Here is a 119633-nt window from a genome sequence, read left to right on the forward strand (position 1 = left end):
AGCAAGCAAAAAATCTGAACAAATAAAGCAAGCTTTTTACAGTGCTAATCTTTGGTAATAAAATATATTTTATACAAACAAAACTGTACTATTTATACATAGATCTACTACCCACTAAATAACAACAGCATTTATATACATGTATCAATGGTATATGTATCAAGTAAAAAAATGAACTAACATACTGTCAACAGACATCCTATATGTTGACCTTGACACATTATACACAAGCCGATGTGGAACTCTTAATAATAATAATAATACGTTGCCATACAGTCACAAACTGTTAACATGCGCAGTATGGATCCACGCGCGATGACGTTCGTCAATCAACATATCACGTGCACACAAACTTCCTTCAATTCAGTAAAGCTTACCGTGACTGACAATTTGTGTGTTATGACCAAACTGTTCACAAACGAAAATTGTTGTGAAAAACGTAATATATAAACTGTTATATACTCGCAATACGCACGCGATTCCAATTAATCTTGTCTTTAATTTATATGCAATGAAACTTGAAACTAGTTGATATTTCAATTTAAAACCAAGAGTTATGGATCGCTCTTGGGACGACGTTATCCCACAACAGTATATTTCTTTGACATTCGCATCTGTTCTATGTTTGTCCACCAAGTGGGACACTTTTACATATCTTGATGTAAAACTATAGCTAAGATGTAGCTATGTATATATACCTGTTCCAGCATACTATAATCAGCATTTTATTAGAGGTCAGATTAGAAGCTTATTGTCGGAAGGCCTATGTTAGACAGTATATTTGGTGACAAACATTGATCTTAATTTGTGAAAATACAAATATTATATTACCTTTATAATTTCCCTTCATTATTTCATTTGGATTGTGAGGATCTGTTCCGAATTCAATCGATAAACGTGTCACTTGTCAATTAGGATTAATACCTGCCATAAATTCCACACCTATAGGCCTCTAAATATACATTATACACTGATAAAACAAAATGCATATTCACAGATAGATATATTATAAAATAAACAACAAATTATATACAGGACGATTTACTTCCATGTATTTTCGGTTAACCATTATTTAGTACATGTGGTTTGGTAAACATCTGTGTCATACTTGCACGGTTTTCGCTTATTCTCTACAGTAAAATCCCATAGAGCATCCATATTTACTCTCGTGGTTTCCAGATTTTTGCCTCACATGTATTTTAGTAGGTTATGTATACAGACATGTTTTATGCGGTTTTCCATCGTTTATTATTTTACAACATGTCATACATGTATCTTTATTTATGCGGATAGCTTAAGCAACATCATATCGATATTTATGGTATAGAAAGTCTTCTATTCGACGCATTTGTCTCTATTAATAATTAAAACGTCTACCGCCCAAGCGTACATCAAAATTACCTGTGAGAGGGTATTCATTAGCCTCCTTTGATCTCACCGCCAGGTGCTAAGAAGCCAACAGTCTGCTTATATAAGCTTGACAGCCTTTTGTCTTATTGAAAATCACACTGCGACTAAAATGATTTTCTCTTTCATCCATAGCGACACAAAACGAGAAGCCCATTTAAAATCTGGTCAAAATAAACAAGACTATGTTTATTCAGTCACCAGCAATATGCATTAAAACAAAAGATAAATACATAACACTTTTGTATTTACATGTATATATGACCACTTAGACAAACAGCTGTACAGTAAAACAACACATAAACACACATACGTGAGTTTACGAAATAAACATGTCGCACTTTGCAAGTAACCACAAATAAAATAAAAAAGTCATATCTTTACTTTTATACATACAATTCATGTCTCACCATCATGCAAGAATAATATACTTATCTATATCGCCTTTCATAATTGTGCATGACGACACAGTGATGTCAGATATACAGCTGAATGGAAATTGGTTTTCTTTTTTTCTGACCAAAATATAAAAACAAATGAAATTTAGTTCAGCATTTTATGTAAGCTAAAACTGAAAAAAATCTGTCAATCGTAAAAGTACGGCATGAGGCCCTGTGTCCAGAAATTTGTCCCATAATTAGGCGGTATCCCTGTATGATGCCTTCTATGGTACCGGATGTAGTACTACATTGCATGATACAGTATGCGACACACGCTATATTATACGAAAACATGTGATAATTTTCATCTTGAAATGGGATATATAAATTACACCATACAGCTTAACCTTAGAAATAAGACGGTTTCTACTAAAGCTGCTTGTTACGAAAGTGTTCACGTGATTGAATATCGACCTGTGTTGTAACCTATTTATATATGCATAGGAGCAACTATATTCCCTGTATATAGCTAAAGAACCTGTAGGACAAAACAATGTGTGTGTTAATGAAATCAACATCACAGTGAATCAAACTGAGAAAGTGATGAAATCAATATGATAATATACAGTTAGCAAGTATGCTATATCACTCTGTTTATACAATAAACTGTTAATTCGTTGAATTAATTCCACGTGCTCACGCTATGCTATATATTATTATGCACAAAATTCGTGGTCCAGCTTATGTACAACATGTGAAGCCGTTGATTTACCCACAAGCTGTTAGAGATTAGCCGCAAACCGTTATCCGAGTGAAGGTAAAGATCCCAGCACGCATCAGATGTACCGTCACGTTATTCTCTTCATGTATTTACACAGTCGGCTTGGGTGGTATATTTTTGGATTTTAATTCGCATAATCAATATATAACATGGCTTCCCTTGACCGCTATAAGGAGTCCTTATTACCATGATATATTCACTGTTGTGAATATAGTTGAGTGAGATTGATAAATAATAGAAACAAAGCTTACATATGAAGTTTCCTTTGAAAGTGAATGTCATTTCTTAAGAGCATAGTGGATAGATCCGTATTAGATAATTATAGAGCATACAAGAATTTTGTCATCTTTATGACAGTTTGCAAATCTTAACCATACACATGAATGTTTTCAATAAATTTGATAATGGAATCAACGCTTAGCCAAATTAATTAGATAAACGCCTTTGACAGGTATGACTCGTGGGGGAATAAAGAAACTAATAATCAGCCTCATCACTAATTAATAATGACACCATTGACCTGTGCACCAATAAAACGCTTTGTTTTAAAATCCAGTTATACCGTGGCATTCCTAAAGTAAAGCTACCCTGTAGCAGAATTCAGTTATCACGCCACACCAGTCAAAACAATCAATGACAACACACACTTTGATAACGGAACACACGTCACATCACGTGTCATAAGGTGATCTTTACGGTGTACATTGATTACCCGAGCAGTGATGTAATTTGTCATGGATGTCAGCGTATTGTGGAGTAGATAACGGCCCATCACGAGTAGTCCCCCTTTATCCAACTGCTCATGCCAACAATAGCATGGAGAGACCTACATGTGCCTTAATTTGACATGTGGACACTTAATTTAATAATACGCATTCAACAACCATTTACTTTGATTGCATTTAATCACAGTATCGTTATCGTTCACAAAAATCAACAAATCCTCACCAATGCCAACCAGATATACTAACAAACACGTACTTGTAATGTGTGTGAAAAAGTAGGCTATAGTCTTTTCAAATTTGAGCTAAAATTACTCAGTTGTTTGCATCATAAATCAAGGATGGGTATTGTAGAAGGCCTTGACATAACCTTACGTATATGTATGCGGACTTTTCAACGTTAACAAACCTTCGTTATTGCTGAACTATCAAAATATATTAGTCAAACATAGATACGTATCAAATAAAAACCTGAATACTGTGCTGTTTCTTACCGTATGTTAAAATAAATCATGCAGCTATATTTACCAGGTATTGATAAAGTTAAACATTTTAATATAAAAAAGGAAACAATTTACACCATTTCTATCACGTAGAGCGTATGTACAAATATAATTACTAACAATTTACAAAGACTTAATCTTCACATTTATAGGGACTTTACACAACCTCAATTTAACAGCCTACATGAAAACTTTTGTCTGTATACCATATGTATCATATACATTATTATGTAGACTGTAAGCAAAACTCAAGTTATAGAAAATGATGTGTCGCCAATCATTCCGTCTGAAACAGTGGCGTTGTCTCACACGTTCAACGTCGCCGCGATTCTTTAAGTAGGCGGTTATATAGAATTAAGCTGTCTACCAAAGCAATTGAAAGTTACACTTAATCATGCACGGCGTCAATTAAAGGGCTCCATATAATTCATGACTGTAACACTTTTATAACTGATCACACAGATATTGTCAAGGGACAGAAAGTAAATGACTTGATTTATTTACAAAAGGTGATGTTTATAATTGCTTGTTTTCACCTGACTTTCTTGTGTGTATGCAATGTACACAAATATACACACAAGAAGCAGTGTTCTCGCCATTGTTAATACACATATATTAGTAAATCCATACAGTAAAATTTAAAGTTACCATTTTATTTGTGTATATACAGCAATAAGTGTCATTCGATTTGAAAAAATAATTCATTAATATATATATATATATATATATATATATATATATATATATATATATATATATATATATATATATATATATATATAGGTGAACAGGTGAAAAATATAATACAGCAAGAATGGAAACCGATGACTGACTAATATAGGGCCTATCTTGAATTCAAGCATGACTTGTTTTTCTAATTGCAAGGCCATGCCCAGCGCACACTTGTACAATGTATGCACACGTATGCATATCGTATATGAATGTGTGAACATTTGGTCTTACATTTTAGTTTGACAGTATTTAACCAAACAAGTGTAGGTAGAACGTGCATTCGAAATAATTACGAAGAGGTAATTAAATAATGCAACATAGCAATGCCCATGCATGAATTTTTATAAACATATGCACTTTCCCCATAAGTAGGCCAGTATAGAGATCTGCATATCAGTCTTTCTTGGTGACACTGATGGACATATATAGATACAGATATACATGGACATAAATTAACGGGATTTAATTTTATTAGCACATGGAGCGAAGAAACGGTAAACTGCAGTCGGAACTGACAGGTGGTGAACCGACTCCATTGATACGTAATTACGGATCTAGCTGTCGTCCACAGTGCAGGTTGACCTCAAACAACGGTCAGGTGCGCGAAAGCTTGCTTAGGTGTGAGAAAAACTAGATATAGTTTTGACATGAGCCATGGGAGATTATAGAAAACTGTCATCTCTAACTGATCGAGGGTGTGGTGAAATGATATCAAAGTCCGCTATCCGTTAGATTCTGGGGGTGATGTACGTCGAATGACACCGCTAGGCAGCACCGCCTTTTCGCTGGGCCCTGCCCCCAGTACGGTTACAACATATTTCCCCACTCCCATTTTCCCCACACGTGTCCTTTATCCACAAAATGGTCGCGCTGCGTGGACTATTTTCTAAGAACATGTGTTTCATGGATTGAGGGGCAGGACTTATCTCACAAAAGACAGCTCGATAAATAAAAGGTTTCACCAGTAAAATCAGCAAGGGTTCAAACTGTGGCAATTGTAAACATTTCCTTGGGCTATATGCATATACCCATGAGATACACAAAAAGCTATCCAGATTTTGTTCAAAATTAAAATTAACATTGATACAGGTACGCCTTTTGAATCATGTCTACAGCCTGAAGGTTTTGAAGGAACAAGAATTACGATTACGCAATACGATTCCCACGTACCTCAATGTGATAACACACACTGTCTTATTGAAAACCGATATGCGCGAAAACATAACGAACGGTACATATGTAATTTACATAACATAAGTGAATATACAACTGGTAAAGACAATATATTGTTTATCGATCTACACACGGTTTCCATTTGCTTATTTGTTTGGTTTGAACTCAAATGTTTTGGCTTTTAGTGTCACTTTTAGAATACAAACATTAAAAATGATGTAATGTAAATAAAACTGCTATTTTTCTTATATATAGCATTTTCCAAGATAACAAGATGGGTGTGCATAACTAATATGCTATATACACATATATGATGTCATCATTTACAACAGTAGGGCCTACTTTTATCGCGTTGATTTTAACTCTCCGTCCAAAAACAATGTAAGCTGGAGCAAAATAACCTCGCATTGATTAATCCATGGTACACGTTTATGTATATTACATTACATGTTCAGATTTTCCTGGGATTAAATGTCTATAGTTTTGGAAATTAATCTTCCACAGCATTTAGTCACTTCTATAATCTATTTGTCCATTTCTGAGAGCATCCGTGAATTATGAACACAACGGGGAACTCTAACACTGTTCAGTTATTTGTCTTTCATCAAGTTGGCAAAGCCAAACTCACAGCGTAAACAAGTTCAGGCGACTCGACCCCCCAGGGCGTGTCATGTGACGCTAACGTGAAGCCAATCGCTCAGAGCAAGTACCCGTTGCTCTGATTGGCTGACGCGTGTCACGTGCCTAACGGCCCCGCCAAATCTCAAACTGTGCGGTGTTCGGTATAAAACTGTGTCACAGCTGAATTGATGTCAGTACCGCAGATTTGAACACATATCACTACCTGCTTCATCCAGACCCAAGTTAACCATGTCACTCACACGGATTACCGATCGAAGACGATACAAGAGAGCGGAGAAAAAGGAGGAAGTGCTCGCTACACGCCTGGATTTTTTACATTCGGATGGCGAGTCTAGTGCTGATGATCACGATGAGCTTCCCTACGACAACATGGCGTCACCTTTCACATGTTCTCGGATACCCATGGAAGATCCTTCATCAGCCTCGGATTACTTGGATATTGATTTACCTACCACATCCCCGGACTCTAGTCCCAGAGCTACCCCCAGAAGACCGACCAGACGTGGACGATTGTCCCCAATTTCGTTCAACATTGATGAAAGTGAGGACCAAGTTGATGGCGATTTACCGGCCGTGTGTCAGCCAAGTCCCGCCTTCAATAAGTTTCAGTCCCCGTGCCCGATATACCCTCCCCATCGAAAACTCCGATCCCTCAGGTTATTCGATGTTCCCCACACACCAAAGACATTGTTAGAGAAGTGTCAGCGACGAAAGAGGCCTTCACGGAAGTTCAGAACACCCCGACCTCAGCCAGAAAACCGACCCCAGGCCAACATCAACCCCTTCACCCCAGACAACAACCACCCCGGTTCTGTCTCAAGTTTGAAAAGATCCAGATCCGCATTTGAAAGGTATGTTCATATTTTTGTGATTTGTTTACATGATGCTTAATTATCATGCATCTATCATTATTTTGGTGATTGATTCATGTGGGTAAATAATTGTGATAAGTGAACGTACATGACTCATGACTCAACTAGCATATGGTGCATTTGTAGGTCAGTAGGGCTGCTTTGTATTTGAATTACCATACATGGAATTTAGACGCCAGTGACGCCTAGTGTAATTTTCCAGATCTTTCTGGAAAGTTTAAGAAACGTTTAAGAAATGTCAGAATTATGTGACCTAATTTCAAAACTTTCAAAATTCACCCTTCAAATTTATAGCTTGGGTTGCTATTGTGTATGTTGTGTAATTTGGAACCTGCCAAGTAAGACTCATGCTGGGAGCTAGACTAAATGATACAAAGGGAGGATTAGTGTTACCCTGGGGGGTTGGGCTTTGTAAAGGTGAGGTGGGTGAATGGTATGCTGTCATAGGGTGTCATTCAGGCACTGCTCCCCAGGGAAACCATCCATAATCCCCTTGATGTTCTGTAAACAGCATGGGGTAGATTTTAGGGCTGGCATTCAAACAATGTTCTTATAATCCGTAAATGTGTGCTATGAATAGACTGGGTGGATGTGCAAAGTCATTGTTTTTAACACCTTTCTGTTATATAACTGTCCAAAAAATAGAAGTTTAGTTTATGTGTCAGTCACATGATGGCATCTGTTCAATTTGTTCAATATATTTTACTCCATGATAATAAAAAATATATATGTATTTTTAAGCAGTGTGCTAGATGACTCCACAGAAGATGAGATTGATGATTCTCCCACCCACAAGAAGCTTGCCCTTCATGAGATCAACACATCCCGGTACAACGAGGAATTTCATGAGCTCAGCAAACTTGGGGATGGGGAATATGGCAGTGTCTACAAGTGTGTGCATAGACTGGATGGTTGTCCCTATGCCATCAAGAAATCCAAAGCACCTGTTGCTGGCAGTGTTTATGAGTAAGTAAAGGAAATTGAACACATAAACACTAAAGTTATAATGTAGGTGACAAGCAGTATTGAAAGAAAAAAAATAGGAGTAACTATATCACAGATTTGTGTTTATTTTGTCTGTTTCACAGGTTTTTTGGTTGTGTTCACCTGTTTATTTTGCCTTTTATTTTCTGTTTACAGGCGGAATGCTATGAATGAAGTGTATGCCCATGCTGTGTTAGGGAAGCATCCCCATGTTGTCAGATACTACTCCGCCTGGGCAGAAGATGATTACATGTTCATTCAGAACGAGTACTGTAATGGTAAGTTTCATTCCTAGTGTTTCACTGTACAAGCAGAGGAAAATTAATTAAATTAATTAGAGATAATACTATCCTATATATTATATATATCATTTTAAATTTGATACATCATATATTGGTGACAAATGAGGGAACTTAATATTCAATAAATTATTTCTTGTGATTTCAGGTGGTAGTTTGGCCGACTTAATTGAAGAACGCAGAACCTCTGGAAAAACATTCAGTGAAGAAGAATTGAAAGTCATCCTTTACCAGATCGCCCAGGGCTTGAAGTATATCCATTCCCAGAATTTGGTGCACCTTGACATTAAGCCAGGTACTGTCACAATTCAATGTTAACAGAGTATTTATAATCTTTCAACATCATAAACAATTCAGAAACTCAGAATTAACATCTGATGTCATATTAATGATTTTGCAGTTTGCTAAATTGGTTAACATTTTGAAATTATATATGCCTTAGTGTCATAGGGCCAAGAAATTTCTGCTATTTATGTGAATTGTGTACTTATCTTTGTTTAATGTGACTAATAATTTTGTCTCTGTTTATAGGTAACATTTTCATTCACAAAGACCCACAATACACCAGCTCTCCAGAGAGTGGCATGGAATCCTGCGAAGAAGAGGAAGAAGATGGTGAAGACAGTGTCCTGTACAAGATTGGTGACCTTGGTCACGTGACCTCTGTATCTAACCCCACTGTGGAGGAGGAAGGGGACTGTCGCTACCTCCCTAAAGAGCTCCTTAAGGATGACTATGACCATCTCACTAAGGCTGACATCTTCTCCCTTGGATTGACTATATATGAAGCTGTAAGTATCCTCATAACACAAAGTATATGCTGAATGAATGTTTATGAAAGTGATACAGTAAATCCGGCTTATTTAACATAATGAAAACTTATGTTCGTACAATATTAACAATGTTGATAATATGCATTGTTAAATTTGTCAGATTTGTAATCATGATATTCTATTTATTTTTCTCAGGCTACCCTAGAAGCACTCCCCAAGAATGGTGACCTGTGGCATGCCATCCGGGACGGCCACATACCTTACCTGTCCCAGTACTCGACCAAGCTGAACTGTCTCATACAGAAGCTGGTCCACCCAGACCCTTCCTTCAGACCTACTGCCTCCTTCATTGTGCAGAACTCTGGCCTGTGTCCCAAATCCAAACTGACCCGCAGCCAGCTGCAGAAGGAACTCCACGAGGAGCGCATCAAGAACGAGATTCTATCGAGGTATGTATCCATTTTTAGTCACAACATGCATAGTTGTGATCTTCATTAATAGAAAGTTTACTCCATTACAGTTTGCTGCTTGTACAAGTAGTTTCAGATAAATTCATTTGCAGTGATGAAAATGACACTGGTAAAAAATAGTAAGAAAGTTTTAACATTCATTGTACCGGAATTCTTATGAGACTGTTTATTGTTTTCAGGCAGTTGCTAGAAGCTCTTCAAAACCGTGATGTCCAGCAGAAGCCAGTGTTCAGTACTGTTCCACGACCATCCAGCCGATTGTTAGGATTCCGAATGAAGCGCAGCACCAGTTTCACATTGTGATGACTCCTTGAGAGATGGATGCCTGTGATAATTCTATTTATAGTCAGCTGGACTGATTGTTAAAGGTGCTTGATATACCATTGACTATTATGGTATGTGGTACATGTATACTGTGATGTGGGACCTCGGGACCAATGGACAAGGGTGGGGGAAAAGTGTTGTCACAAAATGTGAAAACACAATTGGACATTATATTTCATTCCAAATGCAGATCATGAAGTGGTGCTATTTTAAACTGGTTAGGTTTGTTAACGGAAGCTTCTTTGTTTCTTGGTGTAATTTTTGTTCATTCTGTTTTTCTTTTGCATAAAGATAGTGTAGTTAAGTTTCTTTTTAAAGAGTTTTTCATTGAAATTTGAAAAAATGATGCAACTTCTATTAACAAACCTACCATGTTGATCTTCGTGCTGGTCATTCCTGTTGAGTGCGAAAATTTTATTCAAGGTGCATATATGTAAAGTGTTATTTTTGTTTTATGACCAAGACGCAAGCCTGTATTTAGCTGTAAAAAATGAGGTTTATTACTGTATAATATCACTATCTATATTGGTTACTGTGCCCCTGGTACATAGCTGTACAAGGCAGTTTTTTAGTGCAGATTTGAGCTATGCAAATTAGTTCACAGATTTTGTTAAGAGAGACCGCGTACTTTTGGGCAAAGTTGTACAAAATTTTACCATGACTGTACATTGAAGGTCATTATCAAAGATTTTGATAATTAATAAATATTGAAAACTATTTCTGTGTGTTTGTTGGTGAACTTTCTTACTGTATTCTTTATTCCTAATTTGTTTTTTTATTATCCTGTATGGAGTCAATTAGAACTTGCAAATAGAATTCGACAACTTGAGGAGATAACTGAGAAAAGCATCCGGAAGATTTAAGCTTGTAAGGCTATGGTTGACTCAAACCAACTTGCCACAATCTGGTTTCATCCAAGTACAGGCTCTGTGATAATATGGTACATGCACTAACAATGAACTTAGCCGGTGTGGTAGAGGGCGACTGCAACATGTAGATCCAATCCATACCTACGGTACAATTAAAGTATGGTATCCCTGGTATGACAAAAGTGTTTTTCCAGAACCAGAACTTTTCTGGGTGACCATATTCTTTGTGGCCATGTGTCGATGGCAGTTTCGTTTTATTCGTCAGTAGTTTTCAAACGGTTGAAGGTTTACCCTGGGCTGCCTGGTTTCACCTGCCCAAGTGACATACACTGAATAACTGAAATATTCTTCAGTATGGCAGTAAACAATCTGAAGCAATCAAACTGAGTTTCTTTTCAAACAGATAAACCGAGAGATTTTACTTTTTCGAGCTCTCTGGATTCTGTAGGCTAACAATGTTGAATTAGACCATAGCTCTAACATGTTTGCGGATTTCCTCCCTCTATTAAATCTGATGGCTGTGGTGTGCATACATCATAAAAACATCACACATAACTTATTCTTAGCTTTTGCTGACAAGACAGATTGAAATTCATAAATCAGAATTTCCTGAAAGCTTTGAATTGCAACAAGTGTTACATAACTGGATGATATCACTTTCAGAAGAACAAAGGCCTCAAAATGACAATTCTGATGCCAACACCTAAGTTTTTCTAAGAAATTTATCACTATAGGGTGAAAAAATTTGTCTCAGTGAAACAAAACGTGTCTAGTGAAAAATGCTAAACTTTAAATGAAATACAGTATATTTAATGAGCAACAGAAAAAGCCACCCTAGGTTTTCTTTTTCACTGCAAAGACTACATCCTGCTTCTCTGTTTATGGAATGTGGGAATACAGGAGACATTTTACATAAAGAAGAAATGCTGAAAGCTGGTAATTAATTCACATATTTTATATTTGATATTCAACCAACTGGCAACAGATTGCACCATGAAGATTTCAATGCACAATAGTAATAAGATACATAATTTAAAGAATGATAAAAAGAGCGAAAAAAAAAAGAAAGGGAAGAAAAGTAAAAAATGAAAATAAACCCTTATTGAGGTAAAGCCACACATTTAAACCTCTGTAACATAAAGAAACCTAAAAACAACCTTGATACCAGATGCCATCAGATGAATTGAAACCAGGGAGAATGGATAAAACTCTTTTCAGGCTAAGCTAACTTCCACAAGAACCCAGCAGTTAATGATTAATGAATGGTCTCTTTCTCCTTGGTGAAATCATGGTCAATTCACCAGAGAAAACATTAGATTCAAAACGTTTAAAGTTGAAATTTCAAGCATTTTGATTCACTTTCAAGTGTCAACATATTGATCCCGACTACTTTTCAAGGCAATTAAAGTTTCTGAATGGGCCAGTTTTGTTGGTTTGGGAATAATTACATCCTCTGGTGCTGTCAACAGTGACAGTTAACCTGACAGCCGACAAGCTGGGTAGCTTTGGCAGTTACAGATGATTCAGAAATCAATGACTCAGGCAGTTTGAATCTGTTGATCATTTTCTTCTTGGCTTGCTGTGGGTGGAGGGGAAGCATACTAGCCCCACCTGTTACATGACTCAGACCATTGTGGGCGAGAAGTACCATAGTATACAGGTAACTTGGCCTATACCCAGGGACAATGCTAGTGGACAATGGAGCCCCAGTGACAGCACAATACCTGGGGCTACTTGCAACCTCTATTGTACAGCAGTGGTCAACTACCCTTCGGCCAATCCGTGGGAATAGTGCTGTCACTGGTGATTTGTTTTTTACTGGAGTCTTCCTCCTTGGTGAATTTCTAAAGAGCGAAACAAAGGAAGAGCTTCAGGCCGGAAGCGAAAAACTAGGCTTTATGCCCAGACAATGAGAGACACACTTTGGATAGAGGCTCTTCGGATGAGTAGGATGACTTCCGTAAATAGTGTTATCAGTCTGATCTCTAAATACAACACTTATCTGATACATGCTTAAAGGAGTTTAATCTTATGGAGTTAAACAGTCGGCTGAAAAGACAAACAAATGCCATCTTAGCTGACACTTGCACAATTTCATACTGACTGATGACATGTCATGAAACTGCCAAACATTACATCATTTCTGGTTAAGTTACAGCCTGTAACAGAAAAATAAAGTCACACATTTAAAAAAAAAAAAAAAAAACCCACTAACATTGCTAAGAAATTGGTGAGATATCAAAACTTTAGACGAAAATGATCGAAATTCCTTACTAAAATGACATTAAAATAAATTATCTGATCAACAGTTAGGCCACCGGCACACTACAAAGACTTCAAGTCCTTAGAACAAGGGAGATTTACACCCTGAATCTCTTTTCTTATACTGACATATATGTCCTCAGTTCACCAAATTATTTTAACAAACCCATCACATCCTGTGCATCTGAATAAATAAATATTGGCCCCTGAACTTTCCAGACAACTTTTCATCACAACATTACAATATATAATTTTTAAACTTTAAATCACCTATTTTATATTATCTTTAGAGTACATCATATTAACAATTTGTTCCAGCAAAAAACTCTGACATGTCTTTATGAAGACAGAAACATGTGTATAATGGCGTAGTTGAATAAAAAGTCAAATAACTTAAACACAAAAGATTCAACAAGTACTGATTCCTCCAATATCTCATATCTCAATTTTTTTTTATCATTAGGTTTAATAAATTAATATAAAAGACATCAGCTGGCAAAATGGCTCCGAGAAGAAGATTCCATACAGTTAAGACACATCCAGCGATCACAGCAGTTGGTGGGAGGGGGGTCAAAGGGCAATAGGTGTGAGAGGGGCGTGGAGGTTGGTTGAAATGGACACCCAGCACTATACCAACTGGACACAGATCAGGTAACTTGCTATATACATACAACACCCACTTCCACTGAGGGTGTAGCCATAGTGTAGTCAGTATACAGCACCCCTCCGCTAGGCTCTGAAGCATTACCTTTCAGTGGTAGTGGTCCGTCACCCCCACCTCCATACTGCTGTACTGACCCACCATCATCATCCCACAGATTTAACAGTAATCTGGCTCCCCACTTGGGGTAGAGGTACATGTAATACTATACACAGTATCTCCAGTACCAAAGGGGTCTCCTGCTGATGCTTGTACCCACTGCTCTCATCCACACACAGATGTATCATTACCCCACTGAAATTCGATTCAGGCCAGTACTTCCCTGTATGGAATGCAGCACAGAGCAGGAACTGGTGATATGTCTGAGCATTTACACATTAGACATCAAGCATGTCCAGCATCTCCACTAGAGGGCCACTACATGTATGGTGTACTGTAACAAGTCATTCTTTAGCTTCCAGCACCTCTGTGACAAGAGAAATTGGGATAGGGAGAGGGAGGGGAATGTTCTGTTGATGCTGTAATTGTTGTTGTCATTTCCAGAATGACCCCTATAGGTTAAAACGACCAGTGCATCTCCATGGTGAGATGTCACAAGCAATGTAACATGTGGATTGTCCAAGATGTCATCGAAGGACATTGCTCCTTTGCTTATTGGACTGTATCCCATCATGTCCATCAGGCAGTATTGTCTCTCTGTGACCACTCATTAGAGCCTTGTCTCCCTCTGGCCTGTCAACAGGTCTACACCTACCTCCACAGCATGGGTGGAAGTAACAATATCCTTGTGGGTCCAGTGCAACAATAGGCTGCTTTCATTAGCTCACTGGATTGTATCACATTAAATCAATCAAGCAATATTGTCTTCACTGTTAATTATCCTTATGCTGGTGGCTTTTGTGGATATGTAAGTGAGCCTTCCACAGTAACGGCTCCCACAGGCATCAGACTGAAGAAAATACTACACAGGGCCATTAGACAGACGAACCCAGCCAATGTCAGTCGAATCTTCTGGCCGGACTTCTCCCACTCTGGGAACAACTGCCACAAGCGGTCTATCACAGTTCCTTTATCACTGAAAGTACAAAACCAGTGGTAAAACACTGTTAGTTCTCTATGTAATGGACACATAAATTATATTGCTAACACAGTAAAATAAAAAGTTGGTTTCTTTTTTTAAAATAAGAACACTTTATTCTGCTTCAAGGTCATTCTAAGAGAATGTTGGCAACAAAGGCCACAGAAAATGTTGAAGACACGCTAAGAAAACGCTAAAGACAGTCAGAGGAAATGCTGAAGACTTTCAGAAAAAGTGCTGAAGACAGGCACAGAAAATGTTAAAGATGGCCAGAGAAAATGCTAAAGACAGTCAAAGAAATGCCACGGACTGCCAGAAAATGCTGAAGAAGGCCTGAGGAGATCCCCATGAATATTAAGACTGAGGGGCAAAAACAGAAAGTAACATTTGTTCAGGGACATTAAAGGCTTTTATGGCAGTTCTGGAATAACCAGTTTGATAATCTCAATACTGCCATGGAATGAAACATGCACAAAGGCTTATTCTGCATTCACATGTATTTTTAAGTCCTGAACATAAGCAATTTTAAAGAATCAAGCCACCGTATAGCATCTTAGTATGGAACAGGCAGTTTTCTATTTTTTGCAAACCCAGACACGTGCAAGCACATGCCATTGGATTTGAATTTTATCCTGATAATGATATGTATTTATCTGGTGTTTAACGGTTCTCAAAAATATTTCAGTTATATGACGATGGCCAGCATTATGGTAGGATCTGATCACGATAAAGTTAAAGAAAGGGAAAACACAATAAAGAAGATGATTTTAATAACACATAAATAGAACAAACGTATATCATTTATGAAAATATTTATTTTTTCGATTGGTGTTTCATGCCATACTACAGAATATTCCACTTATTAAACAGCGGCCAGCAATATGGTGGGAGGAATCCTTGTTCTACCCATGACCATCCACAGGTTGCTCTAACCTTTGAACGGACGGCAACTGCATTGGTGGGAGGCTCCTGTGTCATTGTGCTGAGCTGGCGTGCTAAACCCCAGCCACAGAAGCCCCCTTCTCACAACAGACTTTACACTCATAGTTAGGCTGTTTATAAATTCTTCTTTCCTCAAACAATCATGAATAATTAACCATTGAGCCAACTTTGAAGTCCATTTGCCTCCTGTCACACAAACAAAATGCTCCCTTGTATTACATATTAATGACGACACCGGATGCTGGTAATTTGTAAAGTGTTGAAAACACCATACATAATTGATGTTTGTGTCATGTGCACAGTTGAATCAAATTAAAATACTGAGATTATTTGGTTTCTTTTATCTAATTTTACTTCACTGCATTTTATGTCTTTATGTGTGTAGAAATCAACAGACTAAGATACATATGACAACTATTATACTAACTTTTTAGTATTATTAAAACTAAATTTTTACAAATTCTGCAAAAAGAAAAACACTGATGTTATTTTTTCATTTGCAAGAGTGCTTCCTACTGATAAAATTATCTGGCCAATCCAATGTATCTTTGCAGACCGAATACCACTCAACAAAGTCTGAGGCACGCTTGGTACTGCTGAAAAAGTAAAAATAATATTTCACCTCTAACTCTCAAGCTTTACCTCTCAGCTTCTTCTGGAGTTAGTTCATTCTCATCCATGAGCTCTTCCAGTGTGTCACAGAAGGCCTGCTGCTGTTCCCTCAGCTCTGTCATCTCTCTGCCCAGGTGAGCCCGCACACCTTGTTCAAACCTGATAGATAAAACACATAACGCTTTGAAAAAAAACCCACAAAAGTTGTCTGTTTTCATGGTGACATCTTAAATCATTAATAATTAGCATTAATAGACAGTCAGTCAGTCTATGAGATGTCACTATGAATTGAAGTTCTGAAATGTGAACAACAGACTTGTTATCCGTAAGTACACATTCCTCCAAATAAAGTAGATGGACAAAAAATGTTTCTCACCACATTTGAGAGTTTTTTGTCAAAATTCAAAAAATATACAACTAAAATTTAAAAAAAAAAATTGCCTCTGTTCTTATAAACATTATCTCATATTAAACGGTAGATATAGTAATTTAACTAAACAGAGCTTTATTCCATTTACTTGAATTCCAAATTGTATTATATATGAATAAATATGCAAATGCGCACAGGGTATGTATAAATATATCCCAGTTAATATATACTCTGTAGGTGATAGATTTAAATGTGGATTTATGCAAATAACTTTCAAAACTGAAAACAAGCTGAATTTACTAAAATGCTCATAAACACTAATACATCCAGCTGAAACTCATGGGTATAACTTCTAAAAGTTTTCTGTTATGCGAAAGACAAAATGAGCGCTGTTTTATGACTAAGCAGTTCAGCTGTGATGAACTTGAGATTTGGGAGCAGCTGCCTGTGTTTGGGGTGTACAAACACTTCATTAAAGTTCCTCCAGATGCTATCAGTAAGGAATATGAACTGCGTGTATCGGAATTCGGCCTCCCACCTGTAGGCATGCTGATGATCACTTGTTTAGCAAATGAGGCATGTTGTGAAAGCAGCCTGAATAAAACATGCTCGGGACAGGTGGGGGGCTATGGCTGGGGTTTGGGGCGGGGTCAGAGGTCCTGGGGTCAGGCTGGCATGTGTGCCCTAGCCACATACCCCTCCCTTTGACAATTGCCCATAACAATCCAGCAAGGTGACCACGTGGCAGTGAGTTTGTCCCTTTCTATTGTTCCTGTCTAGCTGACACAAGATAGGGTTTGACTGTTTGGCTTCTGCCAGTCAACCTAGCCTGGCTTTGCAAACTCCAGCTCGCTTCTAAAAATAGCCAAGTGTTTGTCTGGCCAGTTGGCTTGGGGCTACCCCGCTGAATAAAAATAGCCAGCGGTTTGGAGAGGAAAGCCTTCCTGCTCCCACGGTCAGTATGGGAACACTGATCACAGGTGGGAATGAAAACAAACAAGGGCAGGTGCTACTTAGCTGCTGATGGACAGAGATTGTTATCAGAAGAGCCCCCAGTACTGAAGCTAATAATCAATTGAAAACTGATCAAACACAATTTGAAAAACAGACTGATGAGGCTAGCTATCTAACCGGTGTGTCATGCACGCGCCGGCTGGACCCTGTTGACTCGGGGAACATCCTCATCTCCCCGCATCAATAGAGATGCTCTTAGTTCAGTCAGGTGTCGGCTCAATAGCACTTTAAGGGCTTCAATTACTGCACCTCCCAAACGTGGCATGACCTGTGCTGATAATGGGAGCATATTATCTCACCCTCGTTGGAAAGCATCTTCTTCTGTTGTCTTCTTTTTCTCTGCCTCTCCCATGGCAGCAGTACTTGTTCTATCCCCTCCCTCATCTGTTGACCTGTCAGGTTGAAAAGTGGTCAGAATCAACACACTAATTACCATTTCAGTTATCACATGGTTCAGCGTCACATGTTTTGACAATTTTAACCAGTATATCAAGCACATTACAACACAAAGGTGTAATTAAGGATAATACATGCTTCCTATATCTTGCTTGAAATATAAAACTGACCCAAAAATAGTTTAAATACATTTAGTAGATTTTTAAGAAATGGCAGATTCTATAAAGGTATGATATGTCAAGAGCAACCACTTTTGATTTTGAGTTTCCTTAACTTTTTTTAATGGTGAAAGAGTGACTTTCCTACAACTTCAAATCACATTTTTTCCAAACCATCAAATGAATAACAAAAAAAATTTTTATCAGCAAAGGAGTGAGTTTCCTTCAACTTCAAATCATATTTTATCCAAACATTCGAATGAAAAACAAAAAATTTTCCTGAACCTTACAACTTTTTTTTTAATCAGAAAAAGAGAAAACCAAAATTCCTGGCTCTAACCCTGATATTTATATTTTTTAAAAGGCAGCCTTTGTATGTGATTGAAGAAAAAAGCTAACTATTAACTCTGCTGTAAGTTGTAATTAGCGGAGATATTCACACTATGTCCCTATGTTTAAAAATCAAGAAACTGTATTGTGTTCTGTTCTATGAAATAATGATCGACTTGATGTGCAGCTACAATAAAAAAAAGCCTACATCAATGTTATCTTTTGATTTTACTATGTTGGCAATGCGGGACAGATGAAACTAAATTAACTTCGCCAGAAAGAGAGTATTATTCAAGGTGGAAAATTATTGATCATATCTCTCATGGCAATGTTTTCAAAGAGCACCTGCTCATAAGAGAGAAAAAGAGACAAGAATGAGACACCTTGCTTTTTTATGGAGTTACTAGAAAAACAGCTAAATGGACAGCTGTGTCATGGTAGTCTGTCATCTTTTTGTGGGAGGACTGATCAGCATATGGTACAGCCCCACCCCTGGTCTGATCAATCCTGGGTGGGGCCAGTCTCCACACTGTCCCTATCCCCCACAGCCTGTGACCTAGCCCCCCACAGGTTCCGAAGGATGTGACACATGGGCAGTGCCATGACACAGGTGCTCTACCAACAACAAACCACTCTGACTACAGCTGTAAAGACATTACTGAATAATAGATATCACAAAATAATTGAGTGTCTTCATTATCATCTTCATTAAATTCACCCACCATCAGCTTGAAAACAAAAACAATGACTCACTATAAATAGTTACCACAAATGGCTTCAGATATATTCTGAAAGTTTCAGAATTATTTCTATCTATCTACAATCTATGGATAACTGTAATGAATCAGATTTGCAAAATAGTGAATTAGAATTTCACTAATAAATATCACATTTACTAAACTCCTACGTATAAGAGAAAAAACAACACTGATATTGACACAAGACTGAAATTGCAGCAGATGTTGATATATAAGCTTGTTATGAACCCAGGGTTATAAAGGAAAAAGAAAGGAAAAAACAAACGAACATGGAATCCATTGCAATATCCAATATGTACAAAATGGCATGACTCTAAGTATAGCCCACAACACGAATATTTTTATTCTACAAGTACCTCTAGTGGAAGGTGAAAGGGTTTGTTTTTTTTTACATCATTTTTTCAAAGCCATGAGTATATTTTTGGAATCATGATGGTTTACTTGTCTAAAGGTTTGTCCTGTATCACAGATTGCTTGGACAGATTGGGGGAGGGGTTACTGGGGGACCTTTCCGTCGAGGCCCGTCTCAACGCCCCCGCCACAGCTGACCTCACTGTAGTACTGGCTATAGCACTTTGGAATCGTGTCTTCGGATCCTAAAATGTAACAAGCGAGAGACCATTAAACAAATGTTTTCTTTTTTTTTTTCTCCTCACTCTTCTCTTCCCTAAAGTTTACAAAGAATCTTAAACAAAGAAAATTGTATACATCCTATACACAGATAATTGTTAACCTAACCCTATACACATCTAACTCCAATACAAAACTCCACTGAATTAATCAGGCAAAGGGAGATAATGATATACATACACAGCGCAGTAATTAGATGTTGCTAAATGTAGAATTATATGTAGAATTAGTGACTAAACTATCTGCTCAATATACAATGGCCAATAGAATACAGAAGGAACTGCCAGGACAGACAAGAATTCAACACAATATACAGTTATTATAGTAGTAGTGGACGGGAGGGAGGGAGGATGGAAGTATCTGTCTGGAAAAGTTATACAGCGATTTTGATGAAATTCATCCTCTCTTTTACACTGAGCTAAGCATAAATCCATCAAGTTTTTGTGGTGATCAACACTGGTATGATCATTTTAATGATTCTTCACTAGTGATGGATAAGACGGAGATGCAGAGTATTGTCCCCTGGTGCTGCAAGTACAACTGTATCATACAGCTTTATAACACACTGACCTAAGCTTTGATTAAATAAAGGCGAACTACCTCAAATTAACATTGACATCTGTACTTCAGTTTACTGTATTGTTTGGTAACATTGTTTGTGCGTCATACATAAATTCACACTTGTTTAATACTGGACATGCCATAAGGCATTTTGCAATTTGTATTAAGATCCATAAAGCAACAAAATGAAAAAGACACATTCCAAACGCAATCAATATCTCACCTCATCCCAGGACTCAGACAGGTCGGAAAACATTCTGGAGTCAAAGTAACACGAGCTATCCTACAGTCAGCAAAACATGCAAGCAATGACAGAGTGAGTGAGTCAAGCAGAATCAAACTACAAGCACACCAAGGCTAGATAGTTACGGGAGCACTCATGTTTAGAATACACATCATGAAGCATGCAAATGAAGTACCTTAATTCCTCAACCTTTTGGCACATGAAAGAGCAACCATCACTGCTAATTTATGCACATTATTAAGCTGATTTTGCAGATAAAACAACATTGGTTGAATTAGCCACTTTCAAGCATAATCAAGAATATTGCCCTCAAAATATGCTCGAATAAGCACTTTGCCAACATGTGAAAAGGTTGAAGAATTGCGGCAAACTCAGCAGAATCTTATGAAAAACACAAAAATGTTTATGTCCAAGTATATATGATCCAGTATCTAAGAACAGACTGACTTGTATGCCCTGAGTTCATTATGTCATAATGACAAGAGAATTTATAATGCTCACTAAGTTACTATGTGTTACTGGGACATATGTACTATTAATACATATTTTAATTTTTAATTTAATAATAGCTATATTTCACCTAGTTTTGCATATAAAATGAACTTAAAAATGAAATTAATAAAACTTTACAATGCACTCGTAAGTGGACCTATAAGGTAGATAAATAAACCAGAATCAGGCAAAATGAGTCACTTTAAAAGTGAAGAAATGCAGGAGAAATACAGTAAATTATCAACTGTACTTAGCCCTGCAGAGTCACTTGCGACTTTAACCTAGGATCTAACATTCAGTTTTACAATTAACTTACTGAAATTTGAAAAATTTGAAGATGCATTACATATCAGTAAGCCCCTCTATTAACAGTCACAAATTCAATGAGAAGAGATTCAAATCTGAAAACCAATTGCTGGAGGGAATAAGCAATTTGATAGTCTTATTCATTCTGAAGGTATACATATGCACAATTCTACATGTGCTATCAGGTTATGCAGTGTCATCGGAAAACATCTTCTTCTTCAATGTCACACACAAGACTGAAACTTACACAATTCAAGCCAGCAGACGCATAATGCATTATGAAAAAGAAAGCATTCATAAAACAATTGGTATTTAACGTAATATATTGCAAACATGCCCTATTCTAAAGGAGATCATTTCAATGGCACAGTACCGACACCCTCAAGGGGAGACAACTTCATCTCACACAAGGGGAGTGCTTTTAATATTACCAGTAACAGTTCATTAAGGCTGGTTATGCCCCTTTCTCTTTCAATCACCTAGGTGTTCCTCTAGCCCACCTAGTGTTACAATAACAAAGACCTATATGGTCAAATACACATTTATTTAATTATTTATTTGTTTAATGCCTTACTCAAGAATTTTGCACTTCTAAGATGGTGTTGTGTGTAATATGGTAAGCCAGAGACAAGCACTTCCTGAGGTAAATGCTGACACTGTTACACACATGAACTTTAAACTTGTAATCTACAGATACCCACACAACTCTGATACGCTCATAGGATCAGCTGCAATACCTCACTTTAGATCGTTACAGGCACTCATAAACATACGCTCATTCTCCACTATAGGAGTAAGCCTACCTGGGGAATTCCTGAGACATGAAATTTACAACATGCTTCAACCAATGCAATGTAACTACACAAACCGGCTGTTGGACGAAGCATGTTTACCTTGACAGTGATAGTGATCTCCCTTACTAAGTTTCCCATCACCCTATAGCAGCTGGAAACCAATTAGCAGCAAGTTTATGCTGTTGTATTTTGAAAAGGCTGACTTAGTAGGAATACTATAACAATGGTATAGCCTTCCAACATTTTGGACAAACTGGCTGATTGCCTGATGTTGTTGCTGTTGTCTTGACATCAACGATCTTGTCATCAAAGATCCGAGTGCTTTGAAGCACAGTGAACACACACACAAGCCGATCTTTCTCTCAATGTCGCCATATTTGCAAGACCAGCTTTCTGAAAAGTTTATCGTTCACTAATGTCGGAATGCCTGTTTTCTCCTTGACAGTTCTCTTGCCCAGCTCTTCCTCAGAGACTGTCATGTTGTCATAGAGCTTTAAATTTTATCAGATAACATAAACTGTCCAAATATTTTTTGTGGTGGGATTTTCCTTGTCTCCTTGGCATTTTAGCCATTTAATTCATACTGTCCCTCCGTTAACTAGCTGGGGTCACCAAGCTTTTTCATTGGAGAATGAGCCTATATTTATCAGTGTGAGAAACAAACTGAAGCATGGTGAGGTATTTCCACTGATGTCATTAAAAGTAAACACATATGGTTGTTAAATAATCACGAGCTTCCATGGAAGTTCTATTATGCTAACCCCACACCCCATGTACCCTGGTGATTAACCATGATTGCATGATCAGACATGTAAAATTTTAACTGATCTTCTTTTGTACAACAAGACCATTTTGCGAAAAAGGGTCCAGTTTGCATGCATCAAACCTAGCTACTTTTAACATGCTGTTATACAAAAAGCAGTTCAAACAAAGCCGCAACAGTTAGTAGCCACAGCCATAATAAGTTTGTATGTTACACAGTGCTTTGAGCTTTCAATTCTTACCATTGAGCTGGACTGACTTAGGCTAAAAGGCGTCCCAGACCCTCCTAATATCTTTGGTAGTACTGATACACTGTTTCGTCTTCTGGCACCCTGAAACAAGCAAACCACATCAAGATAAGAATGATGTAAATTTTTATCAAGTGAAACACAACAGCATCACTTGCCATGACAGCATATAGTCTACATGATTTTAGTTTCTTTCTGCTGACAGACTAGGCTTAACTGGGTATTATGGTTTTGAAGTCAAATAGCACTCATGAAGGGTAGCGCTTTGGTAGTCATTTTTTGCAAAGTAGTCTCCCTTGTTCCCTAACAGGGTATCTTAGGGTTGACTATCTCTAGTACGGCTTCAGTAAGCATTACGCATGCAATAGAAGCTGGGATAATAGCACAGCAGTTCACAGCTGAGGCGTACATGGTACATGTAGCTGGGAGTACCCAACGCATCTTCAGTACTTTTGAATTATTAGTTACCTTCACATTTTTTTTGCAACTTTTTTGTGGGAAAAACCCAGCTTGTCAATAGTTTATTTATATTACATGCAGAATTCAGCATTCATGAACTAGTTGCCATGCTATTCCCATATCTTTCGGAATATGTCAGAGCCTCACTGTGCAGAAGCGAACTAGTATAAACTGAGGAACCCACTTAAGTCTTATCAACATGATATTAAAGTTTCTGTTAAGTGCTGAGGCTCTTTCTAAGAGATATACATATGTATATACTTCACTCTCCAGCTCATGCGAGTTAGTCTTGACCAAATTGTAGGTAAACTGTATTCAACTAAAACAATGACACTGTTAAAATAACTACTAACACAAAAAGGTAAAGGTATTAAAATTAATTCAATTCTATCAAACAAAAAAAAACCCTTACATATGAAATTGATTTTCACACACCAAAAATTAATTTATGACTGTACTGTCATTAAGTTTAACATTAGGGTTAAAAAAATGTCAAAAATGGGAACTGTAATCTAATACTGACACATAGCCACATCAGCACCACTAAACTGTGTTAATACAAGTGTACTACCCAAAATAGACAAGTAACTCAAAAGTAACTGCCTTTTAAGTAAGATGTTTGTAATGTGCTATCTACATGTAGTTTACACAAAACAATTACCATATACATGTCTAAGCATTCTATGAAATCCATTCAAAACATTCACCATACATGGTAAAGAAATGTATGATCACCTCACACAACAAAACTGATTACCGCATGAAAACTTGAACACATACAGTATGGAAAGCAATGCACTCAATCCATAATGAAATTTACCAGCTTCCTACATGTAAAATCAGTAGAGATAAAGTATGCAGCCCTATTATGTGAAAGCAATTAAGCTATGTATCCTCTCAATAATTCAGATGAAAACATAAAGTTGACAAAAAGGTATTTCAAAAAATTTGTAGACATAAAAAAAGTACAATTTGATTACAAGATGCACCAATGTTGAACAAGAAAAAAATAAATAAAAAATTTCATCCAGTAAAGAGACGTCTAGATCGATTGACCACATGTCCTTGCATCAAGCTATTAATTCAAAGGAAACTAAACTGTTTGAAGTTAATATGATGCTGAAAAAATTGACATGCAAAAAAAATTACTGTCACTGGAAAAGACTTGAATAAAAGTAATCTCACTAAAGTGAGATTTTCTTTAATGACTTGTCCTTCAGTTGATCTGAAGTGAACGCGTAACTACTTTCAGTCGGTTTTAGTTACAACAAATTACCATCAAACCTCTGCACCATTTAGAACCAAGTGTTTTTTTTAAAACACAAGTAAATGACGTGCAGAGCTGACATAAATTCCAAAAACATGGTTTGATTGATTGTAAAACACAATGGACTGGATGGGAAGACATGTAAAGTTAGATCTAGTAAGGGGTAAGTCATTACTGGAGTAGCTTCATCTGTACTAGATTATACTTTTAGTGATACTGTTCTGAAAGTAAACCTACTCGTGTCGACTAGATTGAATACTTTGGGCTAGTTTCACAAACAGTCTCAACCTGCACATGGCATAACTTCCATGACAGCATGTTTAGAAGAATGACAGGTCAATAAAAGCTCTTGACCCCCTCTTTTTCTAAAAGAGCCACTGATCATTTGATTAAATGATCTTTAAAGTGATCTTGAAGAATTTGCATGTAAAATCACAACAGATTTATCTTGTAAAATACAAAATTTCTCACGAGGAAGATTGTGATTTCGAGTCAGAATCTCCTCAACGTGTAAGTTACACCATGTTATGCATTCAACTTATGCATTCATTTTTGTGTTGACATGGATTTGACAAACACATGTTGCGACTGCTTCCTAAAACAGACCCAAGAACAGGTCCGTTAACCTATTCATTCACAGATGCACAGTAAAGAATAGAAAAGTTTCTAGAGAGAAAACGAAAGCAGAGCATTACACACAGCCACTGGCCATGCAGAACAAGTACAGTAGGCAGACACAAAGAAGGAATGAGGAGCAGAAGATGAGAAGACATGAGGTTACTGACACACTGGATACTGGTACCTCGAGCAGTTTGTTAGCAGCCGAGGCCGCTGCCATCAGGGATGAGGTGGGCTTATTCCGTTGCTGAGGCGGTTAAAGTACAACAGTTAATCTCAAACTACAGCTGATCAGGTATAAACTAAAAGTATACAGGTTTTAGGGGCAGGTAAGGTCAGGTATTGGCTAAACAGGTGTAGTATTCACAAGCATCAAAAGTTTCTAACTGGGTTAAGATTTGCTGTACAAGTTAAGGAAGCATCATTCTAAGACAATGAGGAATTGTTTTGAAGGAAAATACCAACAAGAAAAAACATAACAGAGTTTAATATTAGTGACATTTGATGACGTTTCTCCCCCCAAAAATATTAAATATTTGCTACGCAAAAAACAAAATCCAACTTCACAACACACGCCACAGAGAAAAGGATATGGAGATATAAATTTTAAAAATTCCACCAAATGTTTTCTCATATACTGTTCTATACTATATGAAAAATAAAAAAAACATATGTTCAAATGTAATGATGATATTTTTTACAGGCAACTGATTTTCAACTAAATTCAATCATTGGGAAATATGTTTGATTAGAATGATTTCTTGCCACAACATTTGTTTTGCAAAGTAAATTACAGGCCTTTCTACAGATCAAAGGCTGGCATATCAAGATTTTTCAGTTTGCCGTATGTCTTGGCTTTTTTGAAATTCGTGTCAAGAGATCAGTCTGTGTTGGCTTTAATCAGTAGGTGTCGTTTGTTCAAAAGTTTATTACAGCTGAAGACAGACTTTAATCTCGATGACATCTAACACAAAATAATGGAACTTTAGTTCTGACTAAATTTAATGCCATTCTTAACTGCTAATACACCTCTGCCTGACTAGGCACAGTGTATATAATAGGTATGACCAATAATTAACACTGAGTAAGTAACCCTATATGTTCACGCATTTAAAAAACAAAAGCCAAAATCAAAAAACAAAAAAAACAAAAAAAAAAGACAAAAAAAAACGAAACAAAAGACAATGCTTGATGAAGAAAATAATGCTCAATGACATAGGCTGAGTAACAACATTACCCAAAAGCAAAAAGTAATAACTGAATCTGGCCAAATGACAGAGTTTCTTAATAATCCAATTTAAAGTAATAATGAATGAAATTAAGAAACAACAGGGGCATGAACAAAACCAAGAACAATATTGGTGAAGATAGTGGATTAGCATATCCTTACCTTTACAGTTGCATTTCCTGCCAGGGAGAGAGATCTCTTACTCAAGTTGATGGCATCGAAATTACCTGTGCACGAAATAAGCCTAAGAATCAAGTGCTTGTAAAAATCAGGCGTCCAACTCTTTTGTTCTGGTTTACAATGCCTTTGTGGAAAATATAGTTCTCCACTGAAGCAACAATAAACCTATCTGGCTTTTTTAACAATTGGAGATTGAGAGTTTTTATTTCAAGATATCATTATCATTTCCTGGGAATTGTGAACATGTTCTTTATTTCATGAGCAGAAATCTTCCAATCATGTACAGTTCTACCAGTTATTTTCTTTTCCATTTATTTGTGCTAGAATTGGGTTTAACATTCTACTATAGAACATATGAAGAGTGGGAAACCTGAAGTGCCAGAAGTAAACCACCCGCCTTTGGAAAGTAACTGATGAACTTTCCCACCGATGACATACGCACATTACAGATGCTTTTCATAATGGTGGAAAGCAATCATCTCAAACAAATTTCATGTAAGATCACCTAAACAGTCCTGTGATGATGTTGGTTTCTTAAAGCCACCAATCTCATGCTGGCTTCCTCTCCGGCCATACGTGGGAAGGACTGCCAGCAACCTGCAGATGGTCATGAGTTTCGCCCAGGCTTTGCCCAGTTTCCTCCAACCATAATGCTGGCCACTGTCATATAAGTGAAATATTATTGAATACGGTCAAACACCAATCAAATAAATGAATAAAGCCACCAATCTTGGCCCTAAGAACAGTGAAGCCAGAGAATGTCCGGGATTATCTGTTCACGGCTCAGACTAAACCTTATGTGTACTACACATAGCAACTGAAAGACAAGCATTTTAACAACTCAACCATTTACTTGATCACAATTTTACCCCTAGGCTAATTCTTCAAACTTTTTTCATTTGAAAGACCAACTTTCAGCGCAGTTTATGAATGTTTTTAATTTGATTTTGCAGACAAAACTACATTGCTAGAATTCACCATTTCATAGTTTAACACCTTGCAATCATACGAAAAGGTTGAAAAATTACAGTATATGGCTTTTTTCACTTTTACAATGGCAGTCAGTGTTATGGGGGTGCGTGAGGTAAACCACCAACATTTGGCAAGTTAGTGGCACACTCTGCCAAGTCTGATATACAAGAGGTATTGATGGAAGGCAAACGGTGATCAGTTAACTTCATGTAATGTGACGCAAGACAGTATTCTTGCCACCAAGGCCCTGAGAATATATTCTATAATGAAGGCATTGGAACTGGGCCCACAATTAGCTCCTCTCCTCCTCATCATTGAGTATTGTACTGCTAAAACATGCATTACCCGTTTCTGATCCTTGTAGAGAATTGTACACTCTGTTGTCTTGTAAGAATTTCCTGCAACAAAAAAAAAGCTCACTTGCAAACGACAGACATAAACTTTTACCACTTTAGAAGGCAGCACAATCAAGTATCTTCAAGTAGCATAAACATTATACCACTGGAAAACATCATCTCCTCATTACTCTATTATCATGAAGTTTCTAATTTTTCGCAAATATCAAGTGTATTGGAGATGACTTCACAAAGTTAGCACTGACTTAAATACGACTGTCTCATGCAATTCCATTTCTACAATAATTACACACAACCACCAGATAAAAACATGAACAAAACATTACCTAGCCTCTTCTAGCTCTGTATGTTCCTTTTCATGAAGCAGTTTGAGATTTTCTACATGCTGTATCATGACATCTATTGCCTTACTCATACGACTCTCCTGCAAAGAATAGCACAGGTAGGCTCATGTTAATTGTGATAATGTTTTAGCTGTGCGTTTTTATTTTTAATGATTCCTTTTATTCACAATATTATACAGCATATGTATATGTATACATACAATATTTCAATTTGTGATAGAACCAGCTAGTATTATTTTATTAGATAAACTTTAAGATATGGTAGCATGGCTACCATTGAGCTTGCCTTTAGTTTACATGAATGCAAAACTTCAGTCTCCATAGTCATGAATTTTGTAATTTACTGTTACAAAAATGCACACACAACGACTGAAATCAAGGTAGAGTTACACCTGTAAATGAAGTTACCTCCCATGAAAAATTTAAATGTTTCCACTTCAATGAACTATATTTATTGGATCCGAAGTAAATTAAATGTTTCAGAATATGGCTGTTACATAAATGTGTATGCCGTATGCTTTTCTCCTGTCAGAATGTGTTACTTCAATGTACTGATCAAAACGCTGCATTTGAATAAACTGAATTTACAAATTAATTTCGTAACAAATTTTTTTAATAGAGGACATTACATTTTACTAGGATCCTACATATAGGATGAAAGAAGGACTGATTTTTTTTTTAAAAAACAAAAACATGCTGCCAGGCATCAATCCATTATTTTTGAGGGCTATTGTTCTAAATGTAACGTTTGATAAACTCCAGATATAGCTGGAAGACACTAAACTGATTCTAGGAGCTACACCAAGGCAGATAAAAACGAATTACAGATGGAGACCTACAAGAGTCATGGATACTGCTTCCGTTCAATCAGCTGATGATCACAAAAGATTAAGTCAAGGCCACTAAGGAAGTACGGCTAAAGAAAAATAGTATTTGCTACAAAATCTGACAAGTGGCTAAAATGACTGGCTAAAAAAGATACTGACCCAGAGGAAGCCCTGCTTTCCACTCATGTTGTTGTGCTTTTCATGTTGGCAAATCCTGAGTTCAATACATGTAGTACCTTTTGAGATCCCCCCCCCCACCCCCACCCCACCCCACCCTTTACATTTACAGTAACACTGCTTTCTCTGTCAGTAGATGCTAATGTTACATGTACGCCTAAAGACAAGCCCAAAAAAAAAAAAAAAAAAAGCAGAATGTTTCTTGAAGCAAAATCTTTGGCTACTTCATGTTCCAAAATGAACCAGGCTGAATCAAAATTAATATCATCATAAATATATTGTAAACTATGTTGGGGAAGTTCTGATGGTACCTGTTGCACTGCCCCATACACCTCTGCTCTACTTGACACTCTCACTGTGGACTGCTCCAGCACGTCTAGATGATGCTGAAGCTTTGCCAACATGTCCCTTGTATTGACATTCACACACATGGAATTTAGGCTCTGCAAGACAAAAGATTCATACACATCTAAATACTGTAAATCCAGTACTGATGTTATCTGAGAGCAGGCCAAACCTTAGAAGAAGTTATTATGTTCTACTATTTCCTTGCAGGCACAATTTAATATATTCAACTAATCGATTGTTGCCTAACAAAATAATGAAGAATCATAAAATTTAAGATTCAAGCACTGAAAATATATATTGAATCTAAAGAGGAATTTTTCAGCATTTGACTAATAAATAAATGATAGTTTCATTTGATATCATTATAACTGTCACTGATAATGCTCCAGGAAAAAAAAAGATGTGCTCCCACATTTCCCATACAGCATCAAGGAAAGGTAAAAACATAATTGCTTAATAATATCACAGACTATGCACATGGCCAACAAAGATTCGTGTATCATTTATTAGTACCTTAGCTCATAGATACAGCTGCCGCTTTGAATTCTGGAACAACTTCAAAATTTACAAACCAAAAAAATAAAAAAAATAAGAAACGGCCTATAATTTTTACTGTTTAATCTTCAGTTAGCATAAGATAAACAAGTTGGTGTATGCTAATTGCTCCTGATGCTTCAACTGATGGTAGAGTAATAATGAGGGTACTACAATAATTATCAGCATGATCTCCACATACTATCACTGATTCCTTTATGCCTTGTAGCTCCTTTTCAATATTTTGCTCTGCTACATCCCGAGACCGTTCCTGGATCTCCAGTCTTTTTTCCAGAGTTAATTTGTCTGTCTTAAAGGCCAGCGCCAAGCGTGCGAATTTCTCCTGAAATAATAATGAGAAGATGTTGTGGGAAAAGCAGAGTTCTTGGCGATGATGAGAACAGAGGACATTAAGAGAAGTAAAAACAGTGTGATCCATTCAAAGTTGTCAGTTGTCATTGACATAGCACACACGCACACAACATCCTCCCATTATATTCGCTAATAACTGCCATGGTGCTTCGACGTAATGTTATCATTCCTGAAGAAATCTGCTCATTTCCAATGGAATCTAGCTGCACCAGATCATAAACCCTATGTACCATTCGGGGTGGAATTGCATGTACAGACAACTCTGAGGCTATGGGGGCTCTTTGACATAACCACCTTCGTAGATTTATTCCTTGATAGCCGAGTGAAGGATGTTTGTAAATGATACCACTCCCCAAATCAGGAAATCCATCTCCAGCTACAAGGGTCATACCAACAATTTACATTGATTTGACGAGGTTCTCTCTATCATGTGATTTAGCAGACAGTGCCATTGAATACTGTGTTTCTCTGCCTAGAAGTGCTATATATGATACTGTTGCTATTCAACACCTGGTTTCAAGTGGCAAGTTATCTCTGATCTACAGTATAAAGGAAACAGGAGAGATAAAATCACCAATAGCACAGGCTGAAAATAACAGTTAATGGTAATCTGGGATGGGGATGGTCAGATGGTTGACAGTTCTAGGCATCTAACAAATTGAATCAATGGTTTGCCAAGGACTAGAAAGTAGTAAAAAGCACATGTACAAGTCTGGACATAAGCAGCATTACAAGGACAATGTCCTGCACCAAGCAGTATTCTGATACTGGGGTCGACTGTTCGGTACAGGATAAAACTGCCATGGAAATAATATTGTAACTTCTAAAATAATGTGAATAGCTGCAACATATGCCATTATGTCCTGGAACCAAAATAAAAATCATAAAACATTAAACTGAGTACATACATGTGCAGAACAAGAGAGTAACCAAATCATCCACAGCAGCTATCTCATTCCGCAGTGTGGTATATGTAATCAGGCTGAAATTATTACTGCCCAGAGGCAGAAGCAAATTCCTACATGTAGTTCATGTAAGTTGTTTTGGGCTCAGGCATATATGGAGCTTGCTGTAATCAGGTTTTAGCAAACAATGCCAGCCAAGATTTCAAGTCAAAACCAAAATATCTGGGACTACACCATCCTTGGGATACTTTTCAAGTAGCAGAGAGCCTCATTTTCCAATACATCAGGATCAGCAATGTAAAGTCTGTAGAATCCAACCTTTGATTACATTTGTTTGAGTTAGTGAGGTGAATGTAATATCTTTAGTTCAGAAGGTGTTAGTCTGGCTGACCCCTTCAGAGTACAGAGGGTGAGGAAGACGTCTGGACAAGTCTTCTGTCAACAGGGAATAATTCTGACTCTGCCAGATGAAAATCGACATGAGCTTGTCTGGACAGAACAGCTATCTTGTCTGTACTGTAAGCTCCACCTCCTCCACCACATACATCAATATATCCATCAAACAGAGCAAAGAAATAAAACTCTTAAAACGGTCAAATAAACCTGATTTTGCACATAAAACTAACTTGATTGAATTAAGCTGGATCCAGTGCTTATTTAGTGGTAATAAAAAGATTATGGTGTATATTTGCACCCTATTTTCAAGTAGAGCACTGAAACTTCCAAACTTCTAGAGAAGCAACAAATATTTGAAACGTTACTGTCTAGTAGCTATGGAGGAATTAAAGAGTGAAATATGGATCTGAAGTCTGAAGAGAAAGGTCAAAGGTAAGTTGTACAGACCACAATAATCGAATAAGGGACCCTTCAAAGTACAGGAATCAGTTGTCTAGAATTTTTGGTCATGGGTGGGTGGTCAATCAGACACACAGATGAGCAGGACTATCCCGTAAAAATTAGTTGAGTACGTGGTAAATTACCAATTTACCAGGATAATTTACCCAGACCACAACTGAATTAGGAACCCAATAAAGTAGATGAATCATTTCTGAAGAATTTTTGATAATAGAAGGATGAATGAGGAGCATACACCAGGCTACCACGATTTCCTTCACACTAACATTAGATGAGGGATAATTTACCAATTCACCAAGACTTACATTCATTAAAGCTTTCCATGAGTGATGACCAGTGATTATAGGCTACATATAAATATATATGTATATGGCACATGATGTTCTGTCGAGCAGAGAGAGAGCTTGGCACTGCCCACAGAGATGATACAGTACATACATGTAGGGCAACTATCAGCCTACAAATGATGCCAGACAAATTGACAGGTGTAATTCTATGTGGGCAAAGCCCATGAAATCAGAGAAGCGGGATGGGTACTACGATAACCTCTCTTAAGGGCTGCCTCTTGGGAGTGGAGGTGTTTTGCCAAAAAATCTGGTCTTATGGCATTACTGTGCACCCAAAGCAACCAGATAACTAAACAAAGAGTTGACAGCATACGTAATTCAATGGACGTGTTTCCAGTACGTGTCAACAGTACGTATTCTGCAAGTGCCAATATTCTTTATTATGTCTCACTCCAGGATGTAAGAGTGGTAAGACATGAATATCGGTAAGATTGTACAATGTTGCTCACAAGATGGTATAATTACAGTCTGGCATTCTAACCTGTTGATTCTTCAATGCGCAAAACAGTGAAACAAGAGCACTTCTTTTTCTTACAATACATGTTGACAATACTGACTAGGATTTTACACAGTTGACCATGGTGACTTAAAGAAATCATGATGAACATAACCTAGATTGTACTTGACAGCAGTCCTTCCCAGCACACCACATATATATAAGTGACTTAGAAATAGCTGACAGTGGAATCGTATATTTTGACATTGCGCAGTATGACTCATTCTGCCATTGAACATCACTACACATTCCATATATTTTACCTGGATGATTTTCTGATTCAAACATGTCATTTAAAAGAAAACTCACAGAATTGCATAAATGAAATCAATTGCTCACCTCAACTTCTTGATCAGTGAGTTGCTCGTTGCTGAAAAAAAAAAAACAAAGAAATTGAATAAACTGGTCCTTCAATTACATCAGTAAGGATACATTCATTGAACAAACAAACTAAAAGCAGACAGGAAAAGTTTCAATCTTGAATATACATGAACAAGAAAACCTGCTGTGATATAAGCATGTGCTAGTCTAACATACATTGAAATATCAATATTCACCACGCCAATAAATGAAAAGACTAACTGCCTAAACCATATATAACAAAAGTCTAAGGTAGACTGGTATACACATAAGTGTATTTTACCTTTGGGCTCTTAAAGCCTGCATAACCACCTTGTGGAAAGACATTCTGAGATGTAAACAGATCCACCTTGCTAAGGTCACTGACTCCACAGTGGTAAGACCACACAACTTTGGTTAAGTCAACGTTCTGAAAGTCTGGTTGGCTTATAAACGAGGCAATGGCTTTGACTCCAACCCAAAATAAAACAGCCAGCTCACACGTTTGGGTTATCTTTGGCAATGAGCAAAGACAGATAAATGCTTTTCAGTTGTTTTCTGTGGTAAATCATTCACCAACAACAATCACTTGGAGCCATGATCGGATTGAGTGGAGCCTTGATCTAAAATCACATATAGCTTACAAGCAGAAATGGCGCAAGAGAGTCTGTCTGGAATCACTATTCATCACGTCACACTTTTATCTGAAGCATTCATGTGTACTCATTTCCACCAGGCCGGACATATCCATGGCCACGTAGAGAAATCCTTGAAGAGAGTCAAAGCCATAAAGAAAAAGGAAAAAAAAAAAAAAAGTAAATCCCTTTCGCAGGACCTTGGCCAAACTGAGAACCTTCAAACAACATGAATGTGAATCTCCAGCAGAGAGATTTATCTGGCCTGGCAGGAAAAGATCACCAATTCAACAGTGCCCTTTGGAGATGATCATCATAAATTTTGAGTAATACACCAACTCCTATCAAAGGTAACATCAAAAAGTTGGTAAGGTTCCATATCTGCTGAACATTTCTGATAATGATCGCATATTTTACAGACTTTATAGGTGCTTCTGCCTCTTGTACGGTCCCAGAGCTTAATATACCTCCACATGGAGGGAGGCATGTAGTTGACTGCATGTCGTCAGTGGAGACTGTGGAGTCATATATCACTGCTAGCCATCTCCTGAGCATCCTGGCAGGCCCAACTTTCCAATCATTTATCAGCCATTAACCAGTATGGGTTATTATCCTACTCAGACCACTAGACATTTTTCAACTTTCTGCGATAGAGGATTGCCAGTTTCAGCACAATCACATTTCCCTCGACAGGTGATATCAAATTACTTCTTCTCACAAAGCTCTCCATACAGAAACAAGCCTCCCAGACTTACCCTCAAGTGCTGCCTACCATATTTGAGGTAATTACTATAATATTCTCTGGGACATATTTATTCATTTACCTAATTGGTGTTTTAATGCCTAACCAAAGAACATTTCAATTACGTGAGATTGGTTACAGGTTTATGAATGATGCAAACCTTGATCGCTCAGAATGAATATTACATTAATACTAGAGCTCCGTTGGATAACTTTATCACTGGCTCCAGGCCCCAGGATCATAAACCGATCTTTCACTGAAGTCAAGATTTTATTCATTAAATTTGGTATGTTCCTTTCCACTATTTTAGATGAAATTTACCAAAGTTTTATGTTATCAAGCCATATTCTGACCTTGCTGCATCAGAAATACGAATTTTAAACCGATTTGAAATTGTTCGTGAATTATCACTGAAGACTTTTTTTGCACAGGTACAGCCAGAGGTTATATAGCTGAATAATTTAGGTACATCTTTGATTTACAAAGTTATCAGTTCATAATGTTCACCCCCCAAACAATTCAAAAATGCTCTTTGAGTAGGCCCTGATAGGGCATTTGCTCGTGCTGACACACACATGATGCACACAGCTACATATACATGTACACCTCATGGTATGACATTTACTCACCAGTTTTCCACCACCTCATCCATAAAGTGATCTTTCACAGATGGTGTGACCATCATAAATTTGCCATTGTTATATAACCAAGAAACACTACCATTCAGATTCCCAAGCCCTGCTGAAACTCTGTCCAAACTACTGGCTATCCCTAAAAACTCAACGCCAGACAAAGAGTTGGACAAAATAACTCATCAATCAACAATCAAGCGTGCTTGATATATTCACATGTCCGTGGTTCAACCTATACTGTACTAAAGAAAAACAAATTCAAAAGTCTTATTGTATTTATACTATTGAACACAGTTCCTAATGCGGCATAACACATATTAATGTACATACTGGTCACTATGGAAGCATGTGGTTATATTCTTCACTGTCACCTCTAACTTCATGACAACTATAAAGACAGCATCTTTAAGTATACTGTAGCGGAATTTCAAAAAGGACTGTTGTTTCTAGCACAAATTAGTTTACTTATTTATGTAATTGAACGTTGCTTAAGGGTGGAGGAAAAAGGCGTGTCCATGTAAGCCACCAACATTTGGAAGTTACTTCCTCGCATATGATATTCAAACATGCACACCATATTTGTGGAAGACGAGTGGAATTCAGCAAATTATTTATTTACTTGATTGGTGTTTCAAGCCGTACTCAAGAATATTTCACTTATACGACGGCGGCCAGCATTATGGTGGGAGGAAACCGGGCAGGGCCCGGGGGAAACCCACGACCATCTGCAGGTTGCTGACAGACCTTCCCACTTACGGCCGGAGAGGAAGCGACTCACAGCGACTGCATTTGTGAGAGGCTTCTGGGTCATTACGCTGTGCTAGCGCGCTAACCGACTGAGCCACGGAGGCCTCGGAATTCAGCAATAACCAAGACGTATTTTAATTACATATGATACGGTAACAGTGAACTCAGTCATTCCTTTTTGACATGCTACTTGTATGCTCTCTAAACAGTCAAGTTTGTAAACTCTAGCCAGAAACAACAAAGACATGCTACAGCAGTTACACTTTTGTTATTTAGCTCAAATCACAGAACATTTATTTATTTTACTGCCATTTTTCACGTAACTCTTGTGATGGTTATCATTTGTGCGCTTAGCACATTTGACCACGTAACAATCAGCAAGATCATTTTCTTGCCTGTCAGACGCAGGTATATTATACAAGACAATGTAAGAATGTTTGTTTACACATCGGTAAGGGTATCATCTACAAAAGCATCCGAATACACAAGCCACCATGATTTTAGTGAGAAGCAAAATCAGCAGTTCCACTCAGCACATTCAGTTGAGCGTCAAAATGACAGACAATCTGCTATGTCATTTTTGAAATGAATGACCTCTTTGCATGCAACTAAATTAATTTTCTTTTTTTTTATATGCCCAATGTGGCCATGACTATGGATTTGTTATTCATTTTTGTCACTCTAACCATTGAAAGAAAGATCCAGTTACATGTAGTTGGTCAGAATATTCACACACTACATCACCCCCAGCTTAGTTAGTGGTAATGAAATGCTACAAGTGTGTTAATGGACAGCTAGGTGCATACTTTATCATATTAAGTGAGTGAGTGAGCGAGTGAGTGCTTGGGGTTTAACGTCGTACTTAATTTTTCCATTATATGATGACGAAAGAATCCCTCGAGTGCATGTAATGTGCCTCCTTTGTTGCAGGACAGATTTCCACCACTCTTTTATCTAGTGCTGCTTCACTGAGATGCCTTAACGAAGGCAAGTAAGCTACCCCGCCCAGGCCATTACACTGATACGGGTCAGCCAGTCGTTGCACTATCCCCTTCATGCTGAACGCCAAGCGAGGAAGTTACAACTTCCTCTTTTAAGGTCTTAGGTGTGGCTTGATCCAAAATCTACCGCTCCCGAAGCAGACGCTCTACCAACTGTGCTATTGGGGCCCAGTTTTGAACCTGCATCCATTTTGTACTGTTTTCAATTAATCCTTTGTTAGTAAATTATGACATATCTGCATCTACGATAATTGCAGCCGTTAACATACACATTGATCATACACTGGATACACATCTGCCTTGCAAATTTCTTTACCTTTCACACTTGTTTTCCTTGAATAAGCCGAGTGATCTGAGGACGTCGTCTGGTAAGCTGGGATAGGCTGGATTCTTCATGGGTGTGTCACCCATACCTGTGATGCCCTTGAGGTGAGTAACCTGTGGAGTTTCTTTCCCCTGAGAGGCCCCTTCTGTCAGTTCTGAAAGTTCAGGCATCTTGAAGTGTTTCATTTGCTCTCTTTTCCTGGCCAGGTGTTCCTGAAGTCATCAAAATGAAACACACCCTTGCATTCACGTAACAGGACTTCCACATTTACACTCTGATGGTCAATGATGAACGTATACATGTGTGATACATACAAAGACATTTATATGATCATTTAAAACATTAAAGTAGGAAAAAAAGAGAAAGGTGGACTCTCAATTTATATTTTATTCCATCTTTGTATTTTTGTGTCAGCTAGCCCGTAAAACACGAACTAAAATTGGTGCTGCCTTATTTCAGCCATTATGGCAGTACCCTAGCAGTAGGCCACTCTCGGTGTCAACATATTTGTAGAACTTCCTAACTGGAACACCTGTCTTGAAGACATCAGACATGACCCTAAAGTAGCTATCACTTGAAACCATATACAGACCCACTGCTTGGTCTATATAGATAAACACCTGCTCTATATCAATCCCTTACAGGCTGCATGGTCCCCAAATGATAAAACACCAAGACTGTCGTGGCTGAAGTCTATTTACTTGGAAATAAACCAAATCAGCACTGAACCCAGGTTAGAAACTCCTATGAGAAATCACTTTACGTGTGATGTAGGAACATTTCAAGGAAATGATGATTTCCTCAGTAAACACTTTTACATTCTCTATGCAGTTAATTATCTCAAATTAAAAAAAAAAATGGCCAAGTGCCAAGATCAATCTTCTATCAACATTACTGGTTATCGTTGATCGTATGCTGCCAGAGTCTCCAAGGAGTAAAAGCTAAAAATCTAACATCACCTAAGAAACATGTGCAGAACTTAATACATGTACATAAATGTTAGGGCACACAGACAACATTTGTTGTTCATCTGAGAAGCATGTGTAGAACTTAATACATGTATCTAAAGGCTAGCGCGCACGGACAACATTTGTTGTTCATCTGAGAAGCATGTGTAAAACTTAATCCATGTATCTAATGGCCAGCGCGCACGGACATTTGTTGTTCATCTGAGAAGCATGTGTAGAACTTAATACATGTATCTAAAGGCTAGCGCGCACGGACAACATTTGTTGTTCATCTGAGAAGCATGTGTAGAACTTAATACATGTATCTAAAGGCTAGCGCGCACGGACAACATTTGTTGTTCATCTGAGAAGCATGTGTAGAACTTAATACATGTATCTAAAGGCTAGCGCGCACGGACAACATTTGTTGTTCATCTGAGAATCATGTGTAGAACTTAATCCATGTATCTAATGGCCAGCGCGCACGGACATTTGTTGTTCATCTGAGAAGCACGTGTAGAGCTTAATACATGTATCTAATGGCCAGCGCGCACGGACAACATTTGTTGCAAATATCGGATTTTCAGATCCTGGTGTTAAATGATCCGGAATATCGTTTACCCGCACATGAGTAACATTTGTTGTTGATCTTTTAAGATTCCAGTGTCGAAAGAGGGTCACATAATACGCTCAAGGTCATGTGACCCAAAAAAGTTGTGTCACAGCTTCCATTTTGTATGTACTCACATGACATTTCCATAGACACTGATTGGTTGATGTAGACAACAAACGATCTCACACAATCCAGATTGCCTGCAGATGAGCGAAATCTTGTGCCCGGCTCATTTGTTTCTGGACTTTTTGTTGCCCAAAATTAAACAAACTGAATCTTTGGATCAAATGTTCCAGACTCGGTAATTTTTGTTGTGGTTCTCCGCACACAAGTAAATTTCAAGGATTTTTTGTTGTCTGGATCAAGAAATCTCATTTTCGAAAGCAACTGTTGTCTGTATGCACTGGGCTTAAAACATCTTATAGGGAATGAATTGTTTATGGTTCCAAAACTTTGGTTGTCAATAAAAAAAACTCTACATAATTTACAACTCAATGAACTTAATAACCGAATGGAAATGACACTGTCTGATTCATACTTGACATAGGAGACGCCAAGCTATAATGATATTTATTACACTGAACATTACTCGTAACTTGTCTACATTTACATGCATCCTAGCTATATACATACCAGCCATTAGGCAACTGGTTTGTTTGTTTCCATTTTCAAGTTTGTTTGGCAATAAATCGAATGAGATGTACCCAATGCAGCATTAACATTGCATAAGTTGCATCTATGCCATATGCACGTATATTTCCTACTGCGGTCTAAACAGTTAGCTTCTAATCTTGTGAGGGCCGAAGAAATTAAATGATTTAAATGTAATTAGATATAAAATATACATGATCAAACAAGGCCTACCTGAGAGAGATTATATACTTGCATGTAAGTATACCTGTAAGTATATAAATGCCTGGTATCTAAAATGCCACAATGCAATTCCGGGTACGCCTGAGATACTAAGTAATAATGCTTACCTACAGACCAGCATTAACTGGCTAGAGCCTCCCCTGATAGGTCAACCTAAACTGTCTGCCCTCCTGCCAGCTATGACCTCAAGTCCACCACATGTACAACCCAGGGGCATCTGATCTGATCCCTGAAGAATGGGCTCAAACTGATGTGATGCACACAACTGCTCCTCAACAAATCATCAACAAGTCTGAGTAATAGACTGGTCATTCCACTACAGGCCCACAGCGAACTATCCAAGGGTGGCTGGGCCAGTGGAAATGGTCTGCTATAAAAACCAGAGCTAGGTCTGATGCCATGTACCCAAGCTTACTACTTTGCACCATATGCTCCCACGTCTTACCCACAGATCATTACTACAGGTTACCAGGTATATAGCCTATACAAGTTAGGCATGAGTGTGCTAGCAGGCTTTGCTTATGTGTGTATGTGTAGTGTAGGTACAGTGAAAGCTGAACCAGCCCTGCGCCCTAATATTGACTTACACTTCATCACACTTGGAATTCTCCCAAAGCAAAATTTATCCCCTGCTTCCCATACAGGAAATAAACTGATAAGGTGTCCAAAAATAAAATAAAAAAAATTTAAAAATAATAATTCAATAAACTTTGTGTAAAAAAAGAACCAATTTTAACTGAAATTGTTTCTGAAACTAATTGTTTTGGGAAACACCACATCAAATTAAGAGCAATTAAAAAAAACACAACTAAGGTGCTACCTCATCTCAGCTACACGTAAACCACCAAATAATTACCTCACCCACTTCCCAATCCAATACTGAGTAGGGCACATGGAGCCAGGTTGATGATGCACAGCACAGGCTGGCTGGCTAGGATCAAGGGGCCCAGCATGCTGCTGAAGTACTCTAGACATTGTACACATGTAACTGCCAGTATACAGTGTAGGCTGTGTGTACTTGGCTCAAGATGCTTACTGATGAGTCTATGTTATGTGTGGTATATCAGCCAAAATAAACACACACAGAGAGGGAAGCTAGTAAGGCCAGTACAGTCATATATCCCTAAACTGACACACTGGACAGCAGATGAAAGGCTTAACTGTGAATATAAATATCCTGTCTAATAACGTCAGCTTTTGGTACTTATCAGGGCTACCCTTCTACAAAAAAAAACAAACTCCCCAAATTAACTATAATTTTTCAATCCATCAAATTTAAATTACCCCTTCCTGAGCTGCCAATATTTCACTTCTCTGCTGCAGATTTTCACACATACTTCAAAACATATTCGAAACTAAAAGAGTCGCAGTAGCCCATGGACCAGTTGTTTGTTATCCTGAGGATGGCACTAAGGAAACAAAACAAAGGCATCACATTCATCAAGACAAGGGGTCCACCTACACAAAACTGAACATACAGATTGATTATTTTTAACTCAACTGCCCTGAAAACCCCACCACTTCATGGCATTTAAACCCAGGCAATGTCATTTATGCACAAAAAAAGTTATGACGAAATGGATTTATAAGGTTTTGTGATTTCAAAGCAGACCCTACACAACCATGTTTTTTACCCAGCAGCTTGAGTTACTTAAAAAAAAAAAATACTGAGAGAAAGAAGGATACAACAAGTGCCAGCTAAGTTTAGCCACAGAGCCTGCTCCAAAATATAAGTAACAAAAAGTGTTTTGTGAACAGAAAAGTAACCCTCAGACCCACCATAAAATTTTGGAAAAGGGCATAATTCTATAAAAAGGAATCCTAAAAATATAGCCATTTCTCAGATCTCCTTCAGAAATCCTAACAAACTTTGAGATGTACATCTATATGTGCACTGTTGATTCCATGTGGATTCATTTTAGCCTAGTTATTTGCTTGGGTACTGGCAAAGAGTTGAAGGGTGCAATTCTACGCATGTACATTTACGAATATATTCATACATAATACAGCCCTTTCACAATTCATTTATGAATGAATATGTTCAATATGATGAAGGGCATTAAATAATCAACAACAAAAAATGCCTTTCACAATATATCTTTGACAATAAAAGCAATAGCCTTTTCCCCATTGTTAGGTCTGATACTTAACAATGATAGAGAGCTATTATGTAAGTGTTAATTTTTCTTAGTGTTATATGTTATAAGTAGTTAAATGTTAAGTTCATATTGCCTATAAACAGGTAACTTTATATTGGCATGTTAACATTAACATACTAACCTTCTTCAGGTATGGAGTCCAGAGTGTACAAGTTATAAAGAGCAATCTACCAGTATTGATCTGATATTTGGCACAGAAGCTTTCAAGCCCACTGAAAGCCAAGAGGCGAAACTCCATCAGTTTTCACGCCAACAGTACATGCCAGTAATAGCATTTCTAGTGTTTTGCCACAATACCTGTACATTATCCTGTCAAAAATGTCACTTCAGTCTCAGAGTTTCAGATTTCACCCAAAAGAATGTTTCTTTCAGGCCTTACAACATTAAAGAACATACTCGGCATGTAACATTAGGGTTCATTTTAATATAATGTTTTCTCCTCTAAAAGACATTAACTTTACGTAGAAAAGCCAATTCCATAGCTTTTGAATTAAACTTTTCTCAACCAGATCAATCAAATACATGTACATGTATATGGCAAAACTGTTCATCCTAATTTTTAGAATATGTACTTACACACATATGATTTGATGGTATCACATGCTTCAAACAATATCCAGCACGTCAAAATTAGAAGTGCTTACATGTACAAACTTAACATGTGAAATAGGCAGTAATCAGTCAGCAACTTCGACTACTGTTTTTATGACATTAAACCCCAAGCATACATACATACTACTGTTCTTGTTCTATACCCTTGAGCACCAAACACCATAGAATCAATATGCCTCAATATGCCTTTGGATTTGAGCATGCGGTGTAACCAAATATATACTGCACATTTTTGGTACATTAACAATGTATGTGCTATAAACTTGTGTTTACAAAACTCAGAGATATGTATGTGTGACACATTAGTAAAGCAGTAATTGGCTTTCCTAACTAAAGGGCAGAAAATCTAGCCTTTATGTCACACATAGGTCTACCTGAGCCATACGTTAGCCTCTTGCAAATCCATTTCAATCACACAATCATCTACTATTGATAAGGAAACCATTTACTGGTCCTTCCACTAAAACTCATCTCTTAATATTCTCTTGTAATATTATAACTATTCCTTGAGATCACCTAAAATAATGGTCAGTTACACAATTTTTTGAAAGGATCTTCGCAGAATTTTTACCTCTTCAAATCCATAATGCACACAGATCAATAGGAAGCTTTACGCAGTAAGTCGCAATGCAGGAAGTTTTACGTCATTGCTATATTTTATCATGAGGGTGTGTCTATGTGATAAGGCATTTCAGAGCTGCGTTATTTATAGTCTGCTGCCACAGCTGAATGGAGGATGACTAGGGTTTACCACCACATTAGCAGTTTTTCAGCCAAATTGCAGTGAGCTTCCTGTCACTTTTGGAGAAACAAATATATTATTGAACTAGGTTTGTTCTAACTTCACAAATATGAACTATTTCCACATCACACACTGCATTACACCATCAAATGTTCACATAAGGTGAACGTTTGTATAATTGTTGGAGTTAAGTGTGTTCTAGTTATCAAGGAGTTATAGTTGTGCCTAATAAAAAGGCTCATTAAGAACTGGACAAGTATGGCCATTATGCTTTAATTGCTTCATGGTTTAACAAACAAACAAAAAAATACATCAAGGTAAACTTTACGATGTTTAGTAAGTAAAAGCTTAAAAGTGTCACTTACATGTATAGCTGAATAAACCATAATCATCTGTAAGCAGTTCTCAGAGTGCCTCTAAGCAAGTATATAGGAGAAAATATAGGAGGTTTTTCAGAAAAATATAAGAGAAATATAGGAAAATATAGGTACTTATAAGAAATTTCAGACATAATTCTGAAACCTATGGATGACATTATGTATTTGATTGTTGTTAAATTGCATGAATTCAAGAATCCTTCAATCATACAATGGTGGACTGGTCAGTTTTATGGGTGAATGAAACTTGTAAACTACAGAAGTCTGACATGTTTGTGCATTATTTGTCACAGATATCTACACCAATATTGGTGGAAGACAAATAGCTTTCAACAACAGTGCAATCCATTGGATTATGTAGTTCTAACATACAATACACTGTGAACATCACCAAAGTGACTATCATGACAACCGTGTACTTATCATGAAATGAGAACGGCTGACATACAGTTTGCATTTTATTGCCTTGTGATCTACAAAAGCAGTGAGCTGGTGCATGGCCAAATTCAAACTCCAGGACCTATAGTCACTAAGGTGATAATGTTGTACCAATAAGGTATCATGAAACCTGCATACATGTAAATAAAAATACCAAATTTGGTAGAGCGCAAGAGCTTGTCTGTTTAAGAAGCTTGAATGCAAAGCTTCACCTTAATGCACACAGAATTTTTTAGATACCAACATCATCATTACATGTATGTTGAGTAGTACAACAGGCAACCAGTGTCTGTCAGCTAAAAGCACCTGTCTTTCAATTTTTAGCTAGGAAACATGGGATGTGGGTTCAAACCCAGCCACATACAGTGAATTTATAAATTATCCACATCCTCACTGGCTGTGAAGCCTTTGTGGCATTAAGCTGGAGCAGAATCTGAAGTTCACTGGAGACCACTTGCCTTCCACCAATATAAAGTGCATATCCCAAAAAAATATATATTTATATATCATAATAAAAAAAATAAAAAAATGCCCACCAGGTCATCAGGAAAACTATGTTTGAGAGGGATGGTTGGTAATTTAACTAACCCTGCAAATGAAGGTCCTACTCAAAAATGTTTATTTGGATTTGGATGGAATTTTTTTTAAAAACTTTCCTCCAAATGTTAACTTCTTTAAAACGTCTATCTTTTTCAATAGCCAGAATAAAAGAAACTACAATGCTGATATCTGAAATACCCTGCTATAAATCCTAACATTTCCAAGAATAAAAGAAAAAAACAAAGGAAACCTGAAAAGAACTGACCAGACATCATGCTGCTTTGTTTGGCTTCATATAGAATGTTTCATGGGTCATTCATGATGCGAACACACTACACTACTGGTACATCTAGTCTGAATGGAGAAATGTAGCAATCAGAAGAGAAGCTGGAAATATTTGTGTAGGGATAGAATGGGCCAATAAATGACAAGTTGAAGTTCTAAACAACATAACTACAATCAATAACTAGAATGGATCTGCGAATAGCAGATCCTAGGCCGGGATCCCGGATTGGATCGATGACGTTTTCCCCAACCAATAATACACGGCCCTTGTAACAACAAGTTGATGTAAATGTGCCAAATGTGGTAAATCTGCCTTAGGATATTATTTGAAAACGTGCATGTCCTGTGTTTGTTGACATAGATCAAAGAGTTTTAGCACACATAGACTACATGTGTAACGCTTTGCACTTAGTGATTTTCAGCTTTACAGCTGTAACAGTTTTCTCTCACCAGACCTCCAAATATGGTGAAAAATTGCGCTTTTTCGCGTTGTAATCGCAATTTCCAGCTAAACTGTCCGTCTCCACCAAGAAATAAGTCCAGATTCATGATCAGGACGTCAAACTACGTCTGGTAGCATGCTTACAATGTTCATGTGTTCATCTTAGTCGCAAATGCATTTAAAATGCATCATATAACGTGGGGATGTCAAAGTGCCAAACATAGCCAATCGGCCTTTGGACAATTTTTCAAGCCCTGCAACTCCCACATTTATTATGACAGACAAATCAGCGCAGCAGTAATGCATGGACAAATCGGACAGAGTGATTTCAGTATTCGCCACCTCCTCTCCCCTCCAAAACTTTGTTGAGGGGGGCATAAAGTTTTCCCTACCATCCTACACTATTTTACAACATCTTGTTGTCATTGTAGTTTACATCTATGTGAAAACCTGAGTGTAATATACAGTGTATGTGCCTGTGCATATAGTACTTTCTGCGATACCACCTCATACACGTACCTTAGCACTGATTATCGTTTTCAGTAATTAACACACACCTGTGGAATATCTCCTCAATGCCTTTGTGCTTTATATGTATGACATACCACCCTTAAAATTTACCATAGCATTAAACAGGCAGGAACACTGAAAATCATAAGTTGAATTAGGGCACAATTTATTAAGAAAGTTTAACATGGATTAATAAAAATACTCTTTAATGCTCTATTCTGCAAAAAACAGAAACATAAAGACTGGATTAGTACAGTACTATTATAGTAGAAGTATTTCTTTCATTTGTTGTAACTGTCGTTTGATGCAAATGTCATGGGCATGACATAAGCTCCTGATGTATCCTACATGGGGTTTGTATGGGCAAGTTAAAAAGCAGGAAAAAAGATTGACAGTGAGTGAGTTTTGAGTTGGTTTTGGTAAAAATATAGGAAATATAGGAATTTTTCAGCAAATATAGGAAAATATAGGAGGGTCTGGGAAATACAGGAATACTCTGGGGCCTGCTATAAATCATTAACTAGGATGAAATACCGGAACAATGTGCATAACCTATAACAAAGTATAAAGCATAAGCCTATAAATGTAATTCCTGCTGCCATAAATTTGCCCTTTTTCTCAGACGTTCTCGAAAGGCCATGCATGTTAGACAATGGGTCTAAAATATTTAGAAAGCTACTTCACTTGTATAAAATTTATACATCTCATTTTTTGACATAGCTGAAAACGGATTTTACAAACACTGATATGTAATTTTTTTACTTTAACGTAGAGACTTATAATTTGGATAAAACATCGACGTAACATAAGAGGCACCTCAATGACAAAAAAATTTGACAGATGTTTTCATTCTGATATTTAACTGCCATACATATGGTAGACAAGCAAGTATCAGCCAATGGAACTGACTGTCAGCTATGTGGAGATCACCAGTCACATCTATACACAGGAATTTTTTGACTCGCACGATTTTTTCGCCAAACACACAAATAAACAGGTAAAAAATTCTTTCTTTAATTTTATTTTGCTGAAATATTAAATAATTTAGGATATCTCTGCACAAACCTTTCTGAAGTCACTGTCAATTCCCCTGGAGCAAGAAAGAGTATTACAACGGCTGGGTCTAACAACAGGTTGTGGACTGGGTGGGTAAGATTTCCACCTTAAGATGGTGTAATTTAAAACCATCGTCCTTGCTCCGATGTCTACAAGCCTTCTCCTTGACACAGCACACCTTGTGTTTACACTGAACTGTGATTGGAAACTGCCACAGCTTACATAGCTAACTTTTCCACACCAACACCTGGCTAATTTCACACTCAATTGCTCGATGTTTTATTCGGAAATCATTAACTTTATAACGGCCAATCTGACCACACTGAATCTAAATAAAGGATGAAGAGCATCTGAAGATCTTCATAAATAGCTAATGCAGTCTGGCCTAGAGGGGACAAAGGAGGCTAGACAAAACGTGCATGCTGAATAATGCAACGCCATTTTCCATACAACTATACATAAAATGACCCAATAATGAACAGATGACAGGGTTTCAGAGAAACTATTAAACCACAAGACATCCAAAACAATGCATATCAATGTATTTATGTATATATTACAGAAGGTATTAACAGCATGGTCCTCTATGAAATATCTAAGCCAGCCTAAAATATCAACTGAAAATTCAAGTTCACAATACAATTTCATACTTACAAAGTACATACAAGTACTATCTTTTGGTACTGAATATTCATTTATTTTATATAATCACCCAAGTACTAAAATTGTTTGCATTTTTTTTTCTTTGTTTCATGTTGACATTTAGGTTGGTCTATGACCCGGGGGGAAATCCTACATAGTAACTAAGAGATTCAAGTGCATTGGGAAAAAGTTTCACATATAGCAGCAATCTGCTTTTTCACATATCACAATGTTAACATTCAACAAGTACTTGATATCAATCCTCAGTTGCATTTCATAGGTAAAGAATTATATAAATTTATCTACACTGATTTGCAGACAAATGGGCAATTTATTTTATCACATTTCATACTCTCAACATTCTACCCACTTGTACATGTTATTTTTTCTCAACTGAATTTCACTGGTGAAGAATTATGTAAATTTGTCTGCATTAAATCATTTTCACAGAGGCAAGAACATGTAGTTTTTTCAAATACCAAATTTTTTAAACACTCAACCTTCTTGTTATCTATCCTTAATTGTACACTTCATAGTTCAAGTATTGCATAGTTACTTTCTTTTTTTCCCACGGAAGATTTTAAACATTTCAATTATGATTTTAATGTATTATCCTTCTGGAAAATCAATTTTCTGATCAGCTGAAGCAATAAAATAGGAGGAAAAGCTAAATATCTTTTCAATTCAAGCACACAGACAAATGAGAAAAGCAGGCTGGTTTCAGAAAAGGACAAAGCTGTATAAATAAAATAATAAAATAGAATTTACTAACTTGTGAGTTACATGTGTCCTAATTTCTCAACCTTTCTCACATGGAAGAGAAACTTTCAGTTTCATTTATGCACATTTTTAGCTTGATTTTGGAGATTACATTGGCTGGATGGGCCATTTTCCGGGAAATAATCACTATGCACAGAATAATGCCTACAGAATATGCTTAAAAAAACACTTTGCAAACATACAAAAGGTTGAAGAATTATAGTAGTCAAAAGTGAAATTCAAAATTCAGAATGCAGTTGTTTACATCAGCACAGAGCTATAAGCTCACCTCATATTACATACACTATTCCTCGACATTCTATGACAGACAATATATCATGTACATGTGAGACATATCCTTGCTAAATTTCACACTGGCATGAATGTAAATGAAACTACTCTGACAAAGGGCTGACACATTACTTCATTAGTAATGTTGATTACTCATGAATGGCTTGAATATGTTACGCATATCAATTAGTACCATGCTGCTGGCTGTATATTTCCAGTACAACAGGGTTCTGTCAGTACAGCCTGTTATTTATTTATTTATTTATTTATGTGATTGGTGTTTTATGCAGTACTCAAGAATATTTCACTTATACAACAGTGGCCAGCATTATGGTGGGAGGAAACCGGGCAAAGCCCAGGGGAAACCCACGACCATCCGCACATTGCTGACATTCCTTCCCACGTATGGCTGGAGAGGAAGCCAGCATGAGCTGGACTTGAACTCACAGCGACCGCATTGCTCAACTCAAGGGATCTACTGAATGCCTGTTTAAACTGTGTATCCAACACCACATCAAACCCCCACATTAGTACTAACCATGAACACACTGGTCCATTTGTACATTTCCTTGATCTGATAAACCTTTTATTACTATGATTGGGTTTGTATAATAACTTCAAGAATGTAACAGGTGTAATTATGAAAAGAAGAAACAAGGCAGCTATATAGACATATCATTTGTGTAGCAAGTGTGCTCATCACACATTTACGCTAAACTGCACATACCCAACCATCCATCCCCTGACAAGGACACATCGTTCTTCACTAGTTACGATCATTGTGCACCAGTAACTCCATTCACATGTAAATGGTTGTAAGCATACGGTGTACATCAATCATGAATACCTGCACAGATCAATCTTAATCAAAGGTAAGCAAAGTAGATCTATCATACTATAGAACAAGTATCTACATGTATATACATGTATTAACAGTCAATGTTCTCTTATTTTTGGATTCTTACAGTTCTTGTCCTGCCACTAGTTATTAATACATCACAATATACACTCAGCAATTTGTCTATAAGTACATACATACACAATGGGAGACTCGAGGAAAAACTGCAGACAGTCAAAATGACAGCAGAACGCAACGTTTTCCTCTGTCACATTGCAGTGCCTGTGTACTTCATATATGTTTTATGAGCGCACATACAACAATTTTTATGACATAATAAAGGAAAGACCAAATGAGTTCACAGCTTTGGACCGTCCTGATACAGGCGGCCAGGAGTTTTACGAGTTCCCCATTAATGAACCTAAAATGAGAACCTAACTATCGATAGGTTAGCATTTTCCTCAGGAAATTTGAATATCACAGCTAACATATAGGTGTACATTACTGAAACAGACTTAAATCATCATCCCATTATTAAAGGTTACACTGGAATTGCTGACCCCTCAGTCTGCTTCACACTATTAACGTATGCACACACGGTAATTCATCCACAATGTGCTACATGTCCATATATGTTGTCAAGTAAAAATCAATACAAGTATATTTTATTCCTGATATAGTTTATTTTTTTATTCTGATAGTCCAAATGTCAAGGATCCTTGTAACTTGTATATACATGTAACTTATATATGGTTATACACAGGTTCTCCACAAGGCATAAAATTCACCAGATAAGAGCTGTATACTATTAAATCAACCACATTCATATGAGCCAGTTAATTGTTCAAATAGCACAGTGCTATTTATACCTGAATTCTGATAGGCTGACACAAACAGCACCATAAACACTTCGACTTTGAGGTCATTCTTCGGTATAGTGAAATAATGATTGCCTTAACTGACATAAAAAAAAATAGTGCAGTAGGATTTGAGCTCTGAAGAACCATAATTGTTACAAATATTAGCAAAATAAGACATCAAAACATCAGATGATGATGCAATGTATCCATATGGTGGTGGGGTTGGCTATCAAATATCAATGGAACAATGTAAGACTTCAGGTTCAAGCTAAGTTGCATTAAAACTAAGGTACTGCAATAATCATATGCTGCTATGAAGGGCCTTAACTCCTCCAAAAATAGCAAGAGGGCATCAAACACACATCTTCTGCAGCGAGAGAGCTAGTGGCATTGAAAGCTGTTAGCCATAAATTATGGAAAATAATTAAAAACCCTTGAAATAGAAGTTCTGGAAAGGGGAGTTTACAGACAAGCAGACATCTCACAACACCATATCACAAAGCATATTTGCTGTGTCCACCACAATAGACTGTAAATCTCACTAAAGCAGTTTGTGATTTTGCCAAATTTAAAAATTTTTTTTCAAACCATTCTATGTTTTCCTAAATTTTTCTATTTATTATTTTTTTTTTAATTTAAAGGGCGTTACAGTTGGGATATTACTCAAAAGTGTGTAATGTAAATATTAGTATTTTAACATCAAAATTAATTTGCATACTGCATCAGGACTTCCATGGGGAATTCTTTAATAAACAATCTCCAGAATAACTTTTTACATGTAACACCATCAGAATGCGGGAAATGAAATGAAATTTTAAAAAACCTACCTCCCCAAAATTCACAAATCACAAATTTAAGTTACTCTGAAAAAAGAACATTTTCAATTTTGACCACAACACCCTGTAACATCAAAGAGTAGGTGTACAAGTCCTGAAGTACATGAAGAAGACTCACCTCTCTGATCTTGGCCAATGAGATGGGAGAAGATATTTTGGGAGGTTTGGGAGAAGTGTGATCTCTCGTCAGTGCATCATATTGATCTGTGTGATTAGTGGAACCATCTTGAGTGGAAGACCTGCTCAGTTCTACTTCAGACAAATCAGCCGCCACAGGACTCTGTCAACAAAGTTTGGAGAGCTCAAACAATTTCTAGTCTAAGTTAATGACAGCTTTTTCTTGAAGATGGGAAATCGAGCTTGAGTGAAATCAATCCAACAAAGGCTGCAAATGAGACGGGCAAGAAGCCACATACATCGAACGTGAAAACAAAGTTAGTCCAATAGCCTGTCCATAGTCTGTCAGCAGATTCAGTAGTCTGATGGAGAATGGATATGGATTACCAACGTCTATAGACAACGTAAACATTTCCACTGGGGCGACTTTGCGGAGTAATGTCATATCGCTGTTCCTTCACTCCATGTGCATAAGCTGACATCACAGTGAGGAATGATCACAGAAGGGCTTAGAGAGGTTTTGTGCTCCATGTAGCCTTGCAGCACACTTTAAATACCTCAAGTCTGACTGATGGATTGGGCTAAATCCTCGCCTTTGGCATAGGCTCTGCGCTTGTATCAACAATAGAGGTCAATGCAGCCGGTAATCTTCGAAGCTCGGCCAGAAATAAGCTGATTTTCATTGTCGTCAATGCCAAAATGATTAAAAAAGAAAAAAAAGTATGCATGCACGCAGGGGCTGTATGTGAACTGATTTACATTTTTCATACTTCAGAAGACCAGCTCTACATTCAGACCTTACCGGTATGGCTTTTAAAAGATTTTTTCACACAGTACACATATTAAAGGCTGACAGCTTGAAATTTGATTACTTCCCAAAACATCCTTTCTAGGACTGTGTACTTCTTTTCTGCTTCATCTCATGTACATGCCGCCAACAATGAAAGTAACTTTACATTTGCATCAATGAAAATCGATAACGCCTGACATTTCAATTGGTCGTACCATGAAAAGCGATATCAGAACACTGGAGTAGTTCTACATTACAGTATATCAGAAAGCTATTTTGGCTGTGGGTCTCCCTTGGGTTCTGTCTGGTTTCCTCTTACTAATACTGGGCATTGGCATATAGGTGAAATATTCTTCAGTACGAACACCAGTCAAACACCAATCAAACAGGTAAATAAATCAAAAACCCATCTCACCCCAAAACACTTGAGGCAGCTGAATCTTCACCAGTAATGATTGTTTTTTTAACCTCATATCCTCGTGAATTTTTACTTATACCATAGAAGCCAGTTATCTTATTGTCGCCATGACCCCATGAAAAGTGAGAGAAGGGGAATCTATAAATTCCCTGTCTAAGGTCTGTATTGAATCCACACCTTATGTATCCATTACTGACCATTAAGCTGAACTTCTAAAGCCGAGTAATTTGTCCGACCCTCACCTTTGAGCTGGTGTTGGCTGAAGGGTGGAAACTGACAATGCCATCCGTTGTCTCCTCGTGTATGCTGAGATGTCTGGTAAGGGGACGGTTTTTACTCCGTGGGGACACCACCTGGGAATCCATTCCTGAAGGCTGTTCACTGCTCTGGTCCTCGTGTACTACTGCTGTGCACAACAAAATCAAGTTATCTCTATAGGTCAACATACATATCCTTTGACCATTATGCCAAAGTGATCGAGCATACAGGCATTCATTAAAATTTTTGCTTGATTTTTAATACAAAGTTTAACCATTTTCAACTAAGGAACCAGAGTCTTTTATTCTTCATATCTGATGCCTAAAATAATTAAAACTGAACAAATGAGTTAATAGCATCATAAAAAAAAAAACAACTGAACATGATGGTATCATTAACTCACCAATCACTTTGTGGTACCTCAATGCATAGTACTCAATGAACAGTAAAAATATCCCAGAACAGTCAAGATAGTTTAAGTTATTTACATAAATATTCTGATATACTGGTATAATATTTCTAAATTAAAACAAGAGTACGAGAAAAAGCACTTCAAAGTTAAAAATGCCAGACAAAATCTACTATAAGCGTTTTTCATAGGCTCATAATCTTCTTTGGTCTTGACAGAATCCTCTTTGTGAGGAGTTAAATGACGACGTGAAATTAATGTATAATAAAATATTTTTGTTGATATGTCAATGGTGAACACACAACTTACCTGTATGTGTTGTGACGGTCTCTACAGTGGCTGAAGACCTGTTGGCAGCATCATGTTCTATGATTAATCTAGCCAAATTCTTCCTCGCACTTTTCACTTTTGGAGCGCTCGAGATGTCTGGAGTAGATTCCCCAGCGTCCGTCTGGGTCTTAGTCTTCCTGGATGTCTCCTGCAAACGTGATTTGAAAAATATATTGGCTCGATTTCACGTAGCTTCCATCTTTTTTCCTGCAGGGATGGCCATTATTTCACCCGAATGAGCCCCAAGAGCTGATGTACAGGGCAGATGCCTAGCAGTAACTCGTGACCCCTGCAAGGGCATTCGACAATGTGCAGGTACGTAGAAAACTACTCCACAAAGTGTCCGCCCATTCTGAGATGGGCAGTGAGTGGAAGCAAAGACCTTGCTCACTTCGCAATTCATCTAGGTCTAAGAAAAAAACCCTGACAAAAAACAAGTCGTATATGAAACATCTAAGCAACTAGTTTTTTTATCTTGAATGGCATTTTCCTGAGCATTCTTCATTATCCTAAGAGAGAATATGTCTCAATGAATTATTTTATTAATCGTGCAAGAGCATCTTTTGCAGATAAGATCTGAAATCATGAAAGGACTCTTCACAAGCATTAAGACTGGCCATGGGGCGGAATCAGTTGTAATCTATCGAACACTAAAACTCTTCAGTCCTACAGTATCATCTTACACATCCTACAGCATATCCAAAGGCCATAATGCTTACAAAATATCAAAACTTAAATTCTTACTATTTATCCCTTTGTTTATTTCTTTTTACTAAAATCTGCATAGATACATGTACGTAAAAATCTGATTTCTAGATTTGCGTGACTTGCTGCATCTTATGACCCACTCAAGATTATTCCACTTATATATAGGTCTGATAAATCACATGAACAAAAACTGGGAAGAGCCTTGGAGAAAACCCCGGCTCACCTCTAAGTTACATGCATAAATTCCCAATAAACTTCCTGGTAAAAACCTTCAGCTGACCGAGCCAGTGGCATCAGGTGAATGTGATTGCCTCTTTATAGATGCACTCAGAGGAGACATCAATCTCTCTTATAGTCATGTAGGCATCGTAGGTGCCCTTTGGCTATAAACTTGATCTGAGGTACACGTAAAACTTTTTCCCAGTCTGTACACTTTTCATCCAATCAGAGTTGGGCTTTGATATTCTGGGAAGTGATTCAGTAGTCTGTAAGGGTCGGAAGTTGGGGGTCACGTGACCACCCTTTCGTGTGGAAAACAAAATGGCTGTCCAGTGTTAAAGCCTTGGGGAAAAAAGTCACTTTTAGTCAACGTTAGCGACCAGTAAAGCCTAGTTGTACAAAACAGCATCACGAAAGCCAACTACTCGGTCTGATTTTAGTGAGCTTGCCAGGGAAGTAGACTGTATAGTCAAGGCTATTACACTTTTCTACGCCAGAATCTACACTATATACATGTATATATACTGTAAAGGGTACTTTAAAAAGGTAAATTCCAACTGAGGATTCTAATTTATTCATATACTTGATTGGTATTTAACCCAAGGTCAAGAATTTTTCCTGACAACACAAGTCAGGTTTATGGGTGGGTGAAACTGGAGTGGCCCAATTAAACCACTGACCTCCGTTAGGTACCTGGCAAACCTCTTGACTTCACTTTCCAAATGTGTTAGGTATAAGTGGCATTATTTATGGCCACCGGAAGGGTCATGCTGTTGTCAATCTGGGACTAATATAGCAGTGTCAATGACGTCTGTCAGCTAATTCCTAGTTCTATGTGGGTTCAATTTCTGAGTGGCATGTGTCTTTTCTGGTGTGTCTTTGCAAATGGTTGGTGGATTGATACCGCAAATGATCTCAGACAAAAGTCATCAGCGAAAGGAACCTGTGGTATATTTATTTACTTATTCATCTAACTATTGCTTAATGCCTGCACACTCAACAATTTTCCTGCTTATGCAATAGCACCAGTCTTGTAGATGGAAGAAACTGTAGTTCCCAGTGTAAACTACCTACCTTTGGCAAGTTAATGACCATCTTTCCCACGTGATTTACAGATATGATGGAAGGCTAGTGGTCACGCAAGAGTTTTCAACTGTTTACTGTCACTAAGGCTCAATAAGCAGCCAGAGCCTTGAAATCTAAAAATTCCCTATTCCAAGGCTGGGTTTGAATCCGCTCTTGTAACATACACTTACATCTACTGTAAGTAAACCACTTACTGTTATCAAAGCATCAAGAATAATGCAAATTCACAAATGAAAGATGAAAACTAGTTCTGCGAATATACTATTCACTTATTTATATAATTGGTGCTTTACGCCGTATTCATATGATAGCGGTCAGCATTATGGTGAAAGGAAACTAGGCCAAGTTCTGGGAAAACCTGCAACGTTCTGCAGATTAATGTATTAACAGGGCATTTCTTGTGTACAGAAAAATAATGATGAACTATGCTAATACCAAAACCTAAATGTATCTACAAAAATTACTTTCAAATACAGAATTCACTCATTTGATTACATAGTAAAATACAAAAAAATGTGCCTGCATTAGCAATTTAACACCAAAAATCCTCTGAATGATTACTGTTATTCTTTCACCACTTCAATAGCTATAATCACATAACCTAACAAAAGCAACACAAAATATGCATATGGTAATGACCAGGTCTAGAAAAATGTCTTTTTACTCGACTTAAATTAGGCCTCATCAGAGAACAGTTACCTACCAGTAAACAGGAAAATGATCAGACATCATCTAAACAGTTTACCTATTCTCACCATACCCAACAAGTTTGACAGACACAAGAGCAAACTCCAGGTGCTGAAAATTCATTAACACCATCATCTTAGGACTTAATGAAGTAGTTACAGAGGCCGTGTTTACGTCATCGCCAGGTGGTTGCGTAGCTGTTCAAGTTTTGGAATATGTGGACAAAGAGAAAGACTTAAAAGTGTTGCACATCTGGTCTTCTAAGGAAACTACAGTACATGCAGACTGAACATACATACAATGTACACAGTGTACACTGTATGAATAATGAAATACACCCAATAATATTCACCACATTTTTTAACAAATACTACACAGCAACTAGCTTATACAACTTCACAAGGATGTTGGACGACAAGTACGATTACAATCTATGCAAATCAATATGCATTCCCATTCTATCGGAATTGATTTTCGACAGCACAGTTAATGTGCTTTGATCCTGATTGATTGGACACATTACACTCAGTTCAATACGGTTTCAAAAGTGCTGTTAGGCAGTTTTTCAGCAGAAATTCCTTATATGACACTTCCACTATAGCTTGGGAAAGTCTGTGTCTATACAATGGCAGTCAGAGAGCCCAGGGTAAACCACCCGCATATGGCAAGTTATTGACAAACTGTCTGACACATGACATACACACATGCACACCACACTGGTGGAAAAAAGTTGTCATTAACTAATGGCAGACTGTGCAAATTAACTTTCAGATCAGATTATCAACCACTTAGTGTCACAATGTCCCCATGATTCCGACTTTGCCCTACAGAAATGAAGTCATCATTAGTCAATAAATATGTACACCTTATCAATTCAGATTATGTTTTATGCAGCCACACAAAATTAGTGAGCAAAAGAACTATTCCACATAATACCTTAACCTCAGAAAGGTTCACTGATCACACTGCCATTCACATTGTCAGGTATCATTGCATGGGAAAAATTCTTTGTAAGCCCATGTTCAATTCTCCTGATTACTGGTAAATGATTGATGTACATGTATCTGAACTATGTACATACATACATACAAATGTATGACGTAAATATGCACATTACATCCTCGTCATTATCAGCCACCATTCTGTCTTACCTACACATGCAGAACATGGGATCAGATGGAAAAGAATAAATGATACTGCTCAGGACTGTAAAATTTATACCTTTCTTGAAGCAATACCGTTTCAAAAATGCAGTGTTAATACTATTCATATATATGCCTTCTGAAATACATATATGTAAAAGGTATTAACCGCTGACTCCCATGAGGTAGATTGACCCACCTGTTTGTTCTGCTGAAGTTTGCTCCTGTTGGCTTTGGCCACCAGACTCGACTTCTCAGAGAGGAGAGGGGACTTGGATCCTTGGTTATCTATGATAGACGCTGGTGGCGTGTAGGCCACTCGCCTCCCCACTGGGGGCACCTGAGTCTGCTGATCCCCTGGGTCGAGGCCACTATTTACTGGTGAACCTGAGCATCCTGCAGGGCTTACCATTCTGTTCACATTTCTGGCTGAGCATCTGTAATAATGTGTAATGGAAAGATATACACGGAGGTCTGCTTAATAACCATCAGGTTACCATGCATTTACATGTACTTCAATTCTACCATATGCCTCATACTGCTCATTTACAAGCTGCACATTTTGATATTCCAATCACAGTGGTAAATGTAGCCCAGTTCAGACAACTAAAACTTTCTATTTTTGTGCGGGACAGTTTGTTCGAAGTGTTAACAATAAAAATTGCCCCCACAAATTCCACCAATGCTTACTTTTTTTAAGCAGAGAAAAGGCTGCAAAGATATGCCAAACTGTAGGATATCTAGTTTTAAATTCTAGCTAACTCGTTTAACTTACCTTACAGAGGATATGTTGAAGATAAGGTCATTCTGACCTCTGACACATGTAGTACATGTAGGACATACAAACTTTAAGGAATAAACCAAAGGTTCCGAAATAAGGTTTTACTTGCCAAGCTACAGCAGATAACGTTTAAATTAACACGTCAGCATTAAGTTTATCAGCTAAGATATTTTCTGACATTAATCTCCAGGTTGATTCCAAACTACACAGAATAAGCATAATAGTAATAATAAGCATTAAGAGATACCTTTCCTGTAATATCCTTCACAATACTTTAACGCTGTAGCTATGTTAGCAACTTGCACAATAAGAGCAAATATTTATTTGATTGATATGTGTTTAATTTACTGCGCTTAATAATTTTTCACTTATCTGACAGCAGTACGGTTTAAGGGTGAAGAACCAGTTTTGAATATTTACGAGAGGCACATTTTACTGCTGGCCATAAGTTGATTTACTTATTTATTTATTTATTTATTTGATTGATGTTTTATGCCGTACTCAAGAATATTTCACTTATACTACAGCGGCCAGCATTATGGTGGATGGAAACCAGGCAGAGCATGGGGGAAACCCACAACCATCTGCAGGTTGCTGGCAGACCTTCCCACGTACAGCCGGAGAGAAAGCCAGCATGAGCTGGACTTGAACTCACAGTGACTGTATTGGTGAGATGCTCCTGGCTCATTATACTACCAGTTCTCCTCCAATTCAGATAAAACCAACATGCACAAGTATTTCATTTATTTTTCATTTGAACGTTGTTTAATGCCAAGAGTTGTTCCCTAATTATACAATGGCAATCATTTTAAGGGCGGAGAAAAGCTAAGTAAATCACTGACTGTGAAAGTTTGTGATTAAATTTTCTACAAGAGGGATGCAGGCATGAATTGCATACCATTCAAGTGAAAGACAAGTTGTCTAAAATGACCACAAGACAGTGCAAACAGGCTTGTTGCCAATTTTAAGGCCTCACAAACAATGAGAACAATCTCATTCCCTAGCTGACTCAAAAACTTTCTTAAATAAGTTTTCCTTTCTTTCTATTCTTTCTACACATCTGATTCTTTCATATATCCCTTCTAAAAATTTACAATATTAAGTCAGATTTGTCAAAATTCAATTTTCAAAACTTTCCCTACATGCAGGAGATAACTGGCATTTACAGAAACACCTGAAATGATTATTGACCTACCCACAATACTATTTTTTTTGTATTATGTGACATATTTAACATTATGAAAATCCTGAAATTTTCTTCAAATCTTGAAAAAATGTAATCAGACAAAAACCTGAAAATTTACATCACTCCAAGGTGAATATCAAAAATCCATACTTTACATACAGTACAAGTACCTTGGCGAGGAAACTGGTGAGTTGCAGTCCAGCTTGACAGACATGACAGAGGCATACCTAGCTGGAGAGGACTGAGGTACACTTGGGCTTCCCGGCATTTTCGTGTGTACCTCGCTAAATGTTGTTAGTACTCTGTCATTGTCATGGAAACTGCTTTCTAATGCTATTCTTCTAGAGAGTTCTTCTGCGTTTTCAGGTGAGGAATTGTCAGCCTCCACCAAATCTTCCTCGACTAATGTGGACAGTTTTCTGGCAGGTTTCGGCGATAACCTGATCAAAAATATACCGTGATTTTATGGGGAATTACAGGTAATCTCACAGGAGATGAAGTATGTACCCGTAAAATAAAATTAAAAATTTCCACCGTAAAACATATCTTATCTCAGTAATTTGCTTACTTAGTATTGCTGAATTGGTCAAAAGGATGAATTCTGATGAAATTTCTAACAATACAGCCATACATTTTCTGCTTTTTGTATGTGCCATCATCTCTGATGGGTTCCAGGTTGGGAAAAAAAATGGGATTTTAATGCGCACATTTCGCGATATCAAGTTACGACAACAAAGCGATGTCCCTTCGTGATATGACGTAGTCACTTTATGGCATGGTAGAGCCAATCTGGTAAACTTAACATGGGGTGATATATAGAATATAGAGAACTAATTAGAAAAGATTAGACTGATCTTGTGAATTGTGTTCCTGAGTGGATTTTTCTCTCAGTTGGCAGGGAAAATTGTGGTCCAATGTACACACAAAATATTGATTACCTTCTTTCCTCAGTTTGCTGCGAGACGGCATTCGTTGTTTTCCCAAGTAGATCTGCTTCCACAGCAGCTGAGGTTTTACCCGTAAAACATGGAGAGTTGGAGTTTTGGTCGGTGACATACTTAAGATTTGTACTTGTCCTACTGCTGTTATTATACTGAGGGCAGTCCTGCCTGGAGCCATGTTGAGGATGAGATGGAATTTCGTTGTACTCTGCATTTAAGTTATCATCGGGAATATATATGGAGGACACAAAAGACACAGTCCTCTGTTCAGTCTGTTTATTGTTGTTGTTGTTGTTATATGTTGTCACATTTCCCCACTGGTTGAGGACGTAGTCGGGGAAATTGGGATTTTCAGGAGTCACTTCGGGGCTCGTTGAAACAAAATCCATTTCAACCAGATCCTCTGTTGGAGTGCGCTGTCCACTTTCAATGGCAGCTTGGAAACTTGAGCTTCGACTCCTTGGAAATATTGGTCCATTTGCGTGGTTTTCTATGGCAGTAGTAAAGCTGTTGGTTCGCTTAAGTCCCAATTCACTAGAAGGCTTCGGATCAGATTTACCACTTTCTATGGCTGCCAGAAAGCTTGGACTTCTCTGTCGTGGAATAGAAATGTCTGTATCCGTGTTACTCTCCAGGCTTTGTGAGGTCTGACTCTCACTGTCAAACCTCTGTAAACTTCGCAGAAAGTTTTTCCTGCGAATGCGTCCGTCCAGGCTACGCAAGCTGCCAGAGCTGACATCCAAGTCAAGGACTCCACTGGTACTGGAGCTGTTAGACGTGTTAAGATTCGTGTGCGAGGATACCCTCACCTCTTCTGTCTGGGTGCTGCTGGTCACTAACTCATTTTGACTGGACAGAGACGGACAGGAAATGGCTAAATCTCGACTCCTACTTGGCGCAGACAGGTTACCTTGGCCATACAAGGCTTCCTCTACAGTAGCAAACGTGTGGGATTTACGACTGTTCCTGCGGCTTAGCTGGTGACCATCAAAGAACTCGATCGTCAGGGCATCTGAAACACATGGATAAATTTGCATTTCACAACTGACAACTTCATGGGTGTTACAGGTAGTGCCTCTATATTATCAGGAAGTGATATATGCATGGATGTGAAATCTGGCTGTGGACATCAAAGTTTTTCTCTCAGGAACTTTTCATCATTTGAAATAAACTTTTACAAATTTATTCTTCCATGGCTTTTGAAATATTCTACTCAGTCACATAAAATGGTGGTGTTACGAATCATTTGTCACAAGTTTTGAATAAAGAATGTCTGAATCTGTCCAGGGAAAGACAACTGGCTTACGAACGAGCCTGAGCAGATAGATAGGAAAAAAAAAAAAGAAAATATAAAGAAAAAGGGCAAAGTTGAAATCACGGTGAAATCCCCAAATGAGCTGTTCATGTCACCGTACACTACTAGATGACCTTGTAAAAATATAGGAAGTCCTTTTTAACAGAAAGGACGTCAAAACAATAGATAGGCCAACAGATCAGAAAACTGACAAACAGTACGACAAAAAGAAGAACTGTCTCATAGAGCTGTTTAGTTGTAGCTGAAATGAGAGACAATTTTTTTTTTTAAATCAAATTAAAACCTTCCTTGGATTTGTAGTTTCCATAGATGGACTAGGTCCCAGTACACAAAGGTAAAGCATTATTTTAAAGAACACTGACATTTACAAATAAACCATTAAATTCATTAAAGATATTACTTCAGGCCGAAAGCATAAATGCTGAATGTTATCATCTGCATCACAACAGCGCAGATACAAGATAACGTTTTTCTTCAGTTTTTCTCTTTCTTCTTTTAACCCATCAGGTTGTTCTGAATAATGGCTTGAGGTCAAGATACAGCTGATTCAGAACACATTTCTTCCTCTGATAATGAATGCTAGGACAGTTCTACCCATGCATTTAAATTTTTTAATTACGCTGTTAGATCCTCAGAGCCTGAGCATCAATTTCTGGAATGAAGCAGATGGAAAAACACTTTTCCCTTTCAGTCAGGCAAAAAAACCCAAAAAATTCTTCATCTGATATCAAGCAGAACATTACTGTCTTCAGTTACGGATGTCCTGAGGTAAATGAAACTATCCATTTATAAAAATTATCTTTGAACTTTAAATCCAGTCTGAGAAACTAAACGGTCCATGTTGACCTTACCTGATGGTCAGTATTATGGATGGGAAAACTCGAGTGGGGGGGATACCAATGACCTTTGGTAAGTTATTCACTCAGCTTAATATAAAACACTGCTGCCTGGTGTAACAGCTGGCTTACCAACAAGGGGAGAGCTTGGGCCTGGGTCTTCATACTGATGAGTAGGGTGGCTAATCCGCAACTCACATTTTCCTACAGGGGCTTGGAGCTGCTTGGTCTTGTGTTTCTGCAACATCAAGAGATCCTAAAGCTAAGAAAGCCTCCAGTGAATTGTCATTATGATTACTACTTCCCCCTCCATTAGAAACAAACACAGTCATATAAACAAGGAAGGAATTATAAACACAAAATCTTGGTTAATGACTGGACATATCCTCTCTGGCCAAGAGTATTTTGTTTATTTATTTGATTGTTGTTTAACTACATGCTCTACAATGGCGGTCAGTTTTACAGTTTGAAAAAATTTGGGAGCTCGGGTAAACCACCCATATATGTTAAGTTGTAAACATTCTCCTTTGTGACATTCACACTGCACTGGTGGCACCTAAATTGTCTTCAACAAATGTTAGGCTTCTCACACATCCACATGACTGCTTATTGTCATCACAGCCCAATGAACAGTGACGGGAAAGAAATGAATTCCCTGTCCATGGTCAGGATTGAACCGACGCCTCTAGCACTTAACCACATGGCCATGACCAAGGGCAATAAGACTTTTCTGTAAAATCATGCACTTATGACTATACATGGCTATAGAACATGTTAATATGATGGCTGAGGCTGTCATTGTCTCTTTTTAAACATAAGTAACTCTAATCTTATTCCTATATTCCTTATCCCCTACTTAACAAAAGTTCATTTATTTATTTATTCATTTCATTGGTGTTTTACGCCATACTCAAGAATATTTCACTTATATGACGGCGGCCAGCATTATGGTGGGTGGAAACCGGGCAGAGCCCAGGGGAAACCCACGACCATCCGCACATTGCTAGCAGACCCTCCCACTTACGGCCGGAGAGGAAGCCAGCATGAGCTGGACTTGAACTCACAGCGACTGCATTGGTGAGAGACTCCTGGGTCATTGCGCTGCGCTAGCGCACTAACCAACTGAGCCATAGAGGCCCCTAACAAAAGTTCATAAAAAATTCAGCATTTATTCTGATCAGAAAACTTGTAGGGTTAATGGGTACTCCTTAAGTTCACTCAAACTTAAGTTGAAATGATTCAAATGATTTTGTTCTGACTACATACACACATATCATCACTTGTCGCAGGCCCAGGTGATTCAGTGTGCAAGCAACCTGCTGATGGTCGTGGGTTCCCTCCAGGTTCTGCCTGGTTTCCTCGTACCAAAATGTTAGCCGCTATTGTGAAATATTCTTGAGTATGGCATGAAACACAAATCAAATGACTAAAAAAAAAAAAAAACAAATATCACCATATGTCAAAAAAACATCCTTAATTTATCTGTGTATTACAGACATCCAAGTTAATACTCAAAATCATAATATCTGCTAAATTATTAAATAGGACGCAACAACATTTTTATTTCTAGAATAATATTCCACCAAAGGTTACACGTTCTTGCAGGGCATATCCAGAAAAAAAATATTCCAACATGCTGGACCTTAAAGATGTAAGGCATGAAGAAACCACAGATCTGAAAATAAACATTAACTTATTTTTATCTCATTAGATAAAGAATACAAGCTTAGTTGTTAGCGGCAAGTCATTTGGATTATTAACCCCTCGGGCAAAACTGGGGGATGCAATTACGCTACTTTGTTATTAAGCCTCATGAGGACTTGTTTACATGTATCTACTGACCTCTCCATATCACATACATATCACATGAACCTGGTTTAAGAACCTACATAAAATTCAACTTTCAGACCGGTAATACCTTGGTTTAGCATAACATGTACCTGTAGTGCTTGAATAAAAATTTGGTAGCACAGGCTACCACACAGCTTGCTTATATAGAGGACACAGTAATGTGAAACTTATCAGCTGAACACATGTGTGAGCCAGTGCTTGGGGTTTAACGTCGTACTTAACAAGTTTTCAGTCATATGACAACGGGTCCTTAGAGTGAATGTAAGGTGCCTCCTTCTTGCAGGACGGATTTCCACTACTCTTTTATCTAGTGCTGCTTCACCGAGACGACTTACCGAAGACGAGTTAGATGCCCCATCTGAGCCATTATACCGATACGGGTCAATCAGTCACTGAACTTCCCTTTAATGCAGAACACCTAGTGAGGAAGCTACAACTTCCTCCTTGGAGGTCTCAGATGTGACCCACCCAGGATTGACCCGCCCGCGAAGCAGACGCTCTACCACTGGAGCAATCAGGGTCGGTTCTGAATACATGTAGTACATTTTTAGATACCACCCTTAACATATACATGTACTGAAGCCTTGAGTTCAAACTCAAATACAATTCAAATTTGAGTTCAATATATGCAACCTTTTTTCAGACAACGCTATTAACATTAACTAGCTGAACAATGATTCCATGTATACACAACAGAGACAGGACATTGACATGTACCACTAATATTTACCTTAAAGCTTAACAAGCTGACCAGGAGAATGGACATTCCATGCTGATTCAGCATAATAATATGTATTTATGCAAATGATCTGTGAACATTCCCTTTTCTGTTTGTTTAAAAGGAAAGATTAGATCAGTATAGTATAATTACCCTATCACTTGCTTTTACTGTTATTAAATTCAGACATCAACACCAATGCTTGAGGTAGGTCATAAGCTCATGCTGCATTTTATACAGGGGAGCTAAAAAAAATTAGTACTAAAGATATTGGTTGACTCGACCAATTTCAGAGCTCCAACAAAATACGTATGCTGAAACACGTAAACCAATGAAAAAAGTTCAAAAATGAAAGCAAGAGGCCCGAGACCTAATCTTCTAAGGAAAGACATACATTTGCCAACATTACAGGAGATGGCATAGGTTATCAAAGGCTATCAAAGAGCTAGCCTGTAGGAGACACATGAATGCAAACCGTCAGCTCAATAAAGTACTGAAGTTATGAATTTGGTAATTTATGATAACTAATATGCACACAGCTGGTGCAGTATCATTGTGATTTATATTCATGAAAAACTTCAGCTCAATACACGCTGCATACTTCTTCAAGATACCACCACTAATATTTTGCTTAAGACAATAAGTTGTGAATTTTGTAACCTAAGGTAATTAATATGCATATAGCAGATCAACGATGGAACATCCACCTCATGTTACTGCGCATTACCTGCATACAAAAAATCAGTTCATTACATGCAGAATTTTTGGGATACCACTCCTACATGTAATATTTACACTCATTCTATTATAATACACCATACACCAAGTCATGAATTTTGTAACTTACAGTATTTAATACATACACAGCGAATCAACAGTGGAACATCCCAACCATCTTATTGTGTTCCACACATGTACAAACCCGCAGTTCAGAAAGTATGCAGTACTTTTATACAACTCCTAACATTTTGTTTAACACTGGTTTCCCTGTTATTAAACACTGATGCCTGGGGAACTTCAGATATAAGCTATATGCCCCTACTTTGTACAGGTGAGCTAAAAAAATGAAGGCATGATGCTTATATATTGCTCTGGGCCATGCAATGGTTGCAAGATTGAACATAGCTACTCTTCATCTCTTCTAGCTACCAAACAAGTGGCCAAGAAAGTTGCATGTTTATATAAATGGCCAAGCATCTGTACATGTATACAGGCTGTCATTTTTCAAAGCTGACCCAGTTGAATTTACCTGCAGATAAGTTCCTACTCATCATTAGAGTAGTGTCGGCCAAATACAATCAGATGAGGAAGTAGAAAAGCACTTACTAGGGCGGTAAAAGCAGCCTGTGTCTTGTAGAGTTGACTCTTGAGGGTCTCGATTTCCCGGGCCACCTGTCCTTTCAGGCAATCCGTGGACCTATACAGCTCTTCCTGTAATAAAGACCAAATCAATACAGGAACGTCTTCTGCTGTTTTAATACAAGCACGCAACAGCACTGTACCAGTTTTTAAAAAAAGACGGGTGTAATAAAACAAAAACATGCATATGCCAAAATTCTAGTCAGAAGGTATTATTCAATCCCTCAGACTGAGGAGATCTGACTGATTACAGAGCTTGCAGAGCTGCCCTTTGCAAAAGAAAAAAAAGGTAAAATAAGAGAAAACATGCATATAAGCCAGCATTCTAGTCAGAATGTATTATTTAATTCCTATGACATCGGCTGTGATTGATTACAGCAGAGATGTGCCCTTCTAAGTAGTTCACATCTCTGCTGACTGCAGTTTGATATGATGGATGACCTGCTCTCCATGCTAGCTTGTATAATACACCTTACTTCTCCCCCCACACCAAACAGCAAACCCAAATCATATTCCCTACCCCGTCCAAGAGGCTGAGCATCCTCTTAAGGCTTAACAAGGTTTAGCCTGTCTCTTGGTCGCTCATATTTTAAGGAAATACCCTCATAAATACATCACAGTCCCAGGAAGTGTACATTGTATGGCCTGTAGGCCTGTACGGGGCCACAGAGAAAGAGCCAGCCAGACAGGATTCCAATACTGCCAATCACTTAACCAGGTTTTGGCCACTGCTATTTCCTCCACTTTCCATGCCAGGGCTGAGCTAATGTGCTGGTGTATAGGCAATTACTTCCCTGGGCTATAAACCAACACTTTCTTCTCTGTCCTTAAGCCAATTTTCAGCCTGCACATATAAGGTGTCAACAGCATTAGAGATGTCAGGACAGAACAGTGGAAAAAGATAGATGTAGTCTGAACTCCACTCCATTCTCAATAGGAGTTGACCATGCTTTCTGAACCATTTCTACCTCAAACTGTTGTAAATGGGAGTGTAATTATAAAGAATTCATTTGGCTCAACTAATGATTAAAAAAAAGCATAAATACATCATAGATCACAGTATATGCATTGTATATATATGAAATAGAAACTACACAGTTCTATATATTATATCACATTATAATTAACATTTTAACAAAAAATGTCTACTCCTTTGGAAAGCCAGATCAAGCTTAACAGAGAAAAAGAAATGGTGATAAAAATGTGTATGCCAAATATGGATGGGCTAAAATATTAAATTTTAAAAAAAATACTGTTCACACAAGCACACCCTATGATAGATAGGTGTAAATTAAAATTTTATGTGCGATGAGGTGTTAATAAAAATACAGTATATTAAAATATAAAAGAAATTCTCTAGCAGATGAAACATACATATACTGCATGGATATCTTGGTCAAATAAATCCACTAAACACAGGGATTTCTATACAATGTCAAGGCAAACTGAATACCTCCCCAGTGTCTTTAACATGCCTGACACTGTCAGCATACATCACACTGTGTGTAATTGGACTGTCAGGTGAACACATACAGACAATTATACAAAGTCTACACTTGAGCAAAGCCAGCCGAAAGCACTGCTCCATGAAGACCAATTCACAGTTAGTAGTAAGAGCATCAATAGAAATATGCTTGTTGGCAGGTAGCCCGACCAACCCTCCAAAGCAATTCCCTACTCTAATATTTTCATAGGGCCTTTGATGGAATATTAATTTTTCATTTTTCTCTGAATGTTAATTTCTTCAAAGACTCCATTTCTTTCATTAGCCAGATTAACCAAAAATAATTTTAAAAATCCCTATCATCCCTCTCTTTCCTCATTGGGTTGGCTTGGGTTGCCCCCAACAAAGAACTTTTTTAATGATTTGTCTTAATCTAAACAATACAGGTTTAAATGACTGTATGTACTCTTACCACCTACACTGTTAACCATATCTGTTGACATTTACACGCTGTATTTCTTCAAGCTTTTTTACAAGCTTTAACAAGGCGCACTAAGGGTGATTTTCAAAACCGTAAGTCACAAAATTACCTTTCTTTTTTGTCAAATAATAACAGCAAATGTATTTTAGCCTTCGAAGTATAGTTTAAGATGCCAATATTTAATCTAAACAGGTTTTTATTTCATGTAGGAATACGTTGACAAATTAGAGGAGCTATAACCTGAATCTTAACGTAGAAGTGAACATGCATGTAGACGCGGAAAGGCAAAGTTCTGGAGGCCAAGGTCTTATAGTGTGCTGTTTAACTAGATGTAATAGGCCACCAATTAAATGGAACAGGTTTAGGCCCAGCATGTTTGTACACTCCTACACTTGTGGACTACAGTTAAGAGCTCACACCCAAACAAACTGAGAGGTTGATGTACAGTAAATGTATGTAAGTGCTGACAACACTGACATGAGCACACGGTTTGACTTCATCATTCACTATACAACAGGTAAATTTTAGGCTTGGGCAGGTATGTTTACAAATATGACAAGCACATCATTTTACCTAAGCATGTGAAATCCCAATCACAAAATTTACATTATGCATAATTAACAGTAATGTTCACTTATTAAAGCAAAAATTAGAAAATGTTTTTGCAGTCCACCCCATGAGCATTGCTGCTAGTTAAAAAACACACATACTCCTAATCCACCATGAAAAGGCAACATTGTTAGGACAAGAAAACCACCTGTAAAACACTGTGGCCTGTAACCCACCCTGGTATGTAGCCCACTATGAATATCACCCGACCTGGAAGCTACCAGCCCATAGCCTGTACAGACCAGATCATATTAACAGTAAGCTATCTACTGAACCTGTAACCCACCTTGGATATCCACCACTTCTCCACAACGCCTCTACAAATATCTGTCGGTATAACCCACCTCAATTATCCCCCTTGGCCTGTAACCTGTCATGAATCTCCAGACCTAAAACCCACTGCATGTCTGAATATGCTTATTCAGATTAAAATTATTTAACCTTTTCGCCGTCCAAGAATATTTCATGTCTATGATGGCGGAAACCCATGACCATCTGCAGGTTGCTGACAGATCTTAACATGTACAGAGAGGAAGCCAGAATAAGCTGGATTTGAACACACAGCTCACTGTGCTGCATTAGCACTCTAACCACCTGACCACTGAAGCCCCCAGCATGTCTGCAATTATGTATAATTATCCCCAAACCTAAAACCCATGATCAATTATTCCCCAGGCCTATAAACTAACTGTAATCAATCATCCCTCTGACCTGTAGCCCACCATGATCAATTATCCCCCAGGCCTGTAACCAAACATAATCAATTATCCCTCTGACCTGTAGTCCACCATGATCAATTATCCCCGACCTGTAGCCAATCATGATCAATTATCCCCCGGACCTGTAACCCACTGACCAATTATCCCTCTGATATGCAGCCCACCATGATCAGTTATTCCACTGGCCCGTAAACCCACCAGGAATATCCCCCTGGTCTATAACCCACTATGAACAATGAGAGTATGCAACCAAATATCACACATATGCCACCAATTCTGCGAATCTTTACATGCTGTCTGCTGCTTACCTTAACATGGGCTTATGAAGATGTATGTAAACTGTCCCTGACCTGTTCATTGCGCTGGTCTCGCTCCACTTCCTTCTGCACAACCCTCCAGATTTCCTGTAAATCCACTTGATGACCATGCTGAGACTGGGCCAGACTTTCCTGAAGGAAAAAGTATACAGTATCCATGTACAAGCTTCGTCCACTCCAACACATGCATATATGTATATATAAGTAATGTACATGCACGACACAGATTAAACTTTTAAAAGAACAGAAACAGTTTCTGAGGCTCTGACAATGCCATATAGCACAGAAAACTGTGAAAGCAGGAAGTGGCTGCATAACAAGAATCTCTGCAGGCAAGTTCACTGTAACAGTTAATGCTCTTCAATTCACGTGCCGCCGGTACTAGAATTCTTTTGCTTTTACACTATATAGAAAAGAAATTAACCAACAATTTATGCATGATCACAAATCTTTTTTTAATTTTACAGAAAAACATTATACTTTGTATATTCTCATTATAAGAGACATTTACACAAAAGCTTAACCATCATATATTGTTCCAGCACAAAATCCCACAGTCAACTTTTATATGTAATTACACTAAATATGAGAAAAATTTAGGCATGTTTCAAAATCTCACTTGTTTACATGACCATCCAAAGTGATAACTATACATGTTTACCAATGTAAGGATGCTTTTTTATTTATCAAAATCATTTACATGCATATTGATTCCTTATGCAAAATAGGCCAGAAAAATTGTTTCTCGTAGAACTGATGGAGAATGTGTCAACCTAATTTGTCCCTTGGGTATTTGAGGCTAACATTGTTAAAGGTTGAGAAAACATAGAAATTACATAATGTTAGATGTATATGTGGTTTTTAATATTTTTTTTCGATTTTTCTTTATGGAGGAAAAGACATTTCGAATTATTTATTGTATGGTGGGTATTTGTGACCACCTGTTGGTACATAGTCTTTCTGTAATTATGTTATAAATAATAATGTAACACATGTTTAATAAATATATTTGCACTACAATTTTCAGCTAACATATGTGTACAGCCTGGATTTTGATCATATTTATATTTTTAATACATTCATAAACATGATCACAATTCAGACTGAATGCCTATGTCTGTACAAAAACAACAAATTTACATTCAAATTAATTTATTAGACATGCATCACATCCTTATTAAGAACATTATTATGCCATGTCAATAAGTACCAAAAGGTGGTCCCAAATACCCGCCATACAAAATTATTTTCAAATACCCTTTTCTCCTTAAAAAAAAAAAAAAAATTATATATTATACATAACACCACATTTACAAATAAGTTTTGACAGTCTTTCGTCTGATTTTGGTTTATTATATTTTCTCCTCCTATGATACATACATCTATCTGTTTTTTAAGACATCTTGGTGAATTTAAGTTTAAGGAATACATTTCTTACCTCCAGATGTTTACACCTCTGTGTCTCTTTGGAGAGAATGCCAAGTGAATTCTGAACTTCCTCTTTAAGCTCTAAAGCCTTCACTGTAACAACAAACCACATTTTCTCACAGAAAGTTCCTGAAGTGTGCAGGTAATGAGCTTGTAAAGCGTTGAAATGACTGCACACAGCAGAAATAATTTTACATGTACATCTAGCGCATGTGTAAGCCCTTCATCTAAAAAGGTCTGAAGAGTGTTCAAAACTTATGTAAGTTACAGGGTACTAATGTTACCAGCAAGGTATGCCCATATTGAAGTTAATTCTGTTGACAGTTGCTTCATGAGCAATATAGCCTGCATATACATGCAACTGATTTACATGCATTTGCTTATACAATGTACATGGAATATCGGTTATCAATGATTATTGCTGGAGGGGAAGATGTGTTAATTTGTTGACTTGGATTTCTATAGCAGATTTGAGGGAGTTGAGTAGATCAATAGATCAGTGGGGTATCAGTGGGGTAGCTGCCCGACAGATCCATCAATAGTACGCTTTAGTGCCGGGCAGGGCAACTGTAACTATTGGCATGATGTCTACAATGTGAGGCTGACCAGATCTGACAAGGCTAAGCCAAAGTGGCTGAACAATCAGGCACCTTCATCACAATTTACATCATTAGAATATAAAACCGGCTCTCAGCAAGGAAAGCAACAGGAGCTTCTCAAGTTCCAAATTAACCGCAAGTTCAGTGGCACATAATTGAAAGCCTTGGCAAGACTGATGTATTAATGATTTCCAAATGCTATCTTTAAATTACAGCAAATGTAATATATGGACAGGATGTTAATGGTATTCTTCCACTCATCTTGTCCTCATTGTTGATCAAACTGTATTTTCAAGACATATGGCAAATGAAATTTCTGGCAGTATGTACAGCTATACATTCAATTCAATTCAATTATGTACAATCAATGAAGACACAAAATCAAGGGTCCAGTAGATGTACACCCATGAAGCGTTCCAACTGCATGTAACATTTAATATGTGCGTCAACTCAATTTGAAGTGAAGACTCATTTTTGCCCTAAGATTTAAATTAACTTTAACCATCATCATGTTTATTTGTAGCAGGCCAGTCCTAAAGCGGGACGTTTATTGACATGCCAACTGGGAGCAATTGGGTTTTTGGCAACCAGGAGCATATTTTTGGCCACAAGCTCGAGTTAATCTACACGGACTTGCGATCACAGTGATACAGCAATTTCTCAGAGTTAAAAATGTTCTACTTTTCTGCAACTCAAGGCATTCAGCTGTACTCACTTCTGTCGATCAATGCATGTTTACGTTCCGTTTGTCACAGCTTCTCACGAGAATAAGGTGGACAACCTTTTCCACAAAAACATTACACGTATGTCGACCTTCACCCAGATCAATGCAGACAAACTTGAAGAGCTAACCACTTGAATGCAACACGGTCCTAGCTGCAAGAAGATAATGCTTTCATCTTGTTCTTGTCTATGTCAAATTTAGTTCAGTGGCCTGCTACTTGCCATAAAGTGTATCAAAATGTTTGATTTACTTGTGTACTGCTTGCCTAGAATGGCAAGGAGGAGAGTGGATGCAAGGAGGAGAGTGGATGCAAGGAGGAGAGTGGAAAACTGTTAACCAGCTATTTTCTCATGGCCAAGCCGAAAACCATTACCTGGCTGACCAGTTATCATCATATATCTCCTGTGAGGAGCGAAAAAAACATGTAACCATCTGTACAATAAAACACTATTTTGAGAATTCAACAGACACACACATGTACTTACACTCAGACTTGTGTAATTTTTCTGACACTTCTAGATTGTTCCTGAAAAATAAAATCAAAGAATATATACATTATACATGTATGTAAGGGTGCCTTTAGCAACTTATTTTAACAGATAACAATATGGAAAATTGCTGGTACAAGGCACACATATTTAGCTTAGGTTAAGATGAATTCAAAATACAGGTTACTGAAAATAAAGCAAAACATATATAAATGCATCTGTAATTTCTTGAAAACAGTATTTCATCCATATCGTGGTAATCAAACCTCGGCTGCAAAAGTGATGTTTCAACATATTTGTAATCAATATCAAGTAGTTACAGGCTCCTAGTTTAATACATGTATTTCCTAAATGCATATATTAATGAGGTCATCTGGTTAAGAACATCAAACTTTTCAGTTTAAGTTTGTGACAAAGAAAGATACAATAAAATGTCGACTACAAAAATAAATCGCTGGAAGAACGAGAGCGGTCAACACATTTCCTCACATAAAGTCGATGAAAAATGATACTTTACCCAAGCCATAAATTCATAAATCTTCAAAGGATTTTGCTTTTTGCGGTTTCAATTATACTGTTCCTGCATGATAGACAGACAGTCTTTTTTGAGAGAATACAACTCAACAACACATCCATATTATACGATGGTCTCTGCAAATGTCATAGAGCTAAGCAGTCTACTCATGAAGCATATCAATATGGAAGAAAAGGTCAATAATCCCCTTTTTATCAGACATTATCTGGCTTTTTTACATGTATTTATGAATTCATTTTTTTTTTTTAAATGATGTTTAATTCCATACTCAAGCAGGGCCTTGAAAAGAACAAGGCTCTGATCCCCAAAAAACAAGAAAAGGTCAATAATCCTTTTTCTGTCAGATATTATGTGGCTTTTTTACATATATTTAATTAATTTTTTTCTAAATGGTGTTTTACTCAAGCAAGGTCTTGAAAAAAAAAATTGCCCGGTTCTGATCCCAAAATACAAAGGTGACATTGTTAGCATGCACAAAGAAATTTTATAAAAGCTAATTCAAAATGATACTTTCTTTTTATGAGCTTTTAAGTGTGTGAATGGAAGAAATTTGTTTGAACAGTAAACTTCTGATTGGTGAACCATCATTACCTTGTTCAATTTACTTGTCAGTTTAGATACAGCTTGATTTCCAGAATTAAAATGGCTCTATTTATTTATTTATATATGTGATTGGTGTTGTGTCACACCGTACACAAGAATATTTCCCTTATACGACAGCAGCCAGCATTATGGTGGGAGCAAACCAGGCAGGACCCACAAGTATCCTCAGCTTGCTGGTGAACGTTCCCATACATGGCCATAGAGGAAGTCAGCATGAGCTGGACTTGAACTCGCTGAGAGGTCCCTGGGTCAATTCTCGAACTCCCTGACACACAAGGACAGGGCCTGACTAAGTGTGTAGTTTTAAGCCTGCTCTGCCAAGATGGCACCAGAGGCTATGTCAGTAGTAACAGGGTTTCAACTGCATAAGAGTAGAAAAATCGCTACAAGACAGGAAAACTTTAGCAGTAGTAAATGCCAACCCAGTCAATTAAGTGTCATCTCTGGAGACTCCTGAAGAGCTTGTGACATGGATTTTTGCTCCCTCGACACCCCAAACACGCCAGGGTTTTATTGGAGGTGAGTTTAAACTGGCGTTTCCCAGGGACTCCTTCTAATTACTGCAAGCCAGCCTAAAGGGTAACTGTTTGAACCAAGTTGCACTAATCGACACTGCTCCTATTGCAGCATGTATTGTTCGCCACCTATAACCTTTCACTGGCCTTGGATTGATTGGCAGAAGCTTAGCCAGAATTCAGACTAAGGAGATAGTCTGAGCAAATCATTTCTCCTACACATTTATTCCATGCGAACACAAACTCATAGTTAGAGTTGGGGGAAGTATGCTTCTCATGTACAAGAATATGCTTATAAATGTTAAACTGATATCGGTCAAGAGGAAATGTATGTACATTTCCATAAAATAGTCATTCATGATATGACGTACCTCATGCCAACCCAAACATAAGAGCTTTAAAACCTTTATATGCCTTTTATGTAAATTTGAAATAACTGTTTTTCTCACTCCATCTGGCTAAGTACATCAAAGACATGATTTCATCAACTGTATTCCGCCAATGACATTCTCTTTTAACCATTTCTAAGACTAAGATGAGGATACTGAGTCCTTACACATGCAGGCCCGGAGAAATGTATAATATGTGGCATTAACTTCTGACCATAAACAGTTTGAAACTACATAAAATCAGTATTTTAAGCAACATTTTCCTGAATGTTCATATGTAACACCGTATGTTTCAGGCTTGAAAACACAAATATCAGAGCTCAATTATGAATGGTGTATATTCTACTTCAGTTTGCAAGGAGAATACATCCATTAATTTCTCAAATGACTACACACTGACCAATTGGCAACAGCAACTAGCTCAGAGATTGACTGACAATGGTGATGTCAAGAGGAGTCATACCATAAATGATCATGCAATGCTTTCTGACATATAGAGGGAAATCTTTCATCTGATTCTATTTCCCTGTGTTTGGGCAAACTTGAGGGTATGCCAGGTTCCAGGAAGTTTCAGAGCCATGGGAATCTTAATCATGTAGATTAGCCATCTTCTATGGAACTCCCTTATCGGTTATTTAAAAAAAGGTATCCTTTTAGCCATTACCAGTCAATGTCTATGCTTCCTTGAATATCTCACCACCTCATTATTCCCAATGAAAAAAAAGACTTTGGATTGAAATTAGTCAGATCTAGGCAAGAAGACTTTGGCTAAATGATAGCAAGATTCTCAATCACAACCTGTTTAGATGAAGCCATTAACCATTAAGATGAGGAATTACAGCTACTTACACTCCACTTTCACACAGAAAATGTGTGTATTTTTGCTTTTCCCCTGGGTTCACAGAGCCATCACGTGGAAAAGACAAACGTGCAACACAACAAATCCTAATTACATTATATGATGGTTGAATTTCACCCCAAAAGAGGAAAATCAATAATTCTAGCCATCTGATTTCAAAAGAATTTTGAATACTACATTAATTCTTTAGAATCTCTTGGGATAACAGAAAAAATTCTTAATGGCCAACAATACACCATGGTACATAAGTTAATATAAAATTAGGAAACAAATAACTTTCAATTTCTGTTTTAAGGACAGTCACTAATATCGAAGTCTGTCATGCAGACGCAAAGCTGACTGGATATATGTACATTTGCAAAAAACTGTACATTGTTTAGGGGATTGTACTTCATCAAAATCTCAAAGCATAGTGAAGAACATAATGTAAGACTAAATTCTAGGTATATACAAGTGAACTATTTCATGCACTACATGTAATGTCGATGCAAGTTACATGTATCAAAGGCCACTGATTGTACTTACTGACATCACTGATAAACTCTCAATGATGAAGGGTTGAATTTGCCTTTTGCGACCAGATTTTGGCTCATGTTTAATAGTGCAAGCATACATACATACATACATACATACATACATACACACATACATACATACATACAAACATACATACATGTAACAACAGAGTCAAATAACTCACAAGTCTTGTGAGTCATCGCTTGGGAATGAACTCTGGCTAACCAATTAGCTGTTCTTAAAAAATGATCGGCCCAACTTAATCTACTTCAACGTCCTGATCCATTAGCATCTGTGTTAAACACAAAGCCTGAGGCACGAGACAGGCATACAAGGACGTCATATTCAGATACCACAGGAGAGGAAATGCGATCACAGATCAGAACCAAGGGCTATTAATCACATTTCTAGCTGTACTGGGCCTCAGTCACACTGAAATCCAAAATTACACTATACACAGAAATACATATGCAGTGCGATTAGAACAGAACCATTACAGGACCATTTCCTGATAGAGGAAATCTCATAAGGCACATGATCTAGGATTTAGTTGATTTATGAACCTTGTCTTTCTCTGTGTCTGTTCAAATTACGTTTGCAGATAAAGGTAGAGCATCCAAGAGAATTGAGGTCTTGTTGTCGGTGCTACTCAAACTATGCATGTTGATTGATTTACAACTTCTCATATCAATTAGTCAACTAAAAAAATGGCACATACAGGTTTTATGTTAAGTTAAAGCACACATGGTGAACAGGTAGAATTCAATCCAATTCAGATTCCTTTTTTCAGGTGCTTATCATGAATTGAGTCATCAATGCCATTCTATGAAAAAAGGCATATTTCCACATAGAGACTGGTGGCTGAGCAATCCGATTTGGCAACAAGAAGATTTTTTAATATTTTCCTATATATTATTTATTATCACAATAATTTTGTTACTCATTTTGGACTGTTGTTTAAAGAAATTCAAGAATTTTTTATCTGTACCACAGCAGCAACTATTACTACGGACACAGATTCCCCATACACCACATTTGTAGAAGACAATGTTCTAGCTGTTTTCAATGAATGTTAGATCGCACAAATGTCCCAAAAGATGCAGTCACCCTCTTGTTGTCACCATGCAAGGTCCCCAAAACAATGAAAGAGAGCAGCGAGAGAACTTCGAATATTTCTGACTGAGGACAGGCTTGAACCCACACCTCATACACCAGCAGATGGAGTCTTGCACCTTTAAACCAAGCCCATGCTATCATTACCACTTAGTGAATGTGACAATGTGTGTAAAAACAAGCATAAAACTACATGAAACTAACGCTTACACTTTACAGTGCTTCCGCATACTTTACTGTATGCACTCAGATGAAAGATTTCAAAATCATAAACAAAGGAGATTCATCAATCTTTGCACATTTTCAAGCTGATTTTGGACAAAAAACTACATTGGTTGGATTGGCCAATTTCAGGGCTGCACAAAAAGTGGAATTATACACAGAACATAGCCTTCAGAATATGCTTAAAGGAACACATTGCACACATGCAAAAAGGTTGAAGAATTACAGAACGCAAAATTTACAATACCTGTTCAGATATCAATAAGACATTTAAATTAACAAAGTTAAACAGATATGAGTGAGTTATATTATATGACAATGGCCAAACATTAAAAATAGTCCTGTTTTAACTATGTTGTACTTGACAACAAACTTGTCTAATATTTTGGGAATGATGTAGACATAAATTATTTGAGACCTGAAATACAACCAATTTGAATAATAATCAAAACTGATAAAAAGACAATTGATTTCATCGGTATACTTTAACTGTACAATGTAATGGGATCAATGTGTTATATATTCTTCCAACAACTGACAGCTACACAAAAACAACAAAAAAAACAATATGCCTTCATATACAGTGAGAATGGTTACACAACGCTGTATGACAATTGATTTCATTTGTATACATTAACTGTACAATTTAATGGGATCAAATTGTTATATATTCTTCCAACAACAACTGACAACTACACAACATCTAATTATTACACAAAAGCAATACACCGGTATCAAAACCAACATATGAACCAGTACATGTCTGAAACCACACAAATAACACCGATAATCTCTAGCTGCACAAACCTTGATTTGCTTTTTTTCCCAAACAATTTAGCGAGCATTCTGGCAGTGCTGCATTAGGGGTAACCTGGAATCCTCCTTTCCCTTATTGCATGATGCTTTTGCAATGTCACGCCAGCGTGGAAATTATTCTCTTCCAATGCATTTTTTTTTTTCGCCTAACACTCACAAATCAGATTGAGAGGGAAAGCTGAGAAATTTGTATGAAGCAAGAAGATTACAGAAGTCTTCAGAGTGACAAGAATTGCCATCCTCAAAGCCAATATGGTGTCCAACAATTCTTCTGAAGCCGTCATAATTACCCAACGTGTTATTCGTTATCATAATTCCAGATTGAGGTCTGATTTCTAGGAGGAGGCCACACCGAGGCTTAAGGTCAGACACCCACACACAGACACCGACACGGGCGTTTTACAGCAGCATGGGTTACAAATGTTGACACATCACATCCTGATACCTGCTACAAGAGACGGGCACCAGAGTTTGCTGTCGGTGCTACCCGTCTCAGCTGGCATCCTTGCGGTACATGAAAAACAGACCATCGCTAGCAGTACACACTTTTCAGGGGAAAGACCAGTAAAATCAATAGTTCCCAAGAAAATTGAATATCACCATCTGACAGTATAGCCAACTACTTGAATTTCCAGCTTGATCTTAGCAAAGTATACCAAAGTCCAATCACAAATTGGCATGGCATGCAACACTTCATCAGACAGAGTTCCTGGTTATCTGGGGTCTTGCCATCACGGTTCCATCCAGGCCAAAAGTACATCTCAATGGGCAGGCACAGGGACAGGCTGGTGCATTCCTGGAAGTCGAGACTAGTCTGAGCAGCAGACACAGAGACATCACTGTATCTACCAGCTTTGGTTTACCCGAAGCACAACATACATGACCAGTCAATGTGACAAATTCCAGACATTGCTCTGACATCTTTATTGATCTGGCTATAAGGGAATGCCAAGATGTTCAACCAGACTGATGACTACATCAGATCAAAATGATTCCCGGCATATAAAATTTGGAACATATTTATGTTCAAACTAACCACTGGGCTTTAGCAGTTAAGTCTTCAGCACGGGTCTATGGAATTCAATGCTGACTATGATATTCTATTCTAAATCAGAACATTGTGGCAGTGACGGGATCTGGTGTATTAAACGTACACCAGCAAATTGCAGAAACTCATGCCCAGTCATGACTGGGGTTAATCCCATCAAAATCTATTCCTACCACAAACTACATGTGGATAACAATGGTTGAAGTAATGCAGCATAAACTATAAATATGTTCAAAATTTACAGAACACTTTCAATACAACTGCCTATTTCCTACTACTTTAATGCATTTTTCAGCAATGAAGAAAAAAAAATACCATGCACTGCCCTTGGAATCCCTGGGCCTTGAGCACATGTACAATATAATGAACAGATCCAACTTAAAAGTGGTTTGTAATAATGTGTAGATCTTCTTCCAGGCCATTCATAAAATTTAACTTAAATTGCTGAAAATAAAAAGGGCTCTTCCTCATGACAAGGTGTAAGTATGGTGTAAGGTCCAACTTAACAGTGGTTTGTAATAATGTGTAGATCTTCTTCCAGGCCATTCATAAAATTTAACTTAAATTGCTGAAAATAAAAAGGGAGGTGTAAGTATGGTGTACGTTTGGTGAACTTGGCATAAACCATTCTAGATACTTCATCTTTACAAGCCTTTTATAAAATTGAACTTAAATGAACCCAATGACCTTGAAGAAAAAGGTCAAGGTCACTGAAAATCAATAGGGTTCTTCTTCATGCCAAGGTGTAAGTGTAGTGTAAGTTTGGTGACCTTGGGCTAAACTGTTCTAGAGATAGAGCATTCACCAGCCTGTAAAATTTAAATTAAATGACCCCTATGAGCTTTAAGAAAAAGGTTCCCAGGTTGCTCAAAATAAATAGGGTTCTTCCTCATGCCAAGGTGTAAGCATGGTGTAAGTTGGTGAACTTAGGCTAAACTGTTCTAGAGATGGAGCTTTTAGAATGATATAGACTGACAGCGGACGCCGCCACCTTTAACAATACCTCTAGCCAAAACTGGCAGAGGCATAAAAACAAGAACTTTAAGGTGAGGGCCATACAGTTCTTCTTCCCACTGTATTCCTTCAATTGATGAATACAGAATATTTAATTTTTCCCCAAAATGGTAGGGCATTTTCTGGGCAACCACACGGGGTTTTTACCTGGCACCCTCTTTATACGATTTGGTCTTTTAAACTATTGTATTGTTTCCAAAAGTTTTAAAAGGCAACAAGAACCAGAAAGGATTTTGGGCATGTAAGTACTATTGTTGTACTCAAAATTCACCGCATTTAAAGCATTCAGTTGAACAACTGGCTGAATGTTGGATATCTGAATATCCAAATAATGAATGCAAATTATTAATACAATGAAGACCCATGTGCTAGAATGTACAATGTCAAATCAAGATGCCAAATCACTAGCATAAATATTTTAACCCTGAAATGAATGTGTCTGCTTTAGACAGATCAAATCTTCAGTTACATGTACATGGTGCGAAAATCAATTCAAAGACGTACATTTGCTGTTAGAGCTGTTATTTGGCACAAGATCGCAGCAAACACACCAGGCTCTTCAAATTGTTAGTCCAGCGTGGGAAGTGTTATCTTAATGAAGGTCTTCCAGTTTTTCAATACAAGCAGCTTTGTATTTTAAAATGCTAGATAAAACACTGATACAAACTGAGCATGTTAGCAATTTAGGCTTGACATATTCTTACGCCCTGCAATAATTCTGCATCTTTGCTACAATTTCTGAACGTCTAACAAGAATGTCACAAGAAGGCCTACTCATTGGAATCACACTGTCTCTCGTAAATTAATCCCACGACATTCCATACTTTTGTCATTTTGTTGGTTTATAACATACATCTACATGCATTCAAATATTCACTTTAATATTCACAGTGACTAAAACTTTCAAGTTAACCTGTTTTTGTTCTTTCTGATAACAAGTACTACCTCAGAAACAAGAAAAAAATTTACACTTGCACATAACTAAAGAATTACACTGCCACATGTGTGAATTGTCTTGTATGAACACTTCACTGGGTTACAGCCAACATGTACAGTACCTGTATTATGGGTACCTGTATTAACATTGTGTAGATGTTAACCAGGCTCTAGAAAATGCTCTCATTACAAAAAGCTCCATGCCGGTCATGCTCTTGTAATCACAGGAAACAAGAGACGGCAGAATACCGACAGTTTGTTCAGACCTCATTAATGGAAGAATTTGTCAACGGACAAAAAAAAAAAAACAATAAAGGAAATATGGGCTTAACAAAAAGAATTTGCCTTCATCAATAATGAATCTATAATCCTTTCAGGAAGAAAAAAAGAAAAAATATGCCGCTCACAAAATGTCATGCTGTGTGGTGTACATATTATTTGCATTAATTTTCCTGAACAAACAGATCAAGTAATTACATGTACTAAAAAACAAGAAGTGAGAAGACATCTATGATTATGATTTTCATCAGAAATTGGACATGTGACTCCATACATGTGTATAATGTTGGTGAATTATTATGAAGGTGCATGTCAACAGCATTGTTAGGAATACTGCACGACTGCACTTGGGGCTCAAAATTATACACTGAACACACAAATGCAAGTACATGTAAAAAATGGTTTGAGCAACTACGAAGTTTAATTGACTATCACTAGTGTGACTACAACATAATCATCTGGGATATGCATACTTTTCCATGATAGGACCACTGAAAATGAAGGTTCAAACCAATTTTTTTAATTCCTCCAAATGCTTTCTCAAGTGAGGAGAGGGTGGACAGCAAAGAAGAGTGTTCCATGTTTTCTATCTTTCTTCTCTGCTCAGTACAAATTACTTCTCCCAATCTTTTCTTAAGACAACCAATAATGACCAATGTTGAACTTTCAAATATACCATGGCAGGAAATTCTTGAATAAGGTGACACCAGTTTTATTTTGTGCTTTACAAGCGAGCAAACGTATACACTAAAAGAAACAACAAGAGTTGTGAACACAACATTACACCCCAACGAATGCATCTGTTCGCAATGCATAAAACAATATCAACAGCACTGTGGTAAGTATAACCCCTGAGAGGAATCTTCATGGGTGTTGATGTTAGTTACGTGGTTACCACAAATGAAACCTATGCAGAACACAGTTGGAGTTGTAGCTCAGACACAAAATCATTTCTATTTATATAGTATATATAAGGAAAACAGCTATCTGATTACCAAGACAATTGCGAAAAAGGACAAATGTAAGTCATGAGACATTGTCATCTGTGTATCTATGTATCCACCAAAAATTAAAACTGGGTGGAAAACAGTTGGAGTTGTGGCTTGGACATGAAATCGTATTTATTATATAGTATATAATATCTTGCTATCTGGTTACCATGAAAACCGCGAAAATGGGCAAATTTGAGTCGAGACACATTGTCATCTTTGTATCAGCATGTATGTATCCATCAAAAAATTAGATGCTTTTCAAGTTTTGCTTAATTTTTTACCTCCTCTGACATTGAAAAAAAGATTCACTCTGCCCATAGAACAAAAATTTAAGCTGGTGTGGCCTTAATATTCATGTTGGAACAGAACATGTGTGCATATATATACCACTGAAATTAATGCAATTACTCACTGTTTGAGTTTGTGGATTTCTTTTTCCATGTCACCCTTCTCCCTCTTCAAATCATCCACTGTACACTGTAGCTGAAGCTTTTCACTCAGAATCTTATTCAAATCAAGTTTCATTGAAGAGGCCTGTTCAAACTCAAGAGAAAGCTACATCACTTTTTTACCTCACTTCATTCAGGTACATCTTCATGTAGAACATGTGTATAATTTTACTCACAACTCCAAAGCTTCTTTGTTACAGAAGCAGAGTTGCATTCCATGGCAGGACGACTTGTTAATTTTTTCACATAGCTGAATATTACACTACCTTTTAATATGCATTCGTATGATTTAATTTTCACTTATACCACCACTTAATATGGTGGGAGGAATCTAGGCAGACCCAGGAGAAACCCACAACCATTCGCAGGTTGTTGGCAGACCCTCTAACAAATGCCTTGCGAGTAAGTCACCATGAACTGGACCTGAACTCACAGCAATCGCATTTTTGAGAGGCTCCTGCAGGTCATTGTTCTGTGTCAGTATGCTACCCACCAGCCCACAGAAGATCCCAATCTTTTAATATAACTGCTTTATATTTGCATTTAACATAAAAAAGCTGCTAAAAAAAAGTTGCCTTTCCTTACATCTGAACACACAAGTACATGTAAACCATGGTTTGAGAGACTGACTTGTGTGACTAGCACATACTCATTTGGGACATGTATACAACAATAATACATATGAACTATACAGGAACTTAATACATATGCTTTCAGCCAGATGTCATGAATCTTGGGGCCCATGGACAGATGAATCTGGGAACAGCCTGTGTGAAAAATTTTGCTGCCCATGCAATGTTAACAAAAAAGCCATATCTACACTAGAAACGGCTACATTTGAAGCTGCAAATTTATTAGTCGGTTAAGGGAGAGAAGGCATCCAGCTGAAGTCAGTAGTCACAGGGGATGAAGTAAAGATGTTGATATGGAAGTACTACTTCCAATGTCAGAACACAGGGCAATGATTTATTTCGTTCAGTGATTTTATCAAGGCATTTCTAAGAAATCTGAAGTTCACAAGCCTTTCCTGAAATATTTTATCTCGCAGTCTTAAGAGTGATAACCCTAAATGATCACCCAAGCACAAAATACATAAAATATGCCACATATTCAAGCCAAAACAAAGCCCCAATGAACCTGTTTTCCACATGTATCTTTTATGCTTTTTTTTATGCTGCCATTTCCACAGGATAAATTTCTGCTGACTCCGCACCACAGAGCAATATAAAACCAGACATTATGAACCTAATATACAATATAAAACTCAAAGCCACAAAGGATCATTTTTCTTCATTTACCTTGTCTTCCAAGTCCCTGATAGTTTTTTTCTTCTCTTCAAGCTGTTCCTTGATAATGAGGAGTCGTCCGTCCAGTGTTGCCTGGAATCCACTCGAACAGTCCAGCATCTGCTGTAGGGAATCCTCATGGATCTGATGTAACCGGATGTTCTCATCTGTAATAGAATCACATTTTATTTTACTCACTATTGTCTTTTATTTCCTACAAACACGAAAAAAGATCAGTCCTTGATCAGAGTCAAGGGAGCAGGATCAGATCAATACAACCTTAAGTTCCACATAAAAAATAGCACATCTGTGCATGTACCTCCTAAAATAAGCTTGTATAAAACAAGGTTCTAGGGAAATTCAAATGTTTTACACAGTTTGAAGACATTCATCTATACAATGAGCTCTCGACACTTGCATTTCTGATAATGTTACGTTAAATTTGAAGCACATATCAGTTCTACCACGTCTGTTTTTCTGAAATTTCTGCCATCCTTTACAATGAGAATACATTTATTACCCCTGATAAGGAGGTTATGCTATATTTGTATGTTTTTCTGTCTGTCTACCAGCAACTTTAAAAGAAAAGTCATTCACATATTTGGAAGAAATTTTGCACACTTTTGCACACCTTTTTTTTTTAAAGTGGGTATCCAGGAATACTTTTTGAATTGTCCTTCACCATTGACAGATATGACAGAAATGCAGAATACTGTACTTTTGTGTATAATGCAATACTTTGTGCATTTAGTTGAGGTTTATGCTCTTGATTATTATCTGATGGGTGTCTATCTAATCAAGAATCTTCACATGTACACCAGGTCAGGGTTATTGAAGTTCCCTCACCAGGTATAACTTGGAACCAGAACATCTTTAAACTAGGACTTCAACCTCACTGCTGTTTGCTATGGTGAGAAAAGTGTTTGATCTCAAATGCTGTATTGATTTATTTCACTAGTGTTTTACTTCATACTCAACAATTTTTCACTTATACAACAGCCGCCAGCATTACGGTGGGAGAAAACAGGGCAGAGCCTGGGGAAGCCCACAACCATCAGCAGGTTGATGACAGACCCTGGTGAGAGGCTCATGGGTCATTGCGCTGTGCTTGCACATTAACCACCTTGACCACGCAGCCCCTTACCACCCCCCACCCCGAACTGTTTTATTTGAGCCTCACAAGAAACTTTGATAGACTGACCAAGATTTTACATAGTGTTTACATATGACTATCTCACCTTTTAACTTTTGATAACCTGTCATCAATCTGCTTGCTCTGCAGGAAAAAACAAGAAAAAACATGAAATTCTTTGGAGTGAGCCCAATATGACTACTTTATAAATCGATACCTTAAGACAATGTTACCACCTATGCAAAATACAAAAACTTCCACCTATAGGTTTTCACATGGTTTGAGTCACATTACACTTATAACAGTAAACCCTTCAATGCATGAAAGCAAGACTGCAATCCAACCATAGTTTCCAGAATAACCTAGTGAACACAGACATGACTCGAGTTAAAATGTTATACAAGTGTAAAGTGTAACAGATAAAGGGGTCCACATTCAAACCCTTTCTTTCTTACTTTTTGCTTTGCATTGTATCGCAGTACAGCTACATTACATCCCAGTGCAAATGACAGGTACAGAAGAACAACAAGCAATGCTCAGAGGAAACCACCAAACATCATACATGTATAGAAAGTTTAAGTCTCATCTGAAAATTTGTAATATCCTATGGAAATTATTCCAAAATGAACAAACCTAGTAATGTGATTTTTTTTCTTTCTTCTTATTTCTTTATTTATTTTTTTGGCCCACCTATTTGTCAATCTGGACCAAATTACACATAGCTGAGTGCACAATTGGTACACATCTGTGGCCACTGTCAGAAGGAACTGAATTTGACTCAAGTCAGCTATGTGATAAAAGTAGCTAGGGTGGTTGGCAGGCAAGCAAACAGTGGATTAGGCCATTCCTATGACACTGGTCAAGGAACAGTGATCCAAACTGAAACAGCCCAGATTGCTTGGCCAACCAAGAACCTCTATACCACAAATTGCCTTGAACTAGATTTGAGCTAGATTAGTATCCCCAGTAACCCCTCAACATGCACCATGGGGGAAACATTAGGAGATACAAAGAGATACAGATTTGTTTCTGTTTGGCTTTATGTGAGAGACAGACAAGTCCAGACAATGCCTAGCGTGAGCTGAATTTTAGATAGGGCAGATTTATTCAAACTTGACCAAGACTTGGGGGATTTAACCTGACAAACCTCATCTCTAACCTAACTATTTCTTAGCCATTGACGACAAAAAATTGTAGCTCACCTGTCCTCAGCCTTCTTTTTAGCATGGGACAAATCGTTTATTTTCTTGGTTAAGAACTCAAAGTCGTCCTTGAGATTCATCTTGAAAGTGGATGGTGTACAGCATAGTTTGGCCTGGTCGCTGGGGTCAGCTGCCTCAACTAGATCTGTCATTTTCTTTATAACAAGCTGTTGGCGCTGCATGATCTCAGATGTCTACAAAATGGAGACAAAAATTTTCCAGTTAGGTTTTGACTTTTTATTCATCTATATAAAAGAAACCACATAAATGAGCAATGCATGAAAAGAATGTCAACACAGTTATAAATTGAATCAACGAATGATTCTGGGTTTGCGCCACGTCTTCAACCATTGGTTATTTTAACCAATTTCAGTTGATTCGAAATTCAAAATAGCTAAACAAATCAATGTCAGACTATAATTTGTAACTAACTAAAGGGAGATGATTAAGACGTTATAATATGTGTCTATTAACATTATTTTTAAAATCAAGATAGTATGAATTTTTAAGAACCCTAATTATATGAGGAAGAGACATTGGAAGGCCAATGTTACTCAGTACAAAACAATTAATCCATATGTTCATGAGAATGCATACCACCTGTCAACTATGATGAGGAGGTGATTATATATCCACAGTAATATGTACACAAAATATTTATCATAAAGAGAGATCACACTTGAAAGATCAACTTAACCATGCATCTTCCCATGCAACACATCCATGCACCATGCAGAGTGAATGAGAAAGAAGCAGTGCAAATATACACATACAAATAATTAAAAATGGAATTTACTTAAAAAAGCCATTTTAAGTATTCATGGCATGCAGATTCAATATCTATGTCCTACATGTATATTCATTATACCGCTTATACCACAGCGGCCAGCATTATGGTGGGAGGAAACCAAGCACAGCTCTAGGGAAACTCCTGACCATCCGCAGGTTGCTGGCCATCCTCCTACATGTATATATAATGTACACAGAAACCTGAAGTTAATGCTTACAAGCATTCATTTATTTGAATGCAGTACGTTAAGGCCTCATTCAATATAATATCACCTATCAAACAGCAGTCAGCATTATGGTGAGAGAAAACCAGGCAGAACCTGGAAGAAACCCTTGACCATCCACAGGCTGCTGCCAGACCTTTACATGCATGTATTAAGGGAGCAGATACACCTGGCCACATGATAATGAAACTATCTTAGACTTAAGTCAAGAATTTAAATCACTATACAATTGTCACTTAATGTAACAAGGTCAAAATATTGCTTGACAACGTAAATTCTGGGTATGTTATGACAATAAATTTTAGTTAAAGTAACAAAAAGGAACATACCAAATTAAATGATAAAATTTTGACTTAAATTTAAGATTGTTTCATGATCCCAGGGCCGGGCTAATTACAATGCAATAATGGAAATTAAGGTTGTCTTTGCTGTAAGCAAATGAGTTGAGGAAATGAAAATCTGCATGTTCAAATTACTAACATGTGCACATGAGTAGAAAAGCTAAGAATTTAATTTGCATAATTTCCACATGTACCAAGTAAACCAAAAATCAAGCATATACATGTATTTCTAGTCGCCAGGCCATTTACATGTCGAGCAGAAATTCATGCACTGGTAAAGTTTAATACTAACCTGATCTTGGGTTAAGACAACAACATAACATAAAAACAAAAACCGAATCCAACTCAAACAGAAAGTGAAAGTAAGAATGCCATTTACCACAGATGAGGAAAAATGGTTAATGTCATCATTTGAGGAGGTGATGTCTCGAAGCCGTGCCAGTCCACTACTGAAATCTAGTTTGTTATTATTTACAGAGTCCTTTTCGTTAAGTCCCAAGAACACTGAGTCTTCCCATTCTCTCTCACATAAAGGAGAAGGCAGATGCTTATCGTCTTCCAGCTGGAAATATAAGCAAGCATTGCCCAGGTTTAGTTTACCTATACTTTACTGTGAGAGTGGGAGACAGCTGGATGTCTTGGATCAATACAGCATTGCAAAACTTTCAAAAAAGTTTAATTATTAAGGACTATGTGGGATTTTAGTGTTTAATCAAGAGTTTTGGATATACAGGTCAACGGTTACATGTAGGCTTATTGATGGAAGAAAGGTAAAGTGAATCTCCATACTTTGCAAAGACACTTAATAAACCTTTAGACTAAAGGTTGCAGCCGAACCAGCTGAGAACTACTTTGCTTTAAGTCTTTAGGTCACTGGCTAGTGGCTGATTGGCAGAACAACGCTTTAGACGAATAAGCCTGAGAGGAAATTCATACTATTTTAAGTCAACTGTGTCAATGTTGTTTATTCTATTCAACATTTATGAACAACGTCATAAGGGCTTAATGCCGCTTCGGCAATATTGCAGCTATATGGTGGCAATCAATATTTATGATTTGACTCCTTTGCTGAACGTCGAAAATCACAAGTAAGTCCTCTTTGAAAGGAAAGAATACTAGTATTAATCCTATGGGTGTCAAACAGCTTCTACTTTCTACAAGTTAAGCAATGTTAAATCGGTTATAAAAGGTTCTAAAGGGAGGGAAAATTAAGACATCCAACTAGAAGTTAGTTCAGACTTAAACAATATCAAAAAAGCTACGTTAGGCATAGAACTGATTTATGCATCTGAACATACCATTTTTCTCAGTTCCATGCCCAAGGACTTTTTGGGTCCTTTATTCATTTTAGGGGTACTTGCTGCACTTGGACCTGACACTGGTTCACACTCCTCATCTGAACTGGCTAAAGAACTAGGCAGACCAAACTTTTCAGCTTTCATTTGTGCTCTGCAAGATGATTTGCAACAAGTAGTATTATCTAATATACAAATTTATCAGGAAATGCCTGTATAACAGAAAATCGTTTTGTAAAATAGTTTAAAAATTATGAATTTTGAATATAAATCTGACAATCAACTGATCATCACTTATCCATCAATGTCACTGAGTGTGCCCATCATTTAAACACGTATCAGTTTTTATGATGTCATGCACGGACAGTCTGACAAATCAACATGGGCCACTCTGATGTCGCAATATTCCACTGAAAATCCATAGGAGGAGAAAAAGTCATGGGTTTATTTCTGGCGGGACTTAAGTCAGAAATAAGCTACAAGTGTATAAAATAACAGAAAAATGTGAAACGATCATAACCCTGTATTAACCATATGACTTTCAGTTTGAGATAAAAAAAAAAATTGCTCCTCAACATTAACGGTTTCAACAAAAACCTTTTCAACCCCATGCACTCCCCCTCCAACCCCCCACCCCCCAAGGAATTTATACAATCATAGTTATTAAGAAGATGACACTATGATGATCTGACTGTCACTAAAGATGAAAGCTTCATAAAACTGTGCAATTTATTTCTCTATGTCTCATAGATCTCACAGAATGTTGGTTGCAGAGGTGGCTGAAAATGTCGTAGGCATACATTCAGCATTCTGTGCATTATAGTGCACAGCACACTACAAGCTTCTCTGTTTCACCGACCGGTTTGCATTTAATTGTCCTTCTGTGCCTGCAAACACTGAATCCATCTGGCTATACAGGTATATTACTATGACCCTTATTGTGAGCTGTGAACCATAAAGGTTAATTATTACAGAAATAATCACGAGACAACATGATAAACCACATGCCTAGTGGTAACAAATAGAAGTATAGCAACCTTAATTGTAATTGTACCTTAAAGTCAAAGAAAGCTAAAATATACAGTAAGGTTTGTCATAAAGAAAACTGAAAACCATGTGTAAAAACACTTGTCATGCCTATGAACAGACGGACAAGCAGGCCGAGGGTGATTCCAGTATGCCCTGCTAGCTTCGATAATGTGGTATAACAAATGTATGATGTATTTTAATCACCTATGTTTTTGTGATTAAAGTATTAAGATAAAGAAAAGCTTAAGTTTCATGAGTACAGTATATTTTGAAAATATTATCATCTAGAATTATGGATCTTGCCAGAGATAAGGATGTTGGAAATGACTTACGCTGTTAGCTTTTGTTGCATTTCACTCAACTGCAGTTCCAACTCAACCTTCTGATCTTTCAGTTCCTAAAGTGGAAATCACAGACTTAGCTAATGCTTCAAAGAGCACATCTACACGTGTACATATATCAGCAAAGGATGATTCTCCAAGGATGTGGTTGTATGCCCTCAACTATTCTCAAAATTCACCAGTTCCATGTACAGAATCGCAACAGTTCATTTTATCACCTCACTGCATCTCAGTGACATGGATTTTAAGGAATGTACATTTGCAACTAATATAGGCCCGTCACATTACAACATATTTCATTCACATACTTTTTCAATCATTCTTTCACACCATACTCAACAATTTTTTACATGTACCATGGCGCAGGAAACCAAAGAGTGTCAGTTAAACCACAGAAATTTGACAAGTGCTGTTGACCTTTCGCACATCTGACACCACACTGGTGGAAATCGTATTGCAACAACAAACTGCATACAGCAACATAAGTATCATCGATCACACAGACAGCAAGAAAGAGAAATCCAGTGAAGAATCATGCCGAAGCTGAAGAATCATGCCAAAGACACCAGACATGACACGGAACTTCTAAACAGGGGAGTGACATGTGAAACACGAAATCTGAACCAAATGAATGTAGCCCAGTCAACAAAAAATCAGAAGAAAGATTTATTTATTTATTTGATTGTTGTTTTACACCATACTCAAGAATATTTCACTTATACAACAGCGGCCAGCATTATGGTGGGTGGAAACCGGACACAGGTAGAGGAAGACAGAGGAAGCCAGCATGAGCTGGACTTGAACTCACAGCGACCGCATTGAGAAGGTCATGAATCATTACGCTGTGCTAGCACACTAACCAACTGAGCCACGCAGGTCTCTCAGAAGAAAGAGGATGAAAATTAAATATTTGCAAATATAGTCTTTAATATTTTTTTTTGATAGTTATTTTTTCAAAAGAAAAGGGTATTTCAAAATATTTTTGTATGGCGGGTATTTGGGACCAACGCTTGGTAAATATCGTCTGCATAATAATGCAAAATATTTATTTATTTATTTAATTGCTGTTTAATGCTGTACAAGAATTTTTCACTTATACGCCGGCGGCCAGCATTATGGTGAGAGGAAACCGGACGCAGCCCAAGGAAACCCACGACCATCCAAAAGTTGCTGGCAGACACTTTCAAGTATGGGCAGAGAAGAAGCTAGCATGAGCTGGACTAGAACTCACAGCGATGTTCGAAAAAAGAATGTGTCAAGTTGTCTGTGTAAAAAATTTACTTGAATGTAAATTTGTTGTTTATATCCAGACACATGTAGCTGAAAAAGACCAAATTCTAGTGCAAAGATATTTATTAAACATGCATTCAATCACTTAATACATCTTTCATTACCCAAAGACAATACATACATATACCAAATACCCACCATACAGAAATTATTTTCAAGAGTCTTTCCCTGTACAGAAAAATTGGAAGAAAAAGACCACATTTACAACTAACCTTTTACACTTTTTCAAGTGAACTTTATGTAATTTTGATGTTTTCTCCACCTTTGATTTATTTATCTCGTACAGGTGTTTACTGAAGAATATTTCCCCGATACAGAATGGTGGTCAGAAACCACACTGCCCAGAGTGAACTACCTGTATGGCCCTTCAGCAGTTAACAGAAGAAACCTCCTGATAGGCAGTATATATCCCAGGAACCCCATAACAAAGTCACTGCTTTGCCCGCACAGTGACATAAAACATGTATACTTCAATATTCAATATTATGTAAAGCTCAAGACTGAGATGTTGAAAGCAGACACGTTTCACCATATTTTCAGAGATTCATTGGTAATGATCTGGGACAAATTAGAAAATACCTGATAACAAAACCAAATAATGGAGGTACACACATGTGTGTAAACCAGTTAACATGCCGCAAGTTCTTTTTCATGACACTAAACAGAAATATCACAATATCGCCATTGAAACTGCATGACTATATGAACATGAACCAAGGGGAATAACCATGCCACTTTAAGCCTTTCCGTGACTTTCACTGCACTGTGATATAGTTCACTGTCATTACATTAACATGCATACTTACACAGTTGGATTTCTTGAAATTGTCCAAGTTTTGCTGCAAATCTTCAATCTTCCTTGATTTCTGTTTTTAATGCAAAATATCCCTTACTATTACCATATTCAAGAGCAACTAACACTCAAAAGTAGAATTTGTCACTCAAAACATCTGAAGACTTCAATTTACATGTACGCAGGTTATTTTTTAACCCAAGATTCCATATCTGTCCACAAGTTACATTTACTTGTGACCTGTGATAAATTCTCTCAAATGAAACAAATAAAAAGCACGTTACTTCTTTCTCCTTAGCTGTTTGATTATATTTATTTATTTATTTGATTGGTGTTTTATGCAGTACTCAAGAATATTTCACTTATACAACGGTGACCAGCATCATGGTTGGAGGAAACCTGGTAGAGCCCGGGGAAAACCCACAACTACCTGCAGGTTGTTGACATACCTTCCAATGTACAGCCGGAGAGGAAGACAGCATGAGCTGGACTTGAACTGACAGCAACCGCATTGGTGAGAGGCTCCTGGGTCATTACGCTGCACTAGCATGCTAAACAACTGAGCCACTGTGTGATTATAAGATATGCCCATAATGAGCCTACATGCATGTATTCTGAGTCAATCAAGTTCACAGGATATATTAATACACTTCATTCATGCAGTTATGCATTGTATTTTACCTCCATCAAGCGAGCCTCAATTAACTCTTTCTCCTCTTCTGTTTTTGTCCACAAATGCTGAAGAAAAGGGGGGAAAAAAACAGCATGTTTTTTTCATACAAAAACCTTGATGATCATTTATTCCATTCAAAATCCTAACAGCCATCATTTATTTATTTGATTGCTGTTCAGCATCATACTAAAGAATTTTTAACTTACACATCCGTGAAAATCTATGAAGTCCCAGCATAAACCACAGATCTTTGGCAAGATACTGATAAACTTTCCCACAGTTATGACATACAGATATGCACGTCACACTTGTGAAGACAAGTGGTCTTCAACAAACATCAGAAACTTATTTTCACTATTGTCACCAAGGCCCCACAAGCAGTGAGAGAGAGGGAATCTACAAATTCTCTGTCTAAGGCTGCAAACATCTTTGACACATACACATGCACATATACATACATCAAAAGATTGGTTTTATAATACTTTGTAGTTCAATACATTTTTTAACACGAGATTCCATTCATACAAATAGAGAGATTCAGAAATATAGGTTATATTATTATTATTCTATTTGTGTTGAACACTGCACTTCAGTATTTTTGATTCACACAAGAACCTAGGGTAGACTGAAGCTCTTTAGCAAGCACATTTACTCCACTAAATCCTAAGCCAAACCACCATACTGATCATGTAAAATTAAAATCAAACAAAATAGTTACCTTTTGCTTGAAGAGAGCAGTTTGCATGTCATTTTGTTGCTTCTCTGCAATTTGAACCTCTGTTTTGGCCTTCACAAGCTTAAAACAAATGAAGTTGTGAAGATACGTACATAATGAAATTCAGCCATGTCAGGTGGACATCAATAAATAATTTACTACAATGCCTTACAATTATAAATATATCTGTCTAAATCTAGGTAAACTGAGATCAAATCTCATTAACTTGATACCAACTACTGTGTACTATGTAATGTTAATGAAATTTCCTTATAACAGATATATGTTGGTTAACTTACACTTTAGGACATGACTGGTAGACAAATCACATTGCGTGATTAGAGGTTGATGCAAATTTGTCCATAATTTGGATCACTGTCTTGGAACATCATTTGGATCCAGTCACAAAGATACAAGAACATTCATGAGTGAATTTACCATGAGGGATCATGTAAAAGTTATACCAAAGCAAAAATAAAATCAGACATACTAGATCATCTGATGTCCCCTAAGTTTTGAGCCAGAGAGAAAGCACTTTACTTACTTAATAATCTGATTTGTGTTTAACACCACACTCAAGAATATTTCAGATACATGAAGGGAGCCAGTATTATGTTGGGAGGAAAGCGGGTAGAGCCTGAGGGAAAACCCACAAGCATTCGCAGGTTGCAGACAGACTTTCCAACATACAGATATAAAGGAAGCCAGCATGAGTTGGACTTGAACTCAGATCGACCACAGTGGTCACAGGAAAGGCAAAGTAAAACGTTCATGTTTTAGTAAGCGAGTGCTTAGGGTTTAATGTCGCGCTTAACAATTTTTAAGTCATATTATTAAGGAGGAGTCCTTAAAGTGTATGTACGTATAACGTGCCTCCTTGTTGCAAGACAAATTTCTACCGCTCTTTTGTCTAATGCTGCTTCACTGAGAAGACTTACCGAAGGCAAGTTAGTAGTACCACCTGAGTCATTATACTAATACGGGTCACTCAGTCGTTGCATTATGGCCTTAATGCTGAACGCCAAGCGTGGAAGCTAAGAGTGAGTGAGTGAGTGCTTGGGGTTTAACGTCGTACTCAACAATTTTTCAGTCATATGACGACGAAGGAATCATTAGGGTGCATGTACGTGTAATGTGCCTCCTTGTTGCAGGACGGATTTCCACCGCTCTTTTATTTAGTACTGCTTCACTGAGACGACTTACCGAAGGCAAGTAAGCCGCCCCGCCCGAGTCATTATACTGATACGGATCAACCAGTTGTTGCACTATCCCCTTCATGCTGAACGCCAAGCGAGGAAGTTACAACTTCCTCTTTTAAAGTCTTAGGTGTGACTCGATCAAGGATTGATCCTGGATCTACCGGCCCCGAAGCGAACGCTCTACCATTTGTGCTATCTGGGCCGGTTGGAAGCTAAGACTTCCTCTTTCAAGATCTTAGGTGTGACATGACCCAGAATTGACACTTGATCTACCGCCCCTCAAGCAGACGCTCTACCAACTCAGCCATCGATGTTGGTCGCCAAACTTTTAAGAGAAGCACCACTTGCAATTAAGTGCTTTGGTCCACCTCCAGATTTTCTGTACTGCCCCCCAAAAATCTGAACTTTTTGGACAGTAACTGGATGACAAATTGCAGCAATTCCTGATTTTGACTTTTTACACAAAAAGTGAAACAAATAATGTAGTCAAGGATGCTATAAAGAAAGCAGGTGTCATAAACTACATTACTACAACTTTGCATTACAGCTCTCACTTCACATCAGTCAGTCTCAAATGGTCCCTCAAAGACTTTAAATACCAAAAAACTAAATGTGCAATAATCAACACAAAATCAATTCAACAATTTTGCCATTTAAATTTTAATTGTTTTGCATGCTAATACTGATTTCTTCCATAAGAACCCATTTATATATGAATTATTACATTTAGTTTTTTTTTGTGGGGATGCAGTTGTTTGTTTTTTATCATTTTTTGAACAGACTTTTTCAGCTGTCTCTTGGTTATTTCTTTCCAAAGGAATCAAATTAGAACTGTATAAAAAATACAAGGTAAAAACCTTCAGGTTATATACATGTACTGAATACCTTCTGCTCTAGATCAAAGACTTGATTTTCCAGATGTGTATTTGCTCTCTCCATCTGTTTCAGCTGCAGTAAGAGTTCTTTCCTTTTCTCTTCCAGAATTGATACCGTTGACTTCAGGTCTCCATTCTCTGACAATGTCTGCTCTCGGCGTTCCACTATCTGTTGAAGACTGTAAAATTCATAAACTTGTCAGTACACATTTGTATCAATCTACAGTTATTAGCAAGGAATGAACACAGACACATGTACAAGAAAAAAAAAATATGTACCATAAGTTTATACAAATATGTTATTTATTTCTTGTTTCTCACTAGCGCTTTCTTTATTTATTTCACCAGTCTTTGATACAGTATTCACAATCTTTTCACCTATATGATGGCTATCAGGTTTATTTGTGAAGAAAATAAGGTGTTCGTGGCCTCATTTCTTAGTCAGGTGCTAGAAAACCTGACTTAAAAGAGGCTGACAACGCAGAGACAAATGGCACATTTCTTGTGCCACACACTCCTCATTACATGTATTTCATTTCAAGTTTATACATGTAACTAGAAAGAAATCACTGCTCCTTGCCAGGTACTAAATAACCCTCCAGATCTAGTGTGGCAGCCTACTGTGTATATTTACAGTTTTATGTGCATAGGAAACCTGAGCGTTCTGGTCAAACCACGGACCTTTGACAACCTACTTACAAACTTTCCCAGTTGTGAGCACAGACATGCTGTCCCACACAACACAGAGCTGCAACAGAACGAGCATACTTTTCTCTAATTCAGCAAGTCATGCAATGACATCTTACACTATTCCAATTTACATTGGTTCATTTATTTATTTATTTGATTGGTGTTTTACGGCATACTCAAGAAAACTTCCCTTATACAACGGCAACCAGCATTATGGTGGGAGGAAACCTGGCAGAGCCCAGGGAAAACCCACGACCATCCGCAGGTTTTTTGGCAGACCTTCCCACATATGGCCAGAGGGGAAGCCAGCATGAGCTGGACTTGAACTCACAGCCACCTCACTGGTGAGAGGCTCCTGGGTTTGCGCTGCAATGGCGTGCTAACCAACCGAGCCATGGAGGCCCCTACATTGGTTTACAAAGCGATGTTGTGAAAGAGCCCTAATTACCTCCTCATTCTCCTTGTCATCTCCTCCAGCTTCTGGGACTGGAAAGCAGCTGTCTCCTCCACAGCTTCAAGCTGCAGTCGTAACTTGGCATTCTCCTCTGACATTTTTTTCTTCTGGTTTTCCAAGGTTTCTATCTTACTGTTCAGGTCAGCTATCAATCTGGAAATATATATTTACCATTAGCTTGAAACAGCTGTTGAACAGTTTTGGGTTACAAAACATGGAAATAATTCCATCTAGTTTTAATACGCAGTTTCCAAGTAACCACATAAAAATAATGGAGAGTCAAATTATCCCTGAGTCAAACTACGCAGCCGCTTTACAGCATCAAACGGCTATTTGCTTATCTTTTAACAAAACAGTGTATGCGTTCAGCTAAAATTTCCAACATAATGTCCTTATTTTATAAGTATCTGACGCCTACTCACCCAAGAACACATTTCAGAAGATAAATATAACCTTGCTTAATTACTTTTCTATATATTCTTTCTGCAACGCAATCTTGAAACTGGCAGATTGAGTCTACTAAGCCTTAAACTGATATCACATGAAAAAGAGACGTCACCTGTCACAACTTTGTATCTCAATACATGCATTTTGGCGCTCTAAGCATTTGTGTAAGTTTGCTGCATGTTAATTTGGAAATTTCATAGTATAAAATAAGAATATATTTGGAATATCTCATCTATCCATTTGGCCTTAAAGCTTATAATTCTACAACCACTTTTTGACAAGGCCTCCAGAAAACCACATATAACCAATTGCATGCTTACGTGTCCATGGTCTCCTTAATGCAATATACTGTACATATAGTTCTAACAATTCAGTGTATAACTTAATATTCCAAAATGGCGATCCATTTTTGCTGGTAAAATGCAGCTGATGAAAATATATTTTGTCCTCTGAAACCAAACTATTAAAACATGTGATGATCATGATGGCAAGGTTGTAATACTGGCAAGGTAAGTACATTTATTTACACAAAAGTCACAAGCCAGTAATCAGTGACTGATTGTGTGACACAAATTCTTAGTTACCACTACTTACACTTCTGACGGTCTGACGAAGTCGCCGCCCTCAAATTTTAAGCGTTTAGCACCACTGGCTGGTATATCACTGCCTACAGGAAGGTAAAGAGACATTTCGCACACATTAATCACACACTGGGCTAAGCAACAGACCTCACATATAATTCTTCTTAAATTTTCATGAATAATAAATTGAACCAAGAAGTTATGCAGCTTGTATATACAGTATTGTAGGCAATATTAAACAAAAAAACACACACACACCTGTGTGTATTAACATACGATATACCTTGGCAAATGCAGAATAGAAAGTGATCATACCAGTAGTGGAGCTTCAGTACTTTATGGAAGGTCACTGGTGCAGAAACACTACAGTGTATCAGGGAGGATTGTTGTTCATGTTGCTGAGGTGGTAATGAGTCAGGCATGTTCAGGGCAACGGTTCATGTAAGCTGATATACTACTTCTTCTCTTATATTATATGGATTTTAGGTAGTAGCATGCTTAAATAATGTATGCTGCTAGTCCAATTTGTCCTTTTTTTATACATACATGTACTTACTATAGCGCGATTTTGACTTCGGGGTCTTCATTGATGGCATCGAAACATCAGCCAGTTCACTGGAATAAACCACTTGTATTTAGGATGGATGATTAAACAAGTATTTCATAATCACATGCACGGATAAGTACAAACCTCTAATCAATTACTACAATTACTCAGCCTTTTACGGTTAAGTTACACAAATAGCTCTATATGTGGCACATGTAGACTTTTTAATAAACCTGAGTAAACAATAAAGGGCTTCCGTGGCCGAGCTGGTTATCATGCCAGCACGGAACAATCACTCAGTAGCCTCTCACTAATGTGGTTGATGCGAGTTCCAATTTAGCCCATGCTGGTTCCTCTCCAGCTGTACATGGGAAGATCTGCCAGTAACCTGCCAATGGTCGTGGGGTTTTCCCCTGAGCTTTACCGAGTTTTCTCCCACCATAATGCTGGCTGTTGTCATATAAGAGAAATATTCTTGAAAATGGTGTAAATCACCAATCAAATAAATAAATAAACAATGACATAAACTGCACTGAACTCTTGTACAACCTTTCTAATGCCACCATACCTGATGATGCCCACTTTTGTCGGACAAAAGCTTGCCCTAGAGCAAAGTGTTCAATTTTAATTCATGTCATGTTGTTCATATATGTAGTGGGTTAAATACATTGGTAAACGTTTTAGACCATAGTACAATAGTTCATGTACTAATTAGTTAGCCGATTGATTTTAAAAACTGTGTCTCATGATTCCTTGCATCTAGTAGCTTATCCTGAAATTCAACACCGCTCGAGAGCACTGGGAGAGTGAAGTATTGACAGGACCACTAAATAAACTCATGCTTCAAAGAGCAGTCCATGGTCAACTCCATTTTCAGCTTCTAGCTACCACTACAATGCATATTTCACGTTTTAAGGATCATTCATCTGCAAGTCAAACTCAAATCTATGGATCTGTATCATCAGGTTTCAGATAACATGAATACTTCCGGGTGTTGGTCATGGGACCTCTTTCAAGCTCTCTGTTTCCCAGCCATCTCTGAACAAGGGTTGACGGTATTTATTACCAAACAATAATAATCGGGTTAGTCAATCATAATCCACATCCGCCTGGATCCTGCATTTTGTCAGGAGCTAATTTCAATAGAAATTCCAAAATATATGCACTCAGGCCATATGGTTTTCGTTTTCATATGCAGCTGTACCATGGGTTGTCACACCTAAATTAGTTGGCGCAGGCACAGGTTTAAGCCAGTAAAATTTTTTGTTAACCTGGCATAGGCAACATTAAGAAACATCAATTGTGTTATGATTTCTCTACTTTTATACAATGCTTTGTAAAATGACCACATGATTTCCCAGAGTTTAATATGTAGTGTGTGGTTAACTCTAAATCGTGAGACTGCGACTGAAGTCAGTCAACACTGTTAGAAACTCACAATTTTGGATGGTTTGAGTTTTAGTCCGGGTATGAAAGGACAAACAGAAAAAAAGTGATGCATGATATATATTTGCATTATACTTTAATTAGCCTTTAGCTTCAATTAACTTCACAAGAAATAAGCAAAACTGCCCTAAAAATGTGGTCAGACTTCACAAAGCAAATTTTTGGTTTTACAGCCACGATGACACAACCTGTACATATATAAACATCCCTCTCTGAGTTCCTGTCTTGAGAGTTTACCTCATGTGATGCAGGCTTAGGTCCAATTCCATGAAAGCCTTTTTTAAAGCCTCCTCACAATGCTTAGTATTTGGTACTTGAAAATGAAATTTATACACCGATTTCATGTAACAGGTGATTAAAATTTTAATTTATAAAGCTCCAAAATAAACTCTAAAATCACACTTCAAAAGTTTAAGTTAAGTCAGAAATGGCCTTGCGGAGTCAGCTCTAGCAGCCTGGGGCTTATACTATGGGCTGATAACTCTGTCATCTCTACCAGCAACTCAAATCGGCTAAACTTTAGCACTAAAAATAAACGGATAATGTATACACAAAACACATCCAGTGTTGCAAAATTCTACTCTTTGTAAAATACCAAAAATGTCAATACTAGTCAGTGTAATTTGAACTATAAAGTACAATTCAAATGTAAGAATAAATGACAATGAAAACAAAAAAAATGTGACCAACATGCAACCAGACATTCACTAAGAAATTATATATGCATGTAACCGAATCAGCATGTTTAGAAAACCAATAACAGCACCACATATAATAAATTCTTTTTTAAGTTAGATGAAAGAAATGAAAAGCATCAAGCAACAGCTGACAGATTTAAATGAGTCTACCTTTGAGGTTTGAGTTTTTCAATCCATTCTGAGATCTGTTTCCTACAAGTGTCTAAATTCACCAGGACATCTTCATGCTTGGGGTCCAGTAAATTCACAAGCTCATCTAACTCTGACTGCCCAGCCTGAAAATGAAAAGAATTTACCATTAGATCAGTCCTTCAAAACACACAAACCTACTGAATTCACTTGAAGTTTTTGTACCTTGCCAAGCAACTGACTTCCCAACAATAAAACCCGGTACCAAAGAGAGTGCAGAGCCATATTTTACAACTACATACGTATTTATTTATAGGATTCATCTGTGTTTATAATGCTGGTCATTAGACATGTAAATATATGTAAATTTGATAGTTATGCCAACGATTAAAAACACAAAAATTAAAAAGAGAGACTTTCAAATTTATGGAAAATAATTGAGGCTACAAGAGAGAACAGATATTGATCTGAATTTCTGAAACTTGAAATACAATACAAACGGAAAATTTATGCAGAAAAACACTGTATGACTTAATTTATACAACCAATTTGCAATGAGCTTAAAACTGAAGGTTTTAATCTGATATGATATGACGTATATGTTGTAAGAGATGTGTTCATATCTCATATTTTTCCACTGGACTCACCTCTGTGACATTTATTGTGCACTTCACAAAGTCGATGATGCGTGACACTGGTATGTAGCCGGTTTTATCAGCATCACAAATGAAGAACAGGCTGTCAATCAAATCCTCTTCAGTAATAAGTCGGCTGACATCTAGGTCTGAACTTTCATTCAGGGTGCCAAACCCAGAGTAAATTTCTTCCTCGTTGTCTTCAGCCATTTTCACACCTTCTCTTTTAGTCAAATCTTTAAATGTGAGCTCACCAGTTCAGAATAACTTAGGAAAGGTGAGAAAACTTGGATGAAGTTGTAGTTTTGCTGACTGAAGTATCCCAGTGCATTTCCAAACTTCAAGAGGAAGGCACACGAATGCAGCCTGCTGCATCACCAACTTTGCCTTCAATGATCAAGGTTCACAGGACTTGTCTAGACATTGAATTCACTGTAGTTAACATAAACAAGTCCTTTCATAAATTATGCTTCAGTGATTAACTTGTGTGTTGAACCAAAGCTAACACTTGTTACAAAAAACGTCTTAACCTTGTGTCGCCAGATGTGGTCTGCTGCTCTCTTGTACACTTGACTTGTTTTCATATGATCTGAAACGGCAATAAACAGTGTAATAAAGGTATTATATGTCAATGATTTGGTCCCTGGTATAATGTGTGTGACATATATCTGAATAAAACTCAAATGTACAGTGAACTTATCTATTCCAGATGCCACTTTGAGAAGAATAGACATTTAGCCTAGACAATGGAAGCGAATCAATATCCTTTGTAGGGGGACTTCACAATGACATAGGGATCTCCTCGCTGAACCACTCACAACAATGCTGACAAACACGATCCATAATACATTCATGGGTCATGCGATACTTTCATGTTTATGTACCTTCACATATTTGCCACACCACACGGGCCCTTGCAAGACTGAGAATAGAGGAGTTTATCACATAAAGACATTTCTGGATTACCACTACAACACGACAGATATAGAATGCCTGTTCCCTCTATCCAACACCATCAACCTCAGCCCTAACACATAGAATCACACATTAATATGCAATTTTGAACATGTGTTACAGTGTTTTAAGCAAGCACACTTTAAAGATAACACAAAATTGGTGACACAATCAGACAATGATATGAAAGTACCCCACACATAAAGCAGTTGGCTCTGCAACGTGTTGTGCAGCTGTGAACAAGCAAAAAACAAATATTTATTTACCATAATTCAAACTGAGATGTGATTATTTCAAATCAAGATCAAGAGAAATTGAATAGCTCATTCCCTTTATCAGATGAAGTTGAGAATATTATTGCAGAAGTGAAATTACCTCTTTGTTTCTGTCATATAGCTTACTCACTTAGTAAGTTCCCTAAGTACTACATGTACATCTTGATGCAGACCCCGAGATTACGTGTGGTCTGGAGACAAAGTTTCACACAAAATAAATGGATGTATATAAAGATATATACAAACCAAGTGGAACTACTTGGCTACAGACATACTTTTTTATGTACAATTCCACTGAATTCAACTGAGCACACAGCATCCACCAAATTGTGCTGCACAAGATGCATATGTGTATTTAATGCTCTCAGCACTCTAAAGGCTAAGTGATAGCATATATGTGTATCACAGCACGAAAGGGCATAATTCAGGGTTAATTCAGAGGTCTTGAAAGCACAGGGCTTCTCATAGCTAAGGGGGAGATATAAACTGCCAAAAAGGACCTATCATGTTTCCCCAGGTTAACCTGAAGCCTTCTGATAAAAAAACATCAGAGACCAGCTGGAAGTGAATTACAACTCCTAACTTCATTTGTCACAGGTGAGGTTGATCTGAACCGACAGCCTTCATCACTGTGTTATATCCACTATGTTATATAGTTAGTTATCAAGGACATTTACTCCTGCAAACTCTGGCGTCAGAGAGACAGATACATAACCCTGAGGTTTAGCTGCGCATCGTCTGAAAGACACGTGGCCCGGATGCAATTCTGGGTGGCAAATGGAACATCTTCCCTCAGACAGACAAGTTGGTCTATTTGAACTAAAACAGCCATCAAATGCTTTACCCAAAAGATGACGTACTGAAATACAATGGACGCATACTGTTACAGGTAGACAGCCTACACCTGTGGTCGATACTTTTTGATATGGTAGCTGATTTTGTCAAAATTGAAATCTTTTCACACTTTACTTATAAGCATCACAAGACATGAAAAGAGATGGTAGTTATCTTAGTGTACCAAAGTATCTGAAAATACTAACTTGCACGTATAGTGTATTGGGTTATTTGCATTAGTTTATTGGTATATGTAGCATTTTTCAGTAAAGGAAAAAGGGGAGTTGTTAAGACAAGCTTGTCCATGACCCACTTGTCAGATGTTCTGAAAAGGTTATTCTTTTTCACGTATTTATTTATTTGATTGGTGTTTTACGCCAGACTCAAGAATATTTCACTTTAGCCAGAGACCTCGGTCTAAGGGTGGCTTATATATACTGATACGCGCGGACCGCTAGCCACCCTTAGCCCGAGAGTTGTCTGCACCCGATTTCGGCATATTGCCTACGAAGAGCTACCCCCTCCTTCAATTCAGATGCATAAGCTTTAGATTCGTCCTGAATATACATGAAGTACAGCAATTCTGAAAGCTAAAATATTTAAGAACATCTTGCCACAATCGCTACTCGCCTTTACACCCCCATTCTCCTGTAAATCTTAGCCAAAGTCGAAAATACGGTTATATTCATTTTTTTTTCTTTTTAATTTGACGTATCCCCCACATTCCATCCTTTCCAGAAATTGACATTCTGACGACTTACCAACTGTTGCTTTCAACGCACCGTAATGCCTGAGGTACCCAATTTTGAATGGAACAGATGTCGAAGGTAACCTCCCTTTTTCACTGCGAAATTTAATCTGACACAAACTGTGGGGGCCATCATTTTGCACCATAGCCTTCTGTCAAATTTGCACCTCTTCAGTCACATGGCTTTCGGTCTGTCAGAACTAACAGCCAGCTGATCAAAATATAGTGACGTAATGAAAGGTCAACCACGGATGCGCATGGGCGGGGAGCAATAACACGGTTTAGTAGGTCAGAATGTCAACACGGCATGTAAGCATAATTCACAACTTTGAATTATTTTGGATTTACTGGCTGTAAAAGCTAGAAGAATGTGGAAAAAACTTGGCAGAGGAACAATGGATGACTAGGTGAACATAGTTCATTATAGTTTTGCCATGTTAATGCATGTGTTGGTTCATTTTGCGCTGATTTTTGTTGCGCGTAGTTTCTCTGCGCTAGGCTGTTCTTACATATCACTTTTTTACCCTGGATGACTCCTCAGCTGTGATCTACACCTGACCCCGTATTAAAAAAACACAGCTAAGATCCTTGGCTAATTTCACTTATACGACGGCGGCCAGCATTATGGTAGGAGGAAACCAGGCACAGCCTGTAGGAAACCCACGACAATCCGCAGGCTGCTGCCTGGCCTTAACACATACGGCTGAAGAGGAAGCCAGCATAAGCTGGACTTGAACTCACAGCGACCGCATTGGTGAGAGGTCCCTGGGTCATTACGCCGCGCTGGCGTGCTGACACCTCAGGCACGGATTCCTCAACGAACTGACAGCAACCTTGTGTTCAAACCACCCTGGGTTTTTAGCTTCCCGGCAAAAACTTCAATCCTTCTCCAACGAAATACTTAAATTCCAAGATTTAAGTTTCAACAAGGTTGCCCTGGATTTCAAGTAAAGCCATGGTTGGTAAGAGCAAGTGAGAGCCTCTGAGAGCCGGCAACAACTTGCCACATATTTCTAAACAAATAGACCCACAAACAAGGGCAAACACACGAGATAACTTACTGCCTGTCATTCCATAGAAAGTTCAATCTTTCGTAGACGTCTAAACGGAGACGACCCCGTCAGCAAACTTCGGCATCCAAACTTCAACATCCACAGACGACTCGTGCAGCTGACGTTTCTTAGCCTTCCCGCGGAGAGAGTTACACAGCCTCGTTTTCGTACTGGTACATTTTCCCTTCTACCTTTTTGCATATGAAACAGCAATTAATGCACATTTGATTTTCGATACAAAACTACATTCAACAACACAGAATCATGCCTCCAGAATATGTTTGAATAAAATAACGTTACATTTTGTAAAACATACGTCCGAGATGGAGGTCTTTGCAAGTGTTAGTTCTTGATCTGTCGTAGAGAGGTGAGGCTGGTGATGCTTCTCGATATGTCATGGTGGATATATCTATTTATTAGGCTAGTTATTCCGTGTTTCATAGTTTTAAATCATTGATAATATTTTTAAAACTCGTGTTCAAAGGTCTAATGATTCATTTTTAAAGTCAAATAGGCTTATGTCGTTTTAAATAGGCCTAGGTCTAAAGCTTTAAAATGTCATAGGCCTAGGCCTGTACACGTATTCAAAATATCATTTTGAAAGACTTTAAAAAAAAGAGGAAGACTCATGTGAAGGATGACCTATGGTCAGTTTGAAGGATTGTTGGCGGAGTAGTTTGAAGAAAAAAGGGCATCCTACACCGGACCCGTAGGTGTTGACCCAGAGATGCCACAACATTTGATGCAACGTACCGGATCCCTCATAGTAAAGCAGGGTAGGCCTCATTTGACTACCTCATAAATATGATCGAAAAACAAATAGGCCTACGTAAAAATTTCATTTTTCAGTACCCAACACTAAGCCTTCTGAGGAGGTCTTAAATTTTGACTTTAGTCTGAAACGGCTTTATGGAATCGGTCCCTTAATTATCCCAGACCAGCCCTACAACGCCACCCGTTAGGCTACCTGGCAACAGGTGATTCTTATACAAGAGGCTTCAGTGTGGTTTTCAGATTGCTTCACAGCAACTTATCTTGCCCCGGAAACGTGTGAGGCGATCATTGCAGGATAGGCCTACCAGGAAGAGGCCCTTCTGGCCAAAAGATCACAGAGTGGAAAGCAGCGGCGGAAAGCTTTCCAAAGCAGTGGAACTTTCATAACACCCTGGAAAACATAGTGCTTGGCTATAATTTCCAGATTTATTGCGACTATAAAGGGTTTCATCCAACTGTTCTGCCGGCTCTATATGACTGCTGTTTAAATTTTTCAGTACGTAGGACCTATATATAACTGATGCTATCTACAATTGCTCGGTTATAATGTAGGCCTATTCCTCAACATTCGCCTAAGAAGATATATCCTCAACTTCTTTCGAGATAGATTCTCCGCAGCATTAGTATTACGTTGTTGTTGCAAAGTCAACGCACAACACACGCATCGCTTCTGTTTTAGAAATCAATTAATTGCTTATATTAAAACATATTTATGTGGGCATGGATCATATGTTTATAAAAAAAGCATCTAGAAACAAATGATTCCCAGTCAAAAATTGTTGGCCTTGTCCTTTAATTATCCAATGTTATCACATTGTTGTTATAATTACTACATTTGTGTACGTGTTTTTTTTTTTACACTTGTGGAATGAATGAATCAATGCACGCAAAAAAAAGAAAAACAATTTATACAGAAACATGTCCACACTATACCCAAGCAGACATTAAACCAGTCATGCAATCAGTCGGAATATCAAATCATCCATAAAGTAAAGCAAGAAAGGTTGGTTCTTCAAGGCACCCGACTTCGTTCTTTGACATGTTACATAGGTGGAACCAAACTAAGAACCAAATGTAATTTTTTTTTCGCTGCACAGAGTGCTTCGACCTGCAGCCACGCGCAAACACTGTCTATAAACCACTAAAGCGAGTCGTCACTGGCCTGCACTGTACTTTTGGCACTGCTGATTCTTTTCGACCCACACCACTAGAGGGTCGTTAAGGTTGAACCAGAGCCACGTAACGGCCGCGAGAGCACCTATAGCCAACACTAACGGTTAGATTTCACACCTCTGCCGGAGACGTTTATTGTTTACCTATGCACGCAAAAGGCTATTGGTATATTACAGAACCTGCTTCATCCCATATGGGCACGTTATTCTTGCTCTATCCAATGATATCCGCCAATTATACAATTTTCTCTCACCACTTCGCATAGGAAACAGAAGACTTACTTCAACGAAGACAGACAATTCCTTTTATGGGTTAAATGTTGACTTCCCTACTTTACATTTTGATATGAAAGCAACAACCTAGCTAAACTGCTAAATCCAGGAGAGATATAAATGAAATGTGCCAGACACTTCAAGGATTTTTATCTTCTAGTTTGAATGGAAGCACCGACAAGGCAAAACAAGACAGTTGTTTCTTTGGGTGTTTTTTCTGCAGGGATCCGTTTGATTGGTATGCCATTAATAACCCGATATATACCTGCTTGACTGATAATATCCTACAGTACATGTGCACAAAGACGCCCTGTAAGTCCTCCTATAAAGTTCATTAGTATTTTAATGACTTTGGAGAGCTTTGCATTAAGGCAATTTACATGCATTGGAGAGGCCCATCACCTCCCCAGCCTTGACATTTTAAGAAACAGTATGTAGCCTCTTTTGTCTATATACTCTTTTACATAATTGTCACCTTTTGTTTTAAACAACCGGTACCCCTGTTACACTACTTGTGCTACAAGACGTCCTCTAACTTCTCCATCGTTTATCAGGCACCTATAAAGTCCATTAGTATTTTAATGATTTTGGAGACTTTTGCATTAAGGTACTTTATATGCATTGGAGAGGCCCATCACCTCCCCAGCCTTGACATTTTAAGAAACAGTATGTAGCCTCTTTTGTCTATATACTTTTTTACATAATTGTCACCTTTTGTTTTAAACAACCGGTACCCCTGTTACACTACTTGTGCTACAAGACGTCCTCTAACTTCTCCATCGTTTATCAGGCACCTATAAAGTCCATTAACATTTTCATGATTTTGGAGACTTTTGCATTAAGGTACTTTACATGCATTGGAGAGGGGCATCACCTTCCCAGGCTTGACATTTTAAGAAAAAGCATTTAGCCTCTTTTGTTTATATACTTTTTTTCTATATCAGTGTCAGTTTTTCTTTCAGACCGCCGGTATACACCTGTTGACGGGATTTCAATGAACGTGGTGATAGACAGGTTAAGTACACGATCAGTTGGGGGAATAAGTTTCTTAATAACCCCGATCATTTTGCTAAATGCCTTATAGAATTGGGGTGTGTGTATAGCTTATAATTGTTCCTTAGGATTAATTAGCGAATCTCAGTTGCGTTCTCACAGTTTAAAATATAATGCATGTATACATAAAAGATGTCATGCAATATCGTCTAGACGTCTAAATATTATAATAATTGACCAAATAATATGCAATGTGACAAGGGAGCTTTTAGGGAGTGCTAAATGAACACTAGACAGTTGATGACTGAAATTATTTGAGTGGATCCTTGAGGATAATCAAAGAAGTACACAAAAAACTCTCAATGATAGCCACATTCAGCTATATTTAGTTACATTTATAATATAAATGTAATGTACTTAGCAATAATATGTTGTCCAGAGCTTTTCATTTTCCTTTCCCTGCATCTAAACAACTCTGAACTTCCGTGAAGGCAGTCTTAAATACATATTACGGCATCTAAAAACAATGGCCTGTTGACACTCTTATTTTCCTTGTAAAATAAACCGTTGTGCATATGAACGACGTCATCCTCAGTTTCTCACCTCTACAATTTCGACAAAGATCAGTTAATCGTCATTGCTCTATTGCTATAAGTCTTTACTTGTCTTTGAAGAACCTCTGTATTGATTATAAGGATTCACTATAATAGACTTTAGTGTAGATCCATTGTATTCCTCTACTACAAAGCTATTCCTAGGGTTGGTTTCCGTATACATCGAGCCTTTAGTTTTATAGTTTTGATGTTCAGTACAGCCGGGGCAAGGCAAGACATAATACACGTGATAATTCAGCGACGTACGTGGATGGCTGGTATGACTTGTATTTAACATGAATACATTTTCTATCTAAGTATGTGCAAAAACGAGTTCTTTGGAATGCGAAATTTGCGTGGCGAGTGAAAGAAATTAGTCAAGATCAGTCAGTTTACAGAATTCAGTTCCGGGGTGCCGTTTAAAACTGACCGTCTTGGGTTGGCCTCCGTGGCCCAGTTGGTTAGCGCACTAGCGCAGCGTAATGACCCAGGAGCCTCTCACCAGTGCGGTCGCTGTGAGTTCAAGTCCAGCTCATGCTGGCTTCCTGTCTGGCCGTACGTGGGAAGGTCTGCCAGCAACCTGTGGATGGTCGTGGGTTTCCCCCTGGGCTCTGCCCGATTTGCTCCCACCATAATGCTGACCGCCGTCGTATAAGTGAAATGTTCTTGGGTACGGCGTAAAACACCAATCAATCAAACAAACAAACAAACTGATCGTCTTGGCTCCCTTAGGGGAGGGGATGAAATGCGATTTAACATGGCGTTTTAGTGATGCATACGTCGGGATTGAGAGTGAAATGTTTTTAGTAGCTGTGTTCGTGATCCAACTCCTTATGTATACACACAATGTATACAGCCAATATATACAAGAAGACATTATTGTAGCGATATTTTATGTTACATGACGAATCAGCGCAAATGTCCTGAACTTATTGTTGCTCTTTATTGTGGAGGTCTATTTTAGCAGTGTTGTATGAAGTTCTTACATGTAACTTTGAGTTGCCTTCCACCAATATGACACACGCCTGTGTATCATATATGGGAAATTTATTTATTTGAGTGGTGTTTTACGCTGTACTCTCATATGTGGGAAAGTTTATCACCCTGGGTGTACTGTAATAAATATAAACTCTGTGGCTGAGGCCTACTCCATGTATCCAGTTTCTTCCACCCATGAAATCTTATAAGCGAAATATTTTTGACTATGATGTGACGTTTCAATCTAATATATACACATGAATTTTTATGAAAAAGGCCTCATGTCGTTGACTGCATGTTACTGTGAGATAACTGCACATGTACACATGCCCACAAAGTAAATGTCCTGATTTGAAGAAACGCAATGTCTTTATTTTCTGATAAAATTAGAGGACAAATGTAAAATCTCAAATGTATTACGTACGAAACGTAGTGTTACTCTTCGGTCAGTAATCCTTGTATACAGTGAGTGAGTGCTTGGGTTTAACGTCGTACATAACAATTTTTCAGTCATGTGACGACGAAGGAGTCCTTAGATTAATGTGCCTCCTTGTTGCAGGACGGATTTCCACCGCTCTTCACTGTTGCTTCACTGAGATGACTTACCGAAGACAAGAAAGTCGCCCGCCCGAGCCATCATACTAAAACGGGTCAATCTGTCGTTGCACTGTCCCCCTAATGCTAAAACCAAGCGAGGAAGTTACAACTTCCTCTTTTTTAAGGTCTTAGGTGTGACCCGACCCAGGATTGATCCTGGATCTCACCACGAGGAGGATCTGCCAACTTTCCTATCGGAGCCGGTTCCCTTGTATAGAGATAAAGCCTACAATTAAACCGTTCTGAAATACAAGCTTTAAATGTCTTGTTTAATCGACTTTACACGCCATAACTGTACAGTTTGCCGTATCTTGTGATAATCTCCTGTTATGATGGTATATGTTATGGTTAAACCTGTCATAATCTGTAATTATAATTGACCAACTTAGAATTAGCACCTGTCGGCGTCTTTGATCCTAATCCTTTAACACCCTTTAGGTAAAACATGGTTCATTTTCCCTGCACGGATTTATTCATTCCAGAATTGTTGCCTCTTAATTAATCAGTTAAAACTAATTGAAAGATTATAATTGATAACGTGTTTATTTATATATACATATACTTATTGGAATGAATTAGTGTGGCCATTTTTTCCCATCCTTGTAGAAATAAAACTTTTATCGTTCTATAGCCAGGAGTCAAGAAAATCATACATTTGTCTGTAATAATTCAATGGAGCTGCGTTTTAGCTCATTCCGTGCACCATACCATGCAAGCACATAAATTCCAGAAAATTTTATCTAATTTTCTTCATAGTTACTAGTGCTTTTACGATATTCTATAAATGAACTCATACGTATATGATGTACAGGTTTATATATAGCCAAAATAGGCCAATCAGTACGTAAATTGCATTCACAGTTTAGAACAAAAATTATTTTGTTTGCAATTCCATTTACAGTATTGTCCATGGGATATATATATATATATATATAATCCTTGCGTAAGACGATGTACCTGAATGAATGAGTTATTCTTAAAACGACAGCATGGTGTTATCTGTAAGGATCACTACCTGAACATGTACATATGGATTTGCACTCTTATCCTCTATGGTTCCAAGATGGTGAGATAATGATCAGTGGGAAAAAATGCACTCGTATATGCTTCAACACGTGTTATCTGGTTAAAGGGAGAGCAAGGCGTAAACAGAAGTGGAGGACTAGAACTGCGAGCACATTAACACCTACTGGGAACATCTGTTGGAACTTGGTTCACCGTACACGGGATCCGAGAGAGTAAATGCAAACCTTACATAAGTTGACGCAAGCACAATACGTCACCCAGTGAGATCAGCTCCAGATAGTTGGGCTTTGTTTGATAGAGCGAGCACACCAAAGACGAGAGGTCAAGAATATAGGCTTTTCGTGGACAAGAACGATAATAGTATCAATAGAGGGTCAGCTGCGCGCCTCACTTTTACGGCTATGTACACTTTTAAATCACAATGTTTCTTTGTGTGTTACGCAAGACTAGAGTATAGTTTAGCACAGTCGGACAGGACTTTTGTGAATATAAAGGCTTTGGCTATCACTGTTCTTAATCTAGACAAAACGGTTACACTTGAACCCACTGAATGGGCGGTTTTATGTGAATAAATTATATACCTAACCTCCGAATGTCCATAGTCTTTTATCTGAGGCGATCTACCCAGTCTGTTCCACCCCTTAATGTTCTCATTGACCTCACAGAGGATTTATTTCCAAAGGTGCTTCGAGGATTACCGCAAGACAAACTGAGCAAAGAACTACAAAATACACGAATATACTTAATATGCAAAGATATAAGTGTGGTTACCATAAGATTATGTTATCCGCATATGAACAGCATATAAGAAAGAATACGATCCCAAATTAATCTTCTGGCTGGGTGTATGAACTGTATGAACCGCGGCAAGTTTTACTCACAGTGACACTGTAACCCAGGTTGAAACAAAATGATCCGATTCGACTCCAGCGTCATAGCTTGTGAATTTTGAAATAATTAATTTGAATTGGCAGACGAATAAATCCAGATACAATTGTATGCCTTGGACAAACAGGTCATACAGGAAGGGTCATGCATCATGGCAAATAATCACACCAGAAATGTGGACCTTGTTGAACTCTTGACTTTATACTGGGTATTCCACAAGATGCTTCGACTATGAATGCACCTACATGTAAGTCTAATATTTTGACCCACTTTACTCTCTATGAACAAGTTTTGTCTGTAACTCTATGATTTTAGTATTACACTTGAGATGGACGCTGATATATCGGAGAAAATAATTGTACGCTGTGAGCAAATTTTTGCCTCTAGTGATATGCTTAATTGATTACCGCTGATGTCAAAATGTATTATTATAGTAAGCTTCTTGAGCATCCGTAATCAGTTTTTCGTTCATGTCAATAAGACTGCATAACCAGAAACTCAGCATTATCCGCACTGTTTGCTTCACGCATTAATTTGCATATTAAAGCCTTTCATTTTTAAGTACTGATATCATACTTTTACAAATCGTTTCATAAAAATAAATGTTTTGTTCTGGAACACAAATGCAACAGTATGACACTTTGGGTTAAATTGGTAACCCCAAAATCCTTAAGAAGGGCGTATCCTGAATAAGGAGAGAACAGCTGGGGACCGTGAAATTAAACTGATCCGGTAAAACAGAAAGGAAATGCTTATTTGAGGGAAGGGGGTGAGGGAGTTGTAATCCATTATCGCCTCGATGTGAATTTTAATAATATACACCCTGCGATATATCACACCTTGTCTACCTGCCGCATTATCTAATTAGCGTGGGTAAATATTATGCTTCGGTTGAATCAGAGCTTTATTTCTAAACACAATAACCACCGATAGACAAAGACGCTCTTGACCAACTGATGCTATACAGTTTGTTGAAAAGTGTTATGTAGACAAACCAGTTATTTTACCAACTTTCTTTCTCACCTATACTACAACCACGCAACATGAGATATTGTTTGCTTTATCTCCGAGATTTTGTGTTGAGGTGGTTTCAAGGTGCGGATAACCTTTGTACACGGACAACTGAATGGGCGACTAATTTGTTTCGTGGTTAAATACGGATTCTGTTGATTTTACTTGCCATTCAGACACACAAAACTGAAAACACTTGATATTGTTTGCACGTGTGTTTATTTCCTTCCTGCTTTAAGCTGACATAAGCTGATAAAGCGACAAGTACTAGTCACTGGTATATGTATGTCAAACGTTAATATATACATTTCTCTTTATTATCTGAATTCAACCCCTCCCCCATCTCATGACCTTACAGATTGTCTAACAAAAGAATTGCTTTGGGACTGTAAGTGAATTTTGAAAAAACTGATGAGTTATGCTGACATTCTGTTGCCCTTCTGCTATACCACCCACCCATCGGTCAACCATCCATCCATCCCTATAGCAACCAATCAATCCATCCAGCCCCCCATCTACCCATCCATCCATCAATCCATACATTCATCCACCCATCCATTCATACAACAATCAATCCATATTTTCATCCATGCAGCAAGCAACCAACCATCCATCCATCCATAAACCAATTAATCCATATTTATTCATAATTGCGTTGTACTCTTTGTCTCTATAGGCTGGATTAGAATCTCGTTTGGGAATACAGATAAATGAGTCCACGAATTCAATTAGTGAATCAGTTGATACATATCATGTATATGCAAACCACAAGACATCTCACAAAAATGACTGGACAGCTAAGGATTTGGACGTTATCAGATATCTACTGGTATTGCCGGATTAATCTATGAAATTTAGTAATCATAACAATAATTTAAACTGAAACACTGGAACTTCCAGTGACCGTTTTATAGAGGGCGATTTTGTCATCAACATTTCATGCTGACTCCTGAGTCATAAATGTCTTATGGATTTCATATATGCGTGAATCATATAAAATCATGAAATTCAGATTCATAATTTTTTGATAAAGGGTACAATTAAACATTTCCAGATTAAGATGGAAGAAATATACCCTCTGTTGCCACCTTCGGCCCCTGAGGGTAGCAGTCCTCGTTTAATACCTAATGTGGTATACAGATGGCAACATCCAATGTAAACAACCGAAACGAAACAATGATCGGAAAGTCATCTGGTATATATACAACTGCAGACAATTACCAAAATGACCTGGAAAATTGGTCAAGTTACCCGTTTGGTGAAGGAAATTGGATTTCATTATAATGGAAGTTCAAAAAGAGCAGCTGGTTAAACAGACATCTAATGACTTCTTGATGTGCATAATACCGTTGATTACAAATATCTGGCTGCAACAGGAGGGAGATTTAAGCGTATCTGGAAGACTCGCGACTGTGATTTTGCACGTCACCAATGCATAAACAATGTATCAGTGCTAAAGGGTACACTCTGTCATCCGGATGGACTGTCACGCATGCGTTGTCGACATTAAAACAGTTGCAGAGTATCATAATTGTGATTACTGGTAGATGTAGGTATAACTGAGTTAATCTAGGAAAAGCCACAATTTTTCAAAACTGATTGTTATAAAAGATCTACTATTACATGTAGTATAATCGACAGTATAGCAAAATATGCCTGCATGGATGCTCGCTTTTTAGGGGTTTGATCAGCTTTGATTAAAATTAAGCGTATTCGTTTTGTTTTGTTTCTAATTGATTATTATAATTTTGTATTTCTGAATCTATACCGATAGGACTAGGAATCTGAAACACAAATTAAAAGAGAGTAATGTTAATACAGATGACATGGTTTGACGGCCAGTCAGACCAGAGATCATATGGTTTGAGGGCCAATCAGAGCAGAAATCGCTAAAGTCCAAGATACGAAGCGCATAGGAATAATTCTTTCAGTGCTTTCTCCAACCGTTTAAGCATCCACCGACACCGTGAAAGTATTCAGTTGATATCCTGAAAGCTAACCCTGTGTCCAATTACCAGAACCCTGTGTTTGCTGAACTCCTCACGTTATACCGACTTCGCTAATTAGTGCTTCCTCGTCCACATCCGGGGCTAATTAAACATGAGTAAATATTGACATATGGACTTGACCTTTGTGTGTTGGATATCAAAGACGTGATATATATAAGCCTACACTATTAAAATCCTGTATCAGTTAAGATTTTTCTCGAACAGATTTAAACAATTCTATATCGAATTACTTATGTTACCTGCCTCGGTACATTATATGCACTGTGGCGTATGGGCCAATACAGACTCAGCAGTTACACCCTTTAAGTATGGAAACTCAGTAGATACACCCGTTAAGTACGGAACTCAACAGATACACCCGTTATGTGCGAAAACTCAGCAGATACACGCGTTAAGTACGGAAACTCAATTGATACACCCGTTAAATACGGAAACTCAACAGATACACCCGTGATGTGCGGAAACTCAGCAGATACACCCTTTAAGTATGGAAACTCAGTAGATACATCCGTTAAATACGGAAACTCAACAGATACACCCGTTATGTGCGTAAACTCAGCAGATACACCCGTTAAGTACGGAAACTCCACAGATACATGCTTCAGTTCAAACCACACCGTGGCTATATGGTGGTTGTGGAAACTCAACAGATACGCCCGTCAGTTCTAATTGCACAGTGGCTAACGGTGCTTGTGGAAACTCAACAGATACACAGTCTAGCTTTAACTGCAGATTTTCCCAGTTCTCAAAGTGACGTGGTTACGCACAGTGGTTAGCCAGATTTGTGCAGGTAATCTAATGCCTAATTCCATGTGACAGACAGTTTACTGAATGGCATCACTAACGAGTTCACCCACCGTAAAGTAACACTTACACACGCTTCAGTAACCGAGATGTCAAACAGAAAACAGAGATGTACAAACAAGCCGGTGATTTAACATGTGGTCTGCAGGCTGCAGTGTTCACGAGACATCGGCTTACCACAATATGTGCGTTTATCGTGTATAGTGTAAACGCTATATGTCAGTTCTGCCTTTGACTTTATATAATGTCCATGGAAAACTATATGCCATTGCTTTGTCAAGTACTTCGTAAGTTATGGACTTGTGTTAAAGGATTTTTCGATGAAAACGGAAATTCCAACTGAAAAATATAGATCACTGTTACGTGGTAAAGCGCTCCATGTGTCTCAGTAATATATCAACAGAGTAATATGACAACGGCCCAAAATATCTGAATGTGACCCCTCTTGGCCCAAATTGTGACAATCGTGAAGCGCACAGCCAAAGTGTAGCTCTAGTAAGTCTTATGAAAGTATGTCTACCAGGAAATTGGTTGGATTTTGTAAAAAAAACGTTTAGCTTATGTGTTCCTTTTTTTTTATTAGTGCACAATTAGTGGTGTAGGTACACCCCAGACCGCACCGTACAAACCGCACACCCCAGCAATGCACTCCCCAGTGGCTGATCTGTATAATGGTCCCCGATAGTCTAACACGTGGACCTACACTAAAGCATTACAGCATTGTATTTTACACCGTACACCGTATGAACATATCTGATTTGGCTTGAGTTTGGAATTAATCACGAAGATATATCGTTACAGCATTGTATCTTGCACGATGAGAACATATCTGCTTCGTAATTAACGACCTGAATGTTATAAAACGCTGCTAATGTACATGTATCTTCATGGTTGAAACAGATAGACAATTATACGGCAATATAGGCTATATCTTGCACAGTGTTGGCTACAGTGTGATATAGGCAATACATTTTTAGTGAATGGAACCTAGATCAAAGAATCAAAGGCATTTAATCTTAATTATGATAATATTTATAAATTCAGGTTGAACAAATTTGTTAGCTGAAAAGATCAAATTTTACCAAAAATATATTTACTTTCAAATGTCTTTTTCTCATTCAAGAAAAATGGCAAAAATAGTGAAGACCATATGTATAGCTAACTTTCAAACTGTTTCATCTGAACTGCAGGTAATTTTCATGTTTAGCTTTTAAAATCAACGTTTACCTACATACCTCAACTATTGCTGACAGCAAGAGAGCCAAACTATGCCAGACTGATAAAATCTGGCATTAAAGAAAGAAAAACCAAGTACTTTACCTGAGTTATTGGATTAGAACACCTACTTGTATATGGTGACGACAAACAAACTTTAGTTTCCATTAGTATAGTTTCTCTGTTTAAAACCACCAACATCTAATCTCTTTTTGCACGGCTTTGTGAATAAATATAGCTTATACCGGCACACGTAGAGTAAAATAAATGTGTCAGCTCTATAACGCTTGATTTAATTGGCAGTA

The 119633-nt window shown here is 37.7% G+C and overlaps 2 protein-coding genes across 6 annotated transcripts; one reads left to right on the top strand and one right to left on the bottom strand.

Moving 5' to 3' along the window:
* The first annotated feature begins 6489 nt into the window (after window positions 1-6489).
* LOC135482052 (wee1-like protein kinase 1-A) lies at window positions 6490-10691 on the top strand. 2 transcript variants are annotated; one of them, XM_064761881.1, is made up of 7 exons: window positions 6490-7191; window positions 7954-8178; window positions 8353-8474; window positions 8644-8790; window positions 9027-9286; window positions 9464-9717; window positions 9918-10691. In XM_064761881.1, the coding sequence occupies exons 1-7, from the start codon at window positions 6569-6571 to the stop codon at window positions 10039-10041; spliced, it is 1755 nt and encodes a 584-aa protein (XP_064617951.1). In that variant the 5' UTR covers window positions 6490-6568; the 3' UTR covers window positions 10042-10691. The 2 variants fall into 2 exon arrangements, with proteins under 2 accessions (XP_064617951.1, XP_064617952.1); XM_064761882.1 differs by having other exon boundaries at window positions 7957-8178.
* Window positions 10692-13003: 2312 nt separating this feature from the next.
* LOC135475948 (uncharacterized) lies at window positions 13004-107128 on the bottom strand. Of its 4 annotated transcripts, none has more exons than XM_064755931.1 (41): window positions 107005-107128; window positions 103145-103721; window positions 102519-102643; window positions 100234-100292; window positions 99691-99763; window positions 98644-98802; window positions 97516-97684; window positions 95435-95512; window positions 94725-94781; window positions 94057-94116; window positions 91952-92016; window positions 90594-90744; window positions 89675-89857; window positions 87942-88135; window positions 86846-86883; window positions 85620-85774; window positions 84285-84406; window positions 74033-74073; window positions 72235-72317; window positions 70830-70928; window positions 67194-67298; window positions 63431-63536; window positions 61145-62159; window positions 60377-60646; window positions 58439-58676; window positions 54377-54545; window positions 53643-53803; window positions 52194-52355; window positions 38247-38467; window positions 34174-34204; window positions 31062-31202; window positions 30289-30420; window positions 28956-29053; window positions 28619-28671; window positions 27284-27348; window positions 23544-23633; window positions 20927-20986; window positions 19954-20108; window positions 18170-18262; window positions 16517-16645; window positions 13004-14929 (listed from the first exon to the last, which is right to left on the bottom strand). In XM_064755931.1, the coding sequence occupies exons 2-41, from the start codon at window positions 103340-103342 to the stop codon at window positions 14737-14739; spliced, it is 5796 nt and encodes a 1931-aa protein (XP_064612001.1). In that variant the 5' UTR covers window positions 103343-103721; window positions 107005-107128; the 3' UTR covers window positions 13004-14736. The 4 variants fall into 4 exon arrangements, with proteins under 4 accessions (XP_064612001.1, XP_064611993.1, XP_064612016.1 ...); XM_064755923.1 differs by having other exon boundaries at window positions 53643-53806; XM_064755946.1 differs by lacking the exon at window positions 60377-60646 and having other exon boundaries at window positions 53643-53806.
* Window positions 107129-119633: the final 12505 nt, after the last annotated feature.

The sequence above is a fragment of the Liolophura sinensis genome, chromosome 1 (assembly GCF_032854445.1).
Source record: "Liolophura sinensis isolate JHLJ2023 chromosome 1, CUHK_Ljap_v2, whole genome shotgun sequence".
Lineage (NCBI taxonomy): Eukaryota > Metazoa > Mollusca > Polyplacophora > Chitonida > Chitonidae > Liolophura > Liolophura sinensis.

What these genes read in the sequence shown, in the direction of transcription:
- LOC135482052 (XM_064761881.1), top strand. Translation starts at nt 6,569, where the DNA reads ATGTCACTCACACGGATTACCGATCGAAGACGATACAAGAGAGCGGAG. An exon ending in GTTGCTGGCAGTGTTTATGA is followed by an intron (nt 8,179 to 8,352) that starts GTAAGTAAAGGA and finishes TTCTGTTTACAG; the next exon opens with GCGGAATGCTATGAATGAAG. An exon ending in AAGAACGAGATTCTATCGAG is followed by an intron (nt 9,718 to 9,917) that starts GTATGTATCCAT and finishes TATTGTTTTCAG; the next exon opens with GCAGTTGCTAGAAGCTCTTC.
- LOC135475948 (XM_064755923.1), bottom strand. Translation starts at nt 103,342, where the DNA reads ATGGCTGAAGACAACGAGGAAGAAATTTACTCTGGGTTTGGCACCCTG. An exon ending in GAAGTCAAAATCGCGCTATA is followed by an intron (nt 99,764 to 100,233) that starts GTAAGTACATGT and finishes ACCTTCCTGTAG; the next exon opens with GCAGTGATATACCAGCCAGT. An exon ending in TGTCTGAGTCCTGGGATGAG is followed by an intron (nt 20,109 to 20,926) that starts GTGAGATATTGA and finishes GTTACATTTTAG; the next exon opens with GATCCGAAGACACGATTCCA.